Here is a 144179-nt window from a genome sequence, read left to right on the forward strand (position 1 = left end):
AGGCTGGGTACACACGTAAAGATTTTCTGTCCAACCATCCAACTAGTTGATTGGTTGGAATGAAAATCTGGTAAGGTATGAAAGCAAATGACAATCAGCAATTTGCTCCCAAACACTGGAAAATGGACAAAAACTGTTGTTTGAACAAATTGTTTAGATCAAACATTTAACAAACTTGTCTGAACGTCCATTTCCGTCTGTTTTCTGGCATTTAGGAGCAAATTGCTGATCATCAGTTACTCCCATATGTTACCACATTTTTATTCCAACCAATCAGCTAGTTGGATGGTTGGACCGAAAATCTTTACGTGTGTATGCACCTATAGGCATACTGTATGTGGTAAAATCAATCAACGAAAAACAGATGTGGGTAAATAAAATAGCCTGCGAGATGCAGGCATCAGTAAGTTCACGGGGAGTCTGGCCTATATTTTAAAGGGGCAATCATTTAAAAATGGAAGACTAGGTTGTTTTTGCTTTTAGAATTGCACCTTTGAAACATCAGACACTCTAGCGGGAATTTGCCGATGTAATAATTTTGTAGGCTATTACATTTACCCCATGGGGACACGTTTAGTAAACCTTGGATTTTTAAGACCACCGTTGGATTTCAAAGGAGAATAGTAGTTAACGCTACACAAACCTGATTTAGCATTAATTTCTATTGCCTTTTGCACTCCATTGATCAAAGATCTTTGGCTTTCACTTTTAATAAATCCAACATTTAGTAACTCTGCTCCATGGACTCGGATTGTTATTCTTCAGTTTGGTCACTACATTTAAAGTACTCTCTAATATATATTTTTTCCAGTGAGCAAATGGTTATCTAATCTACAGACACATAGCTGTCCAGACGCAGAGTAGCAAGAGACAGTATGTGAGCCACAGAAATGTCCAAGAATTTTTAGCTGCTCAGATGAAGAGTAGATTGAGAACAAAATCTTTATCTTGTCTTCTTTCTAAACAGCATCAGTCAATCCGGATTGATAAACACATAAAAGACTCTAGTGAAGCAGGAACTGGAGACTGGACCAGAGCATTCTTTATATGTTCAGAAATACACAATCTGAATTGAGAGATATATTGGGAGATATAATTTAGTTTCTTGTACTTCAACATCTTGGGGAGGTGAGGTTGCTTCTTCTTGAACTGACAACTTTGTAGAAAGATCCTGAAGAATTTGAAAAGAGAGTTTGCAACTGATTAACCAGAATATGTGCAGGAAACAGAAACTTCACCTATAAAACCCTAATTGCCATAGAATGAAGATATTACTGCTGGTACTTATTTGACCCTCCCTAGTTGTTCATGTCAAGTACTACTAACCTAACAGGTAATGGTTGGCACAATTGGATAGTAGCAAAAATGACAGATTGACTTAAGAGTACCACTTCAGGGTTCAACTACAGCAGGAACAGTTGATGCAGTTGGGTCATTAATGTAGCATTTATGCAGGATACATAAGGGCACAGAAGAAACACCCATATATATATATATATATATATTTTTTTTTTATTTTTTTCTTGATATACATCAAAAATGTATATTTGCCCACACTTATACCCCTTTTATACTTGCTCCAGTGAACGCGCAGCAACCCAGGTTACTGTGCAGTGTGAGAGGGCCAGGTTGAAATAAGCTGGGTCGAAGGGTTGAACATGTGTTTAACCCGGCTTGTGATGCAGTGTGAATGTGTAATACGCGTCGATGCGACCCGGGTCCCCTTCACTGCAGATGTGAACACCTCCAAACGCCGGCTCATCACGTGATGCCGATGATGTTATCGACTTGGCATTAGTGCCGAGTCGGGGCGCCAGTCTGAAAAGGGTCTCAGCCGAGTCACTCCCAGGATAGGTGTGTGAACATAATCCCGGGAGCGAGCCGGCATTCAACTGTAAAAGAGGTATAAATTATCCAGTGATATAATCAGTGTAAAAATGTGGTAGTTTAACATATTAACCCTTCCTTGCGTGGTACACGCAAGTGTGTCCAGGACAGGTACCAGTCATATCTTTATTACAAAAGGGAGACATTAGTAGAAAAAGTGGTTAGATCTGTAATAACGAGCGAGAGTGCAAAATGCCTGCCGTTTGCGATAACTAATCAATCTGAAAATGAGGAGACACAATACATTTATTATGTGGGCGATCAAATATTGAAAAAGGTGGAAAAAAAACATAAGAATTATTATATTATTAATATATCAGTGGGACAAATTAACAAGTAATTAAAATAATGGTGACAAATTACATTATGTGATAAATTACGTTTTTCAACTCTGTGATGATTTTAAATCTTCTCAAGTCTATCCGTGGATTATTTCTCTTAAACAATTAGAAAATATAAACAAGAACTATAATATAGTGTAGTATTTATTTAAAAATACTTCTAAACCCATTGATAAAAACATTCCTCAAATTTAGTGTGTATTCGCTTTATTAGGAAAAGACCATATAAATAGTTACTATCTTATGTCCTTAATTAAGGCAAATCAATTGTGTTATCCAACCATGTCTCCTCTCTTTCAGTTTCAGAATTATATATTCTTCGAGCTCTCAAACAAATTTACATATTAAAAACTTATCAACTTCCTACCAAAAGTCAAGAGTGGCCGTAGAACATGGTCATGGATGCACAAATCCTAGGTTTCCCCATCTTGCTGAAGTCCTCTCCTTGTCGGATGCTTCGTTCAGGTCCCAATCATCCTTCCTTATTCCGCTGATGGATTTCGATCTTTTGTTTATATTTTTCATAGCCGGTGGTGAGGATGACAACTTTTTAATTTACTAGCTAACTAGTTACAAATACATGTATATTGGCCCAATAAGCAATTATTTAATATTGGCAACTAAATATAGATAATAAATAATATTAATCAAATTGTTTATTTATTTATTCATTTGGTCCCTTAATACATTAAATAAAATTGCCCCATAAGATAATCATTAAGGTTTTTTCACCCTTTTTGAACACATAATGATTGTCCACATAATAAATGTATTATGGCTCCTCACTGTCACAATCTGTGTTATGCTCTACAGTACTGACATGTTATTTCAAAGTAAGAAGTTGGTTTTATAGAAGTCGACCAGGTATTATGGGTCCCAGACATTTTACATTCTTAACTTCCACTCCTTGAAACTATTGAGAATTTTTCTTGGGCTTCCTGTGTTCTAACCTCTTATTCTCCTTATTGACCACTCTTCTGTCCACACTTCTGTTTGGATTGCCTGAGTATTGACCCAACTTGTCACTCTGATCTCTCTATTTGGATTACTGATGTACCAATTTGGATTTATCTATCTGGACTTTGGCTTTAAGTTAACCAGCCCCAAACTGGTCAGCCCAGGGCTGCAATCCCTAGAGATATTGGGACCCCAAAACAAAAATGGGACAACCTGTTACACCTGCGGTTAGATCTGACTGGGAGCAGGCGTGGGTAGCTGAAGAGGAATGCACAAACCTGGGTGGCTGGACCCAGGTCTTTCTCATAGAGGAACAGGAGGTAGATGTGATGACTGTGATGTCAGGAGGAACCAATGAAGGAACCACTAGACAATGATAATAGTCCACAAGAGTAGATGACTTGATATTAATAGTAAAAGTCCACAGAAGAATATACTGGATCATCATAGACAATCGGTAAGGAACGATGTTGGCACTGGATAGTGACCAATGGTAGAACTTGATATTAATGGTTGATGAGAAGCAAGGTGAAAGCTTGATAGGAATTGATAATAACTTTATTAACAATGATCAGTAAGAACTGATGTTGGAACTTGAAAGGAATTGATGATAAGTTTATTAGAGATTATTGGTAGGAACCGATGTAGATAGGAATTGATGAGACTTTATTAAAGATGCTCGGTAGCAACCAATGTTGGTAACCAATCAACATCAATTCATATCATCATTGGGAATTATCTCTCAAACTCCAATTGTCGAACTTGGAGAGATAGGCCCTGATGACAAATCTAGACTGCAGCTGAAGACATGAGAATAATTCCCAATGGCAAATCTGGACTGCAACAATCAATGGTGGAGTTGATTGAAGATGAAGATAATCAATTAGGCTGGACTGCACCATTCAGAATAGCAATGGAGGGAGCACAGCACAGGAACTGTTACTTCAGTGGAAGTGACATTGTACTGGCAGAGGAGTTCAGTCCGAGGAAAGAATTTATAGGACTGGACTCCGAATGATAGGTCGATTCAGTTAGCAGACCATGCTCTGAGTGGATGGCTGGACTCATGTGACAGAGATAGCTGCACCCATGACCCAACTCTGGAGGGAAGGCCGGTGTGCGGCCTGCATGCTGACAGTTGACAGAAGTCTGCCTGGAGTAGAGGGACGCGGAGTACCATACCTATGCCCAGCAGCCATCCGGTAGCAGCGCGCAAGCTGGGATCTTCTCTGTGCCAGCCAGGATAGACACCACATAGGTAAATAGCATATTTCCACACTCTGGATCATGACAGCATTCCACCCCCCTTGATGGGTGGCCCCAGGACACCTTTGAGGCTTGTGTGAAAACTTGGAAATTTGTCATGGAACGATATGATCAGCTGAGGAGCATGCACATCAGAAGAAAAAGTCCAAGAGCATTCTTCAGGACCATAACCTTTCTAATCAAATCAATCAAGTATTGAAGTCATCCATACCGAAAACAAGAGTCCAGAATCTTACAACTTCATACTCTACTCCACGATGAGTTTGAACTTTGGGAGTCTTTGGTAGCGTAGAATGAAATCTGTTGAGTATAAGTGGTGTCAATAAAGAAATATGGAATGAATAGGTATTTTCAGGAAAGGTGGTAACTTGAGTTTGAAGGAAACTGGGTTGATCACAAGTTGAATAGCAAATGGTCCAATGTAACGGGGTGCAAACTTCATGGATGGCACTCTCAGATGCAAATTTCTAGTGGAAAGCCAAATCTTATCACCTTCTTTGAGACTGGGAAAAGCTCTTCTCTTTTTGTCAGCAAATTTTTCGTAACAGTCAGGAGCTTTCAATAAAGAAGAGCAGATTTATTTCCAAACTTTGGAAAAGTGCTGTAAGGTGCGATCAGCACCTGGAATTTGAGATGCAGGAAGGGATTGAAAAACAGGAACTCTGGGGTGGAGACCATAATTGGCATAGAAAGGTATGGTTACAGATGAGGACTGATACTGATTATTATGACAATATTCAGCCCAAGGAAGAAGTTCAGCCCAGTCATCTTGAGAGGATGAAACGTATAGTCTAATTAAAGCTTCCAGATATTGATTGACTCTTTCCGTTTGACCATTGGATTGAGGATGGTATGCAGTGGAAAAGTTGAGCTTGACCTGAAGTGAAGTACATAAGGACCACCAAAACTTTGCCATGAACTGCACTCCTCAATCAGAAAACGATTTCCTGAGGAAGGCCATGAAGTCTGAAAATTTCTTGACTGAACATCTGAGCTAACTTGGGAGCTGATGGAATACCGATGAGAGTTATATTTTGAGCCATATTGGTAAACCGATCCACCACTACCCATATAGTATTGAATTTATTGGAAACCGGAAGATTTTTAATGAAATCCATAGAAAGATGAGACCAGGGTTGATGTGGAATTGAGAGAGGAAACAACTGCCCAGCCGGAGACTGTTGATGAATTTTATGCTGAGCAAATTTGTTACCGGTAGCAATAAACTATATTTCATGTCTTTTCTTAATGATGGCCACCAATAGGATCTGGAAATAAATTTAATACACCTGCATGACCAGCAATACGGGAAGCATGAGCCCAATGTGACAGTTATTTGTGCAGGACTGGTTTAACAAGTGTTTCCCATCAGGAGGAGAGTCTTTTACTCCAACAGCAGCAAATGCAAGTTAATCAATGATGAGATGTCTTTCGCTGGATGAGTTATCATTCTCTTCTTCCATAAATTTGTTACAGGAAGCAATCAAGTATTTCATGTCTTTTCTTAATGATGGCCACCAATAGGATCTGGAAATAAATTCAATACACCTGCATGACCAGCAATACGGGAAGCATGAGCCCAATGTGACAGTTATTTGTGCAGGACTGGTTTAACAAGTGTTTCCCATCAGGAGGAGAGTCTTTTACTCCAACAGCAGCAAATGCATGTGGATCAATGAGTCTTTCGCTGAATGAGTTATCATTCTCTTCTTCCATAGAGTGAGAGAGAGCATCAGCCTTCTGATTTTGGTCCCCTGGGCAAAAAGATAATTTTAAATTGAACCTGGAAAAGAATAAGGCCCATCTGGCTTGTCTAGGATTGAGACAATGAGCTGTTTGAAGATACAAAAGATTTTTATGATCTGTAAAAATACAAAAATACTGATGGGATATAAAGCTCCTTCCAGCAGGTAACACCTTTCTTCTAAGGCTAACTTGATAGCAAGGAGTTCTTGGTCTCCAATGGAATAATTACATTAAGCTGGAGTGAATTTCCTGGAATATAACCCACAAGGATGGAGAAGATTATTAGCTGCCCGTTGTGAGAGCACTGCCGCAACTCCCATGGATGAAGATCAACTTCTAAGACAAATGGCAAAGTGATATCAGGCTGTCTAAGAAAAAGAGCAGAAATGAATTGCTGCTTAATTTCTTGGTACGCCTCAATAGCTTCTTCTGACCATCGAGATGGATTGGCACCTTTCCGGGTAAGGGCAGTAATAGGTGCAATGACAGTAGAAAAGTTCTTTATAAATTTATGATAGTAATTGGTGAAGCCCAAGAAGCGTTGAACATCCCTGAGAGTATTGGGCAAAGGCCAATCTTGAATTGCTTGAAGTTTAACGGGATCCATTTTGAGACCGGAGCCTGAAATGATATATCCCAGAAATGGAATAGACTTGACTTCAAAAACACATTTCTCCAACTTGCAATAGAGATGATGAGTGCAAAGAAATGACAATACTTCCTTAACTTGAAGACGATGTTCTTCCAGATTATTGGCAAATATGAGAATATCATCAAGGTACACAACAACCTGTTTATATAGTAGATCGCGGAAGATCACATGATGCTGGAATACTGCAGAAGCGTTGCTGAGGCCAAAGGGCATGACGAGGTACTCATAATGACCGTCAAGAGTGTTAAATGCGGTTTTCCATTTGTCTCCTTCACGAATACTTATGAGATTGTAAGCACCATGTAAGTCCAATTTTGAAAAGATGGTGGTACCACTGACCCAATCAAAGAGTTCTGTAATGAGTGGAAGAGGGTACTGGTTTTTAATGGTGATTTCATTAGTTGAGGTGATCCTCTGTAGTTGATGCATGGACGTAGGCTTCCGTCCTTCTTAACAATAAAGAATTCTGCACCAGGAGAGGTAAAGGGACGAATGAATCCCTTTTCCAGATTCTCTGCAATATAGTCGGACATGGCTTTAGTCTCTGGTATAAATAGAGGACAGGTACTTCCTCTAGGAGGAGATTTCCCAGGAATAAGTTCAATAGGACAATCCCATTCACGGTGTGGAGGAAGGACATCAGCTCCTTTTTTGCTGAAAACATCAGTAAATTCTTGATAAGGAGGAGGTGGGACCACCGGATGAGATGGTACAACAGAACACACTGGAAGAACTTTCTGAAGACCAGAATCAAAACAGGATGATCCCCACGCAGTAATTTGTGAGGTTCACCAATCAATTTACGGATTATGTATACGGAGCCAGGGTAAGCCCAGAACAATGGAATGTGAAGCCCTGGGCATCACAAGGAATTGTAAAAGTTCAGAATGCAAAGCACCAATTTTGACACGCAGTTGGAGTGTTTGCTGAGTAATAGTACTTCCTGGAATATGGAGCCATCCACCGCAGTGAGATAAATAGGACTGGACAAGTTCTCAGTATGCAGTGCCCATCACTGAACCCATTCAGATGTAACGAATTTACCAGCTGCACCGCAATCTAATAAAGCTGAGACTTGCTTGAAGGTTTTTTTTACTTGAATAGAAACTGGAATGATACAGTCTTTATTTTTGGAGAGGATCGCATCACTCCCAACTTAGCCTCTCTTTGCTGAGTTAGGAGCGGGAGTTTCCTGAATGCTTGGGACAGTTATTAATTTGATGTGATGGAGCAGCACAATATAAGCAAAAGTTATCTGATTGCCATCTACAGCATTCTTCTTGAGACAATCGAGAACGATTAATTTACATGGGTTCTTCTTTAAATTCTTTCTTGGGAGGTGAGGTGGAGGAAGACACCACTATAGCTCGAGTTTTGAAATGAAGAGATCTTTCTTTCTCAGTAGCTCATTCTTTGAAATGTAAGTCCACATTGGTACATAAGGAAATTAAGTCCTCTAATTTATCAGGCAGATCACAAGTGCTTGATTATTCCAAGACAATTCTGGTGCTAGAATGTGGAACTGCACAAGATATTGACAAACAGTATTAGAGCCTGACGTAGTCATATGAGATTACTGGATGCAGATGACACTCTTCCAGGCTCATCAAAGAATCGAAGAAAAGTGGTGACAAACTCTTTATAAGATGTGATCTGTTCTTTTCCATAAAGGCGATGCCCAGTCTAAGGTGGAACCAGACAACAGGGAGATGATATATGCCACTCAGGTTCGATCTGTAGGAAAATTGTGATATTGAAGCTCAAACTATATTACACTTTGCTTTAGAAATCCTCTGCAGTTCTTCGGATCTCCATCAAATTTCGCTGGAGTAGGAAAATGAAGACGAGAAGCTGTAGACACACTAAGAGCCGGAACAATCGGAACAGATGCTGTGGACACTCCTGAATTCCTGAGATAGGATTGGATGTTATCCATCCGGCCAGATAGTTCTTGAATGAAATGGACCACTCTTCCCTGTGCCGCTTCTTGGTGTTCCAGGCGGGCAACTAGGTCAAGTGGAAACCCAGCAGCTTGCGCTGGATTCTCGGCTGGATCCATTGGGCCAGTACAAACTGTCACACCTGTGGTTAGATCTGACTGGGAGCAGGCGTAGGTAACTGAAGAGGAATGCACAAACCTAGGTGGCTGGACCCAGGTCTTTCTCATAGAGGAACAGGAGCTAGATGTGATGACTGTGATGTCAGGAGGAACCGATGAAGGAACCACTAGACAATGATAATAGTCCACAAGAGTAGATGACTTGATATTAATAGTAAAAGTCCACAGAAGAATATACTGGATCAGCATAGACAATTGGTAAGGACTGATGTTAGCATTGGATAGTGACCAATTGTAGAACTTGATATTGATGGTTGATGAGAAGCGATGTGAATACTTGATAGGAATTGATAATAACTTTATTAACGATGATCAGTAAGAACCGATGTTGGAACTTGAAAGGAATTGATGATAAGTTTATTAGAGATGGTCGGTAGGAACCGATGTTGGTAGAAATCAATGATGACTTTATTAGAGATGATCGGTAAGAACTGATGTAGATAGGAATTGATGAAGACTTTATTAAAGATGCTCGGTAGCAACCGATGTTGATATGAATCGATGTTTATTGAGAGATAGTTCCCAATGATGGTAACCAAACTCCAATGGTCGAACTCGGAGAGATAATTCCAGATGGCAAATCCAGACTGCAGCTGAAAAAATGAGAATAATTCCCAATTGCAAATCTGGACTGCAACAATCGATAGTGGAGTTGATTGAAGATGAAGATTAGGACGGACTGCGCCATTCAGAATGGAGGGAGCGCAGCACAGGAGCTGTTTATTTCAGTGGAAGCGATGTTGTACTGGCAGAGGAGTTCAGTCCAAGGAAAGAATTTATAGGGCTCGACTCTGGATGATAGGTTGATGCAGTCAGCAGACCTGCAGACCATGCACTGAGTGGATGACTGGACTCATGTGACAGAGTCCAAGATGGCTGCGCCCATGACCTAGCTCTGAAGGGAAGCCGGCGTGTGGCCTACATGCTAACAGGAGACAGAAACCTGCCTGGAGTTCAGGGACGCAGAGTACCATGCCTATGCCCAGCAGCCATCTGGAGGCAGCGCACGAGCCGGGATCTCCTCTGTGCCAACCAGGATAGACACCACATAGGTAAATAGTGTGTTTCCACACTTCGGATCGTGACACAACCAAGGTCTCTTTCCCGCACCCTTGTGACAGTGGGGATTATGGTAATTAAAATGTGAAATAATATTGTTTCTTACAGGTGGACTACAAGTTCAAACAAGACTGTCCCTGCATGATGGCACTTGTCGAACCATTATTTCCAGCATTCCTGGGCATAAAAGACCTGCTGGCACCTGTAAAGAAAATATTAAAATAAAGACAAGACATGGAGACAGAGTAATGTATACATTTAATAAATAACCACTCCATTATTATTATCTTTTATTTATATGGTGCCACAAGGGTTCCACAGCACCTTACAAAGTACATAAACAAAGTACATAAACAGTTGAACAAAACAAGAAAACAGTAACATACAGAACAAGACATTGCAAGACAAGTACATGGTATATAAACATTTGGAGTATAGAGTAGATAACTATGTAAGTAAAGGAAGGAAAAACACACGAGTGAAGAGGGCCCTGCTTGTTAGAGCTTACATTCTAAAGGGGAGAGACAGACAGGGGTGACACAGATGGGATAGACAATGAGCATGGGACAGAGGGTTAGAATGACAGATGGGTGGATTCCTATTTTACAGTATGTGAGGAAGTCATTTATAATAATAATTATATTTATATAGTGCTTTTCTCCAGCAGGACTCAAAGTCACTTTACAGACATCAGAAAACATGGTACATTGTTCATGGATTAGGTATTGCAGAAAATAGAAAACCACACAGAGATAATAAAAAACAGCCAGAACCTAAAGAGCACAATAAACATATTGCAGGGTTGGTTCAGACATTTTGAGAAATAACTTCCACAGGTTATATATTTCACCAACAAAAGGTACCAGATGAGGCAGCCATTTTGGGTGCACTACGTAGGATTACCCTGGGTGGAATAGGTTATGCCTAGAAGAGATGACACAAAATGGGTGGTTGCAGCATCCTAATGCTAGGAGTAGGGTCCCACCATAATCGTCAGGTCCATATATTTTTCATCCCATCCACGAGTGTACCATCACACATCTCTCTTTCAATTTACAGTGACAGTGAGTGACCCATAGAGCAAGTCCATCACGTTTGTTGTTTTGCGGGGATCATGGATGCAACATGGAACAAAGAGTATCTGATTCCTATATTTTGTATGTATTAAATTGGAGAAGAAGGGATGGGTCGGGGAGTGGTTATGTAATAAATGTATACAATACTCAATGTCTGTGTTATTATTATATATTTTTATATATTATTATTATTTAGCACTTTAACCATAGGAAGGAGGGGGGGGGGATTATAAGTGTGAGGTCCCCACTTCTCTAGGAACTCCAGCCCTGAACGGACCAGTTTGGTGGTGGTTAACGTTATGGGGCAGGGGGACCACATGCTGTGCGTCTGTCTGCTATAGCATTATCCCCCGTGGCTGGTTCAGCCTAGTGCTGGTTTAGGTTACTACAAAGTAGGGTGAACCCTATGCTATTTTTCCATCTATTTCCCAATACCAGCCTGGGCTCAGAGGCCTGAGGCTGGTTATTGTTTTGGGTGGACCCCACTTTAAAAAAAAAAATAATACTATACTATTAAACCTAACAAAGCCTGCACTGATCAAAGTGATCTGTGCATTGCTTTACTCAAACTTGTCTGCCACAGGCAGGTCTAGTGTTTAGCTTCTATTCCACAGTAGTTTCAATAGAAACCGCTGCCAAATATAACACGCCAAGGCGGGTTGTCATTTAGAAACCACCAGGGATCCACAGCGGATTCAGCTAAGACACAAAAACCGCCACTAGATACTCTCTATCCAAGGTGGTTTCCAAATTACAAAGAATTCGCAGCTTAGTAAAATTAGCCTATGATGTCCACTTGAGGTAGCCTGAATTTTTCGCTGAGCAATTGTAAAACTTGCAGATTTAGGGAGTAGTGGCGGATCCTAGATTTGAGGAGGGCTGCATGGAATTCTTAAAGATGATGTCACTCAGAATGACGTCAGATTTCAGTCGCCGCCAGCATGCCCATACATTTTCGTGCAGATGCAGCTGCACTAAAACAGCTTCTAGAAACTGCATAGTCTGCAGTCCCTGGAAGCAATGTAAGCCTAGAGGTTAGCAGTGTGGGCTTGCTGTTGGAAGCTCTTAGTGTTAATCACACACCAAATTGTCAGTCCCAGAGGCAGGAGTCTTTGTCTTAGAGATATGGAAAACTCAGATATTCCAAATGCCTTCTCTTTCTACCCAATTCATGTGTTTATACGTCCAGGAGCACACTGGTGTTCCCTAATCAGACAAGTACTCGACTTGCAGTGAGCAGATGGTGCATCACCTCTGTGCTACAGAAAAGTAACAAACAAGCAACAAAGTAACAAAGCAAGCGGGTTGATGTTTAGGCCCCGCGCACGCGCAGCGGCCGCACTGCGCGTGCGCAAGCCCCGGAGCGAGAAAGAAATTCTCTTGCTCCGGAGCTCACTACAAAAGGGCCGGCTGTCGATGGTGATTAACAGCTCGCCCCATTTTGTAGGCGTGGCGGGGGGGTGGTTACACAAACGGATGCCGTTTTGTGGGCGGCCGCACTGACATCAGCAGTGATGTCAGTGGGGAGCTTCCTGCTCGATTAGAGCAGGAAGCTCCCTGGGGCTTGCGGCTGCCGAGACCCAACCTCATGGTCTCATCGCAAGCCCCGATGGTCGCGATGGTCAAGACCATCAACCTGGTCGGTCGCTAAAGCTGTGGGTGGTAACCCACAGCTTAGCTAGCGACCAGGAGGCCGCACTTCAAAAGAGAAGCGGCTGCCCTCATTCAGAACGAGCGCTCCCATTTTGCAAGCACCTCTGAATGAGGGCCTAAGTCCTGTAGTACTACATGCTCACTGTCTCAGTATGTTCTGACGCCCAGGGCAGATAATTTAACCCAATATTATACTGTATGGAAATTCCCATTCTATACATGTTCAAATAAGATGCTAACACTGATAAGATTACACCTTAAATAGTGTAAATCACAAAGGGATCATATAGCGTGTTGTTCCACATAAAGATCTCCCATAGGTAGGTTGATAGCAGCAGAAAGCAAAGTCTTCCAATCGCAATAAAGAGACCCAATAGTACTTGGAATGTTTCAGGACAAGTAGTCACTTTCTTCAACAGTAGACAGATCAATAAAATTGTTAAATGTCTAAAGTAGGTATTTTATCTGCAGTATTTTGTCAACTGATTCTATTAGTCCGTCTTTCTCATTTTGCCTTATAACAACCAATTCATTGTTGCATGCTGTGAGAACGGCAACAAATTTAAAATAGGGAAGACATGGAGCGTAATTCAGAGATGGCTGCTATAGCACAGCAACGCAGCGTCTTTGTACCTGCTAAAATATGCAAAAGCCGCAGGAGGCATCTCAAGTAGAAAGACTCCTACAACTGGCTTCTCTAATATGCTGCTGTGTCCGAAGATGCAGCATCGGATCAACTGCATGAACATCAGATATTTGAGTTACTCAGGATGTCTGGCAAAACCACTCTGCCGGGGACAGTGAAACTGCGCCCAAGGATGCAGCCACTGGCTTCAGCACGCTCCCAGAAAACGGGGCCAACAAGCCCCCGATTTCTGGAATGCTCCGTCGCAGACCCCAAACTCCAGCAGCATGTCAATCATGCAGCGGCTTTGGGTCATTTCAACCGAGATGTGCAATGCAGCCCCTGCGTAGACCTGCAAACATGAGACTTACATAAATATTTGAATTAGGCCCATTGATCAGTGTGTCTCCCTGTCTCCTGATGTGTTTTGCAATGAGCTTAGGACCCGATTCAGACCCGGTCGCTAGATGCGTACGCTCGCTCCAGCATATGCAAATTCCGGACACACCCAGCAAGGCATGCGATCGCACGGCAAGGCATAAGCACACCCACTATGTCTTGGCGTGCGATCAATTTGTGTATGCAGGCACCCACTTGCGCACGTCATCTCCAGGAAGTGTATGCAACCATCGGTACATCAGGTACCATCGGGAGCATTCGCAGTGCTTGTGGTTGCCTTTACCCTATCACAAGCACTGCGAGCACTTCAATGTAAGAACCAACCAAGTGATGCATACTATGACGCTGCCCATTAATTATGCAGGCCTCTGAAACGGCGTTGAAACACTCAGGCACGCTTGTGTTCGCACCTCCACTCCCCCGTTACTACTCGCCTGCCCCTGTTACCACCCACAAACGGCCTCTCCTGTCACTCATTCCACTCGGCTGTCTTTGCTGGGTGAGCGAGCGCTTCCCGATCACTCGGACTAGTTCACGCACTGCGATGCATACACATGCGCACATTTGCAAACATCGCCAGCAATGAGAGAACACTTGCTAGCGACCGGGTCTGAATCAGGCCCTTAGTCATATAAGCCTATGTTAGAGAAGAAAAAAATAAAAAACACGGAAAGATGAGAAGCTGCACTATATAACATCTGGTGGCATTTTTCATTTTTTACCGGTCTTTGAAGGTACCCATTGTAATGGCTGCCATAAAGAATTTAATAAGAGGATCGGGGATTTATTATATCATGATCTCAGATCATGCGCCTATATGGTTCACTATAATCTCCCACCTCATAATTGGCAGTTCCCATCCTATTTAAGTGCCTCTGATGATGTCAAGAAGCATTTGATATTCAATTTTTCCAATTATTGCCGTGATAATGCCCAACATTCCCAGGATATTAATTTGTTCTGGTCTGCCTCCAAACCTGTCATGAGGGGTCACGTAATAGCACATGGACCTGGGTAATGTTCTTTCAGATGCCTATTCCATTTATATTACTAACACTTCTGAAGAAGTGGAAAATCGCTATAGAGATGATAAAAATGTATATGATACATTATACTCAGAAGAGGCTCTCCTGTAAGTAACCTTCCAAAAACTCAAGTTTTTGAAATGGGGACAATAAGATTCAATATGCATGTAATGATCTCTTACAAAAAATAAATAATAAATACAACAGTAAAACAACAATCAAAATAATCATGAATCTTCAGGAGTAAAAAACATATTATAATCATCAGCATACCATTGTAAAAAACTGGTTACATCAGCTCAGGGCCGGATTAAGGTCTGTGGGGGCCCGTATTATATGTGACGAACTTGGGGTATGCACAGTGGGGATCTCAGTAGTATCAGTGCCCACAGTAGTGGTGCCCTTTATGCAATTCTCCCATTAATAGTGTCCCAAGTAGTCATGCCCCCTGTAGTTATGCCCCAAGTATTCATGGCCCCTGTAGTTATGCCCCCTGTATAAATACCCCCAGTAGTAATACCAGTGTAGTTGTTCCTCCAATAATAATGTCCACCAGTTTGTTATGCCCCCTATGTGTGCCCAATAGTAATACCCCTGTAGTTGTGCCTCCTGTGGTAGTGGCTCCAGAAGTAATACCCCCTGTAGTAATGCCCCTGTATTAGTGCCCCTAATAGTAATGCTCCCTCTGTAGTAGTGCCCCAGTAGCAATGCCCTGCCTTCAAGCAGTAGAGCCCCAATAGTAATGCCCCCAGAAGTGGTGCCCCAAATATTAATGCCCCCTGAGTAATGCCCCCAGGTGTAATGCCCCCAGTACAAAAAGCCGCTTGCACTACAAAATAAAAAGAGCTATTACGTACCTTAAGCCCCGCTCCCGCTTCCGCTGCAGTCCACATCCATGCCGCCCCGCTGCTCCTCTGCACCATGGGAGAGACGTCATGACGTCTCTCCCATAGTGCACTGCGTGAGTCGGAGCCCGGAGCTCACGAATGAGCTCCAGTCTCCGGCTGCAGCTGCGGGGAGGGAGCCAGGTGCCCGCTGATTACAATCTCAGCGGGCGTCTGGCAAATGGTGCCTCCCTGCGGCACCAGGGTTGGGTTGGCCGGAGGAGGCGGAACTGGTTCCGTCTCCTCCAGTTCACTTTAACTCCGATGGGTGTCGGGGCCCAGGGACGATCGTCCCTGACGCCCCCCCTTAATCCGGCCCTGCATCAGCTTAAAGGGATAAATCGGGTAAATAATATCCGATACACTGTAGATAGTTACTGGTTATTAAAAAGAAGCACTGTCTCAAATAGGATGTGTCACTTCGTAATCAGATGTCCCTTGAAAAATGCTGCAACTTAAACATGAATATTAAATCCTCCTTGTGAGCACTCAAAAAATGATAAGCGGAGTTGTGTGCAAAAATGAATGAGTGTCAATCATCTGTATTAATGTTCCAAATACTGATGCGCATATATTCACAGCAATAGAATCATAACACACTGGGGGGAATTCAATTCAAAGCGATGTTGAATAGCTGCGGGAGGGACTCCCGCAGCTATTCAATACACTGTGCTGTTTGGGCGCGCTAAGGATTTCTTCTCGCACCCCCCTGGGGATGTGAGGAGAAATCCGATCAAAGTGCCTGGCGCGCAGCTGTTTTTCTGCTTAGCGCGGCGCTAACAGCCACGCGCCCGGCACTTTGGTCAGAGAATGGCGGTTAACGCGCCTTAACACCCTTGTTGAGGCGCGATAACCAGCATTCTCCGACCACATAGCGCACTGAATTGAATAGCTCCGGGAGCTCGCTCCCGGCGCTATTCAATATGCGTTGAATTGAATCTCCCCCAATGAATGAATATATATCCCGCTCTCGTATTAGATGGTAAATCAGGCTGTATCTGAAAGTAAGATGGTGATTCCAGCCATATAAGTTAGCAATCACTGTCAGAACAGAATTGAATCCAGTGTACAGCTGCTATATAACAACCATGAATGAACTCAGCGCTAACCTGAATAGAGGGTATAATCCCCATGCAGGCTTAATACAACTTCATTCGGAGGGCAGTGTCCGGATTGCCGCTCCAATGCTGAGAGGCAGCCGCGTAGTAAGAATCCTCACATGTGGTCTTATAGTTGGAGCTCCGGGCGCTGAGAATCAAAGGAGTGGGGATTTTAAATAGACAGCCTGTTAGCTAGTGTATCTTGTCCCACTGAGTATAGGCAGTCAATGGGGGTTAATGCTGAATTATAGTAAAGTACCCGATCACCCGATTGTAAGCAAGGTGCTGTGGGTTCTCAATCTACTAAATAAAAGCGAAAATTTGTCCTTCTGTCTTTCTATACAAATCCACAGTTTACAAGCCACGATCGTGAAATTTTACATACGAACATATCAAAGTATGGCGGAGGCAACAAAAAAATTTTTAAATCGAAATTACTGTTAATTTTTAATTAATGAAAAACCACATTTTTGCATAGCAATTGCCCTCTACAGGTCAGGTAAGGAATTACAAAAGTTATCTACTATTTTATCTTTTCTATCTCCTCTACTAAATCGAAATTAATTACTGTTACTTTTTTAATTAATTAAAAACTAAAATTTTTGCATGGCATTCGCCCTCTACAGGTCAGGTACGGAATTACAAAAGGATTTAGCTTATCTACTATTTTTTCTTTTCTATCTTCCCTACTATATCAAAGCGAAAATTTGTCCTTTTGTTCTATACAAATCCACAGTTTACAAGCCACGATCGTGAAATTTTACAAATGAGTGTATTAAAACATGGCAGAGGCAACTAAAATTTTTAAAATCTAAATTAATTAAAATTTTTGCTGGACGCTCATTGTGGGGCCTCACGGCATATGGGCAGGGCCACGGAGCAAACGTTTTGTGTTGTCACATTTTGTCATGATCTTAATGTTTATTATCGAAGAGAGCTTTAGCAGGCTTTGCCAGCATTCTCAGCTCTCTGACTATACCAAATTATGCAACATTGACTTCTTTCTTCCAACTGTGTCAAAATTATGACTTTGCAAGGACCCTGCTGTACTGTGAGCTGCCAAAATATTACACATGGAATGATTCTCCCAAAGTTTTTCTGCGCAGAAAACAGGGAGTCGCTGTAGATGGTCATCCTGGTATCAGATCAACAGAAGCTCTTGGCCGTGTTTACACTGTACATCCTACAAATTTTGAATGCTTCTATCTCTGAAGTTTGCTTTACACCGTTACAGGTCCTACTTCCTTCAAAGACCTTAGGACTGTTGATGGGAAAGTGTGTCACACTTTTCATGAGGCCTGCCTAAGGAGAGGTTGGTTGGAGGATGATGGGTAAACAAACATTCTTAAAATCCCAGGCAACGCCGGGTACTCCAGCCAGTAGAGAATAGTTTGAAGTAAGGTATACTAACGAGTTTCTCGGTCATTATTTTTCTGGCTGTTTCCTCAGAGGCAATTGGGCCTCTGAGGAAACGGCCTCAATGGGGCGATAAATCTGGGAAATTACTTTCTTTTTTGCTAAAACACCGCACTGCCCCTAAATATATCAAATTGTCTTCAGCTAGTTCTGGATGGTTGACCCACCCTGAACAGATAGCGGAGGAATTCCTCCAATATTATGAAGCTTTATATGCCTCCCCCCATATTATCCTAATTTAGGTGTCGACTATTTGCAGCAAGCAGGTATCACACTTCACGGAGGAAGAACGAGATCAGCTCATTGATCCAGTTACAAAAGAGGAAGTCCATAGGATAATTAGCACCTTACCGTTAGGCAAAACACCGGCCCAGATGGCTGACTACTATAAGCTTTTACTTCCCTATACAATTCCTTATCTGGTAACCCTCTACATGATATTCTAATGCCACGAGGGGGCAGGGCTTAAGATGGTACCTGCTCTTCAGTCTGTCAGGGGGGGTGTTTCTGGGTACTCAGAACCCCCCCCTGCGTGCAATAGTGAGCTGCGACGCTGATAGGCATTTGATAGGGTCAATTGGTCCCACATGTTTTGCATTTTGCAGGGATTTGGCCCAAAATATAATCATATTTTTCTAACGCTGTACTCCATGACTGTGTTTCTGAACATGAACATGTTAAATACTAGATGTTTCATGCTTCATCGTGGGACTAGCAGAGCTGCCTGCTCTCCCCTCTCCTTTTTAACCTGGCTATTGATACACTGATCCGATATTGCATGCAGTTGTCCGGATTGCAAGGTATTACCATAGCGAACCATGAAATTAAAGTATCTGCTTTTGCAAATGATCTGCTTTTATATTTTCATAATCCTAAACAAGCTATTCCTTTGCTCATGGGCAAATTGCATGAATTTGAATTGGTGGCGGGATTTCAGATTAATGCTACAAAGACGGAGGAACTAGCATTTTATCCCGTAGCTAGGTCAGGCTGGTGAGGCACTTTCCCATTCAAATAGACAACTTCCGCCTTAAAATACCTTGGTATAATGATCCCCTCCCATCCTTCCCAATTGTACGATGCTAACTATCGCAAACTATTAAAGACAAACTTTTGCTGACTTTAGGAAATGGTTAACTTTCATATATAGGGGCCTATTCATCAACACTAAAATAACGGTTTTAAGGTAATTTTCCTTAATTACTGTTTTTTAGTATTCATTAACATACTTAACACAGGAGATATCACTGATATCTCCTGGTTAAATCTGCCTGCGTTAATTTCCACACTCCCCATACATTAGTATGGGGATGTAGAAATTAAGCTATTCATCAAATTCCAAAAATTATGCCTTTTCGGAATTTGATGGTGTTACTATATGCCACTCTCAGGTGGTGTATAGCGGGTTACATTTACCTGCTTTCAGCTGGGCAGCTCCTCCTCCGGCTCACTCAGTCTCTCCCTGGTCCCTCCTCCAGCTGCTCTTCTGACTGTGTTCTCCCGGCAGAACACAGTAAAGCTTAAAAAAAAAAAAAAAAAAAAAATCTTCAGCAAGCCGGGCGTTTGGTAGGGGTCCAGGGAGCCAGGTAGATAGGGGAGGAGAGCGGAGGGGGGTACCGGACGGACACAGAGTTACTGCAGCTGTAATCAGTGCTGCGCATGCGCTGCTTTTGTGAATGTAACGGCACATGCGCAGCACTGACTACAGCTGCAGTAAGGTAGGTATAGTTAGGGAAAAGTATCTATTTCCTGAAAAGCTGTCATCGCAAAAATGACAGCTTTTCGGAATAGATACTGATGGAGAGGAGGAATGATGAATTCCTCCAGTAATTAGGTATAACTGCATGCGAGTTCTAAATCTAATTACCTCCATCTATATTTTAGTATTGATTAATAGGCCACTCGACAGGTGCCATGTAATCAAGATGGTTAGTTTCCCTCGTATTTTATACATGATCCAAATGTTAACTCTTCTCCTCTCTAAAAAAGATTTACAAACATTAAATAAATACAGCACTTTATTTGGGCCAATAAGCGCTCTAGAATTTCCCTCTACAAGTCACAACAGACCAGACTTAGGGGGCGTGAATCTACCTTGTATTAGGAGATACTCTCTTACAGCCAATTACTGCTTTGTCATGGATTATCGGATAGGTATAGCCAATAATTACACCACCTTCTCTATAGAACAATCCTTTAGCCCCCACATACACTTGGCCACATTGCTTCATGCTCTTTCTACCTCATTCCCACAGGTGAGTAAAGATAATATACTATTAGTTACCATGTGCAGTGCTTGGAGGCAGACTCGCTCCCTTATGATCTTCTCCGCCTCTCTTTTTTTCTTCCATCGGTGGGTAAACCTGCATTTGCAGCTGGTCGATCATTACTATTTATCAGGAACTGGTCTCTTCAGGGGCTACAATACCTGCATCAATTTGTGGCTATTGATTCCTTTCACACTCAGGACCTCATTCAGAGACGCTCGCTCTGAATGAGGGCGGCCGCTTCTCTGTAAAGAGCCGGCCTCCTGGCCGTTCGCTAAGCTGTGGGTGACCACCCACAGCTTTAGCGAGCAGCCAGGTTGATAGTCGCGATGGTCAAGACCATCGCGGCTTGCAACGAGACTCTTGTGGTAGGGTCTCGTCTGCCGCAAGCCCCAGTGAGCTTTCGGGTCTAATAGAGCCAGAAGTTCACCACTGACATCACGAGTGACATAACGAGTGATGTCAATGGGGCCGCCCTCAAACGAAGGAACGCCTGTTTGGCCAGCCAGCACCCCACCCCGCCTAGAAAACGGTGCGAGCTGTCGATCACCATCGACAGCTCCCCCTTTTGTAGTGAGCCCCGGAGCGAGAAAATTTCTCTCACTCCGGGGCTTGCGCACGCGCAGTGCGGCCGCTGCGTGTGCTCAGGGCCTCAACATCGACCCGCTTGCGAGCGGGTCTGAATGAGGCCCTCAGTCAGCTACATAGTAAGTTTCCACACATCTACACCCCGTTCTTCCCTTATTTGCAAGTACAGAGCTATATCCATAAAATATTAAAGTTGTTGGCTGATGGTGACAGACAGTGTAAACTGGATGGCGCGTTACGGCTCAGACCTGTAGAGCCTTTCCTATCCTCTCATATTTATTCACTCATTTGTCCTGTTATTGATTTAGAAGGAATTACAGGTGGACTAACGAAGTGGAAGGACACCTTTCCAGATCTTACTCTTCCTCAGATTGTGTTAGCTACTAGAAGCTTAAATAAAAGTTTGATTTCTACCTCCTATGCTGAAATGAATTACAAAATCCTGCACAGGGCACACTTCACTCCCAGATTGAAATATTTAATAGGACAATCACAGAACTCTAATTGTTATAAATGCGGGTCCCCTGAAGCAGATATTTTTCAGTCTTTGGTTATGCCACAAGGTGGCGGACTTTTGTGTACTATTACCATCAATATATTACGCATACCCTACAGATAGACGTACCCTTATCTCCTAACTGGGTATTTTGGGGGTCATTCTCTCACCTAGCCTCCACTGGTATATCTAAAGGCAAGAAGTTACTCGTGTCCAAAATTGTGGGAGCAGCAAAAACAATAAATAATTCTTGCGCAACTGGATAGAAACCACAACCCCCACACTCACTTTGTTTGCACTCAGGTGCTCTCATTTATTTCATATGGATTGGACCGCTACAATTATTAATAAGGAGGGTCTCGCTGGGAAATTCTTTTCCGCTTAGCTTATGTAAACACTATCTCCTGAGTGTAAACAATGTTTTCACCTAACTACATGGTATAAATTAGCCGTATTAGATGGAAATGCTCTTTTAGTCCTGTATATTGTCTCCATGTCACACATTTATAATATGTCTCCTAAGACTGTTGTGTCGCTTGTATTAAATCTCGCTACTGACATTTTTGTAACTCATTTGTACATGGTTTAATATTATGTTTTTACTCCTGCCCCATTTGTAGGAGTCCAGTTTTCTTTTTTCATTCCTTTGTATGTATTTGTCCTTTGTTATATGTATTTCTTTGCCAACGCTATGTACCAATTTAGTGCACGTTGTAAAAAAGCAATTGTAAAAAAAAAAAAAATGAACAAAAAAAAAGCCTTCTAAAAAGTGTAGGCGGCACCAGTGTATATAGACTGAGCTGGTTACTACTAACGCAGGGGGACAAAAAACATCAAGCTGACATTGACTGCTTAACTTTACTGTAACCACAGCAAGCTACACTTTAAAAGTATCCATATACAGCCTTGTACTTGTTCTATTTTATGTAGCAAAATATGTGCAGCTCAACATACACATCACACTTTAGGGGCAGATTCATTTAGTGCACTTTTATGCACATTACGGCAAGTAGATTCCGTTCGCACCTACGTAGCGTGCAAGCACAAACCGCCTTCTGAAGATAACGGGAAGTCACCGGGGCCCTTCTGACAGCTTCCGCAGCTCATTATTTTACTTTCACATTTTGGGCCTGATTCACTACAGATTGCTATTGCGATTACGCACGAGGTCTGCTGCAAAAATATGCTAATGAATTCAATCAGAAAGCAGTCGCACAGCCAACATAGACACCCACTGCCGCTATCTCACATCCGTAATAACATGCAGTCCTGCGTATACATCGGGAACATCGAGTAACATCAGCCCCTCACAAACATTTACAGCAGGTCTGACCTTACTCAGAAATTGCTAACCTCATCACACGCAGTGAATACACAACATGCATAAGCCATCACAGTGTCTAAGTTATGCATGCCCAAACAAGGGTGTTCAAACTGACAGACACACCTGTCCTCTTTCCGACCACTCCCAAACGCTGACCTCCAGTCACTCACTCTTCGCTGACTTTCTTTATGTGCGAGTAATCGCAGAGCGATTGCAATGCTAACTTATGTTTTTTTTCTACCCATTCTGAGAAGGTAACTTTCCCATAAAATGACACTCTTTAAATGAAAAAGTAAATAAAAAAAACCCCAAGCCACACCACTGCACATTTTTCTTTTGGTAATATTCAGCCACTTATGGAGGGTGCTGTAGATATATTTCCCATGCCCCATAACATGGAAAGTCCACCTGCCATCACTCAGTTGCAGAAGGGTTTTCTTAATTTTTTTTCTTTGCAGCGTCTTGAGCAATGCAGGTTGCCACTGTTTGATATTGATCACACCTGTGGGTGAAAAAGCGAACAAACTCGGCCAAAGAAGGGCCCGTCCAGCTGACCGATTTGGCAAGTAACCTGCCTGTGCATACACATTTACCAATTGGCTGACCGATATGTCTGGTCAGAGGAATCAGTGTTGATAACATTGTTTGTGGTTCCTGCGACCAGCATACGGGCCAGTCACCTGTACACACAGGCAGATAGAAACGATATATCGCATCTGCTGTGCTGCATGGCCGACAGGATATATCTGCGAACGGCGTCATTCACAAATATATTGTGTGTACACACCTGCAGACACATTAAACGATATATAGTTTGTTACATAGAAACATAGAATTTGACGGCAGATAAGAAGCACTTGGCCCATCTAGTCTGCCCCTTTTCATGTATCCTGTATGAACAATATATTGCACAGTGTGTACCCAGGATAAGTATGAAATATGATGATTAGTTTCAAGTGTTCAATTGTCATACCGTGAAAAGATATTATGCATTGTAAGTAATATATGTGTGCTAAGTAAACAGTTATATTTTGCTGAATGAGCATTAAAAATAAAGTCCACATACTAAACATGCAATAGCAGAAACATATTTATTAATTTTGTTTTTAAATCAATATTTTTTAAGCTATGCAGTGCAATTACAGGTTATCACAATGCTGATTACAAACATTTTTAATATGGCTGGATGAACACAAATAACCGAGCGTGGATATATGCATAGAATGATATGAAAGTTATCCTTCACACAAATAGAATATCAAGTTATGTTTAAGCTGGGACACACGTTTATTTTTTTCAAGATATAGCAAATTTCATATAACCCCATTATATATTAGGACATAAAAATTACTTTATTCAGGAATATTATAAAAAGAGTGTGTATGTATGTATGTATGTATGTATGTATGTATGTATGTATGTATGTATGTATATATATACACACACATATATATATATATATATATATATATATATACACATACATACACACACACACACACATATGAATACACACGCACACACAAAATCACACATACATACTCGTACAGGCACACACGCGCATACTTTATCACACACATACAATCAATCACACGGGTCAGAGTACCAGTGACTATTTTTAAATCAACAACGAATTTGTGCACCAACAATTTTCTAGTAAGCTGCGAGTGTAAAATATATATAAATATTTTTACTTGAAGTCTACATTTAAAATTTGCAATTCAGAACAAACTCACTAAGGCCACTCATGCTTTAGATATATATGGGTTCAATGGGTAGCAGCTTCTTCTATTTTAGATACAGGGAACTCCATAATAAAGAAATGCTCGATCACCAAAAACTGGCAGACTTTTCTATTGTTTATTTTTTTTTAACTGGATTAAGTTGTCCTTGTATTATGTCCTTCTAGGCATTCAAGAAGTTGTTTTTTTTCCTAAATAACGGTGGGCCTGATTCAGAGGTGGACACTATTGCAATTTGCACGCAGACTGAGTAATTGTTTGCCATTGCACATGCATCGCAGTGCGTGAAGGTAGCTGTGCGATCCCGCAGCGATCGCCATGTGAGCCCGCAGACCACGGAGGCCCATTTCAGATTGATTGACAGGAAGTGACCATTTGGGGATGTTGACGGGGGTGGTTAAGGAAACGCAGGTGTGCCTGGGCGTTTGAACGCCGTTTCATGGGCGTGCATAAATTAAGACACTGCAAGTGCATACGCAGCCCTGCGTGGCAGAAGAGCTCCCTAGGCTGCGGCAGGTCAGACCTGCCGCAAGGGTAAAGTAGCCGCCGATTTCCTTCGATGTTACCGTTATTTATGCGTGCATGTGATCGCGCATGCAAGTACGAAGGCAGCAGTGGGCGTCTTTATGCTCGGGTGATCTTTGCTAACATTAGCATATTTTCACAGCTGTGTGCGTGGGAATGTGCGGCTGCGTACGCATTAGCGTCCATCTCTGAATCAAGCCCTGTATTCACTATAATAAGCATGTATCCAAAAATCTTCATTTATTTAGAAGTATCACTAATAAAACCTATTTCCATGGGCAGATTTATTAATACTAACAAGCATTTGATAAAAAGTGCCACAACAGGCACATCATAAAACAGTCTACTTGACTTCAGAGCAACTTGTCCCTAAGTCAAGCAGGAAAGTATCAAAGTATTCAGCAGAAGACCCTTCTGGTCTTTAAGTCGGATCTAAATCATAACCACCTGTATAAAATATAGCACGGATACAATACATATTACATGTTCAACAAAAATAGAATACACCCTGTAGAAGGCAATACTTGGTATACAAGCTACAGAACACTACTAGGAAAAACAGACAATAAACTGACATCAAATACGTGACCGTAAAAAATACAAGATGGACCAAACCAAAATATATCTGACCTCGGTGCAGCATTTTAACCAATTAAGTGAACACGTCACTAACCTCATTCATAACAATGCAGTATAGTGCTAAAACATATGTGCACTTACTATCCAGTTACAGATTAGTAACAAATATCACATTTTTCGGATAGTATTTGCATATATTCATTACACACACACACACACACACACACACACACACACTAGAAATACGGCATTTTAAGAAGCTTAAAAAAACATTTACTGATAAATGCCATGTTAGATATTGCAAATGATGAGTAACAGTGGTACAGTAAAATGTAATGTATGCTGAATTGTACTGCAAACTACAATCATTATGGGTCAAGTGCAAGCTGAAAATGAATAATGGGTAAAGGGCAAACTGTGAAAAGGATGTGCATTACCAATAGTACAAAGCATATCAGAAAAGAGCCACTTAACCAAGAATACGAACTGATGCAATACGGCAATTTGTAACATCCCAAAGGTGTACATGTAAGATTGCTAATATTAGGACAGGCTTTTAGAGTTGAAATGGCATACCAGCTGAACTCAGATTAATGCCATTCATTGTTATAACAGCTCCTGTCTTAATAGAAATGTAATGTGCAAAGAAATAACAAAAATGGCTAATAGCCTAGATAATAACCTAATGAAGCAACATGTACCTAAAATATCTCAAAGGTGGTAATGCGGCACCGCGACCGCCAAAGCCACATAGCACCTTGTGTAACATTTTTTGGTCTAGTGTTCTGTTCATTTTTAGTAGAGCTCATGTTACGTGGATAATACCTGTTATTCTACATTTTGAAGTTGAGACTCATACAAGACAAAGCAGAAAAATGGCAGCACTCTTTTTAAGATGCCATTAATTCTAGTGAAGCAAATAGATTGTACAATTGCGAACTAAAAAACTAGTGAGATTATGATTGTGCAGGTTTTTTTTAAAACTGTTAAAAATACACTTGTATAAACATAAAATATAGCAAAATTTAAATAAGAATAAATGCTTACCAAAGAAAAAAAAATGTAAGTAGCTCCATTATACTTTCTATGATGTACCTGTAAGAGCCATCATTCTAAGAAACTACTCTGAATGGAATGTATGTATGTATGTATTCAAAAACAGTTTAACAAAAACAAGATATATCAATATCACAAACGAAATGTCACATACAATCTTTAAATACAGCAGGCACTTAAGACCTGATCCTGCGAACTTTAGCAACCAGGGTTAACAGGAGAGGAAATAAAAATCACAACATTTTTTCATAATTTACATATTATTTAACTAGTGTCCAACAGTGAAATATGGCACTACAACATAACGTGGCTAGTCCATCTCATCTCATTCTATACAACTTCTCATCTAACACGTTGCTTACGTACCGGACACCTAGACTGATCCTTAGCATCATTTTGTAAGTTCACACTAACCAGGTTATTTTACTTGTTATAACAGAATAGGAAAAGGAATTGAAAACACTCCATTTTAGTCCTAGATTTATTTCTTCATGAACCCAAATGGCAGGTCACTACAGAGAAAGTATGTGATATGTGACAAGTCATTTTTGGGCCTGAGAGAATACATTTATATTGTAACATTTTGTAATTTAAAGTTCCCTTTAAAAAAATTGAAAGAAATAGGTTTGATTTACCCAAAAGGCCAAACACCCCTGAAATACATAACAGTAAACCTTCATGTATAATTTTGTAAACTTACCTTACATTCTATCTATATCTTATGCACTGATGCCAAAATCTACAACAGTCACACAGCACTTAAGGACTTTGGCAATTAATCACTAAAGTCTAGAATCTCAATGAGCATGAATGTTACATTTGATAATCCATCCTTGCAAGTATATATTTTTATAGTATACCTTTAAGATGGAGAGGGGAAACACCCCCACAGAAGTGTGCGGTTTAAATGGGTACAGTGGTGACAATGATTGTTGAAAGCTCTTGCAAAAGTACAAATTATTAGAGATTTGTTTTAAAACATTAAATGAAAATAAGCAGAATAGCTTTTTTTTACAAATGAGTGGACCATTTCAATTCACAAACATAATATAAATGGTGACTTAAACCTATATAGCAGCAAGCTGAACAAACAACTGGCAGAAATGTGCATCTGATTCAGATACAGTGACACGTACGTTATCAGCAGGAGTTTGGAGTGAACAGTGAAGTCTCTCTCAGTCTCCTTGCTTCTGCCAACCTAGTGTTTCCTCCAGAGGGGGGCCATGTTAACCACGGACAACAGGTTGCGTGCAGAGGTGCGTGTGCGTGTGTGTGTGTGTGTCAACAAGGTGCACAAGAAGCCACTCCCCAGCTGTGTAGCCTTTAAGTTACATGGATTTTCATGTTGAAAATTCAGGTTTGGGTAGAATTATCCTTACAGAATGTTAGAAAATAAAGTGGGAAAATTAAGCATCTGTGGTTCAATTAAATATTGTAATACTGGTTTTAGAGGTCATTTTTTGTTTTACACAGGTTAGGAAAACCCTTCATGTTTATATTTACACTATTATGGTGGCATAACAACTTTTTGCTTAATTAGTGCTGCACACAAAGCAGTGTGGGAGATATAATGGAAAACCTCACAGAGTAGGGAAAGTTGCTTAATCTTGTGATGATGGTCAATACAAATGGACTTCTTGAAGCAGGCAAGTTGTCAATGATCAATATTTTATGAGCCTGTGAGGGCGAATAGATCAGTGTCATAAAATATTACTCCAAATCAAAGCTGGAGTGGATTTAGTAATCAATAGCAGTTCTGGCATTTATGGGAATGTTTACATATGTTTGAGTAACAAATCACTTTCACATCAGGCATTGTTATGGTTTTATTTTAACAGAGAGCATATGTAGTTATTCCCATCTATCAGTTCATAATGCTCTGTGTATTAAATATAGGCAGACACTCACTGGTTATACCAGTAAAAGGTGAAGAAGGCACAGTACTCTCATTCAGCATGCTTACTAAAATGAAGCAGCAAAATATGCAACAAAAAGCACACAAAAAATAGTTTCATAGCAATAAAATGTACCACAAAACCCACAGTGTCACTTAATGAGTTTGAATCAACCATGTTACACTCTTTTTTTTTTTTTTTTTTTTTTTTTAAGAGACATTACTTTAAAGGGAAAGTAAAGTGAAAGCAAGGTCATAAAGCTTATCAACCCAATCCAATAGATAAAGGGAGATGTAATAAACAAAGTATTACCTTGCAGTCATGCCACATTTGAATACCTTCTGTACCTCCAAAATACAAATAATCATTACAAAAGACAAGAGGTGGGACAGATCTGAAACTGGTTCAAAAGTAAAGTGGGTGGTCTGGAGAACCCTATGAGTGATCAGCCTATGACCTTACACATATGGGTCCTCATGTTGTGCAATGGTTAGACTATGTCAAAATCTACTAAAAATAAGTATGTGGCATTCAAAAGTTTGCACACATGCTAACTTAAATAAAAAAATTAGTTAGCATTTATATAAAAAAGGTAAAGTAACTTTATATTCCATACATAGCAAAATCCTTACTTTGCTTGGATATGCGTTTATGGTTTAGTCTTCTAAATGTGCTCATTACTTTCCCCATTTCTAACTGTACCTTAGACCTTTTTAATGAATTGTATTCTCACCTGAAAAATAGCTATGGTGTACTAGAAAATAAATATTATAATGGTACTCTGCTAAAAAAACATTAGATAATTGAAAAGTGCCAATCAACGAGAAACATGCTGTTTAGCATGGAATTCCCCTAACATTTGAACCACGTTCTCACATGGTTGTTTGTACGCAGAAGCCAATTATAAAAATCATTATTGCTTTGCATTGATGAAATTGTAATTTAGCAGAGAAGCAAAACAATACTTAAAACAAATTTTGTATTTTAAGAAACTGATTTAAATAGCTTTTTGCATTGTTTGTGCTTGGTGGTCCTTTCATCAGTATTTTTGGCATACACCCAACTTATAGGAAATGGTAAACTGACATATAGCTCACATACACATCTCACAGCACTAAAAGTTAAAAATCAGGATCTAATAAGTGAAAAAAAATGTGATCCTAAATTAAAAAAAAAAAAAAAAATTGATTAGACAAATACAAGATATGTTTCAGAGGTTATTGGCACAGACCACCATATGAAAAGGACTGGTTTACAGCACATAATAAAAGCAGTTTATAAAAGCTGTTATACTGTACAATAGACAAAATTAGAGGTGGAATTATTTTCCTTTTGCATGTTTCATTTAGTCTGGCAGATTCGCTTCTGGATGGAGAATGGTACCATCTTTAGCTACGTCTGTTTTCTGTGTAGTGAAAATGAACAGTAATGAGTGGGAATGACCCTCTAGGGCTGACTTGATGCTTAGCTGTTCAAATCCAGACTGTCCTGGAGAAGCACCGGCAGCCATAGAATCAAAAGCAGATTTGTTCTCTATTTACAAAGCATGTGCAGTAAGCAAAAAAATCATTTTAAAAAAGGCAGGAGACCAAAACGCAGATCCAACTAGCATCTCCTTCATAAATACTAGATTGTTTCCCCTTTAAAAGCTGGTATTAATAAGACTCAGAAAAGCCACTAAGTTCAGTGAGTGATTTCAGAAAATGAGCTTCCATGAACATGACATACAAGTAGTGGAGTGCACTATTAGAATATTATATAACATTACATAACTTGTGGCCCAAATGAAACAGGGAAAACACATCTCAGAAACATTTAAACAGTTTTATTTGCATCTTCCTGTTGGAGCGGCAAAGAGAAAAAACCACACACTAGTCCTTTAAACTGGTGGCTGAAGTAGAAAAAAATGGATTAAGCAGAGAGCATTCCATAAAGTACCAGCCATCAGGCAGATGCACAGATCTTATCCAGACAATGTTCCAAAGAACTGGACCAGAGTCGCATCTGTGTGTTTGTGCAATTTCACAGTATGAACTTTCCCAGTATGATGAGCAAACAGGTATAGCTGGCCTTTTTTGCCTTCTTTACATTTAGCAATGGTGTCCTTCTGTGGTCTGTGACATGAGAAAAGACTGCACAACGTCTTCTGTTGACAAGGGACTTGAATTTACATCCTCTAGAGCATCGGTGACTGAAAACTGACGATCCCGCAATCTGTTCCAGTTTGCCAATATATTGTGATACTCAAATACCTTCTCAAAATTACCAACAGAATTATATAGTTTAATGAGGCCCCTGTAGTCGTATTCCAGTCCACTATAACCTTCGCCAAATAATTTCTTTCCTGAAAATAAAAAAAATCAATCAGATGTAAAAACAATTGAGAACTTTCCAGAATAAAGTTAAAGGGGAGCTCAGTAAAAGGGTACACATTTGCACCCTGCAACCACCTGGTGCTCGGTCATGCTCCAAGTCTCTGAGTTCACACATAAGCCATCCCAGTTCACTGTATAATCCATTCTGAACAATACACTTAGAGTTTCCTCATGGCCTGATCATGTAGCCAACACCTACTAATATATACTGCACTTATTATATACACGCACTAATATTAACAAGCTGAGCATTTCCCCAGTGATGTATGGTATTAAATGAAGCAATAGTCAGCTGGTTAAGAATACGATATACTGTTAGTGGTGCAATAAACACATACTAGGAAGATGATTAGAAATATAAATTAAGACATACACTTACATACCATACAGGTTTAGTATATATGTTCGGCTTTCATAATGTCGACGTTCGCCATGTTGGCATTTAGCATGTCAACACCGATTTTATGTTAACATTGTTAGAATGGAGACAATGTTTTCTACTGATTATAACCCCAATGCTAAACCTAATGAAAATGTCAACATTATGACAATGTCAACATTCGATGTCGATAATATGCCAACATTTTACAGACGTTGACATTAATTGTGAATGTCGACAGTTTAACCATGTTGACATCATCGATGTCGACCTTCTGCTCTCAACATTGTGACTCTTGACATGTTAAACGGCAACATACACTGTAAAACAGTACTGTAAAAATAAGAAAGTGAAAACAAATATTGGACTACGTACCAATAGCTATTGATCGGAGATACAACTTCTCAGCGTTTTCATATTGATTCATGTCATAGTTATACAGAGACGCCAAATGCCCTACTGACAAAGCCACTTCATAGTCTTCTTGGCCAAGCAGTTGCTCCTTAATTTGTATAGCCTTAATGTGCATCTCCTCCGCCTCCTAGATAGCAATTCACAAGTATAAACATCACAGCCATCAACATTGCAAAAGTAATCTGGTTACCATGCCAATTATGTAGCATGTAGGACTCTAGCAGTTGTATTTTCGGGTATACATTTTGTTTTGTTTTTACTAGAAGAGGACCTTTGAATCTTTTTGCTGGGATCCAGATCATGCTTAAGCATCTACGCTACATAACCTGCATGCAATATTCTAGATGTCTAATGGGCAGAGATCTCCACTAGCAGCATCCTGTGACTGGGCCAATTGAGTGAATAGACCTACACTGGACGGAGTATATAGTGTAAGAAGAACTCCCTCGCCCCCACCAAAAAAAAAGTAAAATCTAAAAAAGTGAAACAGAATAAACCCAAATTAAAAACAGCGACATGCAAGCCTAGAATTATCAAGAGCTGTGTCTCACCTTAAACTTCCTCATGGACTGGTAGAGCCTGCCAAGGTTTCCGTAGTGTTTCGCTGTCTGTACGTTGAACTCACCAAAAGCTTTTTTAGCAAGTTGCAGTGAGGAAAGGTGAAGGTCATGAGCTTCTTGGAGAAGTTTTTGTTCAGTTTCCTTGTTGTGACAATCTATAGCAATCTCCTCCAGTATTAGTGCTTGGAGGTGGAGGAAAAAAAAAAAGTTGTATTTACAGTATGATGTACTAGACCAGGTAATTGGTCACTAAAGTCTACAATCTCATGAGCATGAATATTACATTTGATAATCTATCCTTGCAAGTATATATTTTTATAGTGCACCTTTAAGCTGGAGAGGGGAAACACAGTGGTGATAATTATTGTTGAATTTTCTTGCAAAAGTACAAATTATTAGAGAATAGTTTTAAAACAATACGAAAATAATCAGAATAGCTTTTTTTTTTTTTTTTTTTTTTTTTTTTTACAAACGAGTGGACTATTTCAATTCACAAACATAATATAAATGATGTCTGTAACAAACGTATATAGCAGCAAGCTGAACAACTGGCAGCAATGTGCCCAGAGACCAGGAGTGTCAAACATGTGGCCCTCCAGCTGCTGCGGAACTATATATCCCAGCGTGTCCTGCCAGTTTCAGCATGGCCTAATAGCAAAACTGTGGCAGTGCATGCTGGGATGTGTAGTTCCACTGCAGCTGGAGGGCTGAGTGTTTGACACTCCTATTCTAGACAAACATCCCTATTATAGACATTAAATGCTACAAAGACATGCATTTTTTGGCACTTATTTTCCATTGCAAAAAATAAACATGAACATAAAACCGCTCCCATATTATGGGGCTGATGCAGAGTGAGGGGTACGCATGTTACCGTGGCCTTGCACTGCACATGCTCAGAAAATAAGCAAATGCGACAATGTAGAGGTGTATGCAGTTTGGAGGCGCTGACAAGGACATGTTCATAAAAATGTGGCTCATGCAGACTTGCATATATGTTGCTGTTAGGAGGCGTATCTTTTGCACCTAGTATAGGGCAATGATGATGGAGGCTTGTAGTAAATCAGGTGCATATGCTATCTCTGCAGACACTGGAGAGCTCTGTATTTGTGAAAAAAGGCGCTATTATCTGTGCATGGTTCTTTTAAGAAATTAACGCCTATTTTACTTCCAACTCTTAATTAGCCCCAATGTCCATATCGGAAGGGTGAACATTTGTTAAACCTTTATTATGTACATGGTATTACAGACCAAATCGCCAGCTCACTTTGATGAAACATGTGTCTTGCAGGTGTATGATAATAAATGACAGGACATGACCATAAGTGCCTATAAAAACACTATTCTCAGCCTCAGGGGATCACATTTTTTACGTTTTGACCACACCTAGAGCAAAAGACAATTTGTATCATTATTTACACAATGTTTGTAAAGAAGGTTGGCATCAGTGACTGTTCTAGCAAGTTTACATGAAAAGAAGAATAAAGGCTGTGAGGCCTGGCACCATCTTGATCTTTACAATAAAAACATTTCAATCCCTTTTGCTTAATGGTTCCCAAAATCTGTCCTCAAGGTACCCTAACAGTCCAGGTTTTAAGGATAGCCATGGTCGACCAGTCACCTGTGCTAAGGCATGAATCTCTTTAAAACCTGGACTGTTAGGGCACCTTAAGGACAGAGTTTGGGAACCTCTGCTTTTGGAGAGTAGAGATGCCACCAAGCTGTGCATCATCGTTAACTCCCACTTAGACACCATCACTGTCAGAAACACGGGGCAGCAGGCAACAGTGGAATAAAAACTATGGGCCAAATGTAATAGGGTGAGAGTTTAGAACATGTGAAACTCTCACACATTTTAAACTCGGCCAATGTAATAGAGTCAGAGAACATGCAAACTCGCCTGTTTCTCATACTCAAAAAAAACTCTCCTGATTTAAATTCTCATCCTGATGTTTTCCCATTTTTAAAATAAAACTCGACCAATGTAATAGTGAGAGGTTACTGCTAAACGGTCACATTTTCTAAACTCTCACCTGATTACATACTATATCCCAGTTATGTGATAAGAAACCAACAGACCTACGCAACTTATTAAAGACAAATAGGCATTAAAAAAAAAAGAGAAGCACTTAGGCATACCTTTAACTCTTTTTGAGGAAGCTAATAAAAGATGGTCTTCTGGGAGTATATGAGTGATGATATCTATGGCACGTTCAGCATGAAATCTTTAACAAAGCATACAATTACAAGAAACAATGTTAACATTTCTGCACTGACATATTTACACATTATGGTGTATACAACAAGTATAACCAACACAAGTTATGTAAAAATGCGCACATTGTCTCTCCCGGCTCACCAACCTCACCTTCCTGCGCCCAAACATTACGCCAACCTCACAAAATATGACATGCCCTCCTCTGCTCCCCCTAAACCTCTCGTTGTTTCCTAGGCCATGTCTCCATCTCTCGGCCAATCAAGTCTGTGACTTTGACCGACCTACATCAGTCATAATGATTCGCTAGCACAAGTACCATAGCTGCCAGGATGCTGGTGCCAATTTAGACTGCAGCTTCAGCATAGCTCACGGAGTTCACAGGCAGGCTGCAACCCCACTTAGGCCAGTATTCAATTAGCGGTGAAAAGCCGTAACCTGCGAAAAAGTATCGCCGATGATGTCATTTCCCCAGCCGGATACTTTTCGCAGTATTCAATTGCAAAGACCCCAAAAAAGCACTTTGAAAATGGGGGTAAAAAAGTACAAAGTGGGGGTACAAATACAAAAACTAGCGAAATAAACTTTTGGGGGGGTCTGATAGTATGGGGGAGGTGTTTTTAATTGCAGGTGTTTGCTGAAGGTGCGTATTTTGCACCACTTAAAACTTGACTTCAGTGGTTTTTAACTATGCTTGCACCCATTTTCAAGTACCCCAAATTTGACAGGACTACTTATTTTCACCAAAAAAAACCTGCTTAATGCTATTCTTCACCACTTGTGCAAAGCCGCTATTTTGGAGCAATTGACAGCACTTAAGTACCCCAAATAGCTTCAGTAGGGCTAATCGGGGACATCTACACTGATCCCCAGTGTTAGTGCATCTTTTGGGGGGTGTCAGGCTGATTTCCCCAATTCTGCCAACACTTTTCGCCTGTTAAGAGTTTTGCGCGTTATCGCATCCTTTGGAATTGAATACGGCAATAAGTTTCTGTGACTAAAACACGCAAAGTCGGTGAAAAGTGCGACATGCAAAAAAGTATCGCGGGTGTAAAACAAATTGAATACGGCCCTTCGTATGGAGCACCATTTCTACAAGGAGGATCCCAGAAGTTGGGGTGCTTGAGGAGGAGGATATTAACTGCTAAATTACTGCCATGAGTTCTAGCTCTTATTTGTTACGGGATGCAGTCAGCATCCCAACAGTCAGAATCCAGAGGCTCACTATAATGGCTGTGGGATCCCGATGGGTCAAAATGCCAGCAACTTCCAATGGTAATAATTAAGGGGAGGGTTAAGCTGCGTGGGGAAAATGTATTGCATACATTCTAACATAAAAAACATCCAAGTGCAATTATTATGTGTAACTACTAACATACAGGTGTGGAATTTATTATCTAGAGCGCGTGCAAGCTTTCCATGTAGGATAGTTTAGTAGTGCTAACAGTGACTGTATGAGGAGGCACTTTGCAATCATATCTGATACTGAAAATGCTGCTGTCCTAAGTTATTTAGTAAGATATAACTTACTTTTCAGTTTAATCTGTAAACAAACCTTTTTTGCTAAAATGTCAGATGATCATCAACTCAGAGGATATAACTTAACTAGATGGTTAGTGACACTATGGGAAATAGTGGGTGTTGCATAAAGAAAGAAAAATATAAAAATAAATAACACACACAAAATGGTGTTACTCAGCTCTCATCCATCTGTGACTTCCACAGCTCAAGAGACAATCCACCAGTTTGTAGTTCGTATCAGTTATCAGAGGACGGTGAATAGCAGCATCATACTTATGATGAGTCGATGCTTAAATGTGACCATTTTTAATTCTATGTTATAAATACATTTTTAGAAGACTTATTGCACTTGGGAAGTTCTCCTGTGATTTCCTTTCAGCTCATGTCTGGATGAAAGCAATGTGGAAACCTTCTATACAGTTCTGACAGTAGCGGTGAATCATATAAACCAGAATGGGAGACTGTGACGTGGTTGGTCAGCTTGACAAACGATTGCAATATTTTGAACAGTCCCTGAAATTAGTTTAACATATAAGCAAGTGAGTGCACAGTTTGTATGATGTTTTTATTTAAATAGTGTGGTCACACTGCAGATGCTGGAGTGCTGTGGATTGAAGCCAATTGTTTATAAAAAAATCCACATTTTTTTTCTACACATATACATAAATACACACACATAAATAAAAACATATATGCCACACAAAATAATAATAATATACTCACAGTGCATTATCAAATTTCCCTGAACTGTATTGATGAACATAGGATGAGTAAGCCAAATCTTCATGGGCTGTGGCAACATGAATATTTTTACCTCCAAATACTGACTGCCGGATATCAAGAGCAGTCTAAAAGGGGTAAAAGCAGAACTTATTATTCAAAGTAAAAGTCGTCTATATAAAAAGAAAAAAAAAAAAAAGTACAACAAATTACAAATAAAATGTAAAATTAAGTAACATAAAAAAATAAATAACCATTTAAGTGCTGTTTATTTTATTTTTTTAAGTAAAGAAACAGAGTTTCACCAGAACAAATAAAGAAAATTTCCTCCGGAAAACATTTTATGCTGTATAGTATAACAAAAATGACAGCAAGGATATCAACAATTTTCCTATTAAAGTATCAGCTTGCTGGTGACCGGAGACTCTAACTTGCGTATGACCTACCTGATATATTGCAACTGATTGGCAGATGTTGTCAACATTGAGAAGATAAAATCCATAATCTAGTAGTGTATCAGAATATTTGGGATGCTTAGGACCAAAATTTTCCCTGTTAACAAATAGCATTAGTTACAAATCAGTCTAATTAAAAGTGGTCCCTCTAGTAAAAACCCCCCTCAACTCTTACTTAGCCAGGTAGACTGCATGTTTTATTAACTGTTCTGCCTTCTTGAACTCACGCTTCACCACACAAGCCTAAAGAGAACACAAACATACATTAAAATTTGATGCAAACATTTTTAAACTCATACATTATAAAAAGATTCCTATATGTTTATCCTGCTCATCTGGTTTCAAAAGTTTAAGTATACTCAGCATAGGATTCATCATAGTTATCTCGGGTTATTACAAATTCTTGATATTCTGCTTGATTCTTAAAAGGACAAGAAAAGCACAGCCAGCCAGGCCAGACACACAGAGAAAACAATCCATTCTAATTTGCAACAAAATATTATTTGAAATTGGCATGGGTCTTCCTGTGCTAGAACTTTGAATGAGGGAACTCCGTATTCAAATACATCGGACTGCAGGTTCACCCATCCCACAGGTAGTAGTAATAAATAGTGACGTAATGATTCAATCACTGAAGAGGATCTGGCATCTGATGGGAAAAGCCTGTGAAGCCATATATCTCTGCTACTTAACAGAACCTGGTAAAAATCTGTATATTTTGCCTGCAGATTAGTTTGGTACAGAATGGTGCGCTTTCTGATTAGGATGTAGCCTACATCTACCAATTTGGAATTTATTACTGATAATATTCTGTCTGCTGGGTTCACACTCTTGCAGCACCAGCAGTGCTTTGTGCTTACAGGTGAAGTTGGAACTGGATGAATAATTAAATTCATAAAGAAATGTTATGGCAATTTTTTGTCACACAAGCCTTAGACTTCTAGTATTACAGTTTAAAAAAAAAAAAAAAGATTATATATTGCTTTAATAAATTTGCTCGGCTCATAATTGTACTTTTTTTTTCTTCTTTTTTACTTTAAAATGAGATTGAGACATCCTGCCTTAGGGCTTCTACACACAAGCTGTCAATGCTGTGAAACACATGTATTTATACTGAACTTGTACATGTGTTGCAGATATATTTATGATGCATCCAGTTTAGTATGTTCCTAATAGTTGGAAGCATCCAAACCAGGCATGTCAAACTCACGGTGCCCAAATAAACATTTTATGCGGCCCAACAGTGTGGGCCCAAATACATATATTATGCGGCCAAGTCACCCCTGTTGTGTTCGAAGCTGAGCTCCGATCGCGGCAGGGGTGACTGGGCCACATAATATTTGTGCTTACTCTATTTAAAACTTGGAACGCTGGTATCTGAAGTGATATGAGACAAATGTAACCTCTGATCGCTTCAGAGGCCAGCATTGCAGCGAGGCAGTTCGCGGGTGATGAGAGGAGCCTGCCCTGCTGGATCTAGTTAGATCCAGGCAGCGTATACAAGGGAGCGGTGCCCAGCGGCCAGCGTGAAGAGAGGTAAGTACTGCACAGGGGAGTGGGGCCTGTTCTATACTGGGAGGGGGCACAGCATAAGGGGCATTTTTGGGGGCATTACTAGTGGCACTGAGTAAGGGGCTCTTACACAGGGGGCACTGCATAAGGGGCTCTTACACAGGGGGCACTGCATAAGGGGCTCTTACACAGGGGGCACTGCATAAGGGGCTCTTACACAGGGGGCACTGCATAAGGGGCTCTTACACAGGGGGCACTGCATAAGGGGCTCTTACACAGGGGGCACTGCATAAGGGGCTCTTACACAGGGGGCACTGCATAAGGGGCTCTTACACAGGGGGCACTGCATAAGGGGCTCTTACACAGGGGGCACTGCATAAGGGGCTCTTACACAGGGGGCACTGCATAAGGGGCTCTTACACAGGGGGCACTGCATAAGGGGCTCTTACACAGGGGGCACTGCATAAGGGGCTCTTACACAGGGGGCACTGCTTAAGGGGCTCTTACACAGGGGGCACTGCTTAAGGGGCTCTTACACAGGGGGCACTGCTTAAGGGGCTCTTACACAGGGGGCACTGCTTAAGGGGCTCTTACACAGGGGGCACTGCATAAGGGGCTCTTACACAGGGGGCACTGCATAAGGGGCTCTTACACAGGGGGCACTGCATAAGGGGCTCTTACACAGGGGGCACTGCATAAGGGGCTCTTACACAGGGGGCACTGCATAAGGGGCTCTTACACAGGGGGCACTGCATAAGGGGCTCTTACACAGGGGGCACTGCATAAGGGGCTCTTACACAGGGGGCACTGCATAAGGGGCTCTTACACAGGGGGCACTGCTTAAGGGGCTCTTACACAGGGGGCACTGCTTAAGGGGCTCTTACACAGGGGGCACTGCTTAAGGGGCTCTTACACAGGGGGCACTGCTTAAGGGGCTCTTTCACAGGGGGCACTGCATAAGGGGCTCTTACACAGGGGGCACTGCATAAGGGGCTCTTACACAGGGGGCACTGCATAAGGGGCTCTTACACAGGGGGCACTGCTTAAGGGGCTCTTACACAGGGGGCACTGCTTAAGGGGCTCTTACACAGGGGGCACTGCTTAAGGGGCTCTTACACAGGGGGCACTGCTTAAGGGGCTCTTACACAGGGGACACTGGTTAAGGGGCTCTTTCACAGGGGACACTGCTTAAGGGGCTCTTACACAGGGGGCACTGCTTAAGGGGCTCTTACACAGGGGGCACTGCACAAGGGGCTCTTACACAGGGGGCACTGCTTAAGGGGCTCTTACACAGGGGGCACTGCTTAAGGGGCTCTTACACAGGAGGCACTGCTTAAGGGGCTCTTACACAGGGGGCACTGGTTAAGGGGCTCTTTCACAGGGGGCACTGGTTAAGGGGCTCTTACACAGGGGGCACTGCTTAAGGGGCTCTTACACAAGGGGCACTGCTTAAGGGGCTCTTACACAGGGGGCACTGCTTAAGGGGCTCTTACACAGGGGGCACTGCTTAAGGGGCTCTTACACAGGGGGCACTGCTTAAGGGGCTCTTACACAGGGGGCACTGCTTAAGGGGCTCTTACACAGGGGGCACTGCTTAAGGGGCTCTTACACAGGGGGCACTGCTTAAGGGGCTCTTACACAGGGGGCACTGCTTAAGGGGCTCTTACACAGGGGGCACTGCTTAAGGGGCTCTTACACAGGGGGCACTGCTTAAGGGGCTCTTACACAGGGGGCACTGCTTAAGGGGCTCTTACACAGGGGGCACTGCTTAAGGGGCTCTTACACAGGGGGCACTGCTTAAGGGGCTCTTACACAGGGGGCACTGCTTAAGGGGCTCTTACACAGGGGGCACTGCTTAAGGGGCTCTTACACAGGGGGCACTGCATAAGGGGCTCTTACACAGGGGGCACTGCATAAGGGGCTCTAATACAGGGGGCACTGCATAAGGGGCACTACTGGGGGCACTGCATAAGAGGCACTACTGGGGGCACTGCTGGGGGAACTAATACAGGGGGCATTGCATAAGGGGTACTACTGGGGGCACTGCGTAAGGGGCTCTAATACAGGGGGCATTGCATAATGGCCACAATTACAGTGGCTTTGCACAAGGGGCTCTAATACAGGGGGCATTGCATAAGGGCCACTACTACAGGGGGCACTGCATTGGTTTTTATTAATAATAACCCTTTCAAACTTGCATACAATACTTTTTTTTTTTTCTTCTTGCGGCCCCACACACTCACAGACCTTGAATATTCAGCCCGGTTGGTATTTTGAGTTTGACATGCCTAATCTAAACAGTACAAGATGGAGCAAAAAAAAAAAAAAAAAAAGATTAATATGGTCACACTGTTCGTTCTTTGAGAATTACTGCTCCCTCAGCATGTGTTTAACACTCCAAAAATGGCCGGGTGAATAAGCCGTAAAACTGAAATAACAATATAGGTACATTTCATGCGTGCATTTAAGCGTATTAGAACATCTAATTTGGACATTTTCAAACACTGCTATGTAAAAAGCTTCTCTCCTTGGCTAAATATAAGAACATTTTGGAGTAAATATGGTAAATCCATGTTAAATTAAATTTTTTCATAGTAGCACTTGTGATTACATAAAATAATTATAAAGATAAAAATAGTTATAATCCGGAAAGAATGTTTATGTTCAGTATTTACTTTTAAAAAGAAAACCTGAGAGGTTTTTGAAAATGTGTTAAACCGATATAAGGTTTGTAAGGAAACCTTTATTTAGATTGTACTTCATGACTTAAAGCATGTCAGGAAACTAGTGTATCGGACATATTCAATTTGGGGCGAGAATAGCAAAAATCCTGCAGCTGCTGGGTGTTTCCTGCAGGTGCGGGATTTTTGCTATTCAATTAGGTGTGGGTTTTTTTTGAACGCCGTGAGGTTTTTTTTTCCCAATACACTTCTAAAGCACGACCAATTTTTCCTAAAATCCCTAAATGTAGGAAAAATGGTCGGGAAATGCTCTGGGACCCTGGCAGCACCCCTCCTAATGCCTAATTAAGCAAATGGCAGTTTCCAATTAGCTTAGTCAGTAATGCTCACCTTCCGAAGAGCTGTATTGTCCCCTCCAGTTCGCAAGCACTCTTTTTTAATTGGTATTGGGAGTGCGTATACCCACGGTAATGCAAAATTAGGCGCAAAGTTTTTTACCTTGCTAAACCTCGCGCACAACTGGATATGCCCCTATATCTTTGGTTCTTTACTGAAGGTTATCTTCAGAGAACGTTAATATAACAAATATTACACAGGCATTCAGGATTTTTTTTTCTTTTAATTGCATATCTTCTTGTACACTTCAAAGTCATTAAACGTGGATTAATGTAGTACTACTCTTTAAAACAATTTTACAAATTAACGCATTGCATAAATCAGGGGCAGGCACCCTGTGGCACTCCAGCTGCAGTGGAACTACACATTCAAGCATGCCCTGCCTTAGTTTTAGTATGCCCTAAAACCAAAACTGTGTCAGGGCATGCTGGGATGTATAGTTTCAGCATCTGGACTGCCACAGGTTGCATACCCATGGCACAGATCTACAGAATCAGACACTACTCTATTATTACTACTCAATATTATTCATATAATTAGTAATTCAATAATTACAAAATAGCAGGCAATTGCCTCAAGTGACTCAAAAATTCAATGACGATCATATTGAACAAGGGAATTTGTAAGGAGCATCACCTTACAACTATTTATATTTTGCTGTGATATTTTATCAAAAGGGCTGTACATACCTTAGATGCCTGCCGCAGAACATCTACCACCACCTTTACAGGTAGTCCACTGGTAATTTCCTTCATAGCTTCTATACACCATTTATATGCCTAGTAAATTATAAAATATTGATAAAATGTTAAAAAGCTTTGAAAGTCATTAAATAAAGACAAGGAGGTTACAAAATTTGTCAGCTGCACATAATAAAATCTTGCAAAGTCTACATAAGCAACTTTATGATTTGCAGCTGCACCTAAAGCTGGGTACATACTTAAAAGACATTGTGGCCGACTGGCCGTCACACCGACCAAGCAGCCGATTATGTAAGCTATACACACTTACCAATCGGCTGTTCGAAATATCATAAATGCACACGATATGTATTGGCATAGGCTGTGCTGCAGGGCCGACCTGATATCTTTGTGAATGTCGTCGTTCACAGACATATCGGGTGTACACAACCGCCGATCCGCTACAGATATAATCGCTAGTAGATAGAACGAGTAATATGTATATCGACTAGTGTGTGCCCAACCTAAAAGACAAAATCAATACACAACCCACCCAGCTACTCCCCGGTCTAATCTCAGTTCTCCCCAGCTCCTGTTGAGGAGGACAAAATCTCTGCACTCCTCTACATTATCTCACCCTACAAACTGCCATCTCGACCCTATTCCTTCCAAACATCCCCAATGCATTCCCATCTCTGTCTCTCTCCACTAGCGCGCTCTTATCCTCCGTAAAACATGCGTTCATCACACCAATTCTAAAGAATCCATCGCTCAACCCAGCTTCTCTTTCCAACTAATGCCCTATTTCTCGGCTCCACCTTGTCTACAAGTACTTGAACCACTTGTGTATGATGGCTTCTCTTACTTTCTCTCATCTTTCTCCCTTCTCAACTCTTTTCAATCGGACTTTAGCCACCAACGTTCCAATAAGACGGTCACTATTTATACTTCTAGTCATGGAACTCTTTGCCGCTTTTGACTCTGATTATTACCCAAGTCTCCTGCACACCATTCACTTCATGGGCCTTCATGACAAAGGAGCTCATTCAGACCCACTTGCAAGATGCGAACGCTAGCTGGCAAAAAGGGGCCGGAAATTTAAATTAAGCGCTCGCACTGCATCACGAAAGGACGCCCTCTATGTCTTAGCGAACAACGACACTCGCAACACACATCATCTCCGGGAATTGTAGGATTAATAGGTAACATCGAGAGTCATCGGAACTGCTAGCAGCCCTTGAAGTTGCCTTTCCCCGCCGCAAGCACTGCGATCAGTGCGGGCTGAAATACATGCAGGTGACGTGTACAATGACGCTACTTTGCTAATTATGCACGCCCTTTAAACTGCGTTTTGGCGGCCTGACACGCCTGCGTTCGCAACACCACTCCCCCATTCACAAGCACATGCCCGTTACCACCCACAAACGGCACTGTCACTCAAAGTAGTGACCTGATAGAGGCTTACGAGCAACCAAAATCAGATCGCAAAGATTGGCTTGCGCATGCGCACTGCGAATTATACGCATGTGCATAAGACTTAGAAAAATATTTTTAGTAAAGCTATTGTGTTTAAAGATTTTTTAACTAAATTACAATGCACTATAGTTAATATATTTAATTGCACTTACAGGAATCTTTTTCATAAGTTGCTGATAATTAACTGTCCTGATTATGATCTGATTATAATTATGGAAAAATGTTTTTAAGAGCCCCCCTTGATCATGCAGACTGATGTGGTAACTCTTCTATTTCATTTTACCTTTGACTGCATGTGAAAACAATCTGTATCCAGGAATTACTACATATGTGAAACGGGATGTAGTTAGCAATCGACAAGTCAGGATGTCGACGGTTCCAGACGGTAAGTACTGTATCAGGCTTAGGGTTAGGTTTAGGCACCAGGGGGAGGGTTAGAGTAAGCGTTACAATACTTACAGAAATCTGTCGGGATTCTGACTGTCGGCATCCCATGTGAAACATTACATAGTTTATGCAACTAACAGTAGCATATTTTTTCTGGGACGTTCATATGGGACATGAACGATATAAATTTTTCTAAATAATGGTTACACTGACAGATTTAGTGAAGACACAGATTAGTTGTAGTAAAAAAATAGCATGTACCTCATCATAGTGACTTTTAGCAAAGAGCAGAGCACATAACTCTCCATACAAAGCAGCTTTGTTTGCATGTTGTCTGTGTTTGGCCAACTTTTCCATGTAATTTTGTGCAAGCTTAAATGTTTCTTCTCCCAAGTAGTATTTGCAGTTACCATTTCGCACATGCAGTAACCTAAAGACAAGAAAAAAAAAAATTTATTCAATTGATCAGAATGGAAAATGTTATCAAAAGGAGTACTGCCCAGGTAGTATGCAGAAAGGTTTCCTCGGCTTGGGTAAACCCAGTACAACAGGGAAAACATAGGAGAAGAAATTTGGATCTGAAGGTGGTGAGGTTCCATAGGTGTTTACCCCTCTAAAGTGAGCAGTTAAAAGATCTGCATGAAAGTATGTGTAGAAATTCCACGACCTCCCCAAAAAGAGCAATCAAATCAGATTTGATGGGTTTGTATACAGACCATACTCTCCCAAAACATATGCATAATAAACAAATGCAAAGTGTCAGGCCATCTACTTACACATGTATTGATAACAATATACTGGACCATTATCCTATTATGGTGTGTTAGGCCGTCCAATGTGTCTTTACAGGCATTTTACTTGAAGGATAGTTTGTTAGCTATGGGGAGCCTCATCCAACAACTGCATCTATATTACAGAGAATTCCATTCCAATGGGGCTTATTCCAGCCAGGATTTCCCAAACTCAGTCCGCAAGGCATCCTAACAGCTCCGGTTTTAAAAGGACATCCATGCTTGATCGAAGATGTTTAAATCATATTGATGGAGATACTAATTAAGTAGCTTTTGCTTAAGCATGGACAGCCTAGACTGTAATGATGCCTTGATGACCAAGTTTGGGAAGCACTGGTCCACCCAGATTGCCCAGGTCTTACTGTCTTTAACAGAGTTGTTGAATTATCAGAAATTTCCATAAGTCTCCCCAGCGGAGGCCACAGTGATTCCGAAGCCTGGTTAATACCCATTATTCAGCTCAAACATAAGGCCAAGAACTCTTTTAGATTACCAATGCAAAATATTTACCATTTTATTAACTAGTACGTATACTGAAACAACATATTCCATGACTCGTATATTCAGAACACTGGTAGGACACAGAAAACACCAATACTTCAAAAATAGTTTTCATAGCCCACAATGCTAAAGTAATATAAACTATCTTAATTGCTAGTTAGCAGTTGTATGGAGATAATAAGCTGTACCCCTACTAACATTACACACACACATTAATATATATTAATAAATATACATACACATATTCAGGCGCCTGACACCAACAGGGAATGTAATGACATTTGTATTCAAATACATATACTTTAATATGGAGTTGGTCCACCTTTTGCAGCTATAATAGCTTCCACTCTTCTTGGAAGGCTTTCCACTAGATTTTGGATTATTTCTGTGCCCATTCATTCTGTAGAGCATTTATTAGGTCAGGCACTGATGTTGGACGAGAAGGACTGGCACACAATCTCCGTTCCAGTTCATACCAAAGGTGCTTGATGGGGTTGAGGTCAGGGCTCTGTGTTGTCCAGTCATGTTCTGCCACACCAAACTCATCAAACCATGTCTTTATAGCCCTTGCTTTGTGCACTGGGGCACAATCATGTTGGAATAGAAAAGGGCATTCCCTAAACTGTTGCCACACAGTTGGAAGCATAGCATTGTTCAAAATATCTTGGTATGCTGAAACATTAAGATTGCCCTTCACTGGAGATAAGGGGCCTAGCCCAAACCCTGAAAAACAGCCCCATACCACTATCCCTCCTCCGCCAATCTTCACAGTTGGTACAATGCAGTCAAGGCAGATAATGTTCTCCCGGCATCCGCCAATACCAGACTCACCCTTCTGGCTGCCAAACAGAGAAGCGCGATTCGTCACTCCTCAAAACACGTTTCCACTGCTCCACAGTCAAGTGTCTGTGTGATTTACACCACTCTATCCGACGCTTTGCATTGGACTTGGTGATGTGAGGCTTGTATGCAGCTGCTTGGCCATGGAAACCCATTCCATTAAGCTCCTGCCGCACAGTTTTTGTACTTACATTAATGCCAGTGGAAGTTTGAAACTCTTCAGCTATGGAATCAGCAGAACGTTGGCAACTTTTACGCACCATGCGCCTTAGCAGTTGTTGACTCCGCTCTGTGATTTTACGTGGTCTTCAGCCTCGTGGCTGAGTTGCTGTTGTTCCTAAACGCTTTCACTTTCTAATAATATCACTTACGGTTGACCGTGGAATATCCAGCAACGATGAAGTTTCACAAATCATCTAATTGCAAAGGTGGCATCCTATCACAGTACTATGCTTTAAGTCACTGAGCTCTTCAGAACGACCCATTTTGAAACACTTCAATTCAATAATTAACAGGTATAGCGCTGCTGATTGGACATAACGCATCCTAAGGGACATGATGTTTTTATTTTGTTTTAATTATCATGGAAAATATGCGCTGTGGCATGTAAGTGCATACTCTGTATATGTTACAACTACATTTATTTTAAGTTATTTTGCATGATGTTTTCTAACTAAATATTCTTGTACAGAATGCAGCCAATACTGATCTACATCATTCAGCTTCCAGACACTAGTCTAGGCCAACACTCATGTACAAACTACAAAGCACATATTACATTTATGTAATATGCGTAGATATGAATCATTTTCTTTTTATTTGACAGCAGCAGTGACATACAGCAGCTTTCTGTGTCCCTATTAAGCAACCCCCCCTCTGAGAATTAAACCAATGAACTTTGCCATACACACCTGACACAGCACTCTACCGCACGAAACCAATGCAACATTTCATTGTGAAGGGTGCAAAGCTGTAGGCAAGAGAGGAACACCTTCTCAGCATCACTGTACCAGCCAGCATCTGAGAGAAAACCACCTAGGACAGGAAAAAAAAAATCAAATAAAACAGAAAAATCCTCTGCTTTTTTTCCAGTGGAAAGATTTTTGCAAAATTAAGAAAAAAATACAGTTAAGGGATGAATTCCTAAATTAGTTGTTATGGAGAAGAAAAAGAAAATAACAAAACAAACTCTTGTAAATATTAAAGAGGGAACTACAAGTCATATACAGAAGTGTCCTCATACACTACTGCTGCAGTACCGCCAAACTGCCCTTCTTAGCACACCAGGTCCTGTGTTACTCGGCTCCACCGAGTCTTTTTTGCTCAAATAAGCGTCTAAAAGGTGGGTACACAGTGGACGTATCGGGCCAACATATCGTCAAAAACAGCTAATGTGTACCAACTATGGCCCGTATTCAATTAGAGGCGAAAAGCTGTAATCGTAAATGCCTATTGCAGCATTTTGTCTGATCAGAACTGATCTGCAAATACAATTCAATTAGCCTGTGGAAACTCAATGCAATGTAATATGCGAAAAGCTTCTCCTAAGAATAGGCGAAAAGAAGTGCAAAATCTTTATTTTCGGGTGCAAACGTGTGGAAACCACCCAGAACCCACGGGACAGTCCCTCAAATGGACAAATCTGGCAAAAAAAAAAAAAAAAAAACCACCACCCTAAAAAAGTACTTCCATTTTTGGGGCGGAAAAGTAAAAAATGGGTGGACAAGCATAAAAACTAGCGAAATAGACTTCTTGGGGGGTCTGCAAGGATGGGTCAGGTGCGTTTTTGACTTTTTAAAAAAAGTTTACTTTAGAGACATAAAAATATGCTATCGCTCATTGTCAAGTACCCAAATTTGACTGGAGTACTTTTTTTCACAAAAAAATACTGCTTTATGCCATTGTTCACCACTATGCAAAGACGCTACTAAGAAGCAATTTAAACAACTTAAGTACCCCAAACACTTTTATTAGGGCTTTTAGTACACATCTACATTGATTCCCTATGTTACTGCATCTTTTTTTGGGGTACAGACTGATTTTCCCACTTCAGACAGCACTTTCTGCCTGTTCCGCATTCGCCGCTTTCCGTTTTCGCCTGTTTAGGAATTGATTAGGACGAAAAGCAGGGATGCACACAACAAGTTTGCCTCTAAAACAGGCGAAGGAGGCAGAAAGTCGGGCAGGTGAAAAGTCAGGCACTTTTCGCCTCTAATTGAATACAGGCCTATGTCGGGCCATGCAAGCTCCCATTTTGTCGTTGGCATCGTCAGCTTGTCCCTACATGCAGCTCAATCTGACAATGCGACTGAAGACCACACGCAGCGGGATGCGGCTGGTTCCGACATATCGGGCAGTCGGGCACTGGATTGTCTAATGTGTACCGGCCGTCTGACATGCCGGCCCATCGCCCGTGCAGTCATCTATCGCATCACTGGGTACACACATCGTTTAGTGTGCACCCAGCTTTAGTCGCAACCACTTCACGAGACTACAATGATTAATTTGATATGCAAAACTTGTAAGCTGTTTGCGAATGAGTCTAAATCTGTATACGAAGTGCTATGATGCAGTGGCCATTGCTTTTTTTCACGCCAAGTTCTGCTGTACAGATTCAGAGTCAATTGCATACAGATATACAAGAATTTCCTATCAAATTAATCAGTATGGTTTTGTAATGTGGGTTAGTCACATCACACAGCAACTCAAAGGCAGAGACGAATAGAACAACTTCATGACAGCAAGGCATGCTGCAGGGTGCCTCGTCTTCACTCTCCACAAATCAGTCATATGCCTACTACTGAGCCTTGTTTCTGACAACAGTGCTTGTGTAGCAGTAGTTATAACCATTACAGTATGGTGATGTTTTTGTGGCATGGATTTAACAAGCGGGTGGTATCATTCCCAAGAGGTTTAGCTCCATATTGACATGACAGCATTGCACAGTTACTGCAGATTTGCTGGCTATACATTCATGCTGCAAATCTCACCACATTCCAAAGGTGCCCTACTGAATTATGATATGGTGACAGTCAAGGTGATTAGAGTTCATTGAACTCAATGGGCTACATCTATGAAGTAGTGGCTGGCTATTATGCTGGCTATGTTATCTCAAGCAGGTTCCATTAACATTACAGTGGGCTATATTAATAAAGCGGTGGCTTGAAGCTGAAATTTAAAGCGGCACTGACATTCAGTGTAGTGCATTACACTGAATGTTAGAGTTGGTTTAAATTTTAAGCTCCAAGTCACCGCTTCATTAATATAGCCCACTGTGATGTTTATGGAACCTGCTTGAGATAATGTAGTGCGTTATCCTGCTGGAAGTAACTACTAGAAGATGGGTAGACTGACAAAGGTATGCATATGGTGAGCAATAATACTCAGACTGTGGGATTTAAAACTGGTATTAAGGAACCTAGTGTGTACCAAGAAAGCATTCCTAACATAATTACCCTGAAGGTAGGGGGGGATCCATTAATTCATGTAGTTTAGAGCAAATTTTGAACCTACCAACTGCATTTTCCAATAGAAAGAGAGACTTTTCAGACCAGGCAATGTTTTTTCCAGTCTTCAATTGCCCACTTTTGGTTATCCTGTGCCCACTGTAGCCAGTTTCCTGTTCTTAGCTGACAGTAGTGGAACGCAGTATGATCTGCTACTGTAGCTACCTCCGTTCAATGCTCAACATGCCATGCATTCACAGATGCTCCTGTGCATGCCACTGTTATAACACATGGTTATTTCAGTTACAGTCGCCTTCCTGTCAACTTGTACAAGTCTGGCCATTCTCCTTTGACCTCTCTCCTTATTAAGGCATCTTCGCCCACATAACTATTTTCTAAACTAATCACTCACACTAAAAAAAAAAAAGTGGATATAAACAACAGTCATACTATTATAACAACGAATGCTGCAATTGCTGGCTTTGTAATCAGCAGCATATGTGTAAGACATGAAACTAAAATATTATCCTGCAAACTTGTTAATTGTATAGTATGTATAAGATCCTAATAGGACAATTTGACTACTTAAAAAGGGTTGAGTACACAATTAAAGTGCTCATAATGCGTAATCCCAACTGTGGAAATTCCGATGCACACAGGTAAGTATTCCAACCCTTCTCCTAACCCCATCCTTACCTTCCTTTCCCGCAGCCTAACCTTAACTCTTCTGCTTCCCCTTCTACAGCCTAGCCCCCCCCTCCTGCCTGACTCTAATCCTCCCCCTAGTGCCTAACCCTAAAACTAATACTCACCATTGGGATCGCAGCCATCGAGATACAGCCATACTGCTGTCGGGATACCAGCGCCGGGATTCTGTCCGCCGGCATTGTGAGTGCCGGAATGCCGACTACATCCTCTTTAAAAGCCTCCTTATTTTGTTATTTACAGATTTGCCATTTATAAATGTAATGGTGCATACACACGATCAGATTTTTTCTTCAGATATGGACGATAACGATTTAAAAATCGTTCAGTCGTTCATATCTGATGGAAAATCGTTCATATCTGACATGCCTGAACGATGGACGATCAACGATGCGCGTTCCCGTTTGTCAGATAACGATATCTGACATCTGATGGGTTTGCAGTCAGACTTGGACGATTCCATTCATTTTAATACAGTCAAAAATCGTTCAATCGTTCAAATCGTTCAAAACTTTGGTCAAATCGTCCAAATCGTTTAATCGTTCAGTCGTTCATCTGACAAATCTGACAAGTCTGACAAATCTGACCGTGTGTACGCTCCATTACACATGCATACAGCTCATTTTCATTGTGCAAGTCAGGAAAGGGTTATATTTGAAGAGATGAAAGGCTCATTTCTATGCACTAGGTAGTGATTAAAATATACCAGTAATGGTTGTGTTTCTACATCAACTAAGCAAATAGGGTAGTTTGAATAGCTCAAGCTAAGGACAGAAACTGACAGCCAGTGACAAGATGAAGCATGGTGTCCTCGGTATATGAATATATTCAGGTTTTACAACTGATTAACAGAAAATTAGAATTTCCATTATGAAGAGTCCCTATCTAGACAGTGGAATATTTATATATTTTTTGGGATCTGGCGAAAAGTTTTAATGTTCACTCACAACATGTAATAAGATCTCTATATAGGAAACCACTGACAGGTGAGGTAAATAACATTGATTATCTTTGTTAAAATGACACCTGTCAAGGATGGGATATATTAGGCAGCAAGTAAACACTCAGGGCCTGATTAAGCAAGGAACGCAGTTGCGTATACACACGCAATCGGTCGATTTCGCAGAGCGCATGCATCACAGTGCGAGCCAGACGCTGCGGTCAGAACTGCACACGCAGGCCAGCGACAGAGTGATTCACAGGAAGTGCCCTTTGTGGGTGGTGACGGGGGGGATGACCGTGAGAAAGTAAGCGTGCCAGTGTGTTTCAACGCCGTTGCATGGGCGCGTATGAATTATCCACTGCACTACCAGACACCTCCTGAGTACTCCTAGCGTGCACAGAAGATAGCAATTTCTGAGTAAGGTCTGGGCTTCCTTAACTCTGCGTCTGGGTCCGATGTTACTGATTGTTTAGCTATGTTGGACAAGTGTACGGATGTGAGTAAGGGAAAGTGTACGGAAGTGGGCATCCTTAGGTTAGGCTGCGTCTGCAATGTGAATGCAAACATTTAAGCACCTATGATATTAGCAACGCAGTTGCGTACTTCTAAGCAGAATAGTGTCCCTTGCTGAATCAGACCCTCAGTTCTTGAAGTTGATGTGTTGGACACAGAAAAAATGCGTGAGAGTAAAGATCTTAGTGAAACTGACAAGAACCAAATTCAGTGACAGCAGCATCCCGATGGTTGGAATCCCGACAGGGGAATGGTTAGTGCTGTTTCCCTGTCCTATTTACCCCCTAACCCTCCTTTTTTGTACCCTAATACTAACCCTCCCTACCCCGCACCCTAACCCTCGTGGTAAGTTCCTAAACCTGACCCTCCCCCCTTAGTGCCTAACCCTAAAAGCTCCCCCCCCTGTGGTGCCTGAACCTAACCCCAACCCCCCGTCTGGAGCCAGAGCCTAACCTCCCCTAGACTAACCCTAACTCCCCCTGGGGTGCCTAATACTAACTCCCTTGCCCCCCCTTTGGTTGATACTTACCTTGCCCCGGTCTCCAACGTCGGTGTTCTGCATGTGATCGGGATCCCGGTGCCAGGATTTCTGCAGTCGGCATCCCGATCGTAGGGATATTAACCGCATCCCGTTCCCGATATGCAGTGGTTAATACCTACCAAAAGTGGCCCACTAAAGGACAGCTGGTGAACCAGTGACAGGAAAATGGGTGCTCAAGGCTCACTGATGACTGTCTGTTCCGATAAAACAGAAAACCTACTGTAGAACAAACTGCTCAGACCGGTCAGAATGCCCATGCCGACTCCTGTCTACTGCCAAAAGCGCCTAAAATGAGCATGTGAGCGTCAGAATTGGACCATGGAGCAATGGAAGAAGGTGGTCTGGTCTGATGAATCTCTTTTATATCATGTACACGGCAGGTGCATGTGTGTCGTTTATCTGGGTAAAAGATGGCACCAGGATGCACTATGGTAAAAAGGCAAGCTGACAGAGGAAATGTGATGTTTTGGGCAATGTTTTGCTGGCAAACTTTGGATCCTGCCATTCGTGTGGATGTTACTATAAGTACCACCTACCTAAACATTGTTGCAGACAAAGTACACCCCTTTATGGCAACGGTATTCCCTGATGGCAGTAGCCACTTTCAGAAGGATAATGTGCTTTGCCACACCGCAAAAATTGTTCAGGAATGAGGAACATAACAAAGATTCAAGGTGTTGACTTGGTGTCAGGGTTCAGCCTAGGATTGCTATCTCTTACCTCTGTGCCGGCTTCCCCTGACTTCCTTGTGGTCAGACGCCTCGGGCAATGAGGGGTGTGATGCTGAGTATTCTACCTTAGGCGCTTTTGCGGACTTCCATGGTTGGCTGTGTGTTTTGGGGATCGGAGTTCCCATCATGGGCGCCGCCATGACAGTTCCTCTCATGTGACAGTCCTCCTAACCAATGGTAGCATGATCTCAGTCAGCTGACGCTGTGCTCCAGTAATCTGCTACCCCTGGGTATAAATCTGCCTCCAGAACTCCAGGAAGTTGCCTGATCAACAGTTGTCAATCCTAGTTTACTAGTTGAGTTTTGTTTCAGGTTCCCTCGGATTCCAAGCCTTTGTTCCAGTGCTTTCCAGCGAGCAGCAGAGCTATAACATTCCTGCCTGTGTTCCAAGCCTCCAGTGTCATTCCTGTAAGCCACAGAGCTATAACATTCCTGCCTGTGTTCCCAGTCTCCTGTGTATTCCTGTGAGCCACAGAGCTATAACACTCATGGCCTGTGTATCTAGCCTCCAGCGAGCTACAGTACTTTTATAGCTCTGTGTGTGTTGGAGTTCCAGTGTCTCCTTTCAGCACCAGGGTGATTAATATCTCTACCAGTGCATGCTGTTTTGTGATTCCCAGCTACAAGGTTATCCTGAGTGTTTCACAGCTGCACCAATTACAAGCTACAAGTGTTCCTGTGAGCAACAGTGCTGATTACATCCCAGCCTGAGAGCTTTGTTTTCAGTGACACTGCAATTCTATCTCTGCCTGAATATTTGCTACCAGTGTCTCCTGTGAGCTACAGTGCTATTCCATCTCTGCCTGAACATTAAAGTTACCAGTGTCTCCTGTGAGCTACAGTACCATTCCATTTCAACCTGTGTATATTACCAGTGCCATTACGTGTGGCTAAGTGTGTCCACACACCGTTCCCTGTGTATCCTTTGTGTGCCACCCAGCAGTTCAAGTGCTATTTACAAGTACCTCACAAACAGCATCTCCTGGTGAATCTCCCGATGCAATAGTGCCTTGGTTAGGCACTTCCCTTGGGCCACTGACATTCGAGTCTCTATTCCCACGGGGCTTGGATACCTGGTCAAAGGACCGCGACCTGCCTGCAGGGTGCAGCTAAGCCCATATCCCACTTGGAGGGGTCACTGGCGAACACCTTCCTGCAGGTTAGACTCCGCACCTTTGACCAGATATCGTCAACGTCCAAGACCTGTGGATGAGGAGTCCTGATGTCCAGGCCAGTTCCCCGAATTCTTCCAAACTACCATCACAACCCCTCACTAGGGGATTCCAGTACGTCAAATCTGACACTTGGCCTCCAAATTTAACATATGCGTGATGCACAGCACAGTTCAGTCACACTTTTCGCAGCTACAGTATGTAGGATATAATCAATATCTGCAAAACTTGTTCTGTATCTTTGTGACCAAAGTCTAATAAAATTCTTAGAAGTGACGATCAGTCGATTGATTGGCTGGTGTCTATATTTGTTTCTCCCAGGATCACAAACTACTTACATCTTTCCTCTAAACAAACTGAACCCAAAATGCAGAAAACACAACACTCTACAAGAATATCAAAATAAGCTATATACTATTTGATCACTTCTGTATTAGATGTTGCTACTGAAAGATGGAAATTGCTAAATTTTACAATACAGGTTCTAATATGGAACTTTTCACAATCTCACTTGGCTGAAGGAGACATTTCAATTAAGCTGCAAACTTTTATGAATGTGCAAGATATAATAAGCCAGCATTGAGCTTATATTATTGTCTCAGAACTCTGTTTATGAATTGATTACTCGTTTCCAAAGTGTTCATATATGCATTTCATATCACCTAGGAAGGAGCATAGGGAACGTTTCATTTACTGGTGGATGTAACCATTCTAGGATAGAGTTTTATCGTGGCCTACCAGTAGTGGAAAGGGGTTAAGCTCTTAATCAAAAAAGTACAGTGTACCCTGTTTTCTTCTGTTCTGGGACACTTACCTTTGTACCGCTACAGGTAGATAGATATATATATAGATATATATATATTATGATCTTGTAGCTTTATCAGCTTGTATTAAAGTGTTTTATGATTGATACATATTGGTTGAGAATTTTAACATGAAGGATCAATATGGAGCTGAATGCATATTGGACTTAATTTATGCTCATAAAAAGCCTTTATGCTGTATTGCATGTATCACAAGATGGATTTCACACCCGTAGCATACACACCAGGAATATATATACCCAACCAGGTCATTAAGAAAAGTTTCAAATTCAATTCAACTTTAGACCACCCTCCACTTCCCTGATCTACTTCTCCGGTCACAATCAGGTGCAAGTATAGATACAAGCAACTTTGCACAGACGTACGTACATACATGCGTCTTGTTCTGTGGGAAATTTGAGGAGTTTACAGTACAGAAATGGTCATACGTTCGACTGAGCATCACCATTGTATTCACATTTACAACCATTTTTATTTCAAGCTAGAGTTTCTTTAATGGTGTCTAGTACAGGAAAAAGCATCAACTAGACAGTTTCATAACCTTTCTACTCTTCAACCAAACATGGGGGTTAACGTCTGCCTAGTCCACTTTGCGTTTGGTTCAACATATTGTATTATGCAAATGTGATACACCACCATTGACAGATCAGTCCTCTGCCACTAGACCATGCACCCAAATTATTGGATTGGAAGAGGATATAACACATGAGTAAGAAGGAGAATAAAAGGAATGGGGGACGTGGCCTGGAGTAGCACGGTGTAGGAAGTGTTTGCCAGTTAACCAGCTTTCATCCTGCTCAAAAATCATATTTGAAAGGCAGTACTCATTCCACCCAGGGTATAGTGGTGGGGTATTCTCTCCTGCACCTGAGATACTCCAGTGAGCTCCTTATCCAGTGCATGCTTACCTGCTGTTCGGTGATCTCCATGGCCGGGTCCTGTGGCATGGTGTTCCTGGCTACGGAGGCTGCTTCCCTGCTCTGTGTCCGGCAAGCTGCTCCCTCCTACTCTGGTGGCTCGGCTGACCTCCTTGCTGCCCGCTGCTCCTTATGGACTTTCCCTGGTATCCAGCCACAATCTCTGGTGCTCTGGTCTGGTCCCTCCTGGCAATTCACTTGTTCTCCAGCTGCTTGATTCAGCGTGGTGGATGTGATCGCGGTCATCTTTAAGTTTCCTGCTTCTGTCCCGGCTGTGAATGCAGCACAGTGAGTAGTGTATCCATGACTGTGCACCTGATGTTGCTCCTTTTGGCTTTCCTGCTGGTTTCAGCACAACTGTTGCCTGCTGTCTCATTACCACCTGTCTCCGTTGCAGTATCTGATGGCGAGTTATCTGGGCTTCTTTACAACTGGTGTTCCGATTTCCCTGCTGTGCTGGAATACTGCTGTGGGACATTTATTCCAAATCATGGTTATCTCTCTGCACCAAATCCTCCAGGTTTCTTAGTAAGTTTGATGCCAGCTGATTACTTCCTCCCACCTTTGGACCTCTCTCACTCTCCCCATCAGACTCATCACCTCTCTACAATCCTTTAAACAGGCTTTCAAGACCCAATACTTCATCAAAGCCTTACAGCTCTCATCCTAACTCGCTGCTACATGCTACTTCCTCCCAGTCTACGCCATCTGTGTCACCTGTTTGTCTGCCCCTTCCCTTAGAATGTAGTACCCTCTTGTGCTTCACTTTACTTCACTACTTACTCCCCACTAGGGCACCTAACACTTGGTTGCTTATGGTCTGTTTATTATTTGAGTGTTAAGATCGCCAATGTAGCAATGTATATAAACCATGTCCTTGTCCTGCACTGTATTGTATTGTACTGTAAGTCACTGGTTTCTTGTTCACTTGCATTTGTACTTTGTAAGGCGCTGTGGAACACTTGTGGCACCATAGAAATAAACTACAACAGTGTTCTCCCCAGGCTGATTTCTGCGGGCACATCGCCCAGCAGAAACCGTAAGCAGCCCGGCACTCCTGAGGCTATGAGGTAAAACCCCCATTAGTTCATCCTCTGTGGCTTATCATGCTGGGTATTTCCATAGCTCCGGGCACTTAAGCTGGGAGCTATGAATTAATGCATGTTAGCTGCGTGCTTACCGCGCATTGAAAGTAATTGAATAGCACCGGGCGTTAAACCTGGGAGCTGCAGCCACGCAGTAAGTCCTGCAGCTAATGGAATCTGCCACACATGTAATATTCATATGTGACAAGTCAAAAGAGGATAGTAATAGACAACCTTGTGTCTACCCTGTGTGAAAAAGGCCGGCTGTTGATGGCTGGTTAGTTGTGGTTCTCAATGTACTTGTCAGAGGTTAACCATGATTATACGTGTATGCTAATAAACAACTCAACAGAATAATTATAACGGTAAATAGTAAACTTGTGTTTCAGGGAAACTTTTTCTTTCTTCATTTTAAAAAAGCTACAAGATAATGCTAAAGCGAATACAAAACATCTTACCAAGAACAAAGCCGATCTGTATGGCCTTTTCTTTAACTTGGGCATCAGATTCGGCAATATAAGAACAACGTCTACTAAAAGAATACGCCAACACAGAGGCAACCTTAACTCCATGGTCCATTAAAGCTTGAAAGCAGTGATGCAGTAGATGTCTGTAAAACACATACAAAAAACACATCTCAATAAGAAAAAAATTACACACACAGGCAACTTTATAAGAATTGGTTTTAATGTTCATTGTGCATAATATATGGAAAAACAACTGCAAATGAAATGTCATGTATCCATTTTTATTATAACCCCTTTCCCTAACCTCACAGACACGTTTGGGAATTGGAATCAAGACAGCGGCTGCCCGACATGGGTGAAAATCCCAATCGTCCCTAAGGTAAGTATTCACTAACCTAATTCCCTCCCCTAACCCTCCTTAGGGGTGCCTAACCCTCCTTAGGGTGCCTAACCCTAACCTTCCCCCCAGTGCCTAACCCTAATTCCCCCTCTAAGTGCCTAAACCTAACCCCCCTACCCCGCCGCCTAACCCTACTTAGGGGTGCCTAACCCTAACCTTCCCCCCAGTGCCTAACCCTAATCCCCCCTTCCCCTAGCCTAACCCTAACCTCCCCCCGGGAGTGCCTAACCCTAGCCCTCCCACTAGCCTAACCCTCACCCCCCTTTGGGGTGCCTAACCCTAACCTTCCCCCCAGTGCCTAAACCTAACCCCCCCTTCCCCTAGCCTAACCTAACCTAACCTCCCCCCGGGGGTGCCTAACCCTAGCCCTCCCTCCCCCTAGCCTAACCCTAACCTCCAGGGGGGGGCCTAACTCTAAGTCCCCCCCGGGAGCCCTAAACCTACCTTCCCTCCCCCGAGGCTGTCCGCGCTCGGCATCACTTCGATCGGGATGCCAGGCACCGGTCTCCCGGCGTCGGTAAAATTACAGGTGTCTAGATTTAGACGCCTGTCATTTAACCCTCACCGGGATAAAGCAGTCGGGAAGCCGGCTGTCGGGATTAGGTCCGCCGGCTTCCCGACTGCATAGCATTTAGACATTTAGTACAAGTTATAGATGGAGCAAGTCTGTTTTTTGTCAAGTCAACCCTACCTTTTGAAAAGGACAGTGCAGAGCACCCATTGATAAGCAAAGAGGCAGGTGTAGTTAGCTACAAAGGTTCAGGGTTCACCCAGTGTCCCAAGAAATGTGTCCATCTGTATGATCTGGGAGCATCTTTATCATTAACATTTTAGGTATATTCGATTTAAGTAACAGTCCATTTATAACTAATCATGTGCAGATGTATTGCATAAACAATAAATAAGTAAATAAAATGATTGTGTAATAACCCCTAACCCTGGAATAATAATCAAGAAAATTACACTGTACCAATCAGTACTGTGTTGGGCATTGCGCAGCAGCAGATATACTTCTAACAATGGAAAAATAACCCATGGAGTGGGCCCTACAAACCTTTGTTATGAGTCAATAGCTTTTGTAAATAAATTCTTGCATTTACTCACCTCTTATCTAATGCACGTAGCACTTTGGCGAAAACTTCCAATTCACAGAATTCACTACCAAGCTGGCACAATCTGCCTTGCTGGTAAAGCTGAAAAGGAAAGATTTGACAGAATTAGTGAAGAGGAAACTATGGATTAAATTTACTAAGATTCGAGCCTGATCGATGTTTTTTCTTTTCCCAAACTGAAATTGCATCGCTCAGTGTTCGCAAATATGCGCTATAGCGCGTATTTAACCCGCAAATGAGGACAGGGGACTCACTTTTGCAGAATGGGTGGGTCCCCTGGGACGCGTTCCGCTGCTGCCGCCAATCCCCTTGCTCTGATCACATGATTGATGTCTTCCCTGGCACGGCGGCAGGGAGGACTATAAAAAGGAGGTGCAGCCATCCCTTTGGCGCCTTCCTTGATACAGCGGCACCAGGTGAAGACTGCCTCAGGCCAGTACCTGTCCCAACCCCGCGTGCCAGTATGAAGGCTTCCCCGACACACAGCAAGACTGTCAAGGTCCACACGTGAACCTGGACCCCGGAATGAAGCAAGCCCCGGCTCACCGCATCCAGATTGCCCTGGCTCCCGCGTGTACCTGGTCCTGGCCCCGCATCAAGACTGCTCCAGGTCCCCAGCGTTAAGACGGCAGACCAGGCAAGACACTGCTCATGTAGCTGCACTCCCTGGTCTGTACTCGGAGGATAGACAGGTAAGTCTAAAGCGGTGAGCGCCGTGGGTAGGGGTTACATAGGTGCGGTGGGGGTTAGTTCAGAGTTGGTTTGGTGTGGTTATTAATGTGGAGGCAGTGCTGATAATAAACGTGGTGAAGTCAAGGGGTGCCACAGAGGCTAACTCTGCATCAATCAATGTGTCTGGCAGGTGGGGGAGGGGGCTTTCTGAAGGCAGTCAACAGTGCTGTCATTTTAGTATCTTTCACCAGCGGCTTACCCACTCTCTACCCCAGCACTAACTGCCCGTAACCCTCTCCTTGTCCCCCAGTACTATCCCAACTTCTATCTACACTTAACCCCCCTTGCTACCCCAACTGCCACATGCCCGTATAGGTATGTGTGGTAACATATCTATATTTGTCCGACATGGAACGGTATTCATGTTTTTGGTTTCTTTTGCCAAGTATCGTGGATGCTGCATAGGCACAAGGAGAGAGGTGAGTATATGATCTATTTTCCAGGTACTCCCATTGAATTTCTACATGGACAAGTAGACAGATCACCTGGCAGCAGGTAAGTATGTGTGAGTGGGATAGGTAGGTGTAAGTAATAAAGTTATAAATTGACATGGTGTGTGTGTGTTGTGGTTATTTAACTATTTATTTTACAGAGGGGGTACGTGTGCCAGCCACCTGCTGACACTTGTAGTTTCACAAGTGCCAAAGGGCAGGCATGCTGGCACCTGTAGTTCCACTGTAAAATACAATAGTCAACATCTATTTTCACTACTATTACCCCTGTACCCACAGCCCAGGGTTGAGGGGAAGAGCCCCGGGCTTTAGACTAAGCCTGGGGTGCTAGATGTGGGACCCCTTTATTGGGGGGGGGAGGGGGGTCCCCACCTCCCCTGAGATCCCTGGCTTGGGGTGATAATACTTTGGCTGGGGTGACCCGGTGATGGGTAGCGTTCCTGCTAGGCTGTTTCTGCGGGGTGCCGCGCCCTGCCCTATTTCTGAAGGGCAGAAAGCACCCTGCCCTCCAGCGCGGTGCCCCGCTGAAACAGCCTGCGGGTTCTGTCCTCAGTGTTGGGAGGCATGCCCGGCACTTAAGGTCCTGCCGAGCAGCCCCCAAGCGCCGTGGTCACGCCCGGCGTCCATTCACTGTCAGTGACAGCTGCTGTGCCGTTTTCCCCACCCACGGGACACTGCGGCCCGCGGATGGGAAAAACGGCAGAGCACCTGTCACCGCCGGTGAATGGACGCCGGGCGCATGCGCCTGGCATCCTTTCACAGTGACCGCGGCGCTTGTGGGCTTCCCGGCATGTCTGGAAGTGCCGGGCACGCCCTCAAGAGTGATGAAAGTGACGCATTATAAAGACATGCCCCCTTTTCAGGCACGCGCGGAGAATTGCCCTAGTTCTAGGTCCGGTGCCTTGCCTGCTGCCGGACCTAGAGTGAACACTAGATAGGGTCCCCTGGCTGTGGCATCACACCCCGGCCAGATTTGTATCGGTGCTGGTTTTACAAATAGAGGGACGCAGTTTTTTCTCCCTTATTTTTAGCATTTCACTCTTTTTTGGCTATTTACAGGCAGAATCATACATGGATCACACTGATCTGTGTATGTTTCTACTACTCGCAGCTCACAGGGAGGTGAATTGATTTCATGAATTTGGACACGAGTTTTGTCTGTTCTCGTGAGAGTTTTGCAACTCTCTTCTTGGTAAAATCCTGAATCCTATCTTCACTAGTGAAAAGTTACGCGAGTTTGGCAGATGGTGAATTGAAGAGAGTTTGCTAACTCTCCAGACTTCTCCTGTAGATTTCTCTCACGAGTTTGATGTTAGTAAATTTGCGAGTGGGAAATAATGGCCAAACACTCCAGAGATTGCTTACTCGACCAAACTCGAATCTTAGTAAATTTACCCCTAAGAATGCCAATTTTAGTGAATTAAGATTACCCTATTAAAGAAAAAAAAAACAGAGGGTTCATTTTGGACACAAGGATACCAGGGAGGATTTCTTCTAACTTAAAAGCTGACACAGGTTTACTTTTCCCCATAAAACACATACAAGGCTTCAAGAAAAAAAAAGTTGTGTCTGGTGCAATATAATATTACAAGTGTATAATAAAAAATTTGCAGCATTGCTAGAATCTGAAAAAAGCCCACACAGTACAAGAGAAGAACATTTGCTCCAATATTTACAGTAATTGCTAAACCACTTGCGGCATTTTCTTCCCTTATTTCTCTATAACAACTTCAATAAAAGTGACTTGGGTGGAGTTGAAAACAAAAGGCAAAATGAAGCCAAACATTTGGAGGTCCATGAAAACTGTACACACAAGACATTAGTAACTTGGGAACAATAGCTTTCTGTTTAAATCATTGGCTACTGCATAGGTGGTGGCCACTGCAACTTTAGCCATGGTATAGCTGCACACCTGAGCTGGTTCTGTAATATAACTTTTTTACCCAAATACCTATCCAATTATGTGTTGATTTGACAATTCTACAATCTTCATTTTAAACCTAAAAGGTGCCAATAAAAGATAAAACAATAGTGCAATACCACCAGAGAAATAAAAACGGTTTACGTACAAAAGTTATCCCAATGGAACCATACAATACATTCACTAGATCCAAATTTACCGAGAACAGATACTCACAAGGACATGGTCAGTTTCCTACTAAGCCGTTGTGGAAAAGCAAACTGCAGTGCTTGCACAAAAGGTGATCCATGGAGATGGCTTTATACAATTTTTATTGAACTGAAGAGAGCCAGTGGGTTCATGACTATGATTACATGCAAGTCTGGTAACCTCACTTTATAAATGCTATTTTGAATCAGTAATTAGTTACCAACATTTTGCAGTATTGTGATACATTCGTTTTATTTTTACATTCTTTGGATTTTTACATTTATTTATTTTCATAGTTATTTTTTTATTTAAATTTTGTCACCCACTTGTAATATGCTTAATTTTGGACATATCACATATCACTTTTATTTATTAAATTTATCATTATTACTCCATATCAATGTATATATTTGCTGAACAATTGTTAGAGCTCCTTATGGACTCCCTTAACAGTGTCCTCAACAAAACTCATTTGGGGGAAAAAATTGTAGATTAAACAAGTTGGTAAAATAGCCACAAAAGTAATAGCACCAAAATACAGTACCTTCTAAAGCGCTCAAACAGAACAGGCTAGCTCAGTGGTTCCCAAACTGTGTGTCGTTGCACCCTGGGGTGCCTCGGGCACTTGCAGGGATGCCTAAGCTTGGTGGTCCAGTAACAAATCAAATAATCTATGGTCAATGTAATGTAAATATGAGGACATACAGAAGTGCAAACCTGTCCCCCACCACATAACTGAACCTAAGGATGACAGGTAAGCACAATTTAGTTAATTTTTTTTCTCTGAATTTCTCATTAACAAACTTTTGGCCTAGGGGTGCCTTGAAAACAATGCTGATACTCTAGGGTGCCGTGATTCAAAAAAGTTTGGGAAGCACTGGGCCGCTAGCTAATAGAAGAGTTTTCACAGTCACTGCAATAAATGCAATCTTTAACATATAAAAACAAATGTCCTGACTCAATGGGGCGATTCAATATTTTCATCACACCCCATTTCCCATCTAAAGTGACAGGAGATCAGGGTGCGATACGCAATTTTTAAGAGCCCATGCATTTCGCGCCCAAGTAGACGTGTGTTTAGCCGCGTAAAAAAAGCTGGACCCTTCTGAAGTCCTGGTTTGGCCACCCAAAGTGCTCACTTACTGCACACTTCTGCTCGCCTGCCCAGGGGCTGTAAGCAAAAATATGTACTCCCATGGCTATACGCGTCAAAACAGAGCAACAATTGAATTGCTCTGTCGAACGCCCAGCGACATCAGCCGCAGGCGCAAACAATTGCATTCCACCCACTGACTCATCAACGCCTAGCCCATATCCCTGGACCTAGAAACATGAAGTTCAGGGAGTATAATTCTTCCATGACCTAAAGCTGGGTACACACTGACAGATATACTGGCCGATCAATTGATCGGCCAATATATCTGGTCCCCATCGGCCAGTGTGTACCAGCGATATGTCTGTGAATGACGCCGTTCACAGACAGACATATTGCATTGGCTGTGCTGTACAGCCGATGGACAGATATCTGCAGATATATCAGTCCATCGTCAAGTGTGTACAAACAATCAGCCGATCGCCCGTACACATACAGCCGCGGGGAGCGGGTCGCGTCGTGACCCCCAGCCAGTGGGACCCATGGCTGCCTGAAAGATGATGGTTGTTCAGTGTATATGAACGACCATCATCCACAGATATATCTGCAGATCACTCGATCTTCAGATATATCTTTGCAGTGTTTACCCACCTTAAGCACCTATTTAGCAGGGATTTTTTGAAATGCGACTCCTAAAGAGGCGAAAAGAGGTATAATGTTTCCTCCCCCGTGCAATGTCTTGACTGACTCAGCTATGTCCAGCCCAAACCATTGGACCTAAAAACATGAATTTGGGGAGTATATGCTTTCCATGACCTAAGCACCCGCTAAGCAGGGATTTTTCTAAATTCGACTCCTAAGGGGCCGAAAAGGGGTAAAAGGTTTCCTCTCAACCGAGGTGATTGAATGACAACGTGGCCCAAGTGCTGCGGGACTGTAAGCTCAATGTCTGAGACAACACACCATGGCACACAAGGGGGGTTTTGCGGCACTATGCAGAACCCTCAATTACATCAAGGGCAACAATGGAGTGATGGGGGCTGTTACCCGAGCTGCTAGATGGAGAGACTCCGCCAGTGTCATGAACCATATGGGAAGTTCCTCGGGAGAAGACCAAAAGCCAGGGGGTTAGGGCGGCTAGGGAACTACCAGGTGAGTGACAGTACTAGGTCTCCGTATTGCGGCCAAACCCAGGTTTGGCTAGACCTGGCCAGAGGTGCGGAGTCTAACTCAATTGGTGGTCTTCACCAGTGACCCCTCCAGTTGGGATATGGGTTTCGCTGCACCAAGTGAGCAGGCCGCGGCCATCTGGACAGGTACCTGGGAGTGGCAGGAAAACCGGAACTATATTAGAATTAATTAGTACTGGGAACCCTAGGAATGAAACAACACTAGAGGCCAGCGTGAAAACTAAATAGCTAGGATACAAAGGATCAGCTAGGACTGAATACTTGAACACAGGAGATCAGTGAATGAACTGAATACTTGAACACAGAAGATGCACTGAGAATTTGTTAAGGATCTAGTTGCTGACTTGCACTAAGAACACAGGGAATGTAACAAAGCATGTACTGGGAATTGCTAGAGATCCAGCTGAGAGTTAACTAGTATATAGCATGAAAGCCGACACCACAGTAACACAGGGAGGCAGCTGAGGAACAGAACAGCACAATAATAACACCACAAGAGCTGTAATGTAAAGAACTGGAGTTCAGCAAGATAACAGAAATGACACACAGGAAGTCAGCATGGGAGCTGATATAAATTACACTGGAGGACAGCGAGAAAGCTGAAGCAACACACTGAGGACTTAATACGGAGAAACACTGGTGAGTATCACAGTCACTGGAACAGCAATTCCCTGTTCCTGGAGTCAAACTAAATACCCCTGGGTAGCTGATCAGTGGATCAGCTGATTGACCACAGGACTACCATTGGGAGAGACTAGTCAGGTGTTATGGACCAACATGGCTGCGCCCATGCCCGGCACCCCGGGAACCCCGAGGACCCACTTTAGGAGCAATGACTCCGCTTGTAAATTCTCTGAACTCCTACTCAAAATAGAGGACGAAGAGTATCCTGAGACAGAGGGAAAGGGGACCATCCCTGCAGGCACAGTAGTGAAGACCCTATTAGACGTCACAACCAGGATATACCCGGATATTGCAGATATCCCCCAAAAAAGTCCATGGACTGGCTGTGCGATCGTGCCATTTTGACCCACTAGAACGACATGGCAACCCTCATTAATTACACTCTACTTTAGTCGTACGAAGGGGCAGAAATGGAGTACAGATCTGTGGACTTAATAGTGCAAATGGATGATGTGGTCCACTACCCCATGGAGTTCCTCAACACCCTCAACCCTCTGGGCCTCCCAGCCCACAAGCATTTATCCCAAAGTGGAGGTTCCAGTGATGTTTCTGTGGAACCTCAACCCACCCAAACTCTGCAATGGCACCAAGCTGCAAGTCAAGGCCCTCCACAGGAACGAATGTCATTAAGGCCACAGTGTTTACCGGCTGTGCTGGGGGGGAGTGGGTGTTCATACTATCAGAGTACCCCTTCGAGTTCAAGAGGCTGCAGCACCCCCCTCCATGTCTGCTTTACAATGACCATCCCAGGGGCAGATGCTGAAGATGGTAGGGATTGATTTGAGGGAGGACTGCTTCTCACATGGGAAGTTCTACGTGGCCTGCTCCAAAGTGAGCTCATCCAGCAGGCTGGACATCCTAGCACCTGAGGAGAAAACCACCAACGTGGTTTACAAATAAATCCTTAAGTAGAGCAAAAAAAAAGGATACTTACATCTTATAACCCACCTACAATTCATTCATATATTTAAATTAAAAAAAATAAAAAATTTAAATAAAGTTATTTATTTCAAGAGGCATAAAATGAACGAAGCATATAAGTCAAGTTAAAATGAAATGAAGGACATGGAAATAGTAAACAACTAAGGTCTACCCAGGTGAAACTGGGCACATCAACTAGTGTGTATATAAGCCTCGGTGCTAAATTATGCGTTGGTGCAAAAAAAAATAAAAAAAATTCATAAAAAATGTGCAACTTTGATAATATCAAAGTTCAATTTGGTATTCACACTATAGTGCTCATGTGAAAGCCATGTTACCCAATTCTTAAAATGCTTCAGATTAAATGTAAAAAAAAACAAAACAAAAATGTACAGTGTAAAAATAGTCAGTGTGAATTTCTATAAATAGATAGCTGTAATGCCTTAATGTACTTAATTATCCTGTGGAATCTTTGTTCTTCAATTGTCATTCCTCAAATCATTTTACAATCTCTAGTTCTTAAAAGTATACTATACATGTATAGGCAGTACAAACAAGTGAAAAATGCTACCACACTGGGGGGAGGGATTCTATTGTTTTTGCCCACAGCTGTGAGTAATGGGCGGCCAACGGAGTGAATTCAGTTGTTGTTTCGTTCTGGCGTGAAAACCGCGTGTGCAGGTTTCTGCTCACACCTTCCTGAGGTGGCAAACAGAAATAGCCTAAAAGTCCTGGTTTTGGGCGCGCTAACCAGGACTTTAGACGGGTTTAGCCGCTTTATGTAGCTAAACCCGGTCTACTTGGGCACAACGTGTGCGAAAGGCTTGGGTGCCCAAATCAATTGAATATCACAGCCAGATCTCCTGTCATTTTAGATGAGAGATGGGGTGCAAAAAAACTATTGAATTGCCCAACAAAACGGTTGGTGATGCCCATTGGGTTCTTAACAATGGGAAACCCACCAATTAATAACTTTACACCTTACAATCCTATAGTAGAAGAGACTGGGATCTCCATTTTGTATTGGACATGCTGATTTATCAATCCATTTTGAGCCTTTGCAAGACATTCCACTTGAGTAGCTCTCATCTAAAATTTAACTTTTGTATATTCTGTTTTAATTGAAAAAAATCCAGGAAATACACTTTTTCAAAATGTATGAACAAAATTTTAAATCTCTCAAATCTACGTGCAGCGAGATACAATAAAATGGTTAAACATAGATAAGAAGAAACCAAAATATACATTACATACAAACATCTTTATATCTAGGACAATACCAAGAAAAAATATAGTGTATATTATCAACTTTATAGAAAAAAGACAAAAGAAAATATTAGGGAAAAGAGGGGAAAGGATAGAGGACCGTATCAGGGGGAGTTACCGAATTGGGAAAGAAAAGTGAGTAATCCCAATTACTTTACTAGTAAAGGATCAGTTTGCAGTAATTGAGGAAGAGATATAATCTTTATACTCATTCGTGGTCTTATATTCAAACCAAGGGGCCGTGTACTCAGAAACTATCTACTGACGCTAGGAGAAGGCCTTCCATTATCATATAGTGGTCAATTCTTGAGAAAGAATTTTGCATTCGGGAGGAGAGAACGATCTCCAAAGGGTGGGGACTACAGCACGCACTGTGTTACTTAAATGTCATAATAGTGATTTATTTGTAATTTGATAAAACAGTAGAGGAGTGTGATTCAGCAGCTAGAAAGCAGGGTCTGAGGGAACCGATACAGCTAGAATGTCTTGGGAAATTGCAATAACATCATCCCAGAAGGATTTGAAAAGAGGACATGACCACCAGATATGAAATAGGAATCCTACTGCGTTCAGACACCGCCAACACTTAGCTGAAACCGTGGGGTACAAAGCATGTAAGACATGTAATAATTTTGTAATGGATTTCTCTAGTTTGAATACACACGGAACTATTGTGAGCTTTGAGAAAAATATTTTCCCAATCTCTTTCAGAAAGGGATAGCCCTAGGTCTCTTTCCCAAGCTGGAACAAAGGGAAGAGGAGCCTGTGAATCCTGGTGTTGCAACAATTTATATAGGAGTTGAGACCGTGTGTGTTGGATTACAGGGGGAAACAGAGTCTCTCAAAAGGAGTTAACTCCCGAGATGCTTGTGCGTGTCTAAAGCCAGATTGTAGGAAGTGTCTTAACTTTTAGAAATTCCAAAAGTCTCTCTGAGGAATATCCCACTTGGTTCTAATATCTGAAAATTGCTTCACTAACCTAGAAGTCACCAGCTGACTGACCCTGAAGAGCCCCTTATTCGCCCATATAGAGAAATTATATAAAATTAAGCCAGGAGAGAAATCAGGGTTGGCTAAAAAGGACATTAAAGGGCCAAAGACAGGAAATATGGGGTAAACGTAGTAAAGGCTCTCCAAGAGGGGAGAGTAGGAGAAACAGTCCGGTTAGTGAGAAGGGGCCTGGGCAGGGAGCGGAGCCAAGGGAAGATCTCAGGGTATTGTTGAGCGCACACACACCCTCCAACTCCACCAATTGCTTAATGCCACGACTCCTGGTCCAGTCCAGAACCCTGTTTAGTAAAACCGCGTGGTAGCAGTTTTTGATATCAGGTAATTGGAATCCACCCTGACGGATAGATCTTGTCAGAATGGAGCTAAGTCTCTTGCGAAACCATATAAATTGCTGGGTTAGGAGCTGAACGGAACGGAACCAGGAGTCTGGAACATGTATCGGTAAAGCTTGAAGAATATAAAGCAATTTGGGGAGAGTATTAATCTTAAATTATGTTCACTCTACCCAGTCAGGAAAGATGTTTTAAATGCCACTTACTATAGTCAGTACGCAGTACTTTAAGGAGTGGTTGAAAATTTAAGGGAACCAACTGGGTTAAGTCTCGAGGCAGTTTGACTCCCAGATAGGCAATATGTGAGTTTTGTCATGCAAAACGAAGAGAGTGCTTTAAAATGGCTATGACTGGGGGGGAGTCGAGATATTGAGGGCACATGATTTGGACATGTTGATCTTAAAATTAGAAAGATTTCCAAACATGTCCAATTCATGAATAAAATGAGGGAGAGAGGTAGCAGGTTGTGAGACTATGGCCAGAGTATCATCAGCGAATATGGCTAATTTATATTCTACTTCACCCACAGAGAATCAATGAATATAATTATTTGCCCTAATTGATCTAGCTAAGGCTTCAATACATAATACAAAAATTAGTGGGTACAGTGGGCAGCCCTATTTTGTCCCGTTAGCTATAGAGAAGAAGCTGCTCGAGGGCCTAGCCCAATATGCTCTAGTACCGCCCTCAAAGCTTCAGCTAACCCTGTCAAACTTCTTCTCGGCATCTGTAGAGAGCAAGATAGTGGGGATCTGGCCCCTGGATGCTAAATGTATCAGGTTTAAAACCTTAGAGGTGTTGTCTGTAGCCTCTCGGCCGGAGACAAACCCCACCTGGTCATTATGTATCAGTGAAAGCAACAGCCTGTTCAACCTGTTTGTCGTCAACTTTGCAAATAATTTGAGGTCTACATTCAACAGGGAAATCAGTCTGTAGCTAGGATCTTTACCCAGTTTAGGGATCACTGTTACATGCGACTCTAGAGATTGGGAAGAAAAATGAGTGTCAGCTGAGATAAAATTAAAGGCCTGGAGAAGCCTACGGGCCAGGATGTCTTTAAATGTTTTATAATATACCATGGTAAAGCCATCCGGGCCTGCACTTTTGCCCGAGGGCGTGGAAGAGATAGCTAATTCCAGCTCTTGTAAAGTGAAAGGCCTCTCCAGGGCTTCACAATCAGGAAGTGGAAGTGTAGGATATGCAATAATTGTCAAATAGTCCTTAATCTGTTTTAAATGCAAAGAGGGGTGTACGTCAATCGGGACTTTATTTAGATTATACAGGGACGAGTAGTACCTTTTAAAACAAGAGGAAATTTCAAGGGTTTTAAATTGAAGGGAGCCTTTTTCATCTATCATACAGCTGACAAAAGGTCGCTCTCTGGGTTTTAAGCGCTTGAGCCAGCAAACGACCCGGCTTGTTATCCCATTGGTAATAATTTCGACCACATCTGAGAATGGAAATTTGGACACTGTCTGAGAGCAACTTTTTCAGTTGTGAGCGGGCCTCCAACAACTCTTCATACGTCCCCCCGGACAGTGAGGACTTGTACAACAACTCTAATAAGTTGGTTATACACATTCTTTTGCTTTTTCATATGAGAGCCAAGTTCTATAAGATTGTCTCGTAGGACGCATGTATGTCATGACGTCAGGCCCATTACCCACTGCAGGAGCCGGACGGAAGTCCGGCTCTTGCAGTGGGTGCTGCAGCAGTCAATGAGAGTCTATCTGACTCTCATTGGCTGCTGTTTAACACACGCATCGCCGCCAGCGGCGATGCGTGTGTTATGCACAGCCTGAGCCCGCCTCCTAGCGCTATTGGGCAAGCACTCAGGGGGAGGGAACGGGCTCAGGCGTGCAGCACAGGACCGGCGGTGGAAGCCTAGCGCCGGTCCTGTGCAAATGTGTAGCGCTGACCGCACTCATTGCGGTCGGCGCTACACTGCCTATCTAGGGCGGGCGGGCCGGTACCGTGGCCGGCGGCGCCCCCCTGCGCCGCCGGTCCAACGCACTACAGCAAAGCAGGGGCTCACTTTTTAAAAATGAGTGGGTCCAGCAGGACGCGCTCTGTGCATGCAGCAGCAGCGAGCGAGCCCGCCCAGTAACTTCCACAGCATCTCCCCATCCATTCAGCGTGGGAAGCAGCGTCTCCTCGTCCCTCCTCATCCAACCGGCCAGCAGCGTCTCCTTCTCCAATGAGGAAGAGGTGTCCCCATTAGACGCCCACCTCGACCCTGCTATCTACAGTAGGATGACAAACTGAGCACCAGTTGTTGCAGCCATCCGGGCATCAGCCTAGTGTACCGGCAGTAGAGCCGGCCCGGGTCCTATAGGATGCAGTGACAGCACAGCTGCTGCACTGCTCTGAAAGTGCACACACACAGTTGCTGGAAAAAGGCTCCGGGATTACTTCTTCAATCTCGGCAATGTAGAGAGATAAGTGGCTGGGGCTCCTCCCACAATCGGCATCTCTGCAATGTTGCTGCCCATTCCTATTATGATTCATGTACGTGCCTTGTCAGCATAGGCGAAACTAGATATCTTGTAATGGGTGGTCCCAGTTTTAGCACTGTGTCAGATATTGTGTTACTGTTATTGTCCCCAGCAAGCGCCCCCTCCTGTGTCTCCCCAACCAGCCCCCTTCCTGTGTCTCCAGCCCCCACACTTACCTTGTTGCTCCTCAGAGTTCTACCATTCAGGCGATGCAGCTCCTCCATTTCAGTGGGCCGGTGTGACATCATGCGCCGGGTGTCAGAAAAATCAACAACTTTATTGCAGGGCGGACAGCGGTATTGTGCATGGTCAGGCAGCTGTTCAGCAGATAGGCGAACTGGGTTAATGGGTGGTCCGGTGAACCCCCGGACCACCCCCCAGTTTCGCCTATGCTTGTCAGGTGAGTATATTAAGTGTATTTGTGCCAGTACTGTTTGGGTAAAGCCATATTGTCGCTGTCCTCTATGTTTTTTATTTTTTTTATTTTACCTTTCCATTCACCTATTGTTTTTTCAGTTATTGTAGTCAGAACTCTGACCCCCACCATCATGTCAGGGCCCTACACCCCTCACACCATTATGACAGCACTGCCCCGTGCCCCTCCACCATAATGTGATCACTGCTCCGTGCTCCTCCACCATCTTGTCATCACGGTCCCATGGGACCCTGCTGTGCAGTGTCAGTGTTTGCTGAAACACGTTTGAGCAGTGCTGCCAGTGTGTGGTGGGAGTCTTCGGTGCAATGCCAGTGAAAGCCCCTAAACCCCTCCTTGCCCCTCAACACTGTGCCAGCTATCTACCCTTACCCCCCTCCCTATCCCTAGCACTGCCTGCCACTAGCCCCCTTCTTGCTCCAAGCACTGTCGCAACTGCTTTCTGAACTTACCCCCTCCTCACCCACAGCACTGCCTGCCCTTACTCCCCTCTACCCCAACTTCTCCCTGCCTTTACCCCTTAGCTCTACCCCAACTGCTTATTGCCCTTAACCCTTTCTACACCAACTACTACCTGTCCTCATCCCGATAATATGTGATGGGACCCAGAAACAGTGGAGTAGGACCCCAATTCTTTTAAAGTAAGGGGTCCCTGGGACCCACAATTTTTTTTCACTCACCGCAATCACTGAATAACCTACTACAATAATAATAATAACAATAATAAATAATAATAATAATAATAATAATAATAGTAGGGGTCATCTGCGGGCATCTCTTGCCAGCATTTACAAAAGCTCACAATAATGATCTAGTCTGGGACTAAATGCCCTCTGTGTATGGTCAGCATTAGCAAAGCTTTAGCTCCTCTCTAAAGCAGAAAGGTATTCTGCTTTATTGGTGGTTTTGCTTTCCTGTGCATAAACAGACTTGGGATTTTGTGACTAAAGAGAAGCACTTCTTGAATGCAAGTCTTTTTTCACTGTCTAAATGTCAATATAGCGTGAACACATTAAACATGTACACATATACAGTAGAAATCAATTGTTTTTGCATGCCCGATCATCGATCTTAACAGATGGGAAGATGTTCAATTGTTTCAGTTTTTCGTGCATGTTTCACCAAAATAAAAAGACCTGATTTAGATGCATTGAGTGGCTAAACCCATCTAAATTCCTGCTTAACGTGCCCAAACGGTACTTTGGGCACCCAAAAGAGGAACTTTTCGTCAATCATGAATTCGCACTCATCGGCAGAAACAATTGAATAGCTCCAACAGATGTGCAATATCAAATGATTTCCCTCCATATACTGTTGTACACAAAGTTAAACATTAGATGTCATTAATGCAATAATGTATAAAAGAAATACAGATGAATAGCACACATGCCATATGTACTTTGTGTGATTGTACTTTTTCAATACAAGAATTAGCATAACTGGAGGAACTAATCCAATTCCTTACCTATGCAATCAGCATCATCCTGCATCCAAATGAGACACAAGATTTATTTTTAAAGGAGATTCAAAGGGTGTTAGTGCCCACTGGTGGCTGGAAGTGGCGTTCCTGATTTTCGGAGTACCTATTTTACATCCGCAAATTTATTTTTACACAACCCAGAAGATGCAGTGGTCATACAGTATATTGCACAGGCCTCTGTTGCATTGTCTACGTCCATCTTAAGTAAAGTCTATTTAAATTAGGGATATCGGAAGCCAGGCATTGAATGGTTGCCGGGCTTCCAACATCAAATCCAGCTATGCGATGGCAACTAGGCCTTTGCATTGCAACCATTAAATAGTATAACCCTCGTGATGGTTATACTTGCTGGAGAAAAGGGTGTGGGGCCTATTTGGCAGGGGGCAGAGCCTCACTCCACATCATTGTGGGGGTGTGCCCAGCAATCTCTGAGATACTGGGCTGCCTCCGGGCTCCCCCCTACACTGAGAATAAATGCTATGCGCAAAGCTTCTATTCTACTGCTGCTCATCCGCGCAGTGGAGTCTGCTCCCCCCCACAGCCATCCATCGTATGGGCATCGGAATACTGCATCCGATGGCTAGCAACCACCAAATTACCGGTATTCGATGGAAAAAGTACTTCCATAGAATCAGAAACAACGATGGTAGCTAACCATCTGTTTCCGAAGTCCATCCCTAATTTAAAGGGTAAACAAATACACAAAGGTTATACATAAAACAAGGACAGTCCTGATGCTTATTTAATTAGGTGAACTGATGAGAGAAAAAAAATATAATGGACCGACACTACTTGATTATTAAATACATAACCATATTTTAATACGTCTTTGTGGCCGGAGGCCAGCCACACGTGGTTAATGTCAGCCACAGCACTGAATGGGTTAAACCCATGTCGCCGTGCCATATTTGAAATGTATAGGTGCAAGGCGCCCATTGTAAATGTGTACTTGGCGCTAGGTGACGAGTGTTAATTAGTGTGTATTTAATGTTTTATATGCCGTGGCCCAGACCGGCTCCGCCGGCCACGGCACTGGGGAGTGTTAACCCCCGATGCCGCACAGAGGTTGTGTGGGTAGAGTGTGCCTGCACGCTGTGGGACCGGGAAACCAGCTCCATGGACCACCAGCGCAGTGACCAGGTAATTAGGAGAGCCCCAGCAGTCCCAGACTGCAGGGCTAGGGAATTACTGGTTGCACTGCAGAGTGCTGGGGGAAGGGTAGAGCAGCTCCCAGTACTGAAAGAGTTAAAGTCCCAGCATGGACACAGTTTAAAAACACAAACACTGCACATGGTTTATAATAAACTATATTAAAGTATGATCGGATGCAGGCGGATGTACCTGGGTGTTCGGCCACAGTAAGTAGTGATTGGTTGATTAATTTGCTGGGGCACAATGGCTATGGTATTTAAGGGAGTTTTAGTGTGCTTTTGGTCAGCATGCTGGATGGATGACACACAGTGATTTATCTTGATAAAGACCCAGTGGGGTCGAAACGTCGATTGAAACACACTATCTTTGGTGAGATGAACTATTTATATTAAAAGCAATTTTTTCATCTAAACGTGGTGAGTGCCCTCCTTGACTTAAACGTCTAAATATGGATATACAAATGGAGTTTCTATATTGCCTTCCTTAGTGGTGCACCCCATGGACTTGTCTATATCTGGATGTGAGTGCAGTATTACACATGATATAGATTATATACAGTCAGGTGCATAAATATTGGGACATTGACAGAATTTTCATATTTTGGCCTCTATTCACCACCACAATGGCTTTGAAATTAAACAAACAAGATGTGCTTTAACTGCAGACTTTCAGATTTAATTTGAAGGTAATTACATCCAAAGACTATTGAGCAATAAACATCTTTGCCTTTACAACAACTGCATCTGAGTCCTGCGACAACAGAATTGCCCCAAACTCTAGTCCGTTCTCTGGCTGTTCTGGATTGAGACCAGCGTCTCCAAGCTCAAGACCTCTGCCAGCTACCGTGCAGAGCCTGGTCCATTGCAAGGGATCAGTGGGTATCAGCCGACACCAATCAGGAGGCGTGGCCACAGCTAGTCAACGCATGCACAGCAGTAAGTGGTTCCAATGTTACACATCCACGGCGCAGTAAGAGGTGGTTGCTGACGGTAAAAGTGAATCCCTAATACCCCAAGAACCAGTGGGGATCGAAACCCAATCTGTGATCTGGCGGCAAGTGAGGTCATCCGGTCACACTCTTTATGAAGGTTGTGAGTATGCCCTGTCCCATGGGAACAAGAAGTTAATGAGTGGGATTCAATTCATCACAAGTTTTAAAACCTCCCGTGAGGAGTGCCCGAAGCTGTTCAATTGCCAGCATTGCACTCGGCACTTAAGTGGGAAAATGTTTACCGTGACTAAGCCCCAGGCATTAGTTGTAGTAAACTGTCTCTCTCAATTTAAGTGTTGGACGCGATGCTGCTCCAAAGCACTAGTTAGCACAGATTTATATCGGAATTGATAGTTCTAGGCGCTCTTCTCGGGAGTTTAACAAACTTATGCGGAATTGTAAATGTCCTTACTGTATTTTAAATATTAACTTTTTATTATAGTACTGACTGCGGCAACATTGTATTAAGCCATCTACAGTTAGCCACATGTAGACATTTTTTATTTTAATAATTATTTACATTTATATAGCGCCAGCACATTCCTATATTTTTTGGTCAAACATCGCCACAGAAGAACACATTTAAAGAATAAGTATAACCGTTGTAGGCTTTTGTAAACATATCCAAAATGTAACCAAATGTTTAAATTGCACTCAGATAATAATTTACAAATATATCTGCTAGGTGTGTACCCAGCTTAAAAGTTGTGAAAGCGCACATGCTTACACGACTTCTGATGTAGATTTAAAAAAAAATAAAAAAAAATAATAAAAAAAAAAAATCGCTGCCTCAAGGCTTACAAAAAAATTACTTTTTTGACAGTACGAGGCCACAGTAGGCCACAAAATCCGTTGTGTAAACTTTTTTCTGGAATGCAGCTGCCCATATCTCCAAAGAAAAACATTTTAGTATGACATTAGTATGGCTAACTATCCAAATGGACACCATCACAATCATAAAGTTGATTAGTTCCTGTGATAAATGTCATCTAAAATTGCTTTCACAAATCACGCGTTAAATTTTCCGCCAAGTTTGAAGTCCAATAGCAAAAAAGAAGCATAATCGATTACCTTGAAACAACATTCATTAAAAGAGCAGACTTTAAACTACAACATATATTTTTTCTGGATAGGCGTTTTGCCTCAGAAGGGCGAAAACAGGCTTAAAATTTAGGTCACTTTCGGCTTACGCAGTACTTAATATTATGGTCATGTTTAAATATCTCTCACTATAAGGCAATGAACGTTTGAATCTTGTAATTAGGCCCAGCTATACAACTTTTAGTGCTCATTTTAAAAATATTTGGACTAATAAAGATTATTTTTTTTGTTAAACTAATGTCGCGTATCCACTACACTATTAAACAGTGATTGAACAATAACGACATTGTTAAATCGCTTGTTAATCGGCCGCAAATTAGGCATTTTAATGTAAAAACAGACAAAAAAAATTAAAAAAAAATCGACCAGCGATACGCGAGCCCGCTGGTCGTTTTGGACATCCATCATCGCCCGAACATGCTGGTCAATCTGAAGACATCGTCAGGTTGACCATGTTTGGGGATGATTGATGTGCCTACACTGAACGTTCAGTGTAGACACATCACAGACTGTGAAACGACTGCACGATTACAATGTTGTAATCGTGCTCTCGTTTCAGTCGCCTAGTGGATGTGCAGCATAAGATGAAAGTTATCAAAAAAAAATTGTTCACGACTACTTTGACAAGATTTAGGGTCCTATTCAATTAGTGGTGATATTATCGCACCCACGATACTTAATCGCACTTTTATAGTGAGAAACAGGAGAAAAGTGAGAAAAAGAAAAAATGCAAAATCCCTATTCTTGCCTAAAAATGTGGAGATTTCTTTCAGAAACCTTTGGACATCCCCTAATGATAAATTAGTACAAATTTTTTTTGTAAATTGCGTACTTTGTCGCAAAATGACAGCGCACGTTTTTGGTGACTAAATAAAAACGTTGAAAATGGGTTTAAAGTATTGGGTCTGGTTTTTCGGGGAGCCATATGGAGGCAACAAGTTTTTAAACAACAACGGTTTTTAAAACCGCCAGTTGCGGCCACATGCAATGTTTAAAACACTTGTTGCATTCATATGGCCCCCCGAAAAACCAGACCCAATACTTGAAAGCCAAAACAACTTTTTTTTTTCAGAAAAAAATTTGGCGGCCGTTTTTCGACAAAGTAAGCAACTTACGAAAACATTTTGTGGTAATTCACCATTAAGGAAGGGGGCAGTGTCCAAAGGGTCCTGAAAGAAATCCCCACATTTTACATTTTAAGGCAAGAATAGGGATTTATTAAGGGGTATTCAATATGGGAGCGATAACATTGTTTCTGCATTAATATCGCACTTTTGACGTCATTATCGCAGGTTTGACTTTTACACCGTATTCAATTTCAAAGACTTATCGCAGTTTTGAAAAGTCTTTGATAAAAAAAGTGGATAACTTTTCACCATTGTATACGTGTCGAAAAAAAGTGCAGAATAGGGGTTTAGGGGTGCAGGCTTAAAAAAAATAGCCTGCACCCCTGGTAATGACATTTAAAAAAGAACTGTCTCAAAAAAATTTTTTTAAAAAATAAGGACACCCCAAAAAAATAATTTAAAAATTGGGGTGAAAAAAAAAAAAAATGGGAAAAAATTGTTTAACAATAGGGAAATAGGTTCAGGGCTATTCTGCAAGTATGCGGCAGATGTTTTGAAGAATAGAATTATAGCGGCAGGTGCACAAATGCAGAATTTTTAAAAACTTACTTTAGGGACATAAAAATATGGTAGTACCCATTTTCATGTACCCCAAATCTGATGGGACCACTTAAAAAAATGAAAAAAATAACCTAAGTGCTCTTCTGCATCACTTCTTTAATGTCGGGAAAAAAAACACCTGCTGCGGCTATTTAAATCCCCGACTTTCAATTAAAGGCTAAAACGGGGGGTACCCATAGTGATCCCCCATGTTTTTACTACTTTAGGGGGGCCGCATTCACATGATAAAATTCGCAAAATATCCTGGGGTGTCACCCATGACGTCCAAATGGAAAGTCTAGAAATATAGAAAAAGTAAGGGGCACTCACCAGATTAGCACATAAAGTGACAGAAAGTTTATTCCTCACATATTGAGCGGACGGATAAAACAATGTGGTCTCGACGTTTCAGTCCCATCAGAACCATTTTCAAGAGGCACAACCGTACTGCATGCATATCAGGAGATCAATCAATCCCTGCAGATCCCGTGTATACTGAACATCCCCCCCACCAGATCACTAAATACCCCAGGCAATCAGCAGAAAGAGCGCCAACACACCATCAGCATCAAACAACAATCACTGTAAATCACATGGCGGAACTGGTATGAAATACCACCGGCCGCATGGTTCGATTCCCGTCAGCGGCAGCCCGACAGGAGCAGAGTGCGACGCAGCGGAAGCCCGACAGCGCTGGAAATCCCGATCGTGGATAGGTAAGTATTTACTAATCTAACCTAACCCCCCTAACCCTCCTTAGGGGTGCCTAACCCTAACTTCCCCCCCAAGTGCCTAACCCTAACCACCCCCTTCCCCGCTGCCTAAACCTAAGTTCCCCGGGGGGGTGCCTAACCCTAACCCTCCCTCCCCCTAGCCTAACTCTAACCCTGGGGTGCCTAACCCTAACCCTCCCCCCCCGCGGCTGTCCGCTCGCGGCGCCCGACATCCCTACGATCGGGATGCCGGGCGCCGGTCTCCCGGCGTCGGGGAAATGCGGGCGTCTACATCTAGACGCCCGGCATTTCACCCTTGCCGGGAAATGACAGTCGGGAAGCCGGCTGCCGGTATTTAGGCAGTCGGCTTCCCGATTTCCTCCCCACATGGCACCTACCCCATAGCGTCCACACGTGCAGCAAGGCACAAACACACCTCTCATTCCGGTGTGTGAGCCGCATGCACGGACCAGCGGGGAGAGCGCAGCTTTGCTTCCGATGAAGTGGAACGCACACGTCATCAGCAACTGCCAAACGACAGCACAGTTCGGAGGGATTTCACCCTCCGCAGCGCGCTACCATCATCTACATCCGCCCGGCGGCCATAACCATGGTAACCCGGTTTTAACAATGTGTATATAGTCATCATATTGACCAAATAATAGCACATAAAGAAATATAGCCAGATCAAATAAAATATCCAATCATATACTTATTGATGATCCATAATCATCAAAATTATATATATATATATATATATATATATATATATATATACACACACACAAAAAAAAAACCACACAGTTTACTTGGCTTCCTTGTCCAATACCCATGGTCACCAACCTGTCGCTCGCAAGCCACCAGTAGTTCGAGCCCGCAAGCATGGCAGCCCGCTTCACGTCGGTAGCATAGCAGGTGCTCTCCTTACGGCAGTGGAGCTGAAGGCGCGCAAGCCGCGCATAGGGCAGAGATCGCAGAAGCCCTATAACAGTCCTCAGCGTCTCCTCGTCCAATCACCACCAAAGTCGCCAACAGACACGCCCCCTTTTCAATGGGGGCGCGCGCGCACACAAAGGTGCCCTCTCTGGCTCTGGCGCCCTGCCTGCCGCCAGTGCTAGAGTGAACACTATAAATGCATTGTTGTTTTTCTATGAAAAATGTGATTAGCCAGATTGTAGTTTTCAAAAATAAAATGTGGCCCTTCAAGACATCTCATTTTTATCATGTAGCTCCCACCCTAATTAAGGTTGGAGACCACTGTCCTGTACACTGATTTTCTGTGTTGATCATTTCTCATGTTGCCTAAATAATATAATGGATTTTACACTGTTTACTTTTAATAAATATATATTTAAAACATGCAGTTTCTTTAAAAGAAAAAAAAAATATTCAAATCACGCAGAAGTAGACAGGCACTCTCCGCCTCCTTCTGTGACATCAGAAGTTGAAGAGAAGTTGGCTGGTCTGATGAAAAAGTTGGCAGGTTGAATGAAAAGTTGTTTAAGGTGCCCATCCACTAGGCGATTACACTGAGCGATAGCACGATTACGACATCATAATTGTGCAATCGCTCAGTAATCGCCTACAAATCGGGCAGTTAAATGTTAAAAACGACCAGCGATGCACGTGCCCGCTGGTCGGTTTTAACATCTATCATCATCCGAACATGACGGTCAACCTGACGACCGTCGTCAGGTTGCCATGTTCGGGGATGACTGATGTGCATACACTGAACGTTCAGTGCATGCACTTCACCCATAGGGGGACGACGGCACGATTACGATGTCGTAATCATGCCGTCGTCCCCGCATCTACTAGTGGATGGGCACCTTTAGATGTGTGGGGAAGCATTTTAGTTGGACAGACAAGTTGGACGGTTGGTTGGAGGAAAGTTGGTCTAATCTGTGGCCAGAGAGGTGGGAGAAAGATAAATTTGTAACAAATAAATTAGCAACAAATCAACACCTAATTATTTTTTAAACACAGCCTGCAAAACGTAAATTGGAATCTGATTGGTTAGTACTTTATCTCTCACAATTTTATCTCTCTCCCAGCTTTGATACATAGGCCCCTAAGTCTGGTGTCTGTCCAGCTTTAGGGAACCTCTTCTCTAGACAATATGTTTTACATCATCTACTTAATGTGACATACTTTGGGCCATTATGTTAATTTACTGTGTTTCTGTTTTCTAGTATTAACCGATTTTCCCTTGCCTGAGCTTATAAACTATTCCTAAATCTAAGAAAAAAAAAAAAACAACAGAACAAGCAAAAAAGTGATTTGAACCTGGGAAAGAGTCAGAAGGGTTTTCTATTGTGAACACATGCTGCTTACTAAAAGCATAACTGGAAAAAGTTTAAGTCGCATTAAAGATAATTCCATATATGAATTATGAACGGTCTAAAGCAGTGGTCGCCAACCTGTAGCTCACAAGCTACTGGTAGCTCACAGTCTTAATTTTGGTAGCTCCCCTAGCTGCAGCACTGCACAATCAACTAGGAGGAAGTTACCGCTGACATGCACTCCTCTGTGGCGTCGACGCCATGGGTGAAGCCACAGGGAAGCACATCAGGTGATTGCCACAGCCTCTACAGCAATTACCTGACGGTTCCCAAACTTTTTTGAACCACGGCACCCTAAAGTATCAGCACTGTTTTTATGGCACCCTTAAGCCAAAAGTTTGTTTTTGAGAAATTCAGGAAAAATTTGCAGTAAAGTCAATTGTGCTTACCTGTCATCCTTAGGCTCAGTTATATGGCGGTGGACACGTTTGTCCACATATTTATATTACATTGACCATAAATAATTTGATTTGGTGCTGGACCACCAACCTGAGGCACCTCTGCAAGTTTCCCAAGGCACCCCAGGGTGCCATGGCACACAGTTTGGGAACCACTGACCCGACGTGCTTCCCTGTGGTTCCACCCACGGTGTCTACTCTATGGCGGAGCGAGTGACTCCCGTCCAGCCCTGTCGGAAAAATCACACAGCAGCCCTGCCTATACATCATTATGTTTTGCTCCTCTACTGCATGTATCTCCTTGGAGTCGGTAATTAACAGTGAAATGTGAATGTGCTTAAATTTTATTAGTATAAGGGGTAGAATAAATTGTTTTGTGGGTGCCCAGAGTAATGGGCACCCATCAGAGCAATTCAATTGTTGATCTGATCGGGCTTCCAATACTTTTAATGTGCCCAAAAGCACCAGGTTTAGCTGAGCGAAGCGGCTAAACCCGTCTGAAGTCCATGTTTGCCCAAACCATTGTCTTATCACACATTTCTGCTTGCCACCTTAGGAGGCTGCGAGCAGAAATGTGTGCAGCACGGCTATGGGTGCCCCAAACGGCAGAACAATTGAATTGCTGCCAGTTGGCACAAGAAAAAAATTGGTTTACCACCTAAAAGTCATACAAGCATTGTTCACTGTACAGTTACAGAATAAATACTCATCAGTATTTTCTTTATATTGAAATAGGGTCATTCTCTACAGGCGAATTCAACCTATTTTCCTAAGAACCACTGCTCATAACCTAATGTTCACGCTAGGCTATTTTAGCAGGAAGCCGTGCCCTGCCTGATTTTTAAAGGGCTAAGTGTGCCCTGCTAAAACAGCCTGGCCGTTGCCGTTCTGCCGCCGTGTGAATCACTCGGCATCTATTGACAATAAGGGATAGCCATTAGTAATGCCGCTGGCTGGGCACGCCCCCAATATTGAAGTCAGTGGGGCCGCACTACCCCTAACAGCGACGTTGACAGGGCAGCACCCCTTTTCGGGCGCACGCGCTACTGCCGCCGTACCCGTGCGAACTTCCCGTCCCAAATCCTGGCAGGGAACACTAATAACATTAAAGACCCCCAATATACTGGGGTGCCACATAGCACATGCAGGATTGCCACGGTTTGGTGGTTCAGTACCAAATAAAATTATTTATGGTCAATGTGATTTTTCAATTACAAACCATTAATATGGAATACTAAAATATGTTGTACACACAGCCAGATGTGCCGATATATCTGCATCGGCTGTGTTGCAGGGCCGACCTGATATATCTGTAAACTACATAATTTACAGACATATTGAGTGTACACACCCGTCAATCTACTAGCAATATGTTGCTCGTCGATGAAAAGATTATATCAACTAGTGTGTACCAAGCCTAAATGACAATATCAATACTTTGTGACAAGATCATAGTATATCATACCCCACCCACCTACTCCTATACTCCCCAATCCAATCTCAGTTCTCCCCAGCTCCAGTTGACGAGGACAAAATCTCTGCACTCCTCTACATTATCTCACCCTACAAACTGCCATCTCGACCCTATTCCTTCCAAACATCCCCAATGCATTCCTATCTCTCTATCTCTCTCCACTAGCGCGCTCTCATCCTCTGTAAAACATGCGTTCATCACACCAATTCTAAAGAATCCATCGCCCAACCCAGCTTCTCTTTCCAACTAATGCCCTATTTCTCGGCTCCACCTTGTCTACAAGTACTTGAACCACTTGTGTATGATGGCCTCTCGTACTTTCTCTCATCTTTCTCCCTTCTCAACTCTTTTCAATCGGACTTTAGCCACCAACGTTCCAATGAGATGGTCACTATTTATACTTCTAGTCGTGGAACAACATGAGACTACAGTAGTCAAGGCAGGATATGAGAGAATGAATTGTCTTGGTTGCACCTTGTGTAAGAAATATAACAAACCTTTAAGTCAAATAGGAACACAACTGATCAGAGAGAAGTTCAGCAACTGTTAAAAAATGTCCATGGCTGCTGGGTGATTTCTGCAGCGTTCAATAGAGTACTGTGCAGTGCATGCTATATGCAATTGTTGTGTATCCTGTATCTACCCAGTCCTCACATAATCACAGGGGTCCAGCTGCAGGAAATAGATTTTCTGGGTCTACAAATTATCAAAATAACTAAAAAACAAACAAACATTAAAACAATACTGTTTCTTTCAGCTTCAGTAAGAAACATTGCTGTAAAAATGAAGGAAAAAAAACAGTGGTAACAAAAAGAATAAATAACCAGCTTATAGTAAAAAAAAAAAAAAAAATGTAGATAGTGTTTGGGCACAAAGTTTCACAGTGCAATGGTCATTAACATGTTAGTGATGGAGGGAAACGTGACATTTTATAGGTCATTTCCTATGTTTTAGGCACAGTGCTCCAAATTACAGAGATTAGTTTTTATGCAGAAAGAAACCTCAAGTACCAAGAACCCTGCATAAATGATCAGATACCTGGATAAATACAGACTACAGAAACAAACAAATCCATAACAATTTAAAGACTGGACGGTAATAAAGACCAGCATGTATGATCACTATTTCTTCTCTAAACCCAATATAGCTTTGTAAGTGTCAAAATATCTGACAACACTATCCACTAAATAAAAATATATAAAACAGAGACGAGCAATCGCGATCCTCCAGTCTGTGATCTCGTGGGAAGATCTAGAAAAGCACTGATAGTGTCTATGGACAGTCAGTTGCACAACACTGAATTGTGTTAACGTGCCCATACATGGTGCAATAAATCAGCCGATACAACGGATTGGTGCGATTTGGCTGCTCTATCGTACCGTGTATGGACTTTATACCGGATGCACTATCCATGGAGTCGTACATCGCACCTCCAGATCTTAAGGTGCCCACACACATACCGACTTGCTCCCAATCAGCCAATGTACACGATTTCCCCTGAACTCTCCCTGAACTCTCCCCAGGCAGTCGTGGACACGATTTGGAGTTAAAAATGTCCAATCTGACTTAAGATCTATCGTGCAGCCAGTGCATTGTATCCCAGATTGGCTAATCTGCCCTACAGCACGGCAGATCTGAAGATGCGATGTACGACGAGCGGGGACGCGCATCGGCATCGTGATCAAGTGTAGAAACTCACGATTTGGCCATTTTTTACATGATCTGTCGTCACGATTCGTCGAAATCGGCCAAATTGGATACAAAAAGTCGGTATGTGTGTGGGCACCTTTACTGCAGGTTCAGTTGATCTGGGGTTGCGATGTGCGACCCCATGCTGTGCTATGCGGGTGGAGGAGTGCTGGCATATCGGGTGGTCGACCACCTGACCGCTACATGTGTGGGGACAGCCCGATAAGTCGGCTGTCAAATCCCCCGTCGCAAGGTGCAAATCGCACCATGTATGGCTGGCACTACACTTTCATGCAGAGAAAGTGAAACATCAAGCAAATTACAAGACAACAGACGTTTATAGACAACATTTCTGCTCTTACATGAACTCCCAAAATACAGTCTATCTACTGTATGTGGTCACCTTCACAGGGCTCAAAACAATCATCGTGTAAATTAGCAGTAATTAGCAGTGAGAAATGTCGGTAACATGTGTGACAGCACAAGTAGTCCTCCTGGTGTGTCTGGTTAGTGACAGCTGGGATGCTAGGGCACATCAAGCCAAGCTGTCACTTGGGACAGATACTCTGATCACTACAGGATGAGCACTGACCTGAAATGTGCAGGGACATCACCACGGCCTCTGCGGCACCCCAACCTGGGGGGCAGTAACAGCAGCAGCGCCGGGCTACACACACACACACACACACACACACACACAGCGCTATTACCTTATAGTAGACGTCGAACTGGATGTTCTCGGGCAGGCTGCGGATGTCCCTGCGGGCTCGGCTGTAGTTATCCACCACTGCGGAGATGGCCGTGTTGTACAGGGTCTCCGGAATCCACTCCAGCTCCACCGCCGCCATGTTCTCTGGGCCCCCAGGGCAGCACTCTCTATCGGCTATGGGCAAGGGCCCGGGAGCTTCGGCAAAAACTACCACCCCCAGGAACTAGCGACTCTATAACGTCCCGCCTCTCTAGCCCTCTCCTAACAGGGCACGCTTTTCCTCCCCGCCGCTGCCAGCGCTGTCCCCTTTCACGGGCAGTATCGCACGGCAGCACCGCTGTTCCAGTCTTGTTACAGTCGGGCATCTAGCACTCTGTTTTGCCCTCATCACATAACGTGAGGGGCCACGGCAGTGACGTCATCGCGTACAGAAGAACAGGCGAAGGGGGCGTGTCCATGTGTGACAGGGGGAGATGTCACGTGCCCACAGGCGGCGAGAGTGCTAGTAGCAGAGTCAGCAGCAGCTGCACATTGTTATGTGTCAGGCTGTCAGCAGTCAGCACCGGGTAGCCGCTCTACAGTAGTGGCCAAAATTGTGGAACCTTTTGGAAAATGTGTGCTTTTAGGGTTTAATTGCATATAACTGCATTATTTTTAAAGAAAATCCTATGAAGATGTATATCTCTGGAAAGATAATTGTATACACAATGTAATGCAGCTCACCGCAACAAATTATCTTTATTGCATAAAAAGTTATAGCTAACTAAAGATAGGGAGCACATATGTTGCTACTAGAATTGATTGTAAAACATATTATTTAGTTGTTTGATTATCACTAAGTTGGTCGCTGATTTTTATATGTGTTTTTACTTTCATTTCTAGAAGTAAGCTGTATAACTTATTTAGATGATAAGCAAAGTAAAAAAAATTTACAATATTACGTGAAGAAGGTAAGCAAAGGAGGCATTTCCAAACTGTGACATAAGTGTCAATAGACTCAGTCAATTCCAATCAAAACTTGTAAAGGTAGGAAAAGATCCACACCACCATTCTGTGATAGAGGAATGAAAAAAACGCTTGAGTGACAAAAGAAAACCGTCTGAGGCAATCCACAATGATTTATGTGAATGAATGAAATACTGTATTTCATTCCATCACTACCAAATATGGATATTCTGGTTTAGTCGCTCCAGATGACACTGTTTCATTGTTTTTCTGATCAATCAATATGCTTTTTAGCTCATTCTAATCTTTTCTGTCTTTGTTTGACAGATAAAAGCAGCTGTTTCCTTGGAATTCTGGTGTTTTATCTAAAATATTGAAGTCTGCGTCGAACAGTCCTGGCATTGATGTTCACACCACATTCATGTAAATCATTGTGGCTGCCTCAGACGATTTTCTTATTCATTCCTCTATCACAGAATGGTGGTGTGGATCTTTTCCTACCTTTACTAGTTTTGTTTTGAATCGACTGAGTCTGTTGACACTTAGGACCTGATTCTGACCTGCTCGCCAGCAAGCGATCGCTCGTTGCTGGCGATAATTGCAAATGTGCACATACGTATACTTCACAGTGCACGTGCGCAAACTAGTATGAGCGATTGGGATGTGCTCGCTCGCCCTGCAAAGACAGCCCAGGGGAACGAGTGACAGGAGATGCCTTTTGTGGGTGGTAACAGGGGCAGGGCAGTAGTAACGGGGGAGTGGAGTTGCGGACACAGGCGTGCCTGAGTGTTTCAACGCCGTTTTCAGAGGTGTGCATAATTAACAGGCAGTGTCATAGTACATGTCACCTAGTTGAATTATACACTGAAGTGATTGAGGTAGGGTACACTCAACCGCAAGTGCTGCGGTCAGATCTGATGGAACCCGATATACCGATAGTTGTATATATTTCCTGGAGCTGACGTTCGCTAGTAGGCGGCTAAAGACAGACTGGTGGGCGTCTGTAAACACAAAGTGATCGCACGCCAATACATAGTGGGTGTGCTTATGCCTTGCCGTGCGAGCGCCTGCCTTGACGTCACTTAGCTGAATTTCCATACGCTGGGAGCGAGCATTCGCATCTAGCGAGCGGGTCTGAATCAGACCCTTATTCCACAGTTTGGAAATGCCTCCTTTGGTTACCTTCTTCACATAACATAGTCAACTTTTTTTACTTGTCATCCTAAATAAGTTATACAGCTTACTTCAAGAAATGAAAGTAAAAAAACACATAAAAAACAGCGACCAACTTAGTGATAATCGAACAACTAAATAAGATGTTTTACTATCAATTCTAGCAGCAACAAATGTGCTCCCTATCTTTAGTTAGCTATAACTTTTTATGCAATAAAGACAATTCGTTGTGGTGAACTGCATTATATTGTGTATAAAATTATCTTTCCAGTGATAATACACCTTCATATGATTTTCTTTAAAAATAATGCCGTTATACGCAATTAAACCCTAAAAGCACACATTTTCCAAAGGGTTTCCACAATTTTGGTCCCTACTGTACATTGACCCTGCTACTGCTCCCCTTCTCTCTCTGGCCGGGGCTGTGTATAGAGATTGTCAGGTCCTCTGGGCTTTGTTTTTAGACTCCACTTTTGTTTTTGTGCGAAGTCATAATGTTGCATATACACGTAGCGATAAAAATTAACGATTTTATCGTACAAATCGTAAAATTTTTGGTCCCTACCAACTCGCCAACGACCAGCGATGCGTGGCCATGTATGGACGATAGCGATATCGTCCATCGGCCGTGCATGCAGGCCACCTTGCTCGATATCGAGCAGGTTACTATAGGGACCCGCGATCGTTGATGTTGTTGATCGTGAGTTGGTGGTGTGCTGGATGATCGATATCGATCATCCAGCACAGCAGGGAGGGTGCAGGACGATCAGCCAGCGATATCGTATCGCTGGGTGATAGGTACGTGTGTACGCACCAATAGTATAACGTATAGGCAAACTCAGAGCGTGGCACTTTCATATTGGGAACCTTATACTTCCAGACGTGGGAAATCCGTCCCCTTAAGAAATTCCAAATATCTTAAATGGGCTCTGTATTATACTCTAGTTCGCAGGCAATAGGCCCTGTTCTGCATAGTAGTTAGGCTATGAGCTACTATATACTACTAGGCATTGGGCACTTTGTTACATGCTGGAATCAAGAGAAGGGGCTGTTTTTTTTTATTTTGTTTTGGGTGGTGGTTTTATTTATTTTTGGTGGTGTTTTTTTTTATTTTGTTTTGGGTGGTGGTTTTATTTTTTATTTCTGGTGGTGTTTTTTATTTTGTTTTGGGTGGTGGTTTTATTTATTTTTTATTTTTGGTGGTGTTTTTTAGTTTGTTTTGAGTGGTGGTTTTATTTATTTTTTATTTTTGGTGGTGTTTTTGTTTTAATTTTGTTTTGGGTGGTGGTTTTATTTATTTTTGGTGGTGTTTTTTGTTTTAATTTTGTTTTGGGTGGTGGTTTTATTTAGTATTTTTTTTTGGTTGTTTTTTTTTTTTATTTTGTTTTGGTTGTTATTTTTGGCAAAATTTGTTTGGAGCATACATTTTCGAAACCAGGTAAGTTGTTGTGTTTGGGTGTCCGTGCTTTTGTAGGCTTAAAAAAACAACATTATTAGAAGACTCAAGTAAGTGTGCCAGCCCACTGCATTTTTTGTTTATTTTTATTTTGTTCTATAAACCTAAATAAATTACATTATTATTTTACATTTTATCTGGATTTTTTTTATTTGTTTATTTTTATTCACAGTCCAGTTTGTACTTGAATCAGGTAAGTGTCGATTTATACAAACCTAAAAGTTTGTTTTTTTAAATGATGTATTTTTTTGTGTCGGTTTTTTTTACATTTAATAATGAATTTTTTATATGGAAATGAAAATAATTAAATTACCAAAAATTAATATTGACCAATTTAAAACTTAAGGTTTGTTTTAACAATAATAGTAGTTATAGTGGTTTTTAATAAAACAAATAAAAAATTCTTTTTCTTCCCTTAAAAAAACAACCGTACAACAAATACACCTGTAGGGATTTTCGAAGATGGCACTGCCCGACCCTGTAAGAATATGCACCATTATTATAAAGCTAAGTATTTTTGAACAAATAATCAAAATCCATTCTCTCAAACACTTTTTTTTTTTATAAACATTAACTTTACAGAGCGATGTTGGACAGCTAATAGTGGCCATATTGCCCCCCACCAACCTTCCTCAGCCTCCTCCTGGGCGTAGGCATAGGAGGAGTGCAAGGGCCAAGATATATAGAACACGTGTCACCCTTTTTGGAATGCCTGATGTGTTTGTAACCACTTATCGCCTGCCTCCAAATATTATCCTAGACACTCTTTCAATAATAAAGAATGGTCTAGAAAGTCAGATTCACATTCCTTCAGCAATCTCACCACTTACACAGTTGTTGGCGTTGTGTTACATTTCTGCGCCTTAAGGTCCTTCCACACCACTGTGGGGCTGGTGGGTGGCCTCTCCCAGCCCTCATTTTCATGGATCCTGAGGCGTGTGCTAGATGCATTCTTCAATCATATAGCACATTTTATTAGTATGCCTTTGGATACGGAAGCCCTTGATGTGGTAAAGCAGAAGTTTTTTGAAATTGCAGGCTTTCCACACGTCATAGGGGTAGTGGATGGCACTCACATAGCACTTCAGCCCCCTGCATGCAGGGAACAAATATATAGGAACCGTAAACTTTTCCATTCCCTAAATGTAATGGTGCTATGTGATGCCTCCCTCCAGATCCTCTCCCTGAATGCCAAATTCCCAGGCTGCAGCCATGATGCGTTCGTGATCCAGCATTCAGGGATTTGGCCAAAATTAAGCACACTGCAAGCTGGTGATGCGTGGCTTCTTGGTAAGTAAAAATCCAGTATGTAGCTATAGTAATAGTGTATACATGTTTTCCTGGTCAATTTATGTATCTTTTGGTGTCCCATTTCCATCAGGTGACAGTGGATATTCTTGCACGCCCTGGCTGCTGACTCCTTATTTGACTCCCAAACCAGGGCCACAAACTCAGTATAATGCCGCGCTTACTGCCACGAGGCAGGTGGTGGAGCGCTGTATCGGCCTTTAAAAGGGCCGGTTCTGGTGTCTCCATCACTCTGGTGGTGCACTCATGTACTCGCCGGATATGGTTTCTCGCATTGTGGTCCTGTGTGGGATTTTACACAACATTGCAATAAGGAGTCGAGTACCCATGCAGCCAGAGGAGGCCTTACCAGAGGATGGCCCCCCAGAGGAAGGTGTTGTGATGCTGTCGGGCAGACGCGATGATGTTGTTTCACGTTTTTTTAGGTAAGAATATTTACCTGTTTTTTTTTTTAACACTTAGTGCAAATGTATTTTAATGTGTACCTTTTTTTTTTTTCTTTTCCTACCAACAAAATCACAACACTTTACAAAGCTGCAAAACTAATGGAACCCATTGGCAATATCCTGTATGTTTTTGGACAACTAACAAATTTAGCCCAGATATACCCCAACATGTGTAGTTATTTTGCCTTTTCTTTTATTAATTTGTATGTTTTCCATTCAAAAATCTATTTGTTTTTTACTATTGTTGTTTATGTCTGACTAAGCCAGATGTTTTCTTTGGCAAAACCCTGAGGACATTTGTTATGTGTGATTCTGTGCTGAAATTCTTTTTACGAGTAAAAGCCTGTTGGCAACATGTTTGTTATTTAATAAATTTTTACAATTAAATACAAATTATTTTTTTTTTATGAAAGACATTTTGAATGGATAATGTATGCCAACCCCTAAAAAAAAATGAAACAACATTACTGCAAATGTTCTTTACAAATACATTTTTGCATTTCTTACACTCTGGAAAGGCACCCAGCTTTGTTCACAAAGTATTTGAAATGCAGAATTACTCCCTTTAATTTGTTCAAAAAAAGAGGACAAATGTTGGACCAACAAAAACTTTAATGTAATATAATTTGAAAAATGGGCAAAAATGAAAAAAAAACTAAAATTGCTCCAAACTGCCCACAATGCGTTGGAGGCAGCAGTAGGCCTGCAATAAATGTCCACTTGTGGTTCACAGCTCCTCCCTCATTTGCCCCAGGATGTGGGTTAGATCTGTGGACAGAAACATTTTTTTTAAGTTTAAAAACTTAATAAAAATGACCAACATTTGAACATTACACATTATTCAATGTACCAAAAAGTGGGTAAACACAATGATGTAAGGGTGTGTTTGAAATTTTCATCCACACAACATTATTAATATGATTATACATTTATGCTGTAAAAACAATTGAAAACCCTAAGTATGTGGCATAAGCCAAAAACCCCTATGATGATGTTAAAAATAATGGGAGGTGTATTCTTAAGTCATGATGGCCATATCCTTAAAACACAATGCATGTATTCACTTCTAGAATGTTCTTGATAATCCAAAAATACAATGTGTTTGTTTGCTATGGCAAACATCACTTTTCCTAATGAAGTTACATCTTAGTACATTTTAAACACAGTGTACACAACATTAACAAGGGTAGTGTCACGCTGGGAGGCGGTTTTCTGGAAGCTGAGGCCAGAGGCTGCGGGAGGAAACGGAGGCGAGGGGCCTGGATGTACGACCTCCGCATCCACGGGTCTTGATCGTTGGCGAGACCTAGTCAAAGGTGCGGAATCTAACCCACGAGATGGTGTTCGCCAGTGACCCCACCAATCGGGATATGGGCTTGAGCTGCACCTCGCAAGCAGGTCACGGTCCTTTGACTAGGTGACCAAAGCCTGCGGGAAAAAGGAGAAACGAACACTCGTGGCCCAAAGGGTCTGTGCCAGTAAGGGGCACGTAGGGACACTGTACTTGAGGTACAAGGAAGTGTGCACTGCGGACACACTCTACCGGGTTGCCGGTCAGAAAGAATGCACCACGGTGCAATACTGTAACACGTAGGTAGAGACCACAGAGTCCAGTAGTGGGTAGTGGTACTGGAGCCAGCCAGATATTATGACGCTGGAGAGGTGGGTACGTATAACTACATTCAGGCTGTGATGGTAAAGCACTGGTGAAATGGATAGTATACTGCACACAGGTGGCGGTGGTAACGCACTGGTGGAATAGAGGTATACTGCACACAGGCGAGGTGATAACGCACTGACAATATAGCTGCACACAGGCTGAGGTGGTAAAGCACTGGTGAGATGAATGATATAGCTGCACACAGGCTGAGGTGGTAAAGCACTGGTGAGATGAATGATATAGCTGCACACAGGCTGAGGTGGTAAAGCACTGATGAGATGAATGATATAGCTGTACACAGGCTGAGATGGTAAAGCACTGATGAGATGAATGATACAGCTGCTCACAGGCTGAGATGGTAAAGCACTGATGAGATGAATGATATAGCTGCACACAGGCTGAGGTGGTAAAGCACTGGTGAGATGGATGATATAGCTGTACACAGGAATAGATCACTGGAAGCTAGGGAACCTGGAACGAGAGACCACTAGTAACACTAGCAGCGACAATGGTTGTTAAGGCAACTACCTGATACACAGAAGCCGGAAATATACCCCTGGAAGCCCACTGATTGGTCCACAGCGTCAGCTGACCGGCCAGACTGTCAGGGGAGGAAAAGCAGTCAGAGCAGGAAGTGTCATGGCGGCGCCCATGACAGGGACTCCGATCCCCGTGCACCTGGCCGCCCGGGACACAGCATCAGGGAGAATGCTCAGCACCTCCCACGTCGCCGCACGAGCCGCCCGACTGCCCGGGAAGTCAGAGGAAGCCGGCGGGATGGTAAGGGACAGCCGATCCCCGGCTGAACTCTGACAGTACCCCCCCCCTTTCAGGGTGGACACCGGACACCCACCAGGTCTACCAGGAAATCTAGTATGGAAGGCTCGAACCATTTGAGGCGCGTGAACGTCTGTGGCCCTGATCCATGCCCTTTCTTCCGGACCGTACCCTTTCCAGTCAATGAGATATTGGAGTTTGTTAGATTGGGTAAATCGAGAGTCCAAAATCCTCCCTACCTCGAACTCTGTACCTTGAGAAGTTTGCACTTGAGGTAACTTGGGAGCAGAAGTTTTAAAACGATTCAGCACTAGAGGACGCAGTAAAGAAATATGAAAGGTATTGGATATTCTTAGTTGAGGAGGGAGTTCCAACTTATACGCGACCGGGTTGATGACCTTGCAAACACGGTAAGGACCAATGAAGCACGGAGCTAGCTTCATACTAGGTACTCTTAAACGGATGTTCCTGGAGGATGCCCAGACTTTATCTCCAACTCTCAGCAGTGGGACAGCGACACGTCATCTATCCGCAAATTTTTTGTAGTTCTTAGACGACTGCTTCAGAGAAGAATGAACCCTCTTCCAAATGGTTGCGAAGGACTCCACCAATTTAGAAAAGGCAGGAACCTCTACAGTAGGCAAATTTTGAAAATCTGGGACTCGAGGATGTCTCCCAAACACTGTAAAAAAAGGAGTGGCTTTGGAGGAAGTGTGATATTTGAAGTTATGTGAAAATTCTGCCCAAGGTAATAGATCCAGCCAGTTATCTTGTGAGGAGGAAACGAAGAGTCTTATGAAAGTCTCCAGTTCTTGGTTAACTCTTTCGGTTTGCCCATTAGTTTGTGGATGGTAGGCTGAAGAAAATTTTAACTTGGTTCCACAAGTGCTACATAAGGCTCTCCAAAATTTAGCTAGGAATTGAACTCCGCGGTCGGAAATTATCTCTTTAGGAAGTCCATGCAACCTAAATATTTCCTTAATAAAGACTCTTGCCAACTGCGGAGCAGAAGGGAGACCCATCAATGGAATAAAGTGTGCCATCTTAGAAAAGCGATCCACGACTACCCATATGGTATTGTATCCTTGGGACCATGGTAGTTCAGAGATGAAATCCATGGATATATGGGTCCAAGGCGTATTAGGAATGGACAGGGGTCGCAGGAGACCTGCTGCCTTCTTGCGAGGAGTCTTTTGCTGAGCGCATTTTACACATGAAAGAATAAATTCTCGAATATCCCCTTTCATTGTGGGCCACCAATAGGAACGCTGAAGAAACTTGTAAGTCTTGAGGATGCCAGAATGGCCAGCAAACAGAGAGCTATGAGCCCAAGTTAGTAATTTTCCCCGTAGTTCTGGGGTCACGAAAATTTTCCCTGAGGGAGGAGTCAAAATCTTAGTAGAGGCGAAGACTACAGGATCTAAAATTGGTCAGGAACGTTGATGATCCTCTTCCTGAGTGCTGGACAAGAAAGACCGTGAGAGGGCGTCAGCTTTTCTGTTTAGACTGCCAGGACAAAATTGAAGTTTTAAATTAAATCTTGAAAAGAACAAGGACCAACGGGCCTGTCTAGCATTTAGACGGTGAGCCGTTTGGAGGTAGATTAAGTTTTTATGATCCGTGATCACGGTAACTGGAAAGTTGGCTCCTTCCAACAAATGCCACCATTCCATTAAAGATAACCGCATAGCTAGTAGTTCCTGGTCACCAATTCCGTAGTTCTTTTCGGCAATGGAAAACTTACGAGAAAAATACCCACAGGGATGGTACTTTCCATCACTTGAGATTTGAGACAGCACTGCCCCTACCCCTACTGAAGAAGCATCTACCTCAACTGTGAATGGTTTGTCCAATTGGGGTTGGCACAGGATAGGTGCAGTGGAGAAGGCTTCTTTTAATTTTTGGAAGGCTTGGATGGCAGTATCTGGCCAGCGAATGGGATTGGCCCCCTTCTTTGTGAGATTTGTGATAGGTGACACCAGTGTAGAGAAATTTGGTATAAACCGCCGGTAATAATTTGAAAAACCCAAGAAGCGTTGAGTAGCCTTCAAGGATTTGGGTAACGGCCAGTCAGAAATGGCTTTTAACTTCTCCGGATCCATCCGGAGGGTCTTTCCAGAAATTATGTGCCCTAGGAAGGGTACCGCGGTTTGTTCGAAAAGGCACTTGGATATTTTTCCATAAAGGTGATGTTTCAGGAGGCGGGACAAGACTTCGTGGACATGCTGGTGATGATCCTGCAAATTCTTGGAAAAAATTAGAATATCATCCAAATAGACTATAACAAAACTGTAGAGAACATCCCGGAAAATCTCATTCACGTAACCTTGAAATATCACTGGGGCGTTGCAGAGTCCGAAGGGCATTACGAGATATTCGAAGTGGCCGTCTCTGGTGTTAAAAGCGGTCTTCCACTCATCTCCAGCTTTAATACGAATTAAATTATACGCACCCCGCAGATCAAGTTTGGTGAACAAAGAGGCCCCGCGAACTTTATCAAAAAGCTCCGGAATCAGAGGCAGAGGATATCGATTCTTTACAGTAATCTGGTTGAGACCACGTTAGTCAATACAAGGCCGAAGCCCGCCGTCTTTCTTGCTAACAAAAAAAACCCCTGCCCCTGCTGGAGAAGTGGAGGGCCGGATAAACCCCTTAGCTAGATTTTCTTTTATATATGCCGCCATAGCGGCTGTTTCAGGAACTGATAATGGGTAGGTTCGACCCTGAGGAGGGTTCTTCCCTGGCAGGAGCTCAATACCACAGTCCCAGGAACGATGAGGTGGAAGTTTTTCCGCAGCCTGTTCGCAGACTACATCGGCAAAATCTTGATAAGCTGCTGGTAGACCGAGAACAGAAGAACACTTGGGCTTGTCAGATGGGTGGAAGCTTATATTTTCACTGGAGGACACCGTATTAGTGTGGACAGGGAGTACTTGGACGGGGCATCCATGGAAACAACTTGGACCCAACGATAACATCTGCATACTGGACCACTCAAACGTAGGGTTGTGCTTTTGTAGCCAGGGGAGGCCTAAAACTAGTTCATAGGCTGAGTCGGGAAGAACAAAAAATTCAATTGTCTCCTGGTGCAGACATCCAATCTGGAGGAATACTGGCAGGGTTTTAGAGGAAATAGATCTTCCTAAAAAGGTTTTCCAATCTACACCTGAGAGCAGTAACCTGTTTGGCAATGGAACCACCGGAATGCCTAGGGTCTGAACCAGTGACTTAGAAATGAAACTGCTGGCAGCCCCAGAATCCACAAAGGCTTTAACCATCCTTGTCCTGGACCCGTAGAAAAGTGACACAGGCAATAAACTGTCATTTATTTGGGAGGAGTCAGAAATAACCCCTAATTGCATGCTCCCAACATCAATTAGGGTTTCGCGTTTCCCGCCGGAGCAGCACAATGTAAGCACAATTTATTTTGAAAACGCCGGTTCCGTTCGGCGTTACTTAACCAGGATCTGTTAATTTGCATTGGCTCCTCACTGCTAAGGAAGGAAGGAGGGGCATTACCTCCCAAGGATGGGCGATCCCGAGGACGATCTCCACGCCCCCAATTTCCCCACCGCTCTCTATGGCGAAGGTCAATCTTTATACAGAGGGATATAACATCCGAGAAGGCGGGAGGTAAATCCCTAGATGCCAATTCATCCTTCATCCTCTCAGATAAGCCATGTAGGAAGGCTGCCTTCAGTGCTTCCTCGTTCCATTTTAGTTCGGACGCCAGGGTTTGAAATTGTACCACATATTGCCCGACGGACCGGCTACCCTGACGAATGCGAAGCAAATCTGAAGCAGAGACGGATCTCCCGGGTTCATCGAAGATCCTTTTGAAAGCTGCCACGAACTCTTCATATCTAGATACGAGTGGATCTGCTCGTTCCCACAAGGGGGAGACCCAATCCAGAGCTGCCCCGGTTAGTAACGAAATTACATAGGCCACCTTAGACCGGGAGGTAGAGAAATTCTGGGGTAGGCATTCGAACTGGATCTCACACTGGTTTATGAAACCACGAAATCGTTGAGGCGTACCATCGAACCTCGGGAGTAGCCAAGTGCAAACGGGATTTTTGAGGAACGACCCCCGAAGGTAATACCGGAGAAACCGTAGGAGCAACAGAAGGTGGAGCATGAGACATAGTAGCCACAGTGTTCTGAATAGACAGGAGCTGACCAGATAATTCCTGTAGGTACTGGGCCACATGTTGCTGTGCCGCCTCTTGGTTATCCATGCGAGCCGTTAGCTCCTGGAGATTCCCAGTACTTGGGGAGCCCGTAGCTTCCATTGGGCCTGAACAAACTGTCACACTGGGAGGCGGTTTTCTGGAAGCTGAGGCCAGAGGCTGCGGGAGGAAACGGAGGTGAGGGGCCTGAATGTACGACCTCCGCATCCACGGGTCTTGGTCATTGGTGAGACCTAGTCAAAGGTGTGGAATCTAACCCACGAGATGGTGTTCGCCAGTGATCCCACCAATCGGGATATGGGCTTGAGCTGCACCTCGTAAGCAGGTCGCGGTCCTTTGACTAGGTGACCAAAGCCTGTGGGAAAAAGGAGAAACAAACACTCGTGGCCCAAAGGGTCTGTGCCAGTAAGGGGCACGTAGGGACATTGTACTTGAGGTACAAGGAAGTGTGCACTGCGGACACACTCTACCGGGCTGCCGGTCAGAAAGAGTGCACCATGGTGCAATACTGTAGCACGTAGGTAGAGACCACAGAGTCCAGTAACGAGGTGGGTAGTGGTACTGAAGCCAGCCAGAGATTATGACACTGGAGAGGTGGGTACGTATAACTACACTCAGGCTGTGATGGTAAAGCACTGGTGAAATGGATAGTATACTGCACACAGGTAGCGGTGGTAACACACTGGTGGAATAGAGGTATACTGCACACAGGCGAGGTGATAACGCACTGACAATATAGCTGCACACAGGCTGAGGTGGTAAAGCACTGGTGAGATGAATGATATAGCTGCACACAGGCTGAGGTGGTAAAGCACTGGTGAGATGAATGATATAGCTGTACACAGGCTGAGATGGTAAAGCACTGATGAGATGAATGATACAGCTGCTCACAGGCTGAGGTGGTAAAGCACTGATGAGATGAATGGAATAGCTGCACACAGGCTGAGATGGTAAAGCACTGATGAGATTAATGATATAGCTGCACACAGGCTGAGGTGGTAAAGCACTGGTGAGATGGACGATATAGCTGTACACAGGAATAGATCACTGGAAGCAAGGGAACCTGGAACGAGAGACCACTAGTAACACTAGCAGTGACAATGGTTGTTCAGGCAACTACCTGATACACAGGAGCCGGAAATATACCCCTGGAAGCCCACTGATTGGTCCACAGCGTCAGCTGACCGGCCAGACTGTCAGGGGAGGAAAAGCAGTCAGAGCAGGAAGTGTCATGGCGGCGCCCATGACAGGGACTCCGATCCCCGTGCACCAGGCCGCCCGGGACACAGCATCAGGGAGAATGCTCAGCACCTCCCACGTCGCCGCACGAGCCGCCCGACTGCCCGGGAACTCAGAGGAAGCCGGCGGGACGGTAAGGGACGGCCGATCCCCGGCTGAACTCTGACAGGTAGTCTGGTTCCTAGCACCTTGCCAAGTTGTGTGACATGTTTTTTAACACTCTAAAATACAAATCCAAATGTAATCATTTTTTAATTGAAGTAAATTACATTTTTAAAAGCCCAAAAGACCTACATTTTTGTGGTCCCTCCCAAAAAAAAGGCCCAGGCAAAATACATAAGGTCGAAATTTGGAAAAACAGCATTACTGCGCAATGATTTTGACACCCATACTGAAATTACCAAAAAAAAACCAACGCCAAAAAATGAATACAAAAACATGGATAACAAAAAAAAAAACATTACAAAACACATACCATCAGAGTGGTGTGGCAAAACCCCAGATGTCGATGTGGCCGGAGATGGTGCAGGAGATGGGGAGTACTTTGGAGTTGGGGGAATGGTGGAATGGGAAATCGAGTTGCAAATATCCAATGGAGGGGATATTTGGGATGAGTGGGCAGGGGAGGGAGGAATACTCGGGGAGGATTGGAAGAGGGAGGGAGGGTTACTGGGGGAGTATGGTGGTGGGGAGGGAGGGCTGGGTTGTGCAAATGGGGAATGTGAGGGTGAGGGCTGCAGGTTGGCACCTGCATTTCCGATATTTCTGCGTACCCTTCTCTGTCTCCGCTGTGTTTCTAAAATTTAAAGATTAAAAAAAAAAAAAAAGATTAGTTTTCAATGTCGGCTACACAATACAAGTACACTTTAGACATTCAGGACAATAGGGACAACATACAGGAGGGTTTTTTAACATTGACTAAAATAATTGGAAAAGGAACATACATTTTTAACAGTCCACTAATTATTACATTTATACAAACACATACTTACGTCTGCATAGTCGCGCCCGCAAATTCCTCAAAGGACAGGTGACCGGCGGTGCAGATCTGACCAGCGCCTCTCTAATTGCGCTATATTGCGCCTGTATCCCGCACTTCTAAGGGCTCGCCTCACCTCCGCATAGGCCGCCCGCTTTATGAGGTTGGAAATAGGCGGCTGTGCGGACGTAGTCTGCCTGTTCATTATCTGCACCAGGATCAGCAGTTCCCGACGGGTAAAGGCCGCTGCTCTCATGATGGCAATGGCAGATTTTTCAGAAAACATGAAATATACATGGACTAAAAAAAGATGATTGGCTAAAGTATTTACTCAGTTTCCAAAAAAAAACACTATTGGCCAATCCTTTAATCATGTGGCCCGAAAAATAAGGTCACATTTGATTGGCTACAACATGCAGTGTGCAATTGCAAACATAAGAGTGCAAATGATCCGAACGCAAAATGCACGTGCATTTTTAAAGTTAACACACTTATCAACAGTACATTCACAGATAATAAATCTTACTTTGTTTTTAAAATTGTGTGAAAAAAAAGAAAACGGAGAAAACACCCACGAAATGAACAATAAAGTTTATTGACACATGATAAAAAACTCGTTTTAAAGAACAGCAAGAGTTAAACACTCTTAAAAACATATTTTTATTGTAAAACCGCAATAAACAATATAACATGTTGATCAGAAAATTACAAGACATCAACAGGACCACAACAGTAATGTGCAATACAATGTATCCATGAGGAATGTAACAATACAGGAATTAAAATGGTGGTTCACCTGAAGACAAGGTTTCTTCATTATACCAGGCTGTAAGTTGAACTGCAGCTCGAAGCGTGTCTTTAACCTGAGGTGTTAATGTGTGAACATATGGAAGCCAAATATTAAAGAACTTCTCTGCTTCCTTGTCTTTATTAAGGGATAGTTCTAGCCAATCCATATTAAATAGGTATGTAATTCTAGGTTGTAAAAGACTGAGCGTTAAAGTGTCAGTGGATATCCATTGAGATAATATTGTTTTTTTCGCAGCTGCTGCAATCTTTGCTAGTAATAGACGGGCACCTCCAGGGGCACAGGATGACCCAGATGATGGTACAATATCCCACATAGCCCACTCGGGTGTTAGTTCAAAAGCAATTCCCAACTTGGTGGATATATATGTGTGTACTAAGGACCAGAACCTCTGTACCTCCGCACAGTGCCACATACAATGCATTAGATCCGCATCAGGTTGACCACATTTAAAACAATTTGAGTCTGTGGAAGTACCTGTGATGAGTCTTAATTTGGGGGTGAAATAGGCACGATGCAATAATTTATACTGCATTTCCGCGTATGAAGCCGAAATTAATTGCTTATTAAGTCTAACAAAAGATTTTAAAATGGTGGATAGGGGTATGGTAGGGAATGTGGAATGCCACTTGGCAAATCCCACCGTCTCCACTTCCAAATTTATTTCCCGGCGTATATAGGTGTATAGCATAGAAGTGGAAAATGACATAGAGAGGCAGCGAGACAGCACATCATCCAAACCATTTTTCCCAGGTATAATGGGAATTTTAGGGAGTAAAGTATTGACATAACTACGTATTTGGAAATATATAAATAAAGGGATTTGGATACAGGGAAATTTTTCCTGTATTTGGTTATGAGAGTAAATAGTCATTGTGGAGAGATCCAATAATTGATATATGTAACGCAATCCCTGTGTGTTCCAGGTTTTGAAAGTCTGTGTTAGAAACCCAGCATCAAACCCTGGGTTATGGCCGATAGGAAGGAACAAGGAGACATTGGGAGGGACTCTCATTTGAGTTCTGGCTCGTCGCCAAGCCAAGCATGTAGTATGTAGTAGTAGATTTTGTGCTACGTGAGGTGGAAGAGACAAGGGTCGTGTGTGTAGCAAACTAGCTAATGGCATTTCAACACTAAAAGATTGTTCTATTAGCGTGTCAGCAAATCCATTTGTTCCTCTAATCCAGTCAATTGCGTATCGGTAATTTGACGCAATAGCATAAGATTTTAAGCAAGGGAGATTAATTCCGCTTAAAGCAGGTGGTTGGCTGAGTTTGAATAGTGAAATCCTGGGTTTTTAGTTCGCCCAAATGAACTTGCTGATCGCTTTGTTAATCAATTTTAAATCAGATTCTAAAGGAAGCAAGGGGAGCATCTGAAAAAAATATAAAATCCTAGGAAAAGATATCATTTTAATTAATTGACATCTACCGAGATATGAGAGTGGGAGATGTTTCCATTTTTTAAAATCTAAAAGTCTACGTTGTATTAAAGCAGGGAAATTGACTGAGTATAGGGCGGAGGGATGTGCCGGGATATTAAGGCCTAGGTATTTTAGAGTTGTTTTGGCCCATTTAAATGGGAAAGAATTTTTCCAGTTTTTTGTGACGTCCGAGTGAAGGGCCAAGGCCTCTGTTTTGTTATAATTTATCAAAAAACCAGAGGTAATATGGAAGTCTTTCAGGATATGAAGGAGTTTAGGTATGGCAGAATGTGGGTTCTCAAAATACAGTAATAAGTCATCCGCATACGCGGAGACTTTCAAAGTGTTATTTCCGATATTTATTCCCTGCCATTGTTGACATAGCAAAAAGGTGCGGATAAGAGGATCTATAGCCAGGTTAAATAATAAAGGGGATAGGGGACAACCCTGTCGGGTGCCCCTATGTAGTCTAAGGGATGGAGTATTCAGGCCGTTACCTGTTAGGAATGCTATAGGAGTGTGGTATATTGTTTTGAATAATGTAATAAATTCGGGACCAAAATTTTGTAGCTGGAAGATGCGCAGTAGATGGTTCCACGACACCCTATCAAAGGCCTTGTCAGCGTCGCAGCTGACAAGGAGCGTTTGGTTATTTCTCATTTGGTGAGATTTAGTTAATCCTGCAATCAAATGTCGGACGTTGATCACTGAGTGTCGTCCTTTCATAAACCCAGTTTGTGCGGTGTGTATGAGATGTGGCAATACTAATTGTAAACGTTGAGCGATAATACCAGTGAGGATTTTAAAATCCTGGTTGAGCAGAGATATTGGCCTATATGATTGGGTCAGCGTAGGGTCTTTCTCAGGTTTCAAGAGAAGGATAATTCGGGCCTGGTTAAAGTCTGGTGGTGTTGAGGCTCCCTTCAATATTGAATTAAATAAGGAAACTAAATGAGGGGTTACAAGTGGATTTAATATTTTGTAGTACTCGGCACTAAGGCCATCTGGGCCGGGTGTCTTTCCGTTGGCCAGGGATTTGATAGTTAGAGCAACCTCCAACTCCGAAACAGGAGTTGTGAGTTAAACACTCTTAATTAGATAATTGACAACAAGCTAATAACAAGCTGATCGATAGTCCATGAAAACATGACATGTGACCATCAAAACAACACATACGGCCGCAAATATCAGAACATAATTAGCATACAGCGACTGACAGCGCCTGACTACGATTGTATCGTTCGTACGATCAGATCAGTCGGTAGCTAGAGGAGGTGCAATGCTAACGAATGGGCATCACTTTGTTTGCGATTGACCTGCCGTACGATCGGAATTTGCGGTCGTTGGCCGTACGACCGTGCGGCCACTACGACTGACTCTGAATGAGGTCCTCAGTTCCTTTCACATGCAAAGGCTTTGAGCCGTTTTTAATGATGTGTTTAGTTATCTTAATGTAGTAGCCATGCGCAGCAGCAGATGGAGTTGTGGGCGGGTACAAGCTCTGAAAAGCCGGTGTGCGTGAAAGGAAACATTGTAAATTGTGCTTCAGTGATGGAGGCCCGGCACCGTCCACCATTGTGAGCATCGATGGTCGCGATGGTGAACCCAGCCTGTGACCGCTGTCATGCTGGGATCGCAAATGCAGCAGAGGGTGTCATACACTTCCTGCTGCATTTGCATAATAGCAAGAATCGCAATTGCAAAGCTGCCTGCATGCAGGGCCGTTTCTAGGGCCGGGCGACCCGTGCAATCGCACGGGGCGCGCCTCCTCTGACCCCTGCTGTAGAAAGCCTGTGAACTGCCGGGCGCCTGCTGAGATTCAGTTACCAGCGGGCGCCCGGCAGGGCAGGGCAGAGCAGAGCAGCCGGAGACGGAAGCTCCGGCTTCCGGCTCCCCCAGTGTGCACTATGGGAAAGACGTCATGACTCATGACGTCTTTCCCATAGTGCAGAGGAGCAGCCAAGCGGATCGGACGCCGGAGCGGGGCTTATGGTAAGTATTAGTGTTTTTTTTTTTTTTGTGTGTGCACGAGGCTTTTACTAGGGACAATACTTGGAGGGGGGGCATGGCTGCTGGGGGAGGCACTACTACTGGGGGCACCCGGGCACTACTACTGTCTGGGGACATTACTCTGGGGGCACTTCTGCTGGGGGAAACACTACCACTGGGGGCACCTGGGCACTACTACTGGGGACATTACTCTGGGGGCACTTCTGCTGGGGGAAACACTACCACTGGGGGCACCTGGGCACTACTACTGGGGACATCACTGTTGGGGACATTACTAATGTGGACATGACTGTGGGCACTGCATAAGGGGCATAAATACAGGGGGCACGTGTGGTTTTAAAACATAGTTTGTGGTTCTGGCTTTTCCAATATATTTTATGTGGAAGTGGTTTGTTGCAGTGTAATCCCTAAGTGGCCTTTTCAGTGTATTTTATGTGGACCTGGCTTATTACAGTGTATTTTATGTGGATCTGGCTTGTATCTTCAATGTGCTGGGCTCGACCCCCAACCTTACTAAAAACGGGTGTGATACAAGGTCATACTTCTGCAAATGTCACACCAAAGGCATGCACACACAAGTGCGGCGTGGGTTTGTGACAGCTAGGCCACACCCCAATTTTTGAGCGCGCGCCTAAGGCGCGCGTATGATGTCTGTCTTACTTTTATCTACATATATTTTTCAGCGCTTTGCCTGTGACAGGTTAGCCACCCCTGGGCTCAGTAGTCACAGCAGCTGACATTCTGTGGTCTTTCAAGACAACGCTCCCTTACTGTGGTACCACACCCCCCATGATTAGGCCACGCCCATAATATTACTGCTTCTTGAGGGAAGGGGGGGGCGCATTTTGACTGCTCGCACTGGGAGCCTCAGACCCTAGAAACTGCCCTGCCTGCATGCAACTCTGCAATTGCAATCCTTGCTGAAGCAGGCCCTATGGGGTGAAATAGTAGCGGTGAAATGCCAATGTTTGCAATCGCATTGTGATCACAGCTTACCATAAGGAGTCTCACTTCCCCTTACACACATCCGTATGCTTGGGCATTATAGCAAAATAATCGGTAACATCGGACCCATACGCACAGGTAAGGCAGGTCAGACCTCACTCAGGAATTGCTAACTTCAGCACACGCTATGAGCCCTCATGCTCCGTATGCTATTGCAGTGGATAATTTATGCATGCCCCTGCAACGGCGTTGCAACGCACTGGCATGCCTGCGTTCAGCCGACCACCCCCTCGTCACCACCCACAAACGGCACTTCCTGTCAATCAATGTGCTCGGGGTCTGCGTAGCCTCTGCAAACGCATTTCCCATCACAATTGCTTGTTCACGCACTGCGATGTATACGCATGCGCAATGCGAATTAATCAACTGATTGCTTGCGTCTTTGCTACTGCGATCCTTGCTGAATCAGGCCCTGTGTCTGCAGTAAGGTCACTTTATATTGTACTAAAGAAATACATCGAAAATACTTGTTAATGATGGTACTTGGTGAGTTAACGTATTGTAGAAAGTTCACTATATGCCACAATATTTATCAAATACAATTTACAGGGCCCAAGTAAGCTACTGCAAGCACAGTTTTATTATATAATGTCTGTTGAGGCGGTTTATATAACAAGAAACAGGGCCAACCTCATGTCTACTAGCACCCTGTGCAAGAAATTTTGGAGTGCCCCCCGATACAACTATATCCAGAATTGCTAGTTTTATTTATCAAAAAAATTATTCTTAGTTTTTAATTAAACAAATTATTCCACAGAAGAGAAAGAAAAACAATTACCAAGGAGTCAAGCCCGCACCAGGAAAAAAAACACATTCATTGTTCCCAACAAAAAAAACACACACATTGGCCTCCACAGGGGAAAAATCATTGTCCCTGATAGGGAAAGAAACAAACAATTTGGCCCCCACAGGGAAATAAATGTACACATTGGCACCAATAGGAAAAAAAAACACACATTGGCCCCCACAGGGGAAAAAAACACATTGCTCTCCACAGGGAAAACAAACACACATTGGCTTCCACAGGGGAAAAAAATAACTACACACATTGCCCCTCACAGAGAAAAAAACACACACATTGGCAACCGTAGGAAAAAAAAACTTATTGTCCCCGACAGGAAAAAAAAAACACCCATTGACCCCCACAGGGTAAAAAAAACACATTGCTCTCCACAGGAAAAAAAAACACACATTGGCTTCCACAGGGAAACAAAACACACATTGGCTTCCACAGGGGAAAAAATAACTACACACATTGCCCCTCACAGAGAAAAAAACACACACATTGGCACCCATAGGAAAAAAACAAAACACATTGACTCAATGATTGCCTCCACAGGAAAAAAAAAGAAAACACATATTGATTCTTTGCACCCCCCAGCTAGAAAACAAACATTAATTTATTGCCTCCCTCCCTACAGAAGACTGAGTTGCTTCACCTACTGGGTTGTCACAGACAGCTGCAGAGTTAATTGCAGACCAGTGAATTCCTCCCTCCAGAGAGTCCAGAGTAGAGGGATGAGACTTGGTACCACTTACTTACCCGGGCCGTCAGCACAGAGACGTTACCAGTGGCAGGCTGGGCCGGGGGGCAGGGTGCCATGTGCCCCCCGGGCCGCAGCGTCATGCGGGCCGCGGGCCGGTGCAGTCTGTGTCACTGTGACACAGACTGCACCGCATGTGTAGCGCTGACCGGATGGAGTCCGGTCAGCGCTACACAGCACAAACACACAGCCGCCGGAGCCGGCAGCTGTGTGTTTGCTGTAATCAGCAGCCGCTGAGAGTCTGTCTTCCGGCTCCCGCAGTGGGTAATGGGAGAGCCGTCGTCATGACGATGTCTCTCCCATAATGCAAAGCGGCCAGAGGAGCCGGTGGAAGCGTCGAGACCAGGAGCGGGAGTTTCAGGTAAGTGTTTTTTTTTTTTATTAAGTCTCTCTCTACTGGGGGCACTACCAAGGGGGGGGATTACTATGGGGGCACTACCAGGGGGGGATTACTATGGGGGCACTACCAGGGGGGGGATTTCTATGGTGGCACTACCAGGGGGGGATTACTACTGGGGGCACTACAAGGGGGGGACCACTACTACTGGGGGAACTACAAGGGGGGACTACTACTACTACTACTGGGGGGGCTATTACTGGGGGCACCAGAAGGGGAGGGGAATACTACTAGGGGCACTGCATAGGGGGGAGGGGACTACTACTAGGGGCACTACATAGGGGGAGGGGACTACCGCTGGGGGCACTGTGAGGGACCACTGCTGGGGGCTCTATATAAAGGGCAATACTGGGGGTACTGCATAGGGGGGAGACTACAACTGGGGCCACTATTTAAGGGACATTGCATAAGGGTTACCACTATTGGGGGCACTGCATGGAGGGGGTGGACTGCTACTGGGGGCACTGCATAGGGGGTACCACTATTGGGGGCACTATATAAGGGGCTTACTACTGGGGGCACAAGGGGCACTGAACAGGGGGGACCACTACTGGGGGCACAAGGGGCACTGCATTGGGGGGGATCACTACTGGACGCACTACTGAAGGCCTGCATAAGGGTGTTATCTCCTGTGGCACACGGGGGCACTGCATATGGGCGCTACGACAGGGGGCTGCCCCATATCTTTATTTTTACCTTACATTAATCCCATATGGACCCGCCTCCTCCCTGAAACACTTGAGGGGGGGCGGCACCATAACACGCATGTTCTTCGGGCACCCTGGCTACACGCTACTCCTCTGCCAGGGCCGCCTGCATGCATTTGCCCCCCAGGCTAAAAGTTGTCAGCCAGCCCTTGGACGTTACCAGGGTCTGGTGACACCTGGTGTGCACTCTGCATCATGCCTGAAAAGGGGGCATGACCTAACGAAAGGGGGCGTGGTCTCATGGGAAATCCCTCTGGGGGTGTGCCCAGCATCCCTGGTAATGCTGGGCTGCCCATGAAGCCTAGTTCCTGCACTGTCAGCTCCTCCTCTGTGACAGGAGCCGAATGCTGCAGGAGAATGTCACACTGCAGCACCCGGCTCCAGTCACTGAGGAAGAGCCAGCATTTTGATGTCAACTCCTCCGAGGGTGACACCCGGTGCGGCCCGCACCCCATAGCGACGCCACTGCATTATCACCATCCTCAGCCCCCAGCACCTCATCACTGTCATAAGCACTTCATTAGCCCTCAGCACCTCATCACTGTCATCAGTCCTCAGATCCTCATCACCGTTCGCATTCCCTCAGCACTGTCCTCAGCCCCTCATCACCATCCTCAGCCCCTCATCACCGTTCTCAGCCCCTAAGTGACTTTAGCCCCTCAGCCCTCATCACTGTCCTCAGCCCCTCATTACCTCAGACCTGCTATAACCTCATCACCATCCTCAGCCCTCATCATTGATCTCTGCTTCTTCCACAGGCCCTCATCACCTCAGCCCTAATTACCATCCTCAGCTTGCCTCAGTGTCAGTGAGTGACTCACTGTGCGCGGGAGGTAATGATGTGCAGCAGCATGACCTATGATGTCACATTGCTGTCTGTAGGGTCACGCCCAGCCCGGGCCATGTCTGAGCTACCTGGAAGAGTTGTGGGCGTGGGTTCCAGCTGCGGCGGCCACACTGCACCCACTATGGGGTGCGGCGCCTGTGAGGCTGCTGAGTTGAATGTACCTCGAGCCAGCCATGACACTAAAGTCTTGTAGCAATTGCAAATTCTTAATGAGTGTCCTACTAGAGCCAGCACTACCATTAGACAAGCTGTCAAAAAGAGAGCCAACATTATTGGGAAGCCTATATTGGGATGCCTAGAGTATAGGTGATTGTATTCAAGTGTGGCTCTGCCATTGGTCCTTTATACCGTCATATGATAGGACACTGCGGCTGGCACTCATGAACACAGGTCCGTGATTACGTGGAACTCCAAAACAAGCTGCATGTGTCTAAGGGCATGATTCAGCTTTGGTAATAGAGTAAGATATAGCAAGTAACTGATCATCTTGGTGAGACCATGCTGCACTGCAGGTGGGGCAGATTTAAAATGTGCGGAGATTTATATTTGGGAGAGGGGTGTCCAAACTGACATATAAATTGCAGTGTAACAATAAATCTGTGCAGTATTTGTGGGCTACATGCAGAAGGAGCCAGTATTTACCCTACATACAAAATAAAATGTATGTATTTGCACCCCTTGCATTGCAACATGGTTTGTCCTGGTTCACAGTTACTTGCTATATCTTACTCTATTCCCAAAGCTGAATCAGGCCGTAAGCCCATTGTCAGGCAAAATGTACTTGTGTTGTGCACATGAGACCTGGTCTCACAGCAAACACAGGGACCAGATACCCACAGGGACCAGACTCACAGCACCAGGGAATCTTGGGGTCTGGTACACTCATATTTTTGGGGCCCCATATCCCCTTTCCTGGCCCGTCACACACACCCCCAGCCCCTGTGTCTGTCACACTCTCCCCCTCTTCCCAAGCCCCTGTGTCTGTCACACTCTCCCCCTCTTCCCAACCTGTGTCTGTCACACACCCCTCTTCCCCAGCCCCTGTGTCTGTCACACTCTCCCCCTCTTCCGGGGCCCCTGTGTCTGTCACACTCTCCCCCTCTTCCCCAGCACCTGTGTTTGTCACACTCTCCACCTCTTCTCCAGCCTGTGTCTGTCACACTCTCCCTCCAGCCCGTGTCTGTCACACTCTCCCCCTCTTCCCCAGCCACTGTCTGTCAAACACCCCTCTTCCTCAGCCCATATCTGTCACACTCTCCCCCTCTTCCCCAGCCCCTGTATGTCACACACCTCTTCCCCAGCACCTGTGTCTGCCACCCCCTTCATTTGCAGCTCCCCACCACTCACCCCGTGACTCTTTAGCCCCCAGCCCGGCCCCGACCAACACTTACCTGCTGCACTGCCTGTGTTCCTCAGTCTTCCTTGGCGGATGGCAGACTCGGCGGCTCCTCTCTGATTCAACGGTGCAACATCATGACGTCTCGCACACTGCACCGGCCCGGCCTCCCCTTCACTGTCAGGACTCGGGAGGAAGGATCTAATCTAGCAGCTCTAGTCCCTGCTTACACAGCAGGTGGCAAAGGCAAGGGGGACATGTGAACTGGGCTCCCAAAATTCATGAGGGTCCGGGGCCCCTCGGAATCTCGGGGCTCAGTACAAGTGTCCCCTTTGCACCCCCCTGTTGCCGGACTTGCACAGCACAATGCCTCACTGTTCTGGTACAATCTTTTTCTGTGTTCTGTCATCAGGGCTTGCACTAACACCTGCTTGCATATGCATACACTTCTCTCCTGTTACAATGAGAAACAAAGCATGGCAAAGTTTTCTGTGCTGGAAGGACATCTTGTGGGGGCTGTGAGATACCTGAGGCTCTGCCACCAGGCTGGAAGAAACCAGGGTCAAGAAACTGAGCATGGTCAGCATTGGCCGATGGCGTAGTCGTACATGCCGTGGCATGACTCAGTAGTGCCGATCGTCTTTTTGTGCGAATTATGTGTACCGTAACTTGTAGCTCATGGAGGATAGATGTATGTGGACATATCTGTACTGTGGAGGCTGCGCAAGCCTTGTTTCTTTAGGTGATTGAACCTAAACTCTTTGCTCGATGGCGAAGCCATACATGCCATGGTGTGACTTTGTTTCATTCAAATGCATCTTATTCCAGCTGCGATGTGAATAGGTAGCACAAAAAGCTTCTGCTGTTTAAAATGATATGCAGCATGCCTATGTTTTGTGTTGCTCACAGGAGCTCCCGCCTTATGTGTAGCACGACTTGTAGCTAGAGGATAGATGTATGTGGATACATCTGTAAGTACCCAGAGTTTTTAATTTAACAACATAACAAAACATTACACAATAGAAAACAAACACCATACATTAATGTGTGCCACCCACACGTATGACACTTTAAACCAATCATGCACGGTCTCTTTCGGAACTTGCAAAATCAGCCAAGTTAGAGTGATTGCGTACGCATTGGCACAATATGAATGGATGCAAAATCCTGCCATGTTCAGCAAAGATTATCAAAATTGAACGCAAAATGTGAATGAAAATTACGAATGGTTACGAATGAATACACCATCGATCAACATGAATGACAACAAATTGGCAGCTTAGTAAATTCAGTAACTGATTCGAAAAATTAAACACATGTATACGGACAATGTCATCCGAAATTGATCTTGGATGACATAGAATAGAAATCGGCACCTTGGTAAATTTACCCCTTACTCTGGCAATAGGTGTGAGGGCATTATCAATTAGAATTTCATTTTCAGGGACACAAACATACTGCACTACTGTACATCTAGTAGAAACTGTAACTCAAGCAGCGGGCATGCATCCAAGAAGCAGTCGACATCTACCCCATCCCAGCTGTCAGTTGCAAAGAAAACGGGATGTAACTGCCAGGATTACTGGCAGTCACATTTCTTACACTTACCAAAGAAAAAAAAATTGCTATTATTATTATTAGATAAACTTAACTTTGTCACAAAGGCTTAATACATTTAGGGCCAAATGTTACAGGGTGTGCGTTTATTCACACATATGGATTTGCACCTAATTACATGTTTTTTAGTTGCAAGTATCACTATCAAAACACATATGTAATAGGTAGTGATATTTCAGCCACATACGCTGTTTGCATGCGATGTCTCGCGAGGAAACTCCCAGGAAAAGGCGCAAATTTTAGACCAACTAGAATGCGAAATTCATTTCAGCAAGCATACTGACACAAAGAGAATCACCCATTGGCAGTCCCATGACTTAGGCATCACACACACTATATAAACCCCTGAGCCACCATTTTGTGCTTCGATAGGGAGTGAGGAGCTGAGTGAATGAGAGGAGAGGTGTGGTCTGACTGCAGACACAGGGACACAGCATAGCAAGCAGGAGAGCTGGGGGAGCTCAGCAGGGGCTGGAGGAGAAGCAGGATCCGGAGGTGATTGTCAGGCCGAGTCACAGTCATCAGGAGGAGGAAGGTTTGTCTGACCAGGAAGTGCAGGAGGAGGATGATAGACAGGTGGAGGAGGAAAATGAAGATGAGGGGGAGGATGAAGAGGAGGAGGCTGAGTCTGCTGGTCCTTTGCCTGGTAGGACGCGCTGTGGGCGCAATATGCGCTTCACCTATGAAGGAAATTCTGCACTGATACATGCTATGGTACCAGTGTTCACACGTTTCCTGGGAGAACGCACACACTCTACCCCCCCTGGCCAGAAAGAAACAAACGTGGGTTGACATCACAGAAGCTGTTAATACTGTTAGTAGATGCAGACGTGACGTTTTACAAAGTTAAAAACGTTTCAACGATATCAAACGTGTGTTAAAAAGGAAAATGGCTGATGAAGTGAAGCAGTCCCGCAAGACTGGTGGTGGGCGTCACATCCCCATACACTACACATCTTATGAACAAGAGCTCAAACAGATCATTCCACCAGCGATCCTACCCGGAAGTCATATTGAGGATACTGGGCCTGATTCAGAGCAGCTCGTAAGCGGCCGCTCGTTCGCTCCGAGCGATGTTCGCACATCTGCGCATGCGTATGGGTCGTAATGCGCATGCGCCAACCAGTCAGTGCGGTCGGAAGTCGTGTGTTTGCAAAATTGCTAGTGCCTGCTAATTTGAGTGACATGATGAGGCATTTGTGGGTGGAAACAGGGGAAGGTGCTTGAAAATGGGGAGTGGAGATCCAAACGCAGGCGTGCCAAATGGTCAAAACGGGCGTTTTAAGGGTGTGCATAATTAACAAAGCAGCGTCATCGACCATGTCACTTGGTTGTTTCTTAGCCTGAACTGTTAGCATGATTGCGGTAGGAAAATCCAACCACAAGCACTGCGAGCAGTTCAGACGCCTTTCGATGTACTCGATTAATCTAATAAATAGCGGAGATGACGTATGATGCGAGCGGCCAGGGGGAGTCTTTACAAAATAGGGAGCGCATGTTTCGTTTGCTCGCTCAGACATAGAGGCGTCAACAGACAGCAAAGAGCGAGTGCTCAATTTAAATAGCCGGCCTCTTTTTCTGAACGAGCGATCGCAAATAGCGTCCGGCTCTGAATCAGGCCCACAGACAGACCTCCAAACCCGGCCCCTATTGGTGAGTAACATAACAATACTCATATTACATATTTATATTAGCATCATTTTCAGGGGTGTTAGTACTGCTCCATTACTGTATAGTAAGCTGCTGCTGTACAACTACACATACAAGTATGCTGTCACCTAGATTGCACAGAATAGAAAGCTTTCAATGTATGGGCATGCTGGGATGTGTTGTGCTACAGCATTTTTTTGGTTTGTGAAAAGAATAATGTTAGCAAGTAACAATTTAATTGAACTCAACACTAATATTTTTTTTTAGATAAGCTAGCACAGAAAGGGCCATTACACTATTAGCTTAAAAACCACAGTCATTTTTTTGTTTGTTGCACTGCTTTTTTTGTTTTAATTTGGCCGCTGCTCCAAATAATTTGTAAACACATGGAATGGGGCAAATAATGATGTCTGGAATTGTTTTGCAGCTGCTCCAGGGAGGAAGAATTCAATGGCAAAAAGAGCTCGTCCACATGTGGAAGAACATGCTGCAGGTAGGGGCGTAGTGAGGGTGGCTCCAGTGGAGCACCAGCTCCAGGCACCTCCTCTGGCCAGAGCGCTGGAGTTCAGCCAATCCGAAGAAGGGCAGAGCCCCTGCTGAGCTGAGAGTGAAATACAAAGAGATCAGTGCTTCCAGAAAAAGGACATGTGTGGATGGAGCAGCACTTGTGGTGCCACCCACACCACGCCCCCATCAAGGACGTACTGATCTCTGTATAAGGCATAATGTGAACTATGGACATTACTGTGACATAATATGAAATGTGGGGACTACTGTGTAGCATAATGTGAAAAAATAGCCCAAACTGTGGCATAATGCGAATTAATGGGTACTAATGTGTGGTATAATGTGCATTGTGGCCATTATTTTGTAACATAATATGAATAAGGGGCACTACTGTGGCGTAACATGAATAAAAGACACTACTGTGTGGCATATTGTGAATAAGGGGCGCTACTGTGTGACATAACGTGAATTGTGGGCACTACTATGTGGTTTATTTTTAATTGGTGGAATTACTTTAGTGGGTTGGAATACATCTAGCCCTCCATGACCCAGTTTAATACTGCCCCATATGTTTATTTTTATTTCCCTTTAATGTGCCCCTACATATTTGACACGCCCCCTACCTGGCACACTTGGCGGGTGGGGGCGCGGTAGCACATACATGCTCCGGACAACATGGCTAAATGCTACACCCCTGGCTGCAGGTATGTGCTAAAATAGAAATGTAGGAAAAACATAAAATTTGTATGTATATGAGCATTTAATGACGAAATAGACCCAAAGCAAATATGCTTTAATGAGGACATTGGACCTCATTCAGAGTCGGTCGTAAGCAGACGCTCGGTCGTACGCATCCGATGTTTCCAAACATGCGGCTTACGAGCAGGAAGTGGTTTTCAAGAGTTGATTGACATGAAAGGCCGTTTGTGGGTGTTGACGGAGGTGGTGGTCTAAAAACGCAGGTGTTCCTCACCGTTTTCAGGGCGTTTCAGGGGCGTACATAAATTTCCTGCATAGAATGCCGGAAGTAGTAAAACGTCACTCTGCGAGCAGGTTAGAGGCCTGGCTGATCGTACAGCTTGAGGTTGGGTATGTGCTCTCTCAAGCCCCAGAGTACAATCGATACTATCGAATGTGACTGATGTTATGTTTGATGTTTCTATTTTGTGCCACACAATGCAAGCAGCTAATAATCATTTGTTGTTGCCAATAACACTGCTAGTTGGCTTGTAATTGATTCATTTGCGTTAGCATTAGCGAATAATAAGAATAAATAAATTTCATGGGGATGGCTTATTCTATGCGTTTTTTTGTTCATTTTTGGTGTAATTTGCACACAACACAAGCGGCCGCAACCAGCAGAAGAAAATTAACATACAGCGACTGATAACGATTGACTCGATCGCTACCTGCTATCACTCGCTAGCTAAAGGAGGTGCTTTGTTCATGTATGGGCGTCACTTTGGTTGTGATCACCAGGCCTTGCGATTGTTTTTTTTCTGATTCTCGATTGTTAGGCGTACGACCGAGCGGTCGCTTACGACCGACTCTGAATGAGGTCCATTATCCTTAGATTTTAATACACATAACTTTAGAACCATTTCATGTGGTCACAATCTGCAAACAATGCAGAAGCATTGCAACTGTCTAGCCTCCCCCCCACCATTAAAAAAGTCAAAATAATAATAATAATATTAGTTTTATTTATATAGCACTTTTCTCCTAAAGGACTCAAAGTGCTTTACATTTGCCTTTACAGTACAAAATACAAAATAAGCTTAAACAAGGGACATTAGTGAAATGCTTGGGTGAAGAGGTAAGTCTAGAGTGGAGGCCTCTCGAACTGTGCGGGGAAGTGAGTTCCATAAGGTTGCAGCCCCAAAACTGAAAGCTCGACCCCCAGATGAATTCCGGGAGATTCTAGGTACTGTTAGTAATCCTTACCTTTTTTTAGGTTCATCACGTCCACACCCACAAACTCCACAACTCCATCGTCAGGAAGAAGAAGATGATCACGACATCATCTTAGTCACAGTAGATCCTGGCATGACTGTGGATGAAAATACCAAAGTGGTTACTAACAACAACCAGCAACTAAACTGCATATTATTATTATTATTATCCTTTATTTATATGGCGCCACAAAGGTTCCGCAGCGCCTTGCACAGTACATAAATGAGCACACAAGAAAAAACAGTAATAGTAGTACAAAACAATGCAGGACAAGGACATGGTTTATAAACATTGCTGCATACCACAAGCAGCAGGGCATAAGCAAGTAAGTGTTAGGTGCCAATTGGGGAGTTAGGAGTACATGATAGTATAAGTAAGGGAGGAAAAGCACATGAGGGATGAGGGCCCTGCTAGTGAGAGCTTACATTCTAAAGGGGGGGGGGGGGGGCAGACAGACAGGGGCAACACAGATGGGGTAGATAGTGAGGAAGGAGCCTGGGTTAGGATATATGCCGCCGAATGTGTATAAGATGACCTTGTGTTATGTCAAAATGTAGTCCTTCATTCATCTATCTCTATGACAAAAATAGATTTTTTTTTTATGTGTTATTTGCATGAGAAATTTACAAAATAAAGTAGTTTGCCCTTTAATTTTTGTCTGCTACATTTTAGCATCTAAATACATCCAGCTAAAATGTGGTTATTATGGGACTGCCTCGCCATCCTAATAGTGAGTACTATAGTCCCGGCTGCTGGATGCTATGCCATGCTCCTGTGAGTGGGTGCTTCTTACATTCTAGGCCCACCCACAGAGAGGTGCAGCCATCCCCAACATGCAGTGGCCACACCCCCTCCAAGGGGGGACCCCCAGGATGTTGCTATATTCTGGTCCAGGATTTCTCACGACAGCCCTAGAGGAGACTGGCAGAGACAGTAGAGAATAAGGCTTAGTGGTAGGGTAGCAAGTCCATGGAGGGAGGGAGGTGGTTAAGAGTGGAGGAACAGGAAGGGTGGTTGAGAGAAGTAGAGGGTTGTAAGGGAGACTGGTGAGAGAAAAAATGTGGAACAGCAAGTGAAGGAGACTAGAGGGGGAGGATAGGGGTGGAAGAAGTAGGTAAAGCAGAGGATTATGTAGACACTAGATAAGGGGGGTGATTGAAGTAAAGGTGTTCATGCTGTGGTAATAAGTGAGGTGAAAACTGGAGTGGAGGCTGTGTGATGTAGGGACAGTGTGGATAAATGTCGTTAGATGTTCAAAATACAGGTAAAAGAACAGTGCTGCTAATATATGAGCGCAGCTCCAAAACTGAAATATAAAGAGAAGTAGGTGAGTAATGGGTGCAGGAATTAGTTACTAAAATAAGGAATGTTAAAGTAGATAGTAGTGAAACGGTGGAAAGAGGCAATACAGTGGAAACAGGATTTTCAGTAGCATGAAGGGAAAAATTACAATGTACAGAGCCAATCTAGTCAAAGGTGTTTTGAACAACAAGAGCAATCAGTAAGGGCAGCACTTGAAATGTTTAAGAAGGGAGTGTAGTAAAGAGTTTCCTGGATATACATACAGCAGCTATTAGTGATGGTGAGTTTGCTTATTCCCACAAGTATGTTTGATGTCCTTCAGAAATTGTTCTGGCTTTCAGGATGTTCTCTTTCAGTTTAACTCCAGTTTAACTCCAGCATAACGCTGTCATAGTTATTAAATTGTAAGTACACTTATAATCTAACACTTTGAAACTAACACTAACTTTAGCAGCCAAAGGCTTTAGCAGCCTAACAGATCACTAATAAGTGATCACCAGAGCCTATACCTACACCTCAACAACACCCTTCTGTAGAGGAAATAGCTTTATCCCTTGATAGTTTTAGAAATAAGCATGTGTTCTTTATGAAGAGACAAAGGGCCTGATTCAGACCCGCTCGCGAGCGTGATTATCGCGACCATCGGGCTTGTGAGGAGACCCTGTGGTAGGGTCTCAGCTCTCGGAAGCCCGAGTGGACTTCCTGCACACGTGGTGGTGTGCTTAAAGCCATACTTAGAGGTAAAGTAGTTTCAGCGGACAAAAAGTAAATGTTACACTATAGGGGTCTATCCATTAGGTGACCTGAAAAACTGAACGTCTAGCGATCAGTCCTTCAGGTCACCGGGTGCGGTGCCCGCACTGAACGGTGTTCACTGAACATCATTCAGTGCAGGATCCCAACCTCCTATCTTGGAACATGGGGAACCTGCTGAGCGTCGTCAGGTTGACCAGCATGTTCCGTAGATAGTCAGGGTCGGCAAGGACCCAGCATACACGCGCATCGCTGGTCCTTGCCGGCTAATCATTACACGACTTTGTGAACAATGCGACCAAAACCTCCTGGTTTTGGTTGGATAGTTCCAAAAGTCATGTAATGGATAGGCCCATGTTTAAAATGTTATTAGAACACTTTTGGATTGCTTTACATATTTGAATGCAGCTTATAGAGATATATGTCTGTTTTTTTCACTTTTATATTGACAGCTCTTACAATGTTCATTGATGAAAGGGGGTGTTTAAAAACTAACATTAGGACTTCCGGTTCCTGGTTTGATGGAGTAGGGCAGAGATAGCAGGAGTTCTGTCCTCCCCATCCTGAGACACAGCTTTTCAAGGCTTTAACAGCCTTGATATTGCCTCCAGCTTACCCTCCTGCTTACCGCAACTGGGATGGACCATTTTGTCACCCTGGAGCATCAGCCGAATCAACAGACGGCCAGTGCAGCAGCGCGACAGGAAAAGCGCCGCTCAGCCGGAAACATGGCGCCGGACTCGGGGCTGGATCCTACTTCCCCAGCCTCTAAGAAAGCGGCAGCAGAACCCCTGGCTAAGGCAGCCATCCAGGTATTGTTTCCCTGACACTCCTGTTATCTATGGAGAGGTGATAGAGGCAATTAAGTCCACCATGACTCCCCTCCTAACTGAAGCTGCTAGTGATATAACCAGCCAGATACAGCATCTCTCACAAAGAATCAACAGGCTGAGAATCAGCTTGGTGCAGACATACATGATGTCACGTTTGGCTTTAGGAAATCTCCTACTGAGGGGGTGAAAGCTGAGATCCCGGGTTGAGGGAGGAATTGAAGGCATGGGGCCTGTATATAAGATCTCCTCATCCACGAATATTGGACGTTGGCGAGACCTGACCAAAGGTGCAGAGTCTAACCTGCTTGGAGGTGTTCACCAGTGACCTCTACAGGATATGGGTTTATTTACACCCACCAGGCAGGTTGCGGTCCTTTGGTCAGGTATCCGATATCCACGGGAATAGAGAAAGTACAACAATGGCTCAAGAGAAATACTTCAGGAAGAAGTACAGCTGCACCAAGAGTAAGTATTTGTAGTTGTACACAAGTAAAGGGTTTCTGACGCACAGTTGCACAACGAGGTGGCACTTGTAACTGTATGCCGGCAAAGGTGTCTTGACGTACTTTTGCACAAAGGGGTGGCACTTGTAACAGTACATCGGCAAGGTGTTTTGACGCACTGCTGAACCAAGAGGTGGCACTTGTAACTGCACGCAGGTGAGGTGTTCTAACGCACTGCGGCACAATGAAATGATACTTGAATGGCACACAGGCAAGCTGTTAGGATGCACTGTTGCAAAAGGAGATGGCACTTGTATAGCACACAGGCAAGATGTTCGGATGCACTGTTGCACAAGGAGATGGCACTTGTATAGTACACAGGCAAGATGTTCAGATGCACTGTTGCACAAGGAGATGACACTTGTAGACTCGAGGGTATCACGATGAGGGAACCTGGAATGAGGTAATGGCAAGTATACACAAGGTAGCGACAATGTTGCACAGGCAACTTCCTGCTGTCCGGAGACTGGCATTATACCCTGCGGTAGCAGATCTTTGGTGGACAGCGTCAGCTGACCACCACCATGCTACCATTGGGTAAAAGGTAGTCAGGTGATGCAGACTGTCATGGCTGCATATATGACGGCAACTGCAGTAACCAAGGCACGGCACAGCTCATGGATGTCCTCATGGCTCTAGGTATAATGCTCAGCACATCACACGGCACTGCACCTGGCGTCTGACCACCCGAGGGATCAGGGGAAGCTGGCGCTGGGGTAAGCAATGGCTGATATAAGGCCACAACCTGACACATGATGTTGAAGGGATTATACAATCTGTAAAAGATCTGATAACTATCAAATTTGGAATAAGTTAGATGACATAGAACATCGTTCCTGCAGGAACAATATACGGCTAGTAGGTTTACCTGAATCAGTCAAAGGTTCATCACTCGCCCACTTTGTGCATAATACCCTGCCTTCTCTTCTGGGAATTGAGCAAGAATGTCGTGACTTGGTTATAGATAGAGTTCATCGTGTCGGACCGGCTCCTAACCCAAATAAACCACACCCACGGTAGACTCGCTTTCATTGCCTAAATTATCTTCACAAAATGGCATTTTGGGCAGCATCCCACAGGGTCAGGGATCTCCAATGGGAAGGCCATCAACTCTTTATTTTCCAGGGCTACTCTGTGGAGCTGACCAGGGCCCGAAATACTTTTTCTCCTATATGCTCACAACTAGTTAAAGAGGGCAGCAAGTTTGGATTGCTATACCCCACACATCTATGACTTTATGATGGGTCTTCTCACAAGGCTTTCCTCTCGCCTGCAGATGCAGCGGCCTATTTGAGGGAACTCGCTCAGTCTGGCTCAACTGATATCAGTGACCCACCTTCAGCGACAGTTTCATTGTTTGTTCTAATTACACATGTATTTTCTTAAGGAGAGAACATAAATCTGCCTATTATATTCTGTGGCTTACGCCGCATAATGTACAGTATCAGCAATTTCTAATTACTGGAACGGTTTCTTTTTCATTTCTTCTTCATATAAATGACTCCTACTTATAACTTTCCAATATTATGGGTTGTCATGATGAAGAGATCTGCACCTGTTAAAATCTCAAGTTATTGTTACAGTGTTATTGTCATCTACATACATGATCTTGGTCTTTATCTTTCATTTTTTATAGCAATAATTAATAGGCACAGGAGGCATTATCTAAACTTGTTTGAATTTTTGATTGGGGTGCGAGGTTGGAATTCACCTCCATTTACCATTACATATCATATTTGTGTGATTTATTCATGGTTTATATGGATATGTTGGTCGGAAGTATGTCGTCACTTGTATACTTTCACATGTTCTCACACTTCACGTGGCTTTGTGTGACCACCGATACCCTTTGATTGATGTATTGTCAGTGTCTCCCCATCCTCCCTCTTTCCCCTCCCCCTTTATCCTTCTAGGCCATACTCTCGTATTTATTTATATAGTATGCTATGTCAGATTCATTCATTTTTGCACTTCCCCTTGAAACATGCTTAAAATAAATATTGGGTCTTGGAACGTGGGAGGAATCAACTCCCCAGCAAAATGAAGGAAGATTTTATTGTACTCAAACAAACAAAAAGTAAATTTGGCGTTTCTTCAAGAGACCTCTTATCGGTGGAGCATGTAAAATTGAATATGTTACATTGGTCAGTGCTTGGTTTTAGCTCTTATGCATCTAATGCAAGAGGTGTTGCTATCCTGATAAAACGTCACATTCCCATTGAGAATTATTAAGACATATGATGATCCAGAAGGCCGCTATGTGGTTCCTGTTCTCAAGATTGTGAGCCGCCATATCTGTTATGTAATGTGTATGTTCCAAACGCTAATTCAGAAGTCTTTTTTCAATAGTTGTTGGCAACTTTGATCCCCTAATTTTATGTGGTGACTTTAATTTTGTATCCTCCACTTATTTAGATAAATCCCAGCAATCACTTCGTAACACTTCCTTACCTAAATTTGGAATACCAACAGTGTCTGATAGATTACAATTGATTGATGTATGGAGAGCTCTTCGTCCCACAGACAGGGAGTATACTTGTTTATCGGCTGCCCATCATACATTGACTAGAATAGATTATATTTTGATGTCTACTACATTATTCCCGAATGTAGTGGAAGTACAAATTGAACCGATCTCCCTATCAGATCACACTCTAGTGTTGGCTTCCTTGCACATACCAGAGACTCAAGATTACCCTAAATTGTGAAGATTCCCAATGTACCTTGCCAAATCTCTTAAATTTAGACAAAGACTAGAGGCTGCATGGGAAACTTATAAAAATTACAACCTAGCACATTTAGAAACTGATCCTATTTTGTTCTGGATGACGGCAAATACAGACCTCAGGGAAGTAATTGTTTCAGCCATTCATAAAAAATATGCTTCACAATATATGGAATTTCAACGCACTCTGTCGACAGCCTTTCAGCAGTACAAAACTCAACCAAATCCCCATGCTAAACATTTATACCTTTTGGTTAAAACACACTTTGATGAATTCATGCAGAATATGGATGATCGCTACCACTTCAAATTTGGCAACAGAACTGGCAAACTTCTTACAAATCTTTTATATGGCTCACGCCCCCTTATGATTACACATCCCCTGAGGATTCACAAGGTAGTTTAACCACTAGCAATACAGAGATGCATTCATTTTATGTAAATCTATGTTCTGGACCCCCTACCCCAATGAGGTTTTATCTGAAGACTTTTGGGATACCCTGCCTACACCTAAACTTCCGCCAGAAACAACTCAATCCCTTCTTGTGCCAATAATGCTAGAAGAGGTTCAACAAGTGATACGGCAGTTTCGGGGAGACAAGGCCCCAGGTCTTGACGGATTTAGCTCTGATTTTTATAAAATCTTGCTTCCTAGAATAGGTGATACATTAGTCCAAGTTCTTGACTCATTGATTGTTTACAAAATCTTACCCCTACACTTTAATACCGCAATAATAAAGTGTTACTGAAACCTGGCAGGGATTTATCAATCCAAGGTTCCTATCATCCTATTTCATTATTGAACTTGAACTACAAATTACTAAGTAAAATATTGGCAGATCGTATAAAGCCCCTGCTTCTTCATATAGTACATTCTGATCAGACAGGATTTATATGGGGAAGGCATTCTGAACTTAATGTTCGGAGGGTTTTATCGGCGGTTTATACTTCTACAGTCACTTCCCCATCAGATAATAGTATGATTTTCTCCCTTGATGCCGAAAAGGCCTTCGATTTAGTCGAATGGGAACACTTATTCTTATCCCTATCACACTTTGGATTTCCTGAACCTTTTATTAATTTCATAAAGCTACTTTATTCCAACCCACAGTCATGGATTTCATGTAACGGTGTTCTTTCTACTCCCTTCATGGTAAGTAAAGGAACAAGACAAAGCTGTCCCCTTTCCCCACTCCTATTTGTCATAGCCCTCAAACCTCTAGCTATTGTTCAACGATCATCCACATCATTTCAGGGAATCAGAGTTGGGGATGTTGAACTTAAACTCGCTTTATTTGCAGATAATATGCTGCTTTTTATATCGTATTCCACTTCCTCTTTGCCTGACATTCTTCAAAAAAATCCACACTTTTGGAAAGAGAGCTGTGATGTTCTGGGTTGTTTGTGGACCCGGGGTGGTAGCAGGAACAATCACAGAAGCAGATTTGAAAATAAAACTAGGATTTTTAATAAGTGCTTGAGTAGACATATAATGGCAGTAAATAAAAGTCCAGGAATATATAAATGTGCACAAGAGTTCTGTGGTGGGAGTAAAAGGGTTAATGTCCAAGTAGAAACAATTAGAGCTGTCCAGGTGTGCAGGTAGTGAAACTGAAAATAATCAAACCAGGTATGCAGGTAATGAACTGAAAATAAACAAGCCAGGTATACAGGTAGTGAACTGAAGCGCAGGATGTCAGCAGGCTCAGGCACTCAGGTATGGGCAAGGGTGATGGAGGAAGCGGGGTAGTCCAGTGGGAGCTAGGAGCTGACAGGCAGACTGGCAGACAGCGAATTCACAGGAACAGGAAAGCACAGAGAACTCCCTCTCAGCTAGGCTGAGATACACGTTGCACTGGCAAAGAAGGAAGGCACTGACCCTTCCTAAAAACCCCATGCCTTGCTGTTACTGGCCGGAGGGAACATGTGACTCACCAGGATTGGCCGGCCGCATCACATGGCCAGAAGGCAAGATGGCGGCGCCCATGCCAAACGGAATGGAGACGCCGCCAGGCCTTACCAGCACAGAGTGACAACAGGCCCACACAACAACGCGCGCAGCCAAAGCCCCCCGCCAGACACCAGCTCCGTCACCAGACAGCCCGCTCCACAATGACCTCACAGGTAACACTCGCCTAGCGCCATGCTGAAATACCCTGGCCGTGAGAAGAGCGGGATACCGAATTAACATCACCAAATCTGAAATACTCACTTTCAGGAACTCTCAAAGACCACTTCTACAATCCTCATTGATTTCATCTTTCAAAGTAGTGACCAATAAAATTAAATATCTGGGGATCCAGATCACGGCAGACCTCTCTAAATTATAAGAGAAAAATTTTACCCCTGCACTAGCGAAAATAACTTAATTACTGGATAATTGGAAGTTGCTACCATTATCTATCTTGGGCAGAGTGGCAGTTCTTCAGAGCATTGTCTTCCCGAAACTGGTTTATCTAATGCAGATGTTACCTATCAGCTTAACTAGTCATGATATTATATGTCTACGTAAACTAATGACAGCATTTCTCTGGAAGGGGAAAAAAACACTTATATAGTAGCTTTAGATAAGCTTATGGCTCCAAGGGCGATGGGAGGTGTGGGGTTTCCAGATTATGCATTATATTTTCTTTCTACGCTGTTTAGATGTGCTGCTGATTGGCTGTATGATAGATGTGCTTTCACAGATCCCAGATTAGATGCAGTTTTCTTTTTTCCATTTTCTCCCGAGTGGATTCCTTCATTTTAAAGCCTCTGATATTCCTTCCCATATCTTTCACAACCCTTTATTCCATATATTTATTATGCATGACTTGCTCTTAATAAAAAATGTAAGAGAAATCCACAAACCTCCCTACATATTCCATTATGGGGGAATCTGGCTTTCCTCCCTTCTCTCTCTAACATAAATTTCCTCTCCTGGAAAGATAAAGTGTTATCAAACTAATCTAAAGTGTTTGACCCAGGTGGCACAATTCTCCCGTTTCTGACCTTCGAGATAAATACTGTCTCCCACATTCACATTTTTTCATGTACCTGCAAGCAAGACACTATGGCCCTCATTCAGACCCGGATGCAAGTGGCCGTTCGTAAGCTCGGCGTACGTACATACATATGTTAATTCAAGCACTCGCTCGTATTTTTGAACGCATCTAAACATCCTCCCCAAACTCTACCGACCCCTCCTCTAACTAACGAGCGTGCCAAATAGCGAGCGTACATCCCCAATGTGGCTTGAAGGGAACGCACGCACAAGTACAAACCGGAAGTGGGCCTGTCAGATTCCGATTACCTGCTCCTTTATTCTGCCTACCTCCCTCAATCGTATCATGCCAATCAATATATCAATTATCTTAATTGCTCTTTTTTTTTTTTTTGGACAATGCAATAAACTTTACTCTTGTCCGTGTTTGTGTTTCCCCGCAGAATACGTACGGCTTAAACATTCGCTTTTCTTTGTCAAAATACATGTTTGAGCCAACTAAACATTTGTTTTATTTGTTTTTAACCACGCATATTTTCCTGGGTTCATTTCTTTATTTAAATTTGCTTAGGCATGTCACTGCATCAAGCCTATCATAACTCTCAATAGATTTGGGGCCCTGTCGAACACATGACTCATACACTAACCAATAGAATTGGTCCTGTTAATTCCCCAAATACATTAGCCAATCAAATTTATTTTCGGGTCTTTATTAAAAATGATTTTTAGAAAATACACCATTGCCATCATGAGAGCCTCGGCATTCACCAGGCGCGAGCTGATGGTGTTAACCGAGGTCATGGACAGGCGGATCACCAGCCAGCCTCCCCCCATCACCAATAGAGAAAAGCGTTCCGCATATGCGGAGGTACGTGGCCGCCTGCGTTCCTTCGGCTCACGCCGCCAGATCGGCCAGCTGGAGCGCAGGTGGTCCGACCTGCAACGGCGGACGCCCCGCTTGCTGGCATGCTTTCGCATGCAGATCACGGAAAGTAAGTTTTTGTGACTGTGGTTTTCATGTTTATCTTTGTACTCATATGTGCATGGCCATGTTTTCATGTATGTCCTCTTTATTCTTTGTACTCATATGTGCATGGCCATGTTTTCATGTATGTCCTATTTATTCTTTGTACTCATATGTGCATGGCCATGTTTTCATCTATGTCCTCCTTATTCATTGTACTCATATGTGCATGGCCATGTTTTCATGTATGTCCTATTTATTCATTGTACTCATATGTGCATGGCCATGTTTACATATTTGTGTTGTCAAAAATTAGTGTTTAACTAGGTCTGGGTTGAAAATAACCACAATTTGTTTCCCATCTTTTAGGGGCAGAGCGAAGACTACGGTGTCATCGGCATCAAAGACGGCGCTCTCGGCCCCTCTCCCCAAACCCAAGCCAAACATCCACACCCCAAAATTCCCGTATTTCCCCCTCCTCCCCAGCCTGCACAGACCCGGGTGACGATGTTTCGGGGCTCCTTCTCCTCCATCCCAATTCCCCCCTCTCCTCCAACCACCCCTCTCGTAACTACCCCCTCCCCTGAATCCCAAATCACCCCGCCAACCTTGTTGGGGAATGTTGGCACCTCCGAGGAGGACGAGGGAGTGGCTTCTGTAGAGGGCGTTATTTTGAACGGTATGTTTTTTAAATTTTTTAGTTTTTAGAAAAAACTGTTTGTATGTAATCCTGTGTCTGTACCTTTTTTTGTCTGGTTTGTGAGAATTTGGTGTAGATTTCTGTTTGTCTTTACCTTTTACTGCTGATTTCCCCATACACATATCACACCTTTCAGAATCTGATGTTTTTTCTCGCAATTTTTGGGGTGTCCATTTTTGGGGCCTTGGTTTTTTTGGGGTAATTCTGCTTTTGGTCACATTATTGTAATTTTGGGTTAGCTTTGTTTGGCTTGTTTTTTAATGTGGTTTCATTATTTATGTATTAAGCCCCACACTTTTCTAACCCACAGAGGAACAGAGGCGTATGGCGGACTTAGCCGGATGTGTAGAATGGATGCGGGCTTACGTCATCGGGCTGCTGGTGGTCCTTGACCATATGTCTGTCATCCTGCATCCCTAATTTTTTTTTTTTCTTTAAAAATAGTTGTCTAAAATAAAATTTTAACCTTAACGTTCTGTCTCATTCCTTGTTTCCAAATCTGAGATTGTTTACACTGACATAAGTAGACTCTTCCAGCAAGTATTTGCAATTATTGTCACTAAGATTGTGTGTTGTATTTTGTAGGAAAACAGGCACAAGAAACACCTAACAGTAACAATCTGATTGGCCTTTTTTTATGTTTGACAATTTATATATTACTACAATTTGGGGGGCAACCTGCTTAGGCCGAGATTACAAATCCAACTGATTGTACAGGATTCCTTTTGGTGTTGGTTTTGACACAGAAAACATCTTTAAATTTAGCTCAACTTGCGTCATTACAGGATTACCCCTTATTAAATTTTAACGTGGGTGAACCTGGTTACACTTGCTTGTAATGGGCAAAAAAATGACCGAAATTACACTCTCAAAACATTTATTCACAACATAACTAAAATAACAAAGTGTTCACTCACAAACAATCCACACAGTGATAAACAAAAATACAACCCATAAAACAACATCTGAAAAAAGAAATGAAAAATCAAGAACTGGTTGACAAAGGACCATGCCAACATGATTCCACAAATGTTGCGTTGCAATATGGGTTCCAGAATATATATCCAATGTGTCCCCATGAAGGATTTTTTAGGGTAGCAGGAAGTAGTCATCGTTGTAGTCCCAAAGATTATGAAATCAAACAGAAGATGTGGAAAAAAAAGAAAATAATTAGATGTTCTCGAAAAATCCTTATCACATTGTGTCTAAACACTGTTGTGTTGCCAATAATTACCTAAAATATCTGGCCACCACATCATCGCGTATGGCCCCCCCCACATACTGACCTCCGACCAACCTCGGGGGGGCCATCCTCAGGTAAGGCATCCTCTGGCTGCATTGGGACACCACTCCTTATGGCGATGTTGTGAAATATCCCACACAGGACCACAATTTTCTAAACCATACATGAGCTCGCCACCAGAGCGGTGGAGGCATCTGAATCGGCCTTTTAAAAGGCCGATACAGCACTCCACCACTTGCCTGATGGCTGTAAGTGCGGCATTAAAATTACTTTGTAGCCCTGGTGTGGGAGCCAAATAAGGAGTGAGCAGCCAGGGCGTGCAAGGGTAGCCACTGTCTCCTGTGAAAAAGAAGTGACAACATCAGGATCACTGTGTATCAAGCTTAACATTGTTATGTACTAAAGGTCTCCACTTACCCAGAAGCCACGCATCACCAGCTTGTAGGTTGTTTAATTTGTGCCATATCCCTGATTGCCGGATGACGAATGAGTCATGTGCACTTCTGGGTAGTTTTGCATTCAGGGACAGGATCTGGAGGGAGGCATCACATACCACCATTACATTCAGGGAGTGATAGTGTTTCCGGTTGTGAAATATGGCCTCCAGCCGTGCTGGAGGCTGAAGTGGTATGTGAGTACCATCCACAACCCCTATGATGTGTGGGAAGCCAGCTATTTGGTAAAAATTGGCCTTGGCCACACTAAGGGCACCCATATCCAAAGGCATTTTAATAAAATGATGGAGGTGCTTGAAAAGGGCCTCCATCACTGCCCTCAGGATCCGGGAAAAGGAGGATTGTGAGATTCCCGCAACTATTCCCACCGTTGTTTGAAACGATCCTGAGGCACAGAAATGTAACACCGCCATAAATTGCGTAAGTGGTGGTATTGCTGTAGGACTGTCAATTTGCCGCTCAAGATCACTCTCTATTAATGAGAGAGTGTCTATGATGATGTTGGGCGGAAGATGGTAGCGTCTTAACACCTCATCATCGGGCATTCCAAAAAGGGTGACACGTGTTCGATATATCTGGGGCCTTGCACGCAAACGATGCCTATGCCTGGGACGAGATTGAGGTTGGTCGGCTTCCGGGAGCATGGCCAGAACAATCCGACCAAGATCAACCTGAAATGGCAAGATTTAGATGTAAGGCTTTTTTCCACAAAAAAATTTGAAATTTTACTAAGCTTGATGATACAATCCAATGATGCTTACATGCCGGGGTATTGTCATGATTGGCCAAACCTATAAATAATCACAAATAAAAAATGCAACAATTTAGGGTGGGCATTTACAAATCTAAATTGGGTGCAAGACAAAACATAAAAGGGGAGAAACACACATTTGGCCAAAGAGCAAAACGACAGTGCGCAGACTACCTCAATTTGGGCCCAAATTTATTAAACAAATGCTAAAGGGAAAACACAACCAATTTCACGGGCCTAAATAAGCATTTAAAAATGCGCTAATTGGTTCGCAAATACAAGTCACAATAGAAACAGATAAAAATGCGCTAATTAGTTCGCAAATACAAGTCACAATAGAAACAAATAAAAATGCGCTAATTAGTTCGCAAATACAAGTCACAATAGAAACAGATAAAAATGCGCTAATTGGTTCGCAAATACAAGTCACAATAGAAACAGATAAAAATGCGCTAATTGGTTCGCAAATACAAGTCACAATAGAAACAGATAAAAATGCGCTAATTGGTTCGCAAATACAAGTCACAATAGAAACAGATAAAAATGCGCTAATTGGTTCGCAAATACAAGTCACAATAGAAACAGATAAAAATGCGCTAATTAGTTCGCAAATACAAGTCCAAAAATACGCAGATATAAAAACACGAATTATTTCATACATTTCAGACTAACAAAACCAAAGGTTAAAAGTGTAAGGTCGGGGGCGTGGCCTGACTGCAGACGCGAGTGGACGCAATCCCTGTGGGCACCTGCTGAATCCCCTACAAAAGGGGTTAATGAGACCCTCTCCCAGACCCCAAAGGTCTAAAGCGCTTTGCGGGGCCTCTCGGGAGTCTGCTGGGACACCTGCGGCTGTGTCAGAAGTCCGGGGAAAGTGTCAGCCGACCACCGGCGCATAGCGACGCACTGAGGCCTGTCAGACCTGTGAAGCCGGGGACTGGATTTGGAGTGGGACCCGCCGGAGCGCCCCGCGGTAACGCGCAACTCGCGCCTTAAGGTAGCCTCTCTCTCCTGCCCCGCATTTTCCGGAGATCTCTTTGAGGGACTGCTGGTGCTCACCTTACCCTCTAGAAGGAGGATTAACAGGCCCCAGGAGTCGGCTGTATTAGTAGCTGGGCGTCCTGCACTCAGCCTGCATCTGTCAACTGCGCTGTCCTGCTGGTGTGAGTAGGTGGCTTAGGCTGCCTGATATAAACTGGCTTGAGATTGCTCCCCTCCTGCCTTTCCCCCAGTCCTGACATCCAAGAGTCAGGGGCAGATTTTCCCCAGCACAGCCAGGCCTGAAATGAGATTTCTATAAAGGTCCGGTGGCCATTTTGGAAAGTATTCAGGCTGACTCTTCTGCTTAAGCACAGCCAATTTTATTTTATTTGATCAAATCTATCAGTAATTACTCTGCAAGTATATTCTGAACTCAGGGAGATGTAGTCGCTGCTTCACTTTAACACATGTTCAATACCGCCTATAGTAAGACCTGAGATCAGTTCAGCATATTGAAGTCATTGCATGTTGGTGTGTCTGTGCTAATTCATATTTCTATTCTGCAACAATCTTACTATCATACATGGCGCCTAAGAAGCCGAGAGTCGAGAAACCTGTCTCTCAAATTTCTTTCTTCAAAGCCTCATCTCAATCTCCTAAATCAAAGGCTGTTGAGGAGTCTGCAGCACGAAAGGGGTCCGCTATATCTCAACCTGCACAAAGCGAAGGGGCGACACCTCCGGGCCCCTCTCAGGATACTTCAGAGGATGGAGAAGTTCTTACAGTGGGTACAATGAAAAAACTCCTCTCACAATTTAAAAATGAAGTTGCAGCTGAATTTTGGGCTACTCTTCAGTCTTGTCAACACTCCATAGATGATCTTGGAGGTCGTACGGATGATTTGGAGACGAAAATGGGTGAAGTGGTGGGGTCACATAACGATCTCATCACAATGCATGAAGCAATGCAGAATGAAATAGCATCACTCAAAGATAAAGTGTGTGACTTGGAGGACCGTTCACGCCGAAATAATCTAAAGCTACGAGGCGTTCCTGAGAATATTTCCAATAGCAGCCTCCACGATTACACAATGTCTCTGTTTCAAAAGCTTCTTCCTTCTGCGAAATCTACTGATCTTTTGATTGACCGTATTCATAGGCTCCCCAAAGCCAAAAGGGCACCAGAGAACGCATCAAGAGATGTCCTCATGTGTATGCACTTCTTCCATATTAAAGAGGCTCTGTTGAAAGCTGCTCGTCCATCGGAGGAAACGGCCGCTGTTATGGGCCAGTTGCAATTATATGGAGATCTATCGCAGGCTACTCTACTAAAGAGACGTTCACTTCAACCTATCACTTCTGCCCTTCGAAAAGCTGATATTCTTTACAGATGGGGCTTTCCTACTAAACTCCTAATCTCAAGCAATGGCTCCTTGACCACCATTTCCTCTATTGAAGAGGGTGAGAAATTTCTTTCAGAGATGAAGGTAGAAGTGTCCTCTTCTAGATGCTCTCCTCTTCGCCATATTCAGAAGGACTGGTCGACTGCTGAATCGTAATGATTTCGAATAAGTTTGTTTTTTGTTTTTTCCCCATGCCTATATGGTAGAGTTGATTAGTCTCAAGAACCGTAAGACTGTAATATTGAGTTAGATTCTTTGTTATTATGTTGGTCATAGTGTCTAAATGGGTTCCTCTGTAGGCTGGGGAGAAATTCAAGTTATCTTATCTCAGGTCTAGAAGTTCCGCTGATCTAGGTTATAGTTATGACCTTGTATTCCTAATGTTGTTTAAGGTGGTGTATGACATGTGTTTAATTTCCCATGTACCCCAATCGTGTTGCCATGGTTAGGCAACCGTCTCTGACCTCAAGTGAGGCCATTTCAGTTAGTTTATCTTTTTGTTGTTATTTAATTTTTATCATTGTGTTTTTATTTTTCTGTTTTTTATTTATTCATTTATTTTTTCTTCCCCCTTTTGTTTTTTTATTATTTGATTGTAGTAGGCCAAGATGTACTGATTCAAATTGTCGCTATACACAGCTCAGGGGTTACAAATTCCCACTGGTTTTCAACTATCTCATAATACTTTATTATGGTTAATCTGATATCAATTAATGCCAAATGGCTTAATTCACCGCATAAGAGAAGGCTCGCTTTAAATCAAAGGCTCAAATTGTAGCAGTTCAGGAGACACATTTCTGCGTCTCCTCTCCACCAGCGTTTAATAATGATAGATTTCCCCTTTGCTATATGGCTAGCGGTCCATCTAAGAAAGCTGGAGTAGCAATCCTTATCTCGAAACATTGTTCATTTGTACTGAACAAACAATATTCTGACCCGGGAGGGAGATATTTAGTGCTGGTGGGTCAATTAGAGGGTAAGGAGGTTACTATAGCGTCCCTATATGCCCCAATACACGTCAATTGAATTTTTGTAGGAAATTTTGTGCTTTTCTCCAGAAATACAGTAAAGGTGCCATTATTATTATGGGAGACTTTAACCTTGTGCCCGACCCCTTGTTAGATAGGTCCAGTAAAAGTTTGCCCAGGAATCGCCAGTCTACCGAGTGTTCTAGAGGATTCCGACAGCTCCTTGCAGAATATGAGCTATATGACATTTGGAGAATTAAACATCCAGCAGATAGAGATTTCTCATTTTTCTCACATGTTCATGGCTCGTATTCAAGAATAGACTTAGTACTAGCTGATAAATTTACCCTATCTTCTATTAAAAAAATAGATATTATGCCTATGGCATGGTCTGATCATTCCCCTATTTTCTTTTCATGGGACATTGCACATAGACAACATATCCCTGGCCCGTGGAGATTAGGTAAACATATGTTTGCTCAGCCAGAGGCTCAACAACATATTCAGAAGTCCTTATCGGAATACTTAATCAATAACAAACCAGATGAGACCTCTGTCTTTAATTTTTGGTGCACCTTGAAGGCTGTTGTTCGGGGCTCTGCAATACAAATTGCCGCCAAGTTTAAACAAGAATATAGATTAAAATGGGCAAACTTAGAAGAGGTTGTTAACTCCCTAGAAACAGCTCATAAAGCGGACCCAGCAAATAAAACCATATATAAAGAGTTAGCTGGGGCACGCAAGCAACTTAATGTCTTTTTATTACAGGAGGTGCATAGGAACCTTGCCCGTTTGAATCAGAAGTTCTATGTATTTGGAAACCGTGCATCGAGATTACTTGCCCGTAAGTTAAGAGGAAAGCGGGCTAGAGAAAAGATATATTCGATTAATAAATCGAAAGGGGGTAGGGTGATCGATCCGTTTAAAATAGCAAACTCCTTTGCTGAGTATTATGCTAAATTATATAATCTACGGGAGGATCCTTTAACTCCTCAACCAAGCTTAGAGGGAATTAAAGAGTTCCTCAGGGATGTAGATCTCCCTGTCCTAGACTCGGCCACATGTGAAACTCTTAATGCTCCGTGGACCATAGAAGAGGTTGAGAAAGCTATAGATCTCATGCCCTTAGATAAAGCCCCTGGTCCTGATGGATATCCCTCTAATTTTTATAAGGTTTACAAGGCGGATTTGGCGCCGGTACTTTTACTAGTGTTTAATGAAGCTACCAAGTCAGGAATATTTCCCAAAGAAATGCTAGAAGCCCAGATTATAGCCATTCATAAACCAGGCAAACCCACCACTGAGGTTCAGAATTATAGGCCCATTGCTCTACTAAATGCTGATATTAAGCTCTTCGCCAAATTAATAGCTTTAAGACTCAACCCACTGCTACCATCTTTAATTAATGCAGACCAGGTGGGATTTGTTATGGGTCGCCAATCACCTGATAACACCAGACGAGCCTTTAATATTATAGAACATTGTGAGAAGGCTCAAAAACAACTATTACTCTTATCATTAGACGCGGAAAAGGCCTTCGACAGACTACACTGGGGCTACCTCCGGGAGGTTTTTACGAAATTTGGGTTTCAGGGATTAATTGTAGATTCCATTCTGGCATTGTACACGGTCTCCTCAGCTAGGGTATATGTAAACAGTTGCCTTTCCTCTAATTTTAGCATCTCTAATGGCACCCGTCAGGGGTGTCCTCTCTCCCCATTAATTTTCGCGCTAGCAATTGAGCCTCTGGCTGAAAAAATCAGAGGGTCACACGAAATTCAGGGCCCTAAGCTGGGGAATACTAGCCACAAAATTTGTCTATTTGCGGATGATGTTTTGATTAGTCTGTATAATCCCCGAGACTCCCTCCCTGCTTTACACCGTCTGCTGGATGCTTATTCAAGGGTCTCATTATATAAGCTTAATTCTAATAAATCCGAAGCCCTCCCAATAAATATCCCCACGGACACATTAGAATTTTTAAAATCATCCTTTAACTATTCATGGGAATCATGTTCCCTGAAATATTTAGGAGTGCGCCTGACTAGAACCAAAGATATAATTGAATGCAATTATGCCCCTCTACTGGCCAATTTTGAAGTGGCCTTGAAAGACTGGATGCTACATGAAGTATCCTGGCTGGGCAGAATAGCTGCCTTTAAAATGGTGCTACTGCCAAAACTGCTGTATCTGTTTCGTACTATTCCCAGAGTTCTCCCTAAACCTATGTGCAATAAATTTAACAAAGCCATAGGCCGATACATCTGGAAAGGGGGTAGGCCGAAAATAGCAAGAGCAACTCTCTCTTTACCTAAACTTGAAGGAGGAGTTGCATTCCCAGATATAGAGAAATACCAGTATGCTTGTTTGATAAATCAGGCGAGAGATTGGTTTATGGAGGATAACATTAAACCTTGGGTTGCGTGGGAATCGGAGGCCGTTAAACCCCTAGCTCTCCCAGATTTGTTATGGCTTCCGGTCGCCGCACAGCCCCCAAGTTCCAGGCACTCTGGTTCAGTTGGTGCCACAATACAGGCATGGAATAGATTCGTTATTAAGCGTGAAGATGTTTCCTTACCGACAACTGCTCTCTCATTATCTTGTATAGCTAGACTAATTGGAAACCTACAGGTGGAGTCTTGGAATGCTGCAGGAATTAATTCATTGGGGGATATGATGTCGGGTGGAAAAGTTATCTCCTTTTCTGAGCTTCAGAGTAAGTTCAGTCTCCCGAAACAGGATTTTTTTAAATACTTGCAGATGCGGCATTGGGTTCAGAGCCTACCCTCCCTCAATCTCCAACACAGTTCCTTACCTGGGTATATACTAAAACAATTCCAGTCCTCTACTCAAAAAGGCGGCATTACATGGTGGTATCAACAGCTAATAACGGAGAATAGACCAAACAAATTCACATCATTACAAAAATGGGAGAAGGATTGGTCAAGAACATTGGAAAAGGAAGATTGGGAAATAGTTTTTCGAACCTGCTATAAGATGTCCCGTTGTATGAACCACTCAGAAATGTTCTTAAAATTGCTCCATGGATCATATTTCACCCCTGAGAAACAACATAAGATTTGGCCATCCATTTCTAAATTTTGCTGGAGAAAGTGTGGAGAAGTGGGCAGTATCTTCCATGTATTTTGGTCATGCCCTCTACTGAGACATATTTGGGTCGAAGTGTTCACCTTGATTGGGGACATTGCGGGAGTGGGGATACCACTGGACCCGGTTATTGCTCTGTTTCATTTTTTCCCGGGGAACTTATCAAAGGGAGATAGGTATATATTGGGGCACATTCTGATTTCTGCAAAAGCTGCTATTGCTCAATTGTGGAGAACAGACTGTGTGCCCAGCTTAGGTCATATAATAAATACAGTAAATTGCCATTGTGATTTTGAGACAGCGGACAGTAACTATTCTACTGCGGTCTCTTCGCCCCATATGCTGTGGTTTAAATGGAAAGAATATAGGGATAGTCTGGGAGGAATTCCCTTGAGACCTGGCCCAACTGATATTGGAATACTACATTCTCCTTCTCCTTCCAATAATATTGTCTCTTGAGTTCCAAAAGTGTATTGTTTTGTCGATATATAACTGGGTTATACAATACCGTTTTGAAAATGTGATATTTGTATGTATTTTCTGAGTGTGTAGTATCAAAAATTTAGCTATTTACTCTTTTTCTTTTGTCCCCCTCCTTTTATTTTATTGTGTTATTAAATATTATTTGATTTTATTTTTTGTATATGTTATTGTTGAGATTATTATAATATTTCAATTTATTTACGGTATCTAATAAAAATATAATTGGTAAAAAAAAAAAAAAAAAAAGTGTAAGGTCAAACAAAGTTGCGTAAAAAAAAACATGAACATTTAATAAACAAGTGAAAAAATAAACTTACCAATAGAGAATATATAAGTCTCCGGATCAAAAGGTCGTTGGGGCAGAGCCAAAAGAAACCTAACAAGGGCGAAAATTGGAAACATTAACGAGCCAAAATTCACGAAAAGAAGGAGACACAAATTGATCAAAAGTTAGACAGCCAAAAACTTACCAAATAAATACACGCCAAAAAAAAAACCACCAGAAAAAAAGCGAACGGAAAAAAATTAAAGAAAAAGACAAACCAAAAACAACTCCCAACAACGCCAAATCCAAAACCCGCCAACAATCCACTCCGACCAACGTAACCTCCAACAACCAACAACCGCCACCTCGACTCGAGACGCCCAAAGCCATAAATAGTGTTTAGTTTCCCGCACAAATTAAGGAGGGATCATAGGAACGCACAATCAATGATGCGGCCGAAAAATAAGGACGCATGTATAAATACGTCACGAGCCAAAAAAAACGTTCTGGTGTATTTCTTGTTTGGAGATAAGACATGACTACAGACCAGGGAAACAATGGACAACAGTCTGCCGGTAAGTATTTCAGGCATTTCCAAACAATGATTAATTTGAAACATAATATAGTGCAAGTTGTGAAGCTAAAATTTCTCAACATTTAAACAAATAGGTGAGGAGGATGACATGGAAGAGGCTGCTGGGCCCAGTATTCCGGCCAAAGCTGGCAAAAAGAAAAGGCAGCCACAATTCACAAGAAAGGAGATGGAGGTTTTGGTTCAGAAGTGTGTGGACATCCTGCCACAGGCAGACAGGAATATGAGTGCAAGCCAGAAGTGGAGAATGTGGGAGGAGGTAGCCAGTGCTGTCAATAGGGTGGGTGATTATGTCCGTCTAGCCCGGGATGTCAAACGGCGGTAAGTAAAAACTTGACCCCCCTAAAACCAAAACTCATTAAAAAAAAAAAGATAATGGTTCCAATTTCACCCACAGATGAGCCGACTTCAAATATCGCCTGAAGCAAAAACTGGCGGACAGGGCTAGGCATGCAAGGGGTACAGGTGGGAGACCCACCCCTGTGTCATTGGACTTGAATGATTTAGAAGAGCTGGCACAGGGGTGTGTGCAGGCTGTGGAGGTGTTTGGCGTGTCCAACATGGATACGGACATGCCAGACTTTGCGGCTCCTCATGTTGTCCAAGGTAAATATTGTGATGTCACCAACTCTGAAATGTTATTGTGCCAATATGTAGATTCTAATGTGACTCTTTTCTCATTTTGCCAACAGAGACACAGGCGGATGAGTCTGCTCCAGAGGGGAGCCTTGGCCGCAGAATTTCTGCTGGCTCTGCAGGGGAGGAACCAGTACATCCGGCTGAGGACCCTGCAGAAGCCAGTCCATGTACCCCAATCGTGTTGCCATGGTTAGGCAACCGTCTCTGACCTCAAGTGAGGCCATTTCAGTTAGTTTATCTTTTTGTTGTTATTTAATTTTTATCATTGTGTTTTTATTTTTCTGTTTTTTATTTATTCATTTATTTTTTCTTCCCCCTTTTGTTTTTTTATTATTTGATTGTAGTAGGCCAAGATGTACTGATTCAAATTGTCGCTATACACAGCTCAGGGGTTACAAATTCCCACTGGTTTTCAACTATCTCATAATACTTTATTATGGTTAATCTGATATCAATTAATGCCAAATGGCTTAATTCACCGCATAAGAGAAGGCTCGCTTTAAATCAAAGGCTCAAATTGTAGCAGTTCAGGAGACACATTTCTGCGTCTCCTCTCCACCAGCGTTTAATAATGATAGATTTCCCCTTTGCTATATGGCTAGCGGTCCATCTAAGAAAGCTGGAGTAGCAATCCTTATCTCGAAACATTGTTCATTTGTACTGAACAAACAATATTCTGACCCGGGAGGGAGATATTTAGTGCTGGTGGGTCAATTAGAGGGTAAGGAGGTTACCATAGCGTCCCTATATGCCCCAATACACGTCAATTGAATTTTTGTAGGAAATTTTGTGCTTTTCTCCAGAAATACAGTAAAGGTGCCATTATTATTATGGGAGACTTTAACCTTGTGCCCGACCCCTTGTTAGATAGGTCCAGTAAAAGTTTGCCCAGGAATCGCCAGTCTACCGAGTGTTCTAGAGGATTCCGACAGCTCCTTGCAGAATATGAGCTATATGACATTTGGAGAATTAAACATCCAGCAGATAGAGATTTCTCATATAGATTAAAATGGGCAAACTTAGAAGAGGTTGTTAACTCCCTAGAAACAGCTCATAAAGCGGACCCAGCAAATAAAACCATATATAAAGAGTTAGCTGGGGCACGCAAGCAACTTAATGTCTTTTTATTACAGGAGGTGCATAGGAACCTTGCCCGTTTGAATCAGAAGTTCTATGTATTTGGAAACCGTGCATCGAGATTACTTGCCCGTAAGTTAAGAGGAAAGCGGGCTAGAGAAAAGATATATTCGATTAATAAATCGAAAGGGGGTAGGGTGATCGATCCGTTTAAAATAGCAAACTCCTTTGCTGAGTATTATGCTAAATTATATAATCTACGGGAGGATCCTTTAACTCCTCAACCAAGCTTAGAGGGAATTAAAGAGTTCCTCAGGGATGTAGATCTCCCTGTCCTAGACTCGGCCACATGTGAAACTCTTAATGCTCCGTGGACCATAGAAGAGGTTGAGAAAGCTATAGATCTCATGCCCTTAGATAAAGCCCCTGGTCCTGATGGATATCCCTCTAATTTTTATAAGGTTTACAAGGCGGATTTGGCGCCGGTACTTTTACTAGTGTTTAATGAAGCTACCAAGTCAGGAATATTTCCCAAAGAAATGCTAGAAGCCCAGATTATAGCCATTCATAAACCAGGCAAACCCACCACTGAGGTTCAGAATTATAGGCCCATTGCTCTACTAAATGCTGATATTAAGCTCTTCGCCAAATTAATAGCTTTAAGACTCAACCCACTGCTACCATCTTTAATTAATGCAGACCAGGTGGGATTTGTTATGGGTCGCCAATCACCTGATAACACCAGACGAGCCTTTAATATTATAGAACATTGTGAGAAGGCTCAAAAACAACTATTACTCTTATCATTAGACGCGGAAAAGGCCTTCGACAGACTACACTGGGGCTACCTCCGGGAGGTTTTTACGAAATTTGGGTTTCAGGGATTAATTGTAGATTCCATTCTGGCATTGTACACGGTCCCCTCAGCTAGGGTATATGTAAACAGTTGCCTTTCCTCTAATTTTAGCATCTCTAATGGCACCCGTCAGGGGTGTCCTCTCTCCCCATTAATTTTCGCGCTAGCAATTGAGCCTCTGGCTGAAAAAATCAGAGGGTCACACGAAATTCAGGGCCCTAAGCTGGGGAATACTAGCCACAAAATTTGTCTATTTGCGGATGATGTTTTGATTAGTCTGTATAATCCCCGAGACTCCCTCCCTGCTTTACACCGTCTGCTGGATGCTTATTCAAGGGTCTCATTATATAAGCTTAATTCTAATAAATCCGAAGCCCTCCCAATAAATATCCCCACGGACACATTAGAATTTTTAAAATCATCCTTTAACTATTCATGGGAATCATGTTCCCTGAAATATTTAGGAGTGCGCCTGACTAGAACCAAAGATATAATTGAATGCAATTATGCCCCTCTACTGGCCAATTTTGAAGTGGCCTTGAAAGACTGGATGCTACATGAAGTATCCTGGCTGGGCAGAATAGCTGCCTTTAAAATGGTGCTACTGCCAAAACTGCTGTATCTGTTTCGTACTATTCCCAGAGTTCTCCCTAAACCTATGTGCAATAAATTTAACAAAGCCATAGGCCGATACATCTGGAAAGGGGGTAGGCCGAAAATAGCAAGAGCAACTCTCTCTTTACCTAAACTTGAAGGAGGAGTTGCATTCCCAGATATAGAGAAATACCAGTATGCTTGTTTGATAAATCAGGCGAGAGATTGGTTTATGGAGGATAACATTAAACCTTGGGTTGCGTGGGAATCGGAGGCCGTTAAACCCCTAGCTCTCCCAGATTTGTTATGGCTTCCGGTCGCCGCACAGCCCCCAAGTTCCAGGCACTCTGGTTCAGTTGGTGCCACAATACAGGCATGGAATAGATTCGTTATTAAGCGTGAAGATGTTTCCTTACCGACAACTGCTCTCTCATTATCTTGTATAGCTAGACTAATTGGAAACCTACAGGTGGAGTCTTGGAATGCTGCAGGAATTAATTCATTGGGGGATATGATGTCGGGTGGAAAAGTTATCTCCTTTTCTGAGCTTCAGAGTAAGTTCAGTCTCCCGAAACAGGATTTTTTTAAATACTTGCAGATGCGGCATTGGGTTCAGAGCCTACCCTCCCTCAATCTCCAACCCAGTTCCTTACCTGGGTATATACTAAAACAATTCCAGTCCTCTACTCAAAAAGGCGGCATTACATGGTGGTATCAACAGCTAATAACGGAGAATAGACCAAACAAATTCACATCATTACAAAAATGGGAGAAGGATTGGTCAAGAACATTGGAAAAGGAAGATTGGGAAATGGTTTTTCGAACCTGCTATAAGATGTCCCGTTGTATGAACCACTCAGAAATGTTCTTAAAATTGCTCCATGGATCATATTTCACCCCTGAGAAACAACATAAGATTTGGCCATCCATTTCTAAATTTTGCTGGAGAAAGTGTGGAGAAGTGGGCAGTATCTTCCATGTATTTTGGTCATGCCCTCTACTGAGACCTATTTGGGTCGAAGTGTTCACCTTGATTGGGGACATTGCGGGAGTGGGGATACCACTGGACCCGGTTATTGCTCTGTTTCATTTTTTCCCAGGGAACTTATCAAAGGGAGATAGATATATATTGGGGCACATTCTGATTTCTGCAAAAGCTGCTATTGCTCAATTGTGGAGAACAGACTGTGTGCCCAGCTTAGGTCATATAATAAATAAAGTAAATTGCCATTGTGATTTTGAGACAGCGGACAGTAACTATTCTACTGCGGTCTCTTCGCCCCATATGCTGTGGTTTAAATGGAAAGAATATAGGGATAGTCTGGGAGGAATTCCCTTGAGACCTGGCCCAACTGATATTGGAATACTACATTCTCCTTCTCCTTCCAATAATATTGTCTCTTGAGTTCCAAAAGTGTATTGTTTTGTCGATATATAACTGGGTTATACAATACCGTTTTGAAAATGTGATATTTGTATGTATTTTCTGAGTGTGTAGTATCAAAAATTTAGCTATTTACTCTTTTTCTTTTGTCCCCCTCCTTTTATTTTATTGTGTTTTTAAATATTATTTGATTTTATTTTTTGTATATGTTATTGTTGAGATTATTATAATATTTCAATTTATTTACGGTATCTAATAAAAATATAATTGGTAAAAAAAAAAAAAAAAAAAAGTGTAAGGTCAAACAAAGTTGCGTAAAAAAAAACATGAACATTTAATAAACAAGTGAAAAAATAAACTTACCAATAGAGAATATATAAGTCTCCGGATCAAAAGGTCGTTGGGGCAGAGCCAAAAGAAACCTAACAAGGGCGAAAATTGGAAACATTAACGAGCCAAAATTCACGAAAAGAAGGAGACACAAATTGATCAAAAGTTAGACAGCCAAAAACTTACCAAATAAATACACGCCAAAAAAAAAACCACCAGAAAAAAAGCGAACGGAAAAAAATTAAAGAAAAAGACAAACCAAAAACAACTCCCAACAACGCCAAATCCAAAACCCGCCAACAATCCACTCCGACCAACGTAACCTCCAACAACCAACAACCGCCACCTCGACTCGAGACGCCCAAAGCCATAAATAGTGTTTAGTTTCCCGCACAAATTAAGGAGGGATCATAGGAACGCACAATCAATGATGCGGCCGAAAAATAAGGACGCATGTATAAATACGTCACGAGCCAAAAAAAACGTTCTGGTGTATTTCTTGTTTGGAGATAAGACATGACTACAGACCAGGGAAACAATGGACAACAGTCTGCCGGTAAGTATTTCAGGCATTTCCAAACAATGATTAATTTGAAACATAATATAGTGCAAGTTGTGAAGCTAAAATTTCTCAACATTTAAACAAATAGGTGAGGAGGATGACATGGAAGAGGCTGCTGGGCCCAGTATTCCGGCCAAAGCTGGCAAAAAGAAAAGGCAGCCACAATTCACAAGAAAGGAGATGGAGGTTTTGGTTCAGAAGTGTGTGGACATCCTGCCACAGGCAGACAGGAATATGAGTGCAAGCCAGAAGTGGAGAATGTGGGAGGAGGTAGCCAGTGCTGTCAATAGGGTGGGTGATTATGTCCGTCTAGCCCGGGATGTCAAACGGCGGTAAGTAAAAACTTGACCCCCCTAAAACCAAAACTCATTAAAAAAAAAAAGATAATGGTTCCAATTTCACCCACAGATGAGCCGACTTCAAATATCGCCTGAAGCAAAAACTGGCGGACAGGGCTAGGCATGCAAGGGGTACAGGTGGGAGACCCACCCCTGTGTCATTGGACTTGAATGATTTAGAAGAGCTGGCACAGGGGTGTGTGCAGGCTGTGGAGGTGTTTGGCGTGTCCAACATGGATACGGACATGCCAGACTTTGCGGCTCCTCATGTTGTCCAAGGTAAATATTGTGATGTCACCAACTCTGAAATGTTATTGTGCCAATATGTAGATTCTAATGTGACTCTTTTCTCATTTTGCCAACAGAGACACAGGCGGATGAGTCTGCTCCAGAGGGGAGCCTTGGCCGCAGAATTTCTGCTGGCTCTGCAGGGGAGGAACCAGTACATCCGGCTGAGGACCCTGCAGAAGCCAGTCCAGGGCAATCCCCCTCGCAGGCAGTGTCCCTCCTCACAGAACTCAATTTTAAATCGGATTTCCATACGGAGATTCTTCAGAGGATGGACGCCAGTCTGGTACGGGTGGCTGAGGCCCTGGAGCAAAATGCTGCGGCCAACGTGACCATTGGTCAGGCCCTGGCGGAAAATACCAGGGCCAACATCCGCATCGCCAATGCCCTGGAGCAGCTCGTTCGCCAGCACATGGTGGAGCCGACCTCCCTTCCTGCCGGAACATCAGGATCCTCCACCTCTGGCACAACATCAGCCAATCCTCCAAATGTGCCTAGCCCTGTGCCTAGTCCAGAGGCCACAACATCTGCCTCTGGACGGGCCAGCCCGATGACATCCCGGAACCGGTCTGGCACCCTCCCTCCCCCAGCCAAACGGGGGGAAAAACGTTGACAGCACTGGCTACTTTTCCCACACTCCTTCTGTGCTTGCCCCATATTCCTTTCAGGCCAAAACTTCCCTCTCCTTTCTTGTGAATTGTTTTTAATTTTTAGCTTTAAGTTTCCATACCTTTTATGTTTGCACCAATAAAATTTTTTTTGGGAATAACACTGCAAAAAATGTTTGGCCCAAAAATGTGCATGAAAATGTTTAGATTTTGCAATAAATTTTTTAAAAATGTTCGACATTGTATTCTGACATTATTGTACAAATGGTTTACATTTAATCCTGGCCCACAAGGCAAAAACGAGCTCCCCCAAAATTTAAACGAAAAAAAAACCAAAAGGGCTCTTTAAGGAACACTTTAAAATTTACATAAGGATGCAAATTCTCCAGGCAAAAGCAAAATGGAAAAAAACACACAAACATGATGACATTATTGTTACAATAGCCCAAAAACCAAATATCAACCCCCAAAAAAACACCAACAAATGTACGCTAATTGATTGTGTAATCCTGACATTAGCAGCTCTGATTTCCACCTGCGTACGGTTTTGTGCTAACCCAAAAAACTGATTTCAAAACACATTCCAAGCCGGTTTTCAATACAACACTAATTGTTTTTCTGACAAGCCGTGATTAATCGATGCA

The 144179-nt window shown here is 43.2% G+C and overlaps 1 protein-coding gene across 1 annotated transcript; it reads right to left on the reverse strand.

Annotated features, from left to right (window-relative positions):
- Positions 1 to 23954: 23954 nt before the first annotated feature.
- APPBP2 (amyloid beta precursor protein binding protein 2) lies at positions 23955 to 86332 on the reverse strand. The gene is made up of 13 exons (XM_088446360.1): positions 85873 to 86332; positions 59429 to 59517; positions 57916 to 58067; positions 47492 to 47615; positions 44710 to 44878; positions 42595 to 42684; positions 37492 to 37559; positions 37308 to 37413; positions 36865 to 36989; positions 34545 to 34630; positions 32397 to 32587; positions 31807 to 31972; positions 23955 to 31021 (listed from the first exon to the last, which is right to left on the reverse strand). Exons 1-13 carry the CDS (start codon positions 86008 to 86010, stop codon positions 30768 to 30770), a joined length of 1758 nt encoding a protein of 585 aa, XP_088302486.1. The 5' UTR covers positions 86011 to 86332; the 3' UTR covers positions 23955 to 30767.
- Between the last annotated feature and the right edge of the window lie 57847 nt (positions 86333 to 144179).

The sequence above is a fragment of the Taudactylus pleione genome, unplaced genomic scaffold, assembly GCF_031769625.1.
Source record: "Taudactylus pleione unplaced genomic scaffold, aTauple2 ptg000397bl, whole genome shotgun sequence".
NCBI classification, from domain to species: domain Eukaryota; kingdom Metazoa; phylum Chordata; class Amphibia; order Anura; family Myobatrachidae; genus Taudactylus; species Taudactylus pleione.

Excerpts from the sequence above, each read along its gene's own strand:
- APPBP2 (XM_088446360.1), bottom strand. The coding sequence starts at position 86,010 with ATGGCGGCGGTGGAGCTGGAGTGGATTCCGGAGACCCTGTACAACACG. Across the intron at positions 59,518-85,872 it reads AGTTCGACGTCTACTATAAG|CTTTACCAGCAAGGCAGATT; the intron begins GTAATAGCGCTG and ends TTTCCTTTTCAG. Across the intron at positions 42,685-44,709 it reads CTAAAAGTCACTATGATGAG|GCATATAAATGGTGTATAGA; the intron begins GTACATGCTATT and ends ATAATTTACTAG.